At 39.9% G+C, this 130599-nt stretch overlaps 6 protein-coding genes across 9 annotated transcripts; 2 read left to right on the plus strand and 4 right to left on the minus strand.

Moving 5' to 3' along the window:
* Nucleotides 1-1101: 1101 nt before the first annotated feature.
* On the minus strand, nt 1102-7364 carry LOC130073009 (aquaporin-4). Of its 2 annotated transcripts, XM_056238372.1 has the most exons (6): nt 7282-7364; nt 6213-6407; nt 3945-4106; nt 2257-2421; nt 1526-1606; nt 1102-1372 (listed from the first exon to the last, which is right to left on the minus strand). In XM_056238372.1, exons 1-6 carry the CDS (start codon nt 7294-7296, stop codon nt 1157-1159), a joined length of 834 nt encoding a protein of 277 aa, XP_056094347.1. In that variant the 5' UTR covers nt 7297-7364; the 3' UTR covers nt 1102-1156. The 2 variants fall into 2 exon arrangements, with proteins under 2 accessions (XP_056094347.1, XP_056094346.1); XM_056238371.1 differs by lacking the exon at nt 7282-7364 and having other exon boundaries at nt 6213-6485.
* Nucleotides 7365-15848: 8484 nt separating this feature from the next.
* baz2a (bromodomain adjacent to zinc finger domain, 2A) lies at nt 15849-49878 on the minus strand. The gene is made up of 30 exons (XM_056238384.1): nt 49682-49878; nt 46983-47112; nt 45799-46614; nt 42811-44514; nt 42005-42211; nt 41310-41675; nt 41132-41192; nt 34725-34833; nt 34139-34246; nt 33821-34043; nt 32999-33060; nt 32652-32717; nt 32167-32541; nt 31370-31624; nt 30026-30240; nt 29852-29926; nt 27921-28092; nt 27670-27732; nt 26866-27010; nt 25728-26350; nt 25431-25647; nt 22727-22882; nt 22478-22638; nt 22256-22321; nt 21313-21599; nt 21022-21157; nt 20642-20788; nt 20295-20515; nt 19089-19232; nt 15849-16865 (listed from the first exon to the last, which is right to left on the minus strand). Exons 2-30 carry the CDS (start codon nt 47110-47112, stop codon nt 16706-16708), a joined length of 7470 nt encoding a protein of 2489 aa, XP_056094359.1. The 5' UTR covers nt 49682-49878; the 3' UTR covers nt 15849-16705.
* A 4796-nt stretch (nt 49879-54674) lies between these two features.
* ptges3b (prostaglandin E synthase 3b (cytosolic)) lies at nt 54675-64396 on the minus strand. Its single transcript, XM_056238381.1, has 8 exons — nt 64250-64396; nt 60031-60144; nt 59840-59909; nt 59633-59731; nt 57979-58068; nt 57799-57855; nt 56207-56231; nt 54675-55573 (listed from the first exon to the last, which is right to left on the minus strand). Coding segments are annotated over exons 1-8 (477 nt in total). The 5' UTR covers nt 64252-64396; the 3' UTR covers nt 54675-55553.
* A 705-nt stretch (nt 64397-65101) lies between these two features.
* Nucleotides 65102-81707, plus strand: p4htma (prolyl 4-hydroxylase, transmembrane a). Its single transcript, XM_056238369.1, has 9 exons — nt 65102-65824; nt 66903-66984; nt 75438-75616; nt 76947-77037; nt 77906-78071; nt 80275-80454; nt 80537-80627; nt 80788-80893; nt 80990-81707. Exons 1-9 carry the CDS (start codon nt 65480-65482, stop codon nt 81184-81186), a joined length of 1437 nt encoding a protein of 478 aa, XP_056094344.1. The 5' UTR covers nt 65102-65479; the 3' UTR covers nt 81187-81707.
* On the minus strand, nt 66918-71481 carry LOC130073008 (secreted frizzled-related protein 5). The gene is made up of 4 exons (XM_056238370.1): nt 70986-71481; nt 70054-70232; nt 69858-69947; nt 66918-67533 (listed from the first exon to the last, which is right to left on the minus strand). Exons 1-4 carry the CDS (start codon nt 71276-71278, stop codon nt 67214-67216), a joined length of 882 nt encoding a protein of 293 aa, XP_056094345.1. The 5' UTR covers nt 71279-71481; the 3' UTR covers nt 66918-67213.
* Nucleotides 81708-97370: 15663 nt separating the features above from the next.
* si:ch211-117c9.5 (sodium- and chloride-dependent creatine transporter 1) lies at nt 97371-118429 on the plus strand. 3 transcript variants are annotated; one of them, XM_056238364.1, is made up of 15 exons: nt 97373-97815; nt 98095-98194; nt 98351-98620; nt 104643-104774; nt 104973-105252; nt 106013-106145; nt 107328-107462; nt 108343-108446; nt 111858-111982; nt 112152-112264; nt 113345-113485; nt 113590-113692; nt 114964-115064; nt 115151-115321; nt 118256-118429. In XM_056238364.1, the coding sequence occupies exons 2-15, from the start codon at nt 98137-98139 to the stop codon at nt 118385-118387; spliced, it is 1998 nt and encodes a 665-aa protein (XP_056094339.1). In that variant the 5' UTR covers nt 97373-97815; nt 98095-98136; the 3' UTR covers nt 118388-118429. The 3 variants fall into 3 exon arrangements, with proteins under 3 accessions (XP_056094341.1, XP_056094339.1, XP_056094340.1); XM_056238366.1 differs by lacking the exon at nt 115151-115321 and having other exon boundaries at nt 97371-97815; XM_056238365.1 differs by lacking the exon at nt 98095-98194 and having other exon boundaries at nt 97374-97815.
* The last annotated feature ends 12170 nt before the right edge of the window (nt 118430-130599 follow it).

Consider the following 130599-nt stretch of genomic DNA (forward strand, 5'->3'; position numbering starts at 1 on the left):
TGCGTGCGTGCGTGCGTGCGTGCGTGCGTGTGTGTGTGTGTGTGTGTGCGTGTGCGTATGCGTGTGTGTGTGTGTAAATGTATATAATGTGGAAACGTTCAACATGCTTTCTGTAAGAACACAGAGAAACAATATTACCATTTATTAAATTATGCTACAAGTACAAGTTGAAATCAGAGTTATTTGTAGCAGAGCAAATCTACGCGAGAAAACAAATGCTTTTTGTGTCATGCCAGGAAATGTATTATAGTTCTAGTTTAAATAGTTGACAGTTTGATATTAAGTACAGTAAGAGTTTAAGAATCCCATTATTCATAAATCTGAAAGTCAACTTATGCTCCAAATGATAAACAAAGTAAATCTTGAGAACACAATTATATTAATTGCCACTAAAAATATAATGACACTATCAACAAACACGCTGACATAATAGCGATAAAAAAAGCGATAAAATTACATTTACACAGAAAATCTGCCGTTATTTGGTTAACGGTGGATTTAGAAAAAAAAGTATTTATAGTCTACAGTTTATTTCGATAGAAAGACTTTAGACATTCTACTGACTATAAGTAACTTGTCATCTACATGTCAACTAACTCTCATAGAGTATCAGTAGACTTCGGGTTAGTAGAATAAGTTGACATGTAATTGCAAAGATAGTCAGTAGAAAGTCTGTTGGGGAGCAAAAAAAAAAAAAACATATTGAATATTGTTGAAGCAAAATAGCAAGCTCGAGCCACATAGGCAAATGTTTGGCACTTTTATAACTATCCATGTTCAAGCTGAGGGTTTCGTACAAACAGTTTTCATTTCTCATATAGACTACTTAAGACAGTACAGCTTCTGATCCACAATAGAATATTCTATGAAAATATTTCCACTCAATATTTAAAGATTTTTAAGGAAATATGTGGTAACATTTTCCACTTGCTCGTCCTCATTTGTGAAACACGAGCAGGACAAACTTCTGTGTGAGTGATTCTTAAATCTGTTCTCAATAACTTGCATGGTGCAATTTAAGTAAGAATGGTTATGAAGAAATGACACCAAATTTGTTCTGGTCATGTTTCACGAATAATACACAGCGATTGTTTGTTTGTGACATTGACGAAATATAAAAAAAAAGAATTGAATTCTTGATCAGTTGAATCTGAGCTTAGCTGTGCTCCAGTTTGTTGCTTTGCTTGTTTCTCATGGCGCTCTGTGTGACGGTGGACAGGGACGATCGAGACACGCTGGCCGTCTCCACAATCTCAATGTCCTTACAGGTCAAGCAAGCCACCAGCTTCTGTCTGGACGCACTGGGGGCAAAAATAAACTCGTGGGATAGTCCAGCCAGGACTGCACCTAATATTGGCCCGATCCAGTAGACCTGAACACAAGAGGAAGCAGAGACTTGCTCCAAAAGCACTTTTTTTGTAAGAAAACGTTTTCTAGATGTTAATTGCGGAACTGTGTCATTTCCGTTTGTATTAATTAGTACTAACTAGTCAGCAGAGCTGCTTGAAATGGCTGTTTAACTCACCCAGTGGTGTTCCCAATATCCAAGTATTATAGCGGGACCGAGGGAGCGAGCCGGATTCAAGCTGGCACCAGAAAACCTCCCCTGAAATCCACACACATACATTTAAAAATAATTATTATTATGTGTATTTACAATAATGCATGCAGAGGGAGGACAGCATGATCTTTATTCATAAACATAATAATTAAAAATAGCTGTCAAATGGACAATAGATTCAGTGTTCTTGTAGTTTGGCTGGTAGTTCACTATGTTTAAGTCATAAGAGATGTACATACACTACCGTTCAAAAGATTGGGGTCGGTGAGGTTTTTTAATGTTTTTAAAAGAAGTCTCTTCTGCTCACAGAGGCTGCATTTAATTGATCAAAAAATACAGTAAAAAAATACAGCAATATTGTGAAAAATTATTTCATTTTGAAATAAGTGTTTTCTATTGGGATATAAAATGTAATTTATTCCTGTGATCAAAGCTGAATTTTCAGCATCATTACTCCAGTCTTCAGAAGTCATTCTGATATGATGCTCAAGAAACATTTATTATTTTCATCAATTTTGAAAACGGCATTTTTGTGTGAAACTGTGATCCTTTTCATTCAGGATTCTATGATGAATAGAAAGTTCAAAAGAACAGCATTTTTTTGAAATAGAAATATTGTAACATTATAAATGTCTTTACTGTGAATTTTTATCAATTTAATGCATCCTTGCAGAATAAAAGTATTGATTTCTTACAGCAATAAAGATTGCAGTGGTTACAGCAAACCCAATGGCTAAGTTCCCAGGTTCGTTTATTTCTCTCCTGCGTTGATCTTCCACAGAAAACACGGTGAAGCCCAGGACAAACGTGGCAAGCATCTCCATCACGAGAGCTTGGCCTGCGTTCATGTCCACTGGGACCTTCAGAGAAGGAAACGAGACGGGCGTTTTAGATTAGACTAGAAATTAAGAGCAAAACATCTTTAAACAGTACATTTCTAAACACAGCTCTTACAAAAAAAGACGTTTATTCAAGTGTGCTACTTCTTTTAAACTAAAAAATAATGTACTTTCAGTCTATGTACTTCTCAGAAATATACTTAAAATTAAATGTAAGTGTATTATACTGACAGAAAAGTCTAAGTATATTTGGCCTATATATTTTGATCAAGGTATACTCAGTATAATTAAGTATTCTAAGTATACTTGGCTTGTAGGAGTTTACTCTTTTGATTGACTTGCCTATTAAATACTTTTTCTTATAGCCTACACTGTAAAAAATGATATGATCAATAAGTTATGACAACACGTGTTTTTACATTGCTTTAACTCATCAAAATAAGTTATACAAGATTCAACTCATTTTTTAAGTCAGTTTAATGTGATTTAAGTTGAAATTGTGTATTTTACATACTGTCTTACAAACTTACATTGTTTATAAAATTGTAGATTTTTTTCTATATTTTTCAGATACTAAAAAATGAGTATACTAGTGTAACCATTTAACTATAAGTATGTATATCTATATGTTCACGTGAAGTATAGTTGCAGTAAAAACAATGTAGTTGTAAACTGAGTGTAACAGTAGTAAACTTTGAGTACACAACTAAAGTATACTTATTTTATCATTTTGAAACAGTACGCTTACATGTATACTTCTAGTACATTGATTAGTATACTTACTACATAAAGCATAGGCCTATACCTAAAAATAAACATGAACTTTTCTTAAGTATACTTAATAAAATGAACTTGATGTATACTTGTGTTTTGTAAGGAGGCCTGTATGAATCTATTAAAGTGCCCTTTTAGAAAAGGACATTAGAAGATCATGTCAACATACTACATAAGCCTATACATAAATAATGTTGTTATTTAAGAGATTGTTTAATTTCTATTCAAAATAGGTGGTTTGGTCCTGCAACAGCATACGTGTCCAACAAACACAGTTGTAACTCCTTCCCTACCCGCATTAACCCTGTAAAACCGGCTATGAAACAATAGTCAGAAAAAATCTGTTACATTTTTTAAATTGAACATATAGAAAAATAAGTGTTCGACTTGAAATATTAATAACAATATAAAATGTATTCTTATGTTTACTTAAAATCAGTCATAACATTTCACAGCTGTAAAACATACACGTATCACGGCTTTTTACAATTATACTAAAAGGCCTTTTACTTTCTAACAAAGAATAAACTATAAATCAGACAACAGATGTTATAGTAGTTTGTGTACAAGAAGTTTTGATCGTATACAGGCGTTAGAAACACATGTATCAAATATGATACGGTAGGCTTTATAGAGTTAACAAGCCCTAAAATCAGTGGGAGATTTCAGGTTAAAAAATAAAAGCCTAACAAGAAAGTCGGACCGGTGGATGTGAATGTTGTTTCAGGACCAACGGGTTCAGTGTGTGTGTCTGAACGCGTCCTCTGCACCTTGTTGATGTAGTTCTGTGCGGTGGACTTCAGGGGCAGCGACAGGTACATGAGGCCCGTGGCGAGGATCCCCCCCAAACACTGGGCCAGCAGATACACCAGCGCCCTGAACACGTCCACCTTACGCGTGGCCAAGAGCGCCACAGTCACTGCAGGGTTGACCTAAAAACAACAGCACACTCTTACACTCGAATCAACCATCCCACAGATCATTTTACTCGCTCTCACCAATTCCCGTAGCCTACTATGGGATGAATGTCAGTCTCAAAATAATGAACACATGCATCCATGAACTTGATAAACGTTGCAGATATGTTTTCCTATCCACAACCAAATGCCTTTCAAATTGCGTGTGCAAAAATCAGAATTAAATGAATGTGTAGCAATTTGTACAAATAGACATTTTTGTGACTACAAATGCTTTCTTTTGGATTAGGCCTATCATAATTTGCACATGCAACAAAGAAGATGTGCGTGTGTGGATCAGGTGACAGGCCTGCATTCATTGACGTCTTTTCTGAGTCGATCTCATTCGATTCATTTGGATTTTGAGACTTTCTATTCGCGCGGTTTTCAAGCATTTCACAACCCACACACTATAACAACTACACATGAATAGGCCTGTATATAGTTATTATCAATGTCTATCCATCTATTTGAAAAAAATCACAAATGTGCGCAACTACATTTAAACTAATACTTTACAACTTGTGTGTGCAAAATTCAGAATTACCTGAAACGTGCAGCATTTTGTACAAATAAAGACATAGTTGTAAATGCAAAACCTCGATTTTCTATTAACAAAGTAGGCCTATCTTGCCAAGTTTGGTCTTTTAATGTTAGCCTACTGTCTTAATGTATTACATTAAGTGTTTTCTTTATAACGAGGAAACATTCGATGTGAAACCTTGCGCGTTTTCTGCTTGTTTGTACAAGGTAAGGTATGTTTTATTAATAAGTTGTGTACTAAATTTGACGCTTCAATATCACTTTAGTCTCGCGTAGCCAGACCTTCAGACTGACGGCTGAAGGTTTAGCCAGCGTTCCGTGGGCGTGACGTCTGAGGCTGAGACTAATATCACTTAAGTAGCCTACTTAAACCACATTAAGCGTCTTAAAGGGATAGTTCACCCAAAAATGAAAATTAGCCCATGAGTTACTCGCCCTGAAGCCATCCTAGGTAGGTGTATATGACATTCTTCTTTCAGATACACCAGCGTTATATTAAAAAATGTCCTGGCTCTTCCAAGCTTTATAATGGGAGTGAATGCCGGGTCTATTTTTTTGGAAGTCCATAAAAGTGCATCTATTGATGATAAAAGTGATCCACGCGGCTCTGAAGCGATGCGTTCGTGTAAGAAAAATATCCATATTTTTCTGCGTAAAGAAAGTCTCAAAATCCAAATGAATCAAATGAGACTGACTCAGAAAAGACGTCAATGAATGCAGGCCTGTCACCTGATCCACACACGCACATCTTCTTTGTTGCATGCGCAAATTATGATACACTACTACAAAATAAAGCATTTGTATTCACAAACATGTCTCTATTTGTACAAATTGCTACACATTTATTTAATTCTGAATTTCGCGCACACAAGTTGAAAGGCATTTGGTTGTGGATAGTAAAACATATCTGCAACATTTATCAAGTTGTGCATGCATGTGTTCATTTTTTTGAGACTAAATTCATCCCATACCCTGCTAGTTAAGTAGTTAAAGCAAACCACCAGCGAAACAACATTCACATTCATTATTTTTATCCAAAGCGACACACAGTGCATTTAAAGTCACCATGAAACCTAAAATGGACCTTTCTTATTACTTTAATGGAATATTGCAGTATTTATTATAAATAATTTATCCGTGCACATCATTATTTTTGTTTTTTTATTCATGTCCCCTCGTGATCTTTAATCAAAACATCTTCCTCTCCCTCTTGCAGCGACATCTCTTCTCTCTGTTTACCGGCGTGAGGGCGGGGCAACCTGTCACTCACAGGAGATCCACCAATAGCAAACCACAACCATCCAATCAATTCCCCATGGACAAAATCAAGTCCCGTCCCACATTTGTTCTTGTTCCAGAAGCCGTTTCACTCAGATATGCCGCAATAAGGAAGAAAAGACTATCGAAACTTCTGCTTCAAGCCGACTTTATGCTATTATTATAGGGTTTTGTGATTTCTGGGAATCACATGACCTGCCATTGTTAACACCACGATTTACGAGTTGAGTTAACAAATAAATAAATAAATCAGTTATTTACCTGAGCCCCACTGATTTCACCAAAGCAATATCCCAGAACCACAGTTGCCATACCGGCAGCCAGTGCGGGGTAGATGGGCCCCGGGGAGGCCCCGTCCGGCCCCGGCACTAAAGAGCCCAACACAGCAGATACAAAGATCAGGGAACCAAGAAGCTCTGCCAGAATCCCCTGCCAAAACTGACGGCTCCTCAGCTCCTGGTGCGAATCAAACGGCGAAAGCAAAGCAAATAACTTTACGTCAAACCTGTGATGAATCAGGAACCAGTAAATCATTTTTTTAAACAGCTCATTTCTTTTTTCTTTTTTCAAAATGTTACAAAATAAGATGACAGTAACTTACGTGATTAAAACGTCTCAGAGAAAAATACAAACTTTTTAGTTCAAATTAAAGTCAACCTAAAATTGAATGACAATATCTTGATGATATTCCAAAAGTTTATCTAAACCCAAAACATAAGAGACAGCAAACTGTTTTAAACAAACATACACTACTGAAAACTACTGAATAAAATGAGACACTAATTAAATAAACACAGAAAATAAAGAAAAAAAGTCATCAATTCAAATTTATACATGGTAAAATATTATATGATCAATAAGTTGACGACATACGTTTTTACATTGCTTTAACTATTTAACACAAGATTCAACTCATTTAATGTAATTTAAGTTGAAATGACAAACATCCAAGTTGATTGTACTTAAAAAATGAAAGCAGCAACTTTATACAGTATTGATTTTATAATTATATATATATATATATATATATATATATATATATATATATATATATATATACATTTAAAATGTAATATAATTTGTTTTGTGACGATGCAAGCAAGTCAATAAATAGAAGTATTTTTAGTGTCACCATACATTTATTCCATAGTTAAAAGTGGAAAGACATTGAACTAAAATCAGCTGACACAATAGATGTCACCGAAAATGTTTAGCTTACATTTCATCATAAGTTCACCCTAAAACCTGATCTTTTACGCAAACTGGATCCACAGCAAATTGGACTGAATCTCCAGCAACCAATCAATGACTGTGTTTTATTTGTCCTTACCTCTTTTATTGCCATTCCAAGTCTGATCTTATACAATCCGTCCGTCCGTCAGTCAGTCCTGATGTGTGTGTGTGTGTGTGTGTGTGTGTGTGTGTGTGTTTGAGGGAACGGGCTGCGATGGAAGGGTGTCTTCTGTCAGAAAGAGGCTAATTAATTCCAGTGGAGGAGACTACAGGAGGCCCGGCACAAAGGGATCACCCCTCCCTTCCTCCTGACGAACCTCCAGCTGCCCAGCATGCATCATAAACATCAGCTTCAATCGGGCACGGGGAGCTTTAATGCCCTCGGCCGCTCGCATTCACCTGCCCCGCGGAGCCGCCGGCTGAAAGAGAGCAACTTCAACCCCTAGAACAAGGACTGAGGGTTTGAGTGTTGGCCAATAAGACACACTGAGTGTGGTTTGGTTTATCGTTATCCGCCACTGTTGGGTTTCGGTGCCAACATCCTTTAATTATAAACGAGTGAAAGTGCACACATATATTATCCATTGTTTCTCTCTTTTCATCATCCTACTTGTGAAGTCCTGTGATGATTGCCATGGCGACAGGCTGATGCAGTTGCCATGACACCTATTATGATGCGGCAGAGGTAGACGGCTCTTTAAAGTGGCCTGTTTTAGATGAGCTAAACATGCATTCGGGACCTTTTATTGCCCTTTAAACACTCAGGAAAAAAGGTACCACTGTCACTGGGGCAGTACTCTAAGGTACAAAAGCGAAAAGGTACTAATATGAGCTTTTAAAGTACTAACATGTACCTTTAATATAGTAATATTTACCATTTAGGTAAGGTACAAATATGTACCTTTTCACTTTTGTACCTTAGGGTACTGCCCAAAGTGACAGCTTGAGAGCGAATACATGTTCAATTTAGGCTCATTCGAACTGGATAGGCCTAATACAGCTTCAATGAAATGTTTAATTTCTAGCATCTTATTGCAGACACACAAGAAACATTGAATTAAATATGACTAATTGATATCTGCGGTCTTTAGCCTCCTTGAAAACAAATGCTGCGCTGCCAAAACACTTTAGTCTCTTTGTTAGAGCGCTCGCCTCGCTCGCCAGAGACCCGGACTCGAGGCACGCGCGGGGCGGGTAGGACACACATTTTGTTGGCCAACACTTACAGTATGTTAGCATCACATTGGTTTCTGAGACAAAAACCCAATAGGATATTTCCATTGGCATTTGCAGAAAATAAGCTCCGAAACCAACAAAAGTTCATGATTCCTGCACGTTTTATTCATCATGATAATCTCCACAAATGAACACAACTTTTCTTAAGCCTAAATACAATCGGCAGAAGCTATTAATGAACTCCACCATGGTCACATGACTCGACCTTCACCATGATTAGGCTTCAAGTCTTCTTCATGTCTGGAGACTGTGATGGCCATGACAGGGTCTTGATCCGGTGGTCCTCCATCCTGGACTGAGCGCCATCGGCTCTTCCATCTAGACCACTAAAGAATACTTCTGTGCTGGTGGGGAAGGCTTACTCGGCGGCTGGGCAGGCGGCTGCGTGTTTGCATACGATATTCTGCAGGGGAAAACAATCCTTTGATTTGGATAGCATTGTCAGAGCAGGATGTTTTCTTCCAACATAACCTTGTATGTGGATCGAGTCGCACGTCCTTCACAAAGACAGAGCGTGTCATGTCCATCACAATCTCCAGACCTGAAAACCACCAGCCATTAAATAATTATTTTTTTTGTTGCCAGGAGTGGCATAAAGTCGCCCAACAGCAATGTGACCGACTGATAGGGAACATGCCAAGACTCATGAAAGCTGTGATTGAAAATCAGGGTTATTTCACACAATATTGATTTCTGAACTCTTCCTAAGTTAAAACAATAGTATTGTGTTGTTTAAAAATGAATATAAACTTGTTTTCTTTGCATTATTCGATGTCTGAAAACATGGCATCTTTTTTCGTTTCTGCAAATATATTCTCTAAATGACAATATTTTTATTTGAAATTTGGAAGAAATGTTGTCACTAGTTTGTAGAATAAATAAAAATGATCATTTTACTCAAACAGATACATAACAATACATCCAGAGAAACCGCTAATTTTGTAGTGGTCTCTTAATTTTTTCCAGAGCTGTATATTTCTTTTGATTTTGGGGTTGAATAATGACCTTGACAGGTTTAATGAGATTCAAGGTCAGTGATCAAGTGTAAAGAAAATGTGCAAACAAAGATCATTTGCAGCCTCAACATTTATCTCGACACATTTCCGGGGCGGCCCTCTAGATTTGAATATGGTTTGCTTATAGGCTGATTACAGGTCAGAGTGAAAGTTCAACTTCTGAGACTAGATCAAGGTCAACACTGACTTGGAGAGGTCGGGGGGTGGGGGTGGAGTGTGTGTGTGTGTGCGTACCGCCTGTAATCCACCTCATGCTGGCGGTTTGTGGAGCTTTGATCCCCTCTTTTGTGAACCTAAACCCGGCGTAGGCCAGCGAGGGGAGGTCGACTTGACAGTGTGGAAACCTTTTTTCTCCATTCTCCACACACAGAATGCTGACACCAACAGTACACACACACACACACACACACACACACAGGAACAGCACACAGCATCAAACTGCCAGCTAAGGATTAGTAGAAAAGAGCAGGACAGAAATGTGTAGAACAGGGTTAGGAAAGGTAAAGTTAGAGTAGAGCAGAGGTCTTCATCCCTGATCCCGGGGGGATAAGACTTAAGTCACACTAAAAGATGTCATTTCATTAAACAACAACCCAGACAGCAATATAGTGTCGGCCCAGATCCGGGCCACATGTGGATTCAACACGTACCAGACGTGGGCCGGATCTGAGCCGACACTATGTTGCTGTCTGGGAAACCATCAAACTTGTCAGCTGCAAACAAATTAGCTTTTCTTAGACCTAATTTCATTTTTCATTTGTCCAATAACTTTTAACCAGCTGGTGTCAGATGATTTTTAGTGGTTGTATGAAGTCAATTCCCCTCAAGTTCACATTCACTATGAATTGTTGAGTTTTACTTTTATTATTTATGAAATATGGTTACCAAAAATTATATAAATAGAATCAGGTGTGCTATTGTCTGTTACGACACTGATGACGATGTTAAATTCTATGGGTCCAAAAATGATAAAAAATGGCAAGAACTTAATTCTTAATTCTAAAAAAATGTTACAGTCAGCTTTCTCTAAAATGTTGGTCTCTGGTTTTATGGGACACATCAGACCTTAAAGTCGGCATGAAACGGAAGCTTTGATAGTTTATCCTCCCTATTATGACGCATATCTGAGTGAAACGGCTTCTGGAATAAGAGCGCTGGGCTTCATTTTGTCCATGGGGAATTGATCGGATGTTTGTGGTTTGCTATTGGTCGACAGTGGCGGTTCTAGCTCATATGGCGCCCTGGACGAACCTCCCCTTCTGTAGTTGAAAATTCTTGTTATTTAAATTTTAAAAGTGTTTGTTTTCCTGTAGATGCCAGGAATCTTCCACTAATCCATGGCACATTTTTCATGTTATCATCATGAATGAAATTGAGAAATGTAGATCTTCATTAAAGAGAATTTCACACAAAAAAATAGCCGTTTTATATAAATGTGTATTGCAATTATTACAAATTGAGGCAAATAAAAAAATACCACAAATCCCCCAAAACTGCACAACTGTACAGTACAAACACTAATAAAGTGAGTGATATTAAGTTTGTTTAAAAAAATTACATTGTTACAAAATCTAAATTTTCTGCCGGGTTATGTAGCCTAAGCTAGTTGGACACAGAAAGGAATAGACCTATTGTTGAATAGCAAGCAACACAGCATAACACAAGTGACATATTAGCCTATTGTATTAAAATATTAATACTCGAGATGAGTGATATAGTTGCATACATCCCATATGTTTTTTTACACGTTTACCCTTTTCCCCACTTCTCCCGCCCTTTCTACTGACGTCCCCTCAGGTCTTAAGCCTGACGTCGAAGGTGATTTTGACGTCAAAGGAGAAAGGTGATTTTTTTTTTTTTCCCCAAATGAAATAAAGCAAATACAGTAATACTTCCAGAGACAGAAACGGGGACGGTCCAGGCCCAGCTGGGACAGACAGCATCCTGACCTTCAGCATGTGCTGCAGACACACACACACACGCCCCGGGGATCTGTGCGACACAAAGCGTGCAGATACACTCCGACCACCTGCTGCTCGAGCCTGTGATGCTGCGCTACCAACACGACAACACACGCGGGTTTCTATGCCACAGACTCTCTGCTCAAAATAGCTAATACACAACATTCCCACTCCGTCAAGCCCAGTTGCTGAAAAACGTGTCATGATGTTAATCCAGTGGTAACTGTCCTAAAATCTCCACTCCAAAATTTTAATGACAGATTTTCTTACCAACCTCGGTGGCTCAATCAATAGCAATCATAACATCAACAGTCAATCGCAGTTTTCGGATACCAGCAGTAGAGCCTTACACGAAATACTGCATGCCACTATATTAAAGAAGTTACTTATAGATGCTTACAAGTGTATAGCCTACACACACACACACACATATATATATATATATATATATATATATATATATATATATGAAGAGTTCAACTTCAGATGCAAAACCCTCTAAATCCGTCAGACTTATTTTCTTTAAATGAGCATTTTTTTATCAGGCTCCTATGTTCACGTCCAGTAGTTTCATTTTAAAGGTACTGTTAAGGTTATTAGTCATTGAATAAAATAACTTTTTTTCAAAAATGTCACTTGAGTCAATTCAGTGATTTTTAACAAATTCGGTTTTCTTTTGCGTCAAAAACAGCTAAATCCACTTGTGCTTTTTTCGCAAAAACCTCTAAATCCACCTCTTTGGGACAAGACATAGTAAATAGCTGAAAAATCAATAAAAATGTAACTAGAAACACTGAAAAAGATTAGAGCACATTCATTTCAAAACTAAACAGTAGACACACCTCTTTACAGGGGGGCTGAATGAGATCTGCGATTATTTGCAAATCCCACCCCATTTCTCTGCAGTCACCTTTCTGCCCTGTCTGAATAAAGACAAAAGCCCCCCCGATTCACACAGTACACCCACATTGGCAAAAAGAATTGGCGATTAAAATAGTTTAATAGTTTTAGTTTGTATAATCAAGTAGAACAGAGCAACATTCTTAAACATCAATATCTGTGCATTTTGTATAAGAAGCTTATAAGACTTAAATAATGTAAAGTAATATTATAATGTATATCTCAAGTATAATAAATCAAATTCCTTCAACGTTACAGCACTGCACCAAGAACTGTTATGAGTGCATGCTACACTTGCGACCAAGCAATTTTCACTGTAAAGTTACCGATTTTCTTTTGCCTTGTAAATTAACGGGAAGAGTTTTGAGGTAGATAAACGACGTTCTCTTCTGCCTTTTGATGTCAGTAGGACAGGCTCCTCCATTTCATCGTACTCCATCTTAAAAATGTAAAAAATCTGAATCCAAAAACAAAACAATCTCCTCAGCCGTCTCAAAAAATCCGTCTCCTCAGCGCACCGCTCTATTGAAACAGCCTGTACTGATTCGCGCGGCTCGCGCCTTCTGATTGGTTCTCGGGATGTAGTGGCTTTTGCTGCCAAAGGGAAGTGGCGTCTAGAGGCTTTTGCCGACAAACTGATATTTCTGAATGGGCTGAGGCTGAGATTTCGAGGATTTGAAGCAAATATATTTGTTGAACGTGTACTGTGTTCAGATAGCTTTCACTCAATGTCATTATCTCATTTTTGACGGAGGTGGCGTTTAGAGGCTTTTGCATCTGAACTCTTCATATATTCACAGAAAAACCTGAAGTGGGACGTTTTTACAGTTACAGTAATAGGCCCTTGGCATGTAGGATTACAACAGGGTTTTTTTTTTTTCTTCAGTAAAGTTCATCATGTTGATCAGAGGCATTAGAAATGTGCGTATCAATTATGACACATTAAGGCTCATTCACACAGAATGCGTTTGAAGAACGTGAGCCGCGGGCAGTGGACTAGGGAAAAACGTAAGGTCTTGGGACCTTAAAGTCCCCTAGTCAATCATTTTATCCCTTAAAACTCATCTTTGATCACCAAAAGATCATATTTAAAGTTTTTTCCTTGATAAATATCTTGAATGTAACACGACACCCATGCCTCATTTATGCGGTTCTATGAATATGCAAATTAGCCCCACCTCCACTCACTCACACCAGCTCAGAGATCCACTCGTTGACCTGGGGTGCTTTTCCCGAAAGCATCGTTAGCCAACTATGGTCGCAAGTTCCATCGTTACCAATAGAGTTCAATGGGATTTGCGACCAACTTGCGACCAGCTTGCGACCATGGTTGGCTAACGATGCTTTCGGGAAACGCACCCCTGATTGGTTACAAGGTAGTTTGTGACGTCAGAAACAACAGCGATTTCAACCCAAGTTTTTTAGACTGTCTTAATTCACTGCAGTTTTCAGGAGAAAATACTCAGCAAATGGTGTGACATGAATTTGTACATGGTTTGTCTTATTAAATATTAATATTAAAAACACCACATAGACATTTAACCATTAAAAGCTTGATTTTCACCACAGGGTTTAACTTGAGCGCCGCGTTTTTAGAACTCAGTATCATGTGTAAGACACTGCAAAAGACGTAAGACGCAAGCGCGGCACGGTCATACATGTCCGTCTAGCGCATTTACATGGAAAATCAATGGAAAAGTAGCGCATTAGAATGGAAAAACACGTTCTGTGTGAACGGCCGCATTCTTCTTCTTTGATCCCTAGCTGGCGCTTGGTCTGGATTGGCTCCTAAGCCCGTACGCTGCTGTGGGTGCCAATGGTTGTCGAATCTCATTTACGAGGCATCTCCATGCAGGACGATCCAAGGCGGTCGTTCTGGCGTCGTCGATATTTAATCTGCGATTTCTGAGGTCTTCCTCAACCTGTTTGAGCCACGTTTTCTTTGGTGCTGTTCGCTGGATCGGCCGCATAGGCTGTATAAGGTTAACGGGGTGGTATAATGCCCTTTCCACAAGATGTAAAATAAATCTCTGATGTCCCCAGAGTGTGTATGTGAAGTTTTAGCTCAAAATACCCCACAGATATTTTTATATAGCATGTTAAATTTGTCACTTTTTGAGGGAGAGCAAAAACATCTCATTTTGCGTCTGTCCCTTTAAATGCAAATGACCTGCTGCTCCCGGTACAGGGGGCGGAGCTTCAAGAGCTCGTGTCCTATTACCTCACACAGACACACTGAAAACTTCAACATCTTTCAGCATTTTATGTTCAAACCGGAGTCAGACAAAGTTGGAGAGACTCAAGAAGTGACAACATGTAGAAGACAACAGGACATTTCTGAATGGTTAGTTGATGAATTTATGTGGTTATCTTCTAGTCATTGATTAGCATATTCTATCTTGATAATCTATAAATCATGTTCAGTGGGCGGGGTTTATGTAAATTTTAGGGTTAGTGATGTCACTCTAACCCACGAAGAAGCTCATTGTAGTCCCCACCAGCCGTTTGTTGTAGTCCTTAAAAAGCGATTTCTGTAAAAGAAAATATCTCCCTTTGCTTTGAACTTTGAGCGTCGTAACTTTGCAGATGTTGTTTATGCTCAAACAGCAACATTACACAAACTAAAATTTGAAAAGTCAAATCATAATCAACCACCCCTTTAACTTCTTTAAATATATAAAAGCAATATCAGACTCAAGGCAGTGCTGATGTTTGGAGTATTCATGCTTGTTGCGTGACATCTTAAATATACAAACGTCATTACCAGACACTATACAAATAATAAACATTAAGGAGACCAGATGTTCGTCTACTAGATGTTTTATTTCTGTTACAGTACATTCTACAGATGCACGCGTGTTACATTACCTTGAAACAACATGGTCATTTAATGTCGCCTCTTAAAAACGATATATTGGTCCTAAAAATATAGAAAGGAACAAATTTAAAGTCACAAAAACTGTACATTATTAAAAATTCACTAACACCACATTTGGTTGAATGTTCTAGTACTGTCTTCGGGTTTTCCATCTGTAAAAAAAAAAAAATTACGAGAAGCAAATATGTCCCTTTTTGTATGAGGAGGAACAGAGTGAATGGTGCATCTCCTGCTGCGCACGTTGAGTTCAGCGTATGAATGAACATGAATTGTGTGCTCTACTGCGCTCCTCTACTCAGTGTATCCTGCTCAGATTTCGCAAATCCTTATGGGTCAGTTCAACCACTAATGATGCAAGGCATTTTCATTTGAGAAAACATAGTTACAATATCCTTTTTGATGGAGTTGGTCCAGGTTCAAACAATCACACACACATATCATTAAAACACATAAAACAGTCTAAACATCTGAGGATGGATCAAGGGTTTATAACAAATCATCATGTTCATGAAAACCAGGAGCAAAGCGGATCCAGTCATACTGAAGAGACAGCGAAGATATTGTTCCAATGAAAATAAGCGGCGCTAAACGAACCTATACTGTCATAAGTACGTGCATATCCTTTCCATATATAAACCAATATCAATACGATCTAAAGTTGTTGTTTTTCCCCCCACAGACAATAGTCATACACCAAGCAAAAGCTTTGAAAATGGCTATCTAGCTAGCGGAGCTTAAAAATCAAGTTAAAACCGGCCTAAATGATTCAGCTATTGGCATTACGTCAGATTTCATCATGAACGAACACTGATTTTCTGGGTTTAGGGGCAGAAAAAATGACAGAAAAAAAATGAATCCTTAGTAAAAGATGGCAAACCTCCAGTTCAAAAGACCAATATTCTACAAGCAAAAGACGTGATGAGTTACACGTGATATAGCATGTTTACTGGCCGTTTCATGAGTCACCTATACATCTCTCTACGACATGTCTGTACAGATTCACTACAGTCTATTGCTATTAAATAATCCCAACTATTGTTTTTTTTCTGTCTTTAAGTGTATATATAGTATATAATAAAAAATATACTGAGGAAATTGCTTCTAGTCTCGAAAGCACGTTACGTTACATTTTCAATCAAGAGGACCCGCGTGGTCCACGAGCAGTACGTTAAGGAGCAGAAGGCGAAACAGTGAGAACGTCCTGATAGAGGTGTGTCTGTGACACGTGACATCAAGTGTGACCCAATCAAGTCCTGTAGAAGTACTTCTACCCCCAAAGGAGTGACGGATGAGAGTGAATAAAGATGAGAAGTTTGTACGCCGTAACACCAGGTGATAAAGAAATGTTTGAACCTTAAATCAAGGTGGGTTGGGAGGGGGGGGCAAAAACAGATACTTGTAAAACAAACAGAACAAATTTATACATATATCTACATGTGTATGCATACATAGGACTGGAGGGCTGTCCAGAAAGAGTCTTTAGTAGTAAAGGAGCGTGGCGTTCCTCCCATGCAGCAGAGGGCAGCGTCTCTATTTGTCCTTGTTCTCGTAAAACTCTGCCCAGCGGCTCTCGAAGAAGCGGCGCATGGAGTGGCCGGCCTTGCCCACGTCCGACGTGTCCTCGTTGAAGAGTTCGCAGTTGTTGAAAACCAGCTGAGCGTCGGCAGCAAACTCCTCGCAGCTGCAGTACCTGAGAGACACGGGTGTGTAAGCGCCTTACGACAGAGATCTATGCTTTTTTCAGTTGATGCCTGAACAAAACTTTGCTAAACATTATACACCCAAACATAATATCTAATACAGTTCAAGTCTGACTCAACTTTCAGTTCATTTTTCTTTGACATGCATTAACATCGGCGGTCTAATTACTGGTAAATTGGACATTTAAGAACTGACAAATGATTGAGGTTTGAACAGTTTGAATATTAGTTCACTAAAATTCATTTATAAATAAATAATATAAATTGAATTTAAAAAAAAATGTGAATACAATAAAGTAATATAGCTGCGAGAAGCAATTGTCGGGGTTCAAGCGGTTTAAGGCCTTTAAGCACGTGCGTATAAAGATATGTTTTATTTAACAAGCCTGTTACCATCTCAGTCATAGATGGAAATGACCATTTACAGCCAATACAGTTTTAACAGTTATAGCGCCACCTATAGTCTGATCTTCATAAAAGTTTGCATGCTTGTTTAAAATCACGTCGCATGTTCTCACCTATTTTCGTGAAGTTTCGAGTTTTCATTTAGGAACGATAAACTTTTGGGTAGACTTGGCCACAAATGTTTTTTAAATTACCCTGCTATAGGCATCCAAAGTAAAAAAAAAAATTATAACAAATGACCTGGAGAGTCCCGAGAATTGTGCCGCAGTGATTTTATTTGAGGGTGATCCAAAAACCTAGGACTAGTTGGTTTTTTAAAGGGTAACTAAACCCCTGGTCAGAGCCTGACTCCACCCACTGGCAATATTTGAAAAATGCTGGAAAAGGGGGCGGAGCCCAGCGGAGGTAGAGGGGATGAACGGATACTCTATCCTGATCGTTTTCAATACTCGCAATTCCAGCTCCTGACTCGCTACAGTGGTTTTGACGAAACAAGATGGTTTTTATACTGCCATGGGCGTGGTAGCTCGTACCAAGGCGTGGTGAGCTGAAACCTGCTTACGTCAGCTCTCACCGCTACCGTCACGAACTACCGCAAACATCCAATAGGAAAATTCAACTGCAGTAGCCACCGTTCAACCTGAAGAGGGCAGCACTCAGACGTTTTTACACCATATATTGTAGAATTAAAACACTTTAAACCCAAATGTCAAAAAAGTTACTCGAATCAATGAACAGCACTAATAAAGCCCCAGTCTTACAGATCATTAATTAAAAAAAGTTGGTTTAGTGTTTAGTTACCCTTTAAATAATCTCCAATATTCAGGGTTCCCACACCTTGGTTAACCTGAAATTCAAGGACCTTTCCCGGTCAAATACCCTCAAATTCAAGGACCTCTTCTTTTAGGGGTCACACTTGGCTCCGTCGCAGTCAAAAGTGACCGAAGCCTTGAAATATAGGCTTCTTTTTTCCCCCCAGGAAAACCAATGTATTATATTTTTGTTCAATAATCTTTTTTTGATTATATTATTCAGAATTTTGAAGGGATTTTATGATACTATGCAATATTTATACATTTTTTACTAGCTATTTTTTCCATAAGAACAATTTTTTTTCTTCCAATACATGCAATATTTCACATTAAAATAGAGTGGAGGCCTTTAAAATCCATTTTTTAAGTGAAAAAAGTGCTATTTGGAGGCATAAAAAAAAATTGTGTAATGTCCTGTAACCAACTGTATAGCTCCCTATATAAAGGCTAGGATGGCTTGAGGGGGAGTAAATTATGGGCTTACTTTCATTTTAAAGTTTGGCGGCCCTTAGCCGAAATTTAAACCTTTTTTTTTTTTATAACTATTGACAATCAGACTTCAGAGAATCTAGGACTAGATCGGATAAGTAGGTTTTTCAAAAAATCCAAAATACTCGAAAATTGAGGCATGCATTTTGTCCGCCTTGAGCCGATATAAGACATTTGAAGCTACGTTTAACGGTTTAGGAGTTATGAGCCATTTCGTGCTTTTGACCAGTGTAGCGCCCCCCTCAGGCCAATCGGGGCGAGTCTTGGTGACGTTGTAGGCAGTGTGAGTACTACCAGCCCTCTACGACTAACGGTTTGGTCTGCCCGATCACTTTTAGGGGAGAATGCTTATCCTTGGAAAATTTAACAATTACAATAGCGCTACACGCTTGAACCCCTAATAAATAAATTGAATTAAACAAATGGTCAAATTGATTATTATTTTATCTCTAAACCCCTCACGACTCAACACTGCAGTAATGTTGTGATTGGAAGATTCCCTCTTACCCTCCCTGCAGAAGTCTTTCCCTCATCGTGAGGAAGTCCATGGGGGTTTTGATGATGCGCCGGTAGCCGGGCACCTGGCGGGGGTTGACCGGCTCCAGGAAAGGCCAGGCGTCCGAGTGAGCCTCCATTTCCATCAGAATGATCCTACAGCACATCAAACAGTCATTATTCCACATCACTCATTCATTATTTAAATGTTGCATTTACAAATGAGTATTAGGAGAACGTAAAATTAGATGTATTATTTCAACGTTCCATTTAACTAACAATTTAATTATGAATTAAAGAATTTTAAAGTGCCACTATTATGCTATTTTAAGGGTTCCCAGTTTTTAAAGGTTTACATGCATCCAAAGTCAAAAACACTTTCATTTTCTCATAATATACATTGCACATCACTTCATTTCTCAAAGGGTCTGAAAACGTCCTGATAAAGGATTCAGTCTCTAAACCCCTCTTTTCCAAGAGCTTACTCTGCTCTGATTGGTCAGAAGGCCCAGTCTGTTGTGATTGGTCTACTCTGCTCTGATTGGTCAGATGGCTCAGTCTGTTGTGATTGGTCTACTCTGCTCTGATTGGTCAAATGACCCAGTCTGTTGTGATTGGTCTACTCTGCTCTGATTGGTCAGATGGCTCAGTCTGTTGTGATTGGTCTACTCTGCTCTGATTGGTCAGATGGCTCAGTCTGAGTATACGAAAAGAGAAAACATCTCAAACCCCGTTGCACACGTTTCCAGGAAACATGACGTTCAATCCGGAAACCGTAGCAAAACGTTGCGCACCGTTTTGAACTTGAACGTGCCCCTGTTGTGATTGGTCTACTCTGCTCTGATTGGTCAGATGGCTTAGTCTGTTGTGATTGGCTGATAGGTCAGATGGCTTAGTCTGTTGTGATTGGCTGATTGGTCAGATGGCTTAGTCTGTTGTGATTGGCTGATTGGTCAGATGGCTTAGTCTGTTGTGATTGAGGACTCGTTTCAGGATGTTCAGAATCGATTCTTTCTTTTGAGAGACAATAACTCCATTTATGGTGCACTTTGACCTTTGAAACTTTGCAGACCTTTTACGTTCACAAACAAATACATTATACACTATATGACAGGTAATATATGAAAAAGCATATTAGGGGCACTTTAAATATAAACTTATTCGTCATGTTTTTAAAGTGTCCCTCCTGGTTGATTGAAGAACTGTGGAAAGACTCACTCGCAGTAGGTGAGGTCAGGCTGGTTTCGTGTGGTCATCCTCCTGCGCTTTGAAGGGGAGATGCTCGTCCCACTTGAGGAAGCTGGAGTATCTTTTTGTCGAGTGGTCATGCCTCGTTTGTACCCATCATCCTCATCTGAACTATCTTCCCCAAGGCGCCGTTTCCGTGGCTTTGACCTCTGACGCGATGAACGCTGTGATCTCGGAGAGTCTCCGTTTTCCTGCAAAATTTAGTTTCAAAAACATAGCTAAAGACAAAAATATACGAAACAAAACGCATGCACATTTTTCAAAACAATGAATCGGATGAAAAAAACCAGCAGCTGGATATTTCAAATTTGACATACCTTGGCAACACAGGTGGGACAAAACCAATCGCCTTCTGGCACCTGCATGACCTTTGGCCTCAGGCAGAACATGTGACACCCACGATCACAGCCGTCACACAAGAGCAGGTACTCGTCGTCATCACCCTTACGGCACACCTGACACGTCTGTGGACACATATAAACATTAGTTTTCGACAATGCGCGAAATATTTCGGCTTTATTCGCAAAATATTTAGACTTTATTCTCAAAAGTAATAGGAGTGACTGTTACACAGCACTACTGAAATACACCCACATTTGGCAGGTGTTAATGTCAAGCCCTGTATGTATATATAAAAAAATTATATCATATCATAATCAAACAGGCTCTGAAGCTGAGCTTATGCGTGTGCTCTCACCACTTTGATGATGGATCTCTCCCATGCGATGGCTTTCTCCAGCTGTAGTAGACAGAGCGAGAGTTGAGACGCACTGCGGCAGCGGTCCAGGCACTGCCGCCACGTCCTCATCCTGGGTGTGATCTCACTTTCCAAGCTATAAAGAAAAACAAGCATGTTTGATATGCTCCAGGGCACATATAATCTACTATATTGCTTTGATGAAGGCTGAAAAATGTGATTACATAAGATAATGAAGTGATATTTAATGGTAAGAAAAAAATAAAATAACGACCCTCAACTCTGACCCACCTGACAGCATCTAACGGGACCTCCTCGCCGCCAGGCGGAGGGGTGAGAGGGGCCAAGCGGACCACCTCTGCCAGATTCCACAGCGGCTCCTTCAAATAACGCCGTTCAACGTTACGCTCAAGATTAGTCAACCGGAGAACGGCCAGGTCCAGGGGGTTGCTGGGAACCCGCAGGAGGTCAGACCATTCCTTTTTAGTCTTGACCATCCAGTCGTCCTTGGGGTCAACCTCGTGCTCGTAATACTGCAGGTCCTCCCGCGTGGAGTCCGCCTCGGGAGGGGTATAGATCTGAAACAAGGACAAATGTCCCGTGTGGTAAACTTTCATTTTAAATTTGTTTGCATAGCTTTTCTTAACGCCATGACAGCTTTGAAGGCTTTTTTGATGTCGAAATCCAAGTAAAAACATAATAAAACAACTAGAATCCCACATAAGATGAATCATTAATTTTTTTTATTATAATTTTCAGAACATTTTTTAAAAATATATTTTCAATTCTAAAACATAATATATATATGTAATATATAATTTTTAACTATTTTTAATAATTATTAAATTAATTTTATTATTTCGTTAATTTCATAACATGAATAATAAATTAATAGATATGTAAATAATTTATTAAATGTATTTATTTTTATGTATTTATTAAATGTATTGTTCATTTATTTTTATATTTATTACATTTGTTTTTAATTATTAAATGCATTATATTTCATAATAAAAATGAAACAATAGGTATATAACATTAATTATCTTATTAATTTTTATTATTTTGTTTATAATAAAATAAATAAGGCACAACCCTGACAATTTACATTTAATAAGTATGACAACCTTACGAATAGAGTGCTCAAATTAAGTGTAGTTTAGGGAGCAGTTTCCTCTACTCAGCGTTAACAGACTCCGAGCACTCGAGTGTGTGGGCTGCTGGGTTTCACTACCTGAAATTGAGAGCTTGATGGTTCCTGACAAGCCTCCGTTTCACCCTCCGTGTTGGGAACAGGCACCTGGAAATAGAGATTGTAGACAGTGATAAAGCGAGCGTGCTGTAAACGCAGTATAAACAAACAGCGCCACCCTGTGGTCACTATAGGAGCAAGACCTTACAGTGCTGTGATTCTTTCAATAAAGGAAGAAATGCCTTTTGAAAGCGTTTCCTTTACCTTGAGCTGAAGGTCTGCACCGACTACCCTCTGCTCCAGGTCCTCCACCCACTGGAGAGCACTGATGTCTAACCGCAGGGCTCTCTCCTGCTCACTCCACGCCTGTTTAGACACTTCCAGCAGGGCATCACCATCCTCCACTGACATCTGAAAAATGGGATCTGGGAAGGAACAATGCAAAAGAATACACTAAACATGCTGCCATCAACCAAAGCCTGCAATCACACTCCGCATGCTCCTGCTCCTCACCGGTCACGGGACGTCTGCAGACCTCAGCCAGGTACTCCACGTGTTTAGTGAGGTGTTTGTGGAGAACCTTCTCTCGAATGCCTCGTGGGTGGAGGGCGCTCAGTATGGCTGTCAGCTCCTCCGGTTCCTTGATCCACCACCAGCCCTTCACCATCTCTGTAGGAGAGAGAGAGAGAGAAAGACATTTAGGGGCTGTTTACACGACACAGTTTCCAAATAGAAACAGAAAACGTATGCGTTTTGGTCGTTCATTTACATGACAATGGCGTTTTGGGGGCCTAAAAAGACAAACTTTTGAAAACGGGGTTTAATTTGACATTTTTATGATTAAATTATTAGCTTTTCATCAACTCCTCTAAAAACCTCTGGGCTAGATAAAGTTGACTTAGTGACACATTCAAATATTATGAACATCCATCCAATGGCAATTCCTATGTTCACTATTTCAGAGAAAACTGGATGGTTCAGTTGGCAAGGCTTAGACACGTGCTTATGTAAGGGGCTTTCGCACCAGGTAGTTCTAGGAACTGGCCACCAGGGTGGCTCCCCGAGATCTAATGGTTCCCTTAGGAACAATTTCCTGGTTGCATTTATTTTGACAGCGCTGAGAACGCCAGAGCCTTAAAACACAGTGCTCGCATTCTCCGTGTTCATCACTGTACGATCTGTCTAACAGTCCTGTCTAATACGTTATTGGATAGAACTGTTATACATAGAAAGCAGACAGTAATGAAAAGTTATTAAAGGTTAAAAGGCCCATCTATCACTGTTTTCCATGTTCGTAGAGTAAGTTTCTGGAGTAAATATATAGGCTATAATCTGTGTGTTTACACAGCTTTTTTTTTTAAATGGTGGGAGCTGTTTTTTTCGCGTGCGTTCGGCCAATCCGCGCCACTGGTAGTTCCTATAGTGCTGGTTGTGATCCGACTGAAGTAGGAGCTAAATTAGCTCCTCCAAAAGGAGTTCCTAGAACTAAAATCGTTCCTAGTTCCTGCGGTCACGCCAAAACCCGGGTACTTACGCCAAAAGTTCTAAGAACTACGAAAACAGGGTATATGCAGGAATCTTGAAGTTAATTTTAATACCTTTTCAAGACTTTTTCAAGACCTTCTCAATATTTTTTAATACCTCACCGCCACTTCAAGCTGTAACCATTTACATCAGTGATACTTTTAACTTAACAGTTTTAGTTTGTGATAAAGACTATAGACCACTCTGATAAAAAAAAAAAAATCAAATAGGCTGGGATAGTAAATCAAAGCAAAGTTTATTAAAAAACAAAACAAAACTTTGCTCCACCCTCAACAACAATCATGCTGACATGTGCCTCAGTTCTTCGTTTAAAAAAAAAAAAAAAAAAAGACTAAATTCACACTTTTACAATGTTTTTGGGACTCAAACTGTTGGACAGCTAATTCAGAAAAAATTAGGGATGCACCGAAATGAAAATTCTTGGCCCAAAACTGAAAACCGAAAAAGAGGAACCCAAGGCCGAAAAAACGAAAACTGAAACACCGAAAGAAATTATGCCAATTATAAGTACCATTGCATTTATGGTTATGACTGTGTACAAACTTTACTAAAATCAAGGCATTGCAATTGCATAAATTAACATTTTCAAAGAATAAATCAGTTACAAATTATGCTAATATTTATTTAGCACAATGCACAGTATAAAATAAAATTCAAACTAAAATGTTTAACTTGACCCCACTCATGTGTACATTAAATAATAATCTGCTGGCCTGCAGAAAGGTTTTAAAATGAAATATTCTCTCATAAAAACAAAGCCGAGCACGAACTTCTCATCACACCAGCACCCAGTTTGCACGTCTAAATTAGTTGATTACATTTTAAAAATGAGCATACACTAGCATAAAAAGCCATTTTAATGAACAAAGGTCCATGTTTAATACAAATGTACACGAAACTTAATGAAATATGTTTAGTGAAATTAGAAAATATTTAAGAGAGCGTTAATTTAGTACATATTCCTATACATATTTTGTTGTAATGTCACAAGTAATAATCTCAGGGTTTACTGGGTTTTACATGATTATTTTTGTATTGGTGGTGGTACTAAAAAATAAACATTGTCACGTGTTTATCTTTCTTCTTCTCACCGATTCCTGATGGTTAGAGGACAGTTACTTGAGTCGTCCCCTGTCGTTTCAAAGAATAGTACAACGGCGAGCGCGTCAAGTATAAACGCCTCGACCGTTTGGAGAGGTGCGCGTGCTGTCTGTGGAGACTCGCGCTGCGGAGGCAGGCGAACGTATAAACAAGGCTTCCGTCTCCTCGCGGGTTCAGATACACTGAAATACGTCCACACCGCAGACACGTTGCTTCAGACAAGCACGTGCTGGTCGCGGTTTCTGTTTGCGTCATCACAACATTTCGGCCGTATTGTTTCGGTGATAAAAGTCTTTCGGCCGAAAACCGAAAATGCACTTTGGGCTATTTTCGGCGGCCGAATATTCGGTGCATCCCTAGAAAAAATACTTTCAAAATTTAAGACTTTATAAAGCCGTGATAAGACTTTTTAATACTTTTTAAGGGTCTTAATTTTCCCAAAATTGATTTATCACCTTTTAATACTTTTCAAGACCCCGCGGATACCCTGGAAAAGGTGCGAAAGCCCCTTTAATCTACAAAAGCAGGATGGGCAAAAACGTCTTTCATCCGCTAACATCACGACACTCACCTAACGGAATAGGCTTCACCGTCAGTTGAGTGAAGTACTTCAGTTCGACCTCCTGGAAGAGATTGGAGGGAGGTCTGCCGCGCCTCTTGGCCGCGCCGGATCGAGAGTGCACTCGGGACGGCCCGCTGCCTCTCCTGCGCCTCCTGCCGGCCCGGGGAGCTGGAGCTGGGGTGGAGCACACCTGAGGAGCCGGAAGAGGAGCAGCTTCCATCTGCACCTGAGGATGAGGAACACAGGGAGAAGCCATCAGCATTTAGGATATTCATTCACTTTTCCTGATCTCATTGAAGTACGAACCTGTGTCGTGGTCGGCTGCAGTGGAGGTGCAGCGAGCGGGTCACAGCCGAGGGGTGCTGGAGTGTCTTTCGCCGCGGGGGATGAAGAGGCGGCAGGGATGTTCTCGCACGGCTGCGCGAGAGACGCCTCGTCGCACGGCTCCTTTGGCAACAGATTGAACCACTGGCCTTGTTTTTCTGCCTGCTCCCTCATACTGTCCTCCGGTTGGCTGTTATCCTCCCCCTGTCCGGCTCCAGACGCTGCGACCGGCGTGCTGCCGTCCGCCTCGGTGTCCCGCGGCTCGAGAGAGGGCTGAGCCGGATCCTGCACGGGGGAGTTGAGGGCCGAATCTTCACCTGCTGATCTGCTGCTGCAGCGCCGTCGCCGCCGGCTCTTGGCGGCTCGAAGGTGGAGCTCCACTTCCGGCTTGATCTTGCGGGGACGTCCACGTCCTCTCGGGGTGCTCATCAGAGAGGCCTCGCCGGGGAGAGGATCCACCTCTGTGGGGGAACGCTGGGATGCTCGAGGAGAAGAGGTGCCGAAACCCGGAGAGAGGGGAGGCTCAGCTTTAACCTCTGCTTTCACTGGGGTTATGACCTTCACATAAGTCACAGGCTCATCACTGACCGTCACTTCATCTGAAGCTGAACACAGGGAAGTAATAACTGGACATTAATGTGGGCAACTAGTAGGGCTGCACAAGAAATTAATACTTAACATTTTTTTATATCCACATTTAATTTAATATAACAAATTTTAACTTTATTCTCTATATTGTTACTATATGCAAACAGTTTTAATTCGAATTGTGCCAGCCCTACAAGCACAGCAAACCTGGTTTTATTCTTTTTTTAAATCCCATTTTAAAACTGAGTCACATTTTTTTTAGAAAAATCGCAATTAGATTCTTTCCCCAAAATCATATGGCCATAGTAACAAGAAAACCAAGAAGAAATGAAACGTGCCGTGTTTGTTTGCAATAAACAAAAATTGTTGAATTTTCGTGACTCCACAGCAGACGATTACCTGAATGTACAGTATATGGCATCACATCAAGTACAGACTCTTAGGGGACCGTAAGTGTGGTGTTTGGGACAAGGCCTATATCTCTAAGTGTGCGAGATACCAGACTAACTGCATGCTGGGAGTTTCCACTCACCCAAGATATCCTCGGCTCCCTCCACGAGGACACATCCCATATACGGCAGCAGCAAGTACCTGCGACGGTACCGGTCCTGCCCGAGAGACACGGCTCGCATGGAATGCGACGACTGTAGAAGCTTCTTGCGGAAAAACACTTGGCGCTGAACACACAGAACAAAATATTTTGACCAAAATAAAAATACATATTTATTTTGACCGACTCAAGAATAAGAGTCGGATTTTGAGTTGTATATAAAGGTTTCAGTTTTTATTTGTGTGAAATTATTATATCTAAAATCAATAGCAGTTGAATATAAAGGGTTGGGCTCTGTTAATTTTAACCTTTAATAATATAGCAATGCACCGAATGAGAGGTTTCCCTGTATAGCTTACAGAGCTCATTTTTTCCTGAAGAAAATCAAACTATCGGCTCAGCATTGATATCGGGAGATATCATTCTGAATTATAGACTAACGGTACTGGCTGATAACTTTAGTATCGGTGCATATAGTGACAATTTTAAATTCATTACCAATATTTGAAACTTCTGGAATCATTAGGTCTAAAACTATATACTCATTTTAACCAAGCCTTTTTGGAGTAACTGTCAATTCTATTAATATGAATAGATTATTATGTGAACCAAATTTCTTCAATTGGTCTAACTTTACAATAATATACATGCTCCAAGTTTAATTTTAAAACAATTACATGACAATTGTACACATTAAAAACTGTGTACATTGATGTGCAGAATACAATGATTTTTAAAACAACTCTCAAAAATGTCATTTTCAGAAGCTGAGATTAGATATTTTACCTTGGTCAGTTTATCAATCTGACGCTCCAGCTCTGCAACACTGCAGGTATTGGGGCTCTCAATCTGTTAAAAAAAAAGAAAAAAAGAAAAGTAAATTCGAGACACTGTGTCTTATATAAATCAACCAAATTTAGCTAACCAGCCAAGGTCTGTCATCTGACATGTTGTGCACTAAATAAATGATTTAAACATCATTAAATCACAGACAATATTGCAATTGTACTCCATAAGCACAGCTCTGGTCTCTGTACCTCAGTGTTTTTGGGTTCCTCTTTGGCTTTGCGGCGACTCCCTCTCTCCAACACACAGTTCTCCTCGATGCTCTCCTCCTCGGCCACACCAACACGAGCGCTGCGCCGACGCTCCTCAAAGCACAGCTCCTCCTCTGGGCGGCCCGTCTTCCGCATCAGCGCAGCCTTCAGTCTGCTCAGACACACACACACACACACATTTAGGAAAGATGAAGCCAACTACAGAAGAGTCTTGTGGCTAGTTTCCACCTAGCGATCCAGTACGGTAAACCCTTCCTATGCCGGAAAGTAGCGATCGACGTCATTCTCGCACGGAAAAGGAAAGTGGTACAGTACGGTTTGATATTTTAGTACCATTCACAACTTCTGACAATCGAAACGGAAATAATTGCGCACCCTAATACTCGGTGGAAAAGAGCCATTACTGTGCATTCACACCGGACGCGAATAGCGCCAATAGTTTGACGCTTGACCACTTTGTGTTAATTCGCATGTCAATGGCGAAATTGACGCGCGTAAAAAAAAAAGTTTGAAGGGAAATTTACGAGCGTCAGAGGCGAAATCCGGAGGCGAAAGTTTCGGAACCCGTTGGCGGCCATCTTTTTAGATGTTTATCGAGCATTAGCATTATTCGAGAGAGTCACCGCTGGTATATGCTCTGGAGAGCAGAAACAGCTGCGTAGGGGACATCGTCGCTGTACTCGGGTCCACCAGACCCTCCGGAGGGTTTCAGGAGTTTCACAATTTGCTCCAGGAGCTAGGTTTGGTGGACCTAACGGGGAGGACGCTGACGAGGACAGCGTAGGCCGTATAAGGCCTCGGCCTCGAGTGGTCTATGCCTGTCGAGCCCACGCTCTACAGCCCGGCGCGAGGTTCACCCTCGCCCGCACACACCTAATCTGTCATTTATTTTTGTTTTGATAATAAATGGAGCCTCCAAAAGTGAAACCTGTCCTGTGATTTTTTTTTAAAAGTTTTTATACACTAAATTGTGTTTGTTGTCTTTACATTAGAATAATAATGTTTCATATAATCTAGAATAGAAGTGGAATAAACAGCATTCAATACAAAATGAGTATCTCTCATATATTGAAATCGAGTTTTTATGTGAAAGATTTGCTTTGCACACCAAGCATTTTTGTCAAATTACAAAATAATTTATTGAGGCATTATAAACAGTCACTTCACCACGTGACAGCAGCAAGCAGGCTCCTGATTGGTTAACGCGGCGCGATTTGACGCAGAAGTTCAGATTTTTCAATTCGGCGGCAGACGCGAATTCGCGTCAAACGCGAGAATGCACAAAAAGCACTACATAAAACATTCGCGCTTAACGCGCAAGACGCTCAATTCGCGCCATTCGCACGAACTTGACGCGCGAATGAGGCGTATTCGCGTCTACCGCGCCGCGCTCTACGCCTCATTCGCGCCGCAGGAATTTTTTACGCGCGTAACGCGTCTTTGCATTGACTTAACATTGAAATCACTCGCGCCTGACGCGCTATTCGCGTCCGGTGTGAACGCACCATTAGACTGCTTTCACAATTGGTCCAAACATGTGTCGTCAACAAGTACTAACACCAGATGTTTATTCGTGTAGCTATATAGCAATTCAGAAAGAGAAGAAACTCGCATCGCCATTTTCTTTATAAGATAATTCCAAACGGTGTTTCTCCAACTGAAGGGCATTTTGGGAAGGCCGGTAGCAAAGGGCACATGCAATGGTCACTTAGAGGAGGCAATTATTAGGCGTGTTCAAACTTGTAGTTCAGTTCTCTTGGTCCGGACCAAAAAAGAAAATGATACATTTAGTCCCGGTTCACTTAGCTTTCACAATGTCATTTTTAAGACCGAAGAACCAGATTTCAGAAAACCGCTTTCACAGCAACCAAATTTGCACAAAAAGCTTCGATAAGATGCAAGGATCTTACTTGCGTAGTTTGCCTTCTATAATCCACTTGTTTTTCCTGTAGGTTGCCATATTCTCTAGTGTGTTATCAATCTCCCTGCAGAACAGAGCAGTTGGAAAATGAAAATGTTTAAATAAATGGATCAAGAAAACACTGCCAAATTATGATGATAATATGATCTGAATTCCTGCTGACCTGGTGACTATGTTGCTGCCGTTGAGTTCCTCCACCAGGAAGGCCAGTATGGAGGCTTTGACGTCGGTTTTGAGGGTCTGGAAGCTCTTTGTACGGAGACTGTTACACACTTCCAACTCAAAGCCATGGGCTTCCAGAAAGATCCGCAGCACTTCAGACACAGTGTTGTGGCTCAGCTCCAGATCCACTAGCTTTTCTCCAAGGATCTTCACAGACTGAGACACGAAAGAGAATCAAACCAACCTTCATTAAATCACTGATCACTCAAACGCCTAACATTTAGTCTCAAACCCACATGACATTGCACATATGTGATTATATACTCACAGCCAGTCAAACGTTTTGGATCAGTTCTTTTAAAAACATTAAAAAAAAATCTTACTGCTCTTCACTTTTGCTCACTAAGCCTGCATTTAATAAAAAATAAATAAAAAAATTATAATAATGTGAAATTTTCTAAGTAAATACATATTAAAGTGTAACTTATTCCAGCGATCAAAGCTGAATTTTTTAGCATCATTACTCCAGTCTTCAGTGTCACACGAGCCTTCAGAAATCAGTCCAATATTATGATTTGATGCTCAAGAAACATTTCTCATTATTATCAATGCTGAAAACAGTTATTTACATTTTTATTTCCAGATTCTTTGATGAATAGAAAGTTCAAAAGAACAGCATTTATATGAAATAGAAAGCTTTTGTAACATTAAACACTACCGTTCAAAAGTTTAGTGTCAGTAAGAATTTGTATTTTATTTTTTGATGGAAATAAAAGAAATCAATACTTTTATTCATCAAGGATGAATTAAATTTATCAAAAGTTACAGTAAAGACATTTATAAATGTTACAAAACAAAATAAATGCTGTTCTTTTGAACTTTCTTTTCATCAAAGAATCCTGAAAAAACTGTTTTCAACATTGATATTAATAATGAATGTTTTTTGAGCATCAAATCCGCATATTAAAATGATTTCTGACTCATGTGACACTGAAGACTGGAGGAATGATGCTGAAAATTCAGCTTTGATCACAGGAATAAAATTACATTGCAATAGAAAACAGTTATTTTAAATTGTCATAATATTTAACAATATTATTGTTTTTTTTTATCAAATAAATGCAGGCTTGGTGAGCAGAAGAGACTTCTTTTAAAAACATTAAAAATCATACCGTTTTATTAATTCTTAATCTTATCTTTTTGACTGGTAGTGTGTACAAAAACATTTCAAAGTTACCCAATTTACGCTTCTGGTGAAAAGGACGCGTTATCAAAACATCTACAACTATTACAACTTGAAAGATAAATTTAATATACTGATATCACTATAAAAAAAAAGACAAACCTGGTAATAAGAGGGCAGTCCAGGATCGTGCAGAGCGGCGTCCACCAGTTTAATGAGCAGATCCAGCAGCTCGCCCTGGCTCTTTCCCATACCGAGGAGCCCTTCCTGCAGGGTGCTCAGGCTGGGAATATCCTTAGGCACCTGGAGGCCCAGAACCTTTCCGTAACCATGCAGGAACTCGACCACCCTCAAACAATTGGAGAAGGCCACACCGGACAGCACCAGTCCTGGTATCCGTGACAGCGCTGGGAGGAGCTACACATGGAGACAGACGGCCACAACATTATGAGTGATGCCAGGCATAACATCACACTTTAATTATCCAACATTCATAGATGTAGGCCTACTCGACATTGTAGTAAGCTACTAGGGCTGTCAAAATAGCTGAAAAGCTAAATTCAAAATTCTTTCGAATTTTCTAATTGTGCAAATATTTAAGGCAATTAGAAGAAAAAAGTACTGTATTGTCTCCTATGCCTACAAGAGGGCGCAATAAGCAAATTTAAACCAAATAAAGCACTGCATCTTTTATTGAAATGAAATGACATTCACTTTTTCATGACATTCACCGTCGTCATCATCATGTCTAGCGTGACGCACCAAAAATTCAAATGCGCGGCTTTTGCATTCAAATGTGCAGATTTTTTTTCTTTTATACAACAAAGTTTCCAGGCATGAGATTAACAAGTGTAATGACGAACCCAACAAATTCACAGTAAGTTCCATTTATCAACTGTGTGAATTAGCCAGGCGGGGAATCTCCTGTAGGTGTGAATCCCTCAGCATGTCAAGCTCACCGTATGATCAGGGAGACACATGTCCTCTGCGGGCTTCTTCATCTCCTCTAAGATCATCTGCTGCCTCTTCCTCTCCTCCATCCGTCTCTGAGCCTGTGCCCTCCTCTCCGCCTGCCTCTTCGCCGCCAGAGCAGCCTGCGCTTCTGCTTCGGCTTGGGCCTGGGCCTTGGCGAGGGCCTTGGCTTTGACGCGGGCCCGGGCCACTCTCTTGATGGGGCTGGCCTTCTCCGGATCCAACGGCTCTGCCTCTGCCGCCGGTACTGCCACCTTCCTCCTGCGCCCGGGCTTCTTGGGCCCCTCTGAGGCCGACAGAGGGCTTTCAAATGACGGAGACTGGTTTACATCATCCTGTTCTTGCTCTTTGGCTTTCTCCAACTGCTCAAACACATCCGAAAACACAATCAGAGCTCTGAACACCAGGGTTTCAAGCTACTAAAATAAATTATTTTGTGGTCAAATTTATGACTAGAGTTCGTTTCACTTACTTTTGCTTTCCGTTTCTCCTGCCGGATCTTTTTATTCTTTGCATCCTCCTTTCTTTTCATTCTTGCCTGCATGAGACAAATCAGATGCTCAGTTTCAACAGATGAAAAAAAAAAGTTTAAAACAAATATTCTGCAAAGTGAACTTGTGACAGTAAATAATAGGGCTGGGACAAAATGTCGATGCATTGTGAATCGAGAAATGATTCTGGATCGATTCCAATTTTTTTTCTCTTGAATCGATTCTGAGTTTAGTTTTTAACAGCAGAAGGCTGTTAAAAACTAAATCCACGAATCGAGATGCATCGAAAGCTTGTCCCAGCCCCAGTAAATAAGTGAATTCAGCTCACCTTTCTCTTCATTTTCTTCTTGATCTTGACCAGTTTTACTTTTTCATCCTCAGTGAGATCCACTGTAAAACAATCATCAACTGCTCATTATAGTTGACAAATAGGCTGCAACTACAAAACGACTCAAATAAAAGGTAACAAGTTTCAAGGTTTCAAGGCCTGTTCACACCGGGACGAATTTCACGCGCGATATTCGCAGAGGTTTATCGCCTCGTGATTTAACAAAGGGCGCCAATGTGAGTGTGCACACCGACACGAAAAACACCACGCGTAAAAGCGTCTTTTTTTTATTATTTTTTTGCCAGTTTTGACGCACCGCGTCAAAAACTATCCGACCAATGAAATTGGCGCTTTTGCTCACGTGTCTGGAGCTTCTGAAGTTACAGTAAAACACAACTTGGGGAAGCTCAAACACAAAACGGTCTTGCCGAGCACACATACGTAACGCCGAAGAAGATATACGCCAAGTAGCGTCTACACACTGCCGGGAAGAAATAAGACTAGGAAGATGCAAGGCAAGATGAATGTAGAGCTGCTGGTCTCGTTGGTGTCGGAACATAAAGAACTATATGACAAACGCGACAGCGACTACAAAATAGGACTATTTCTGTTTTACATTAAGCGCCATCTAATGTCAGGGAATGAATTGTCATGTTCACTCGGCTCATCGTCAGCGAAAATCGCTTGGGTGTGAACACAAAAAACGCGTTGAAAAACGCTGACGAATAACGCGCGGCGATATTCGTCCCGGTGTGTACGGGGCTTGAGGTTAGGCGTCTTGCTGCAGAACACAGTACCTTGCCCCCACACCTCTGGACTTACCCTTTTCCTCCAGTCTCTTCATCAGCCTGGCATCCACTTTGCTGAGCAGATCCTCCATCTTGGCCTTGGGAGGTCGGCCTGGTCGTCTACCTTGGGCTCCTTTGGCTCGGCGTCCACGAGGACGAGGCTCTTTGTCTGGATTTGGTGGACGACCACGTCTCCCTGTTATAGCCATGATCATTGAGGGCACTTCCTCATTGGCAAGGGGGAACCATTTCATACCCTGTAAAAGATTAAAGAGAAACGGCATGTCATGCAACAGTGTAACTGTCTTGGATTGCATGTAGCTCTCAAGTCTGTAGGCATCTTAATACACACCTCAGGTGTTTCCCGCTCCTCATAGAAATCACCCACTGGCATGCGTGGACTGAAGCTGAAGTGCTCTCTTGAAACACCCTCGAGACCATCCTGATGCCTCTTCAAAAACTGGAGAATGTAGGAGAGACCAAAGCAACTGGATGAAGACGAGCCTTTTCACCACTCATCGAAGTTACAGTGGTATTGCAGAAAGGGCAGCACGGTTATTTGAAACAAAACCGAAATCGCGATATGGCTTAGTGTGATTACCAAATCGCATAGGCTGCAATCGAATTCAACAAGTATATACACTGTTTCAAAGTGAAGTGGCACTGTGTTCATTTACACGTGAGCAGCTCATGATCTGGTGTTTTCAGTTCACAGTAAATGCTGCTCAACAAACAGTGAAATATTATTATAATATATTTTATAGCCATTTTGTCACACAACCACAAAACTTTGCAGCCCTTCAAACACAGCAAACCTGACATTTTTTTAATGTGCATTTAAACTGCAAATGTAAACTTTTATAAAAAAAAAATATTTTCCCAAAATCGTGAACCTAATTGTGGGTAATCATTTGTTGCGCTAGTACAACAGAACTCACCTTGATGACCTCAGGGAACTGCTTCATCCTCCGGCCACAGGGGCTGTAATACCACGTCTCCCCTTTCAGCCGGTCCTCAAGCCTCCGGACTCGAATCTCTCGCTTCCAGCTAGCAAATGTGAAACACAGCACATGAAACAGGATTGCCATACCCAGACCAATGCATTTCCAGCTGTTTGAAATAAGCATTTGCTGGATAAGCATTTTTAAAAGCTATTTTGAGAGTATTGCTGGAGCTGATTTCTATTTGTATGTTAGCTGCCATATATCCAAAATTGTAATCCGTTAATATCAGGGCTTGACAGTGCAAGCATTTCACTAGCATCTTCAACTAAAACAAAGTGTGCAAAGTGTAAAATGTTTTTAGGCGCACGAGTGAGAATAAAAAGTAGGCCCTAAATATTGCAGGTCTTAAATAACTTTGGGGACGGAAAACAGGAGTCGCGATGCAGCTTAATGTGATTATTAAACTTTAAATAATTCTGAGAGCTACACGCTTCAAAGTAAAAACGTGGCACTGTTGTGTATTCTACAGCCTTCAGTTCACAATCAATGAATAGCTCATAATAACGCCCGGCGATTGCTTATGATCTACTGCTGAATTATGACAATGTTTACTTTATAGTGTTAGTATTGTAATATGTTGTGGATGGTTGCAAGAGCTCATATTTTATTTCCCTCATCTGTTTGAATGAGCAGCTAGAAGTGGAAAAGACACTTCAAAATTAGCTTTCAATTGCATTATATAAACAAAAAAATGTCTGGATATTATTGCTATTTTGGTTACGCACATTGTATCTGGTATTTAATCAATTCAGTATGAAGCAAAAAACTTAGCGTATATTTTTTATTCAAATTAATTAATTTTTCTGTTTCCTATGGAAGCTTGTTTCCGCCACAGAATGAAAAATAAAAAAGGTAATTGCGACTTTTTATCTCACAATTCTGACTTTTTTCTCTCACAATTGTGAGATAAATAGTCCGAATTGCGTGATATAAAATCGCAATTGAGTGTTATAAAGTCAGAATTGCGAGATATAAAGTCAGAATTGATTGATAAAGTCGGAATTGATTGATATAAAGTCGGAATTGCGTGTTGTAAAGTCAGAATTGTGTGATATAAAGTCAGAATTGTGTGATATAAAGTCAAAATTGCGTGACAAAGTCAGAATTGCGAGATATAAAGTCAGAATTGATTGATATAAAGTCGGAATTGATTGATATAAAGTCAGAATTGCGTGATATAAAGTCAGAATTGCGAGATATAAAGTCAGAATTGATTGATATAAAGTCGGAATTGATCGATATAAAGTCAGAATTGCGAGATATAAAGTCAGAATTGATTGATAAAGTCGGAATTGATTGATAAAGTCGGAATTGCGTGTTGTAAAGTCAGAATTGTGTGATATAAAGTCAGAATTGTGTGATATAAAGTCAGAATTGCGTGATATAAAGTCAGAATTGCATGTTGTAAAGTCAAAATTGCGAGATATAAAGTCAGAATTGATTGATATAAAGTCGGAATTGATTGATATAAAGTCAGAATTGATTGATATAAAGTCAGAATTGTGAGATATAAAGTCAGAATTGATTGATATAAAGTCGGAATTGCGTGTTGTAAAGTCAGAATTGTGTGATATAAAGTCAGAATTGATTGACAAAGTCAGAATTGCGTGATATAAAGTCAGAATTGCGTGATATAAAGTCAGAATTGCGTGATATAAAGTCAGAATTGATTGACAAAGTCAGAATTGCATGATATAAAGTCAGAATTGATTGACATAAAGTCAGAATTGCATGATATAAAGTCAGAATTGCGTGATATAAAGTCAGAATTGCGTGATATAAGGTCAGAATTGCATGATATAAAGTCAGAATAGCGTGATATAAAGTCAGAATTGCGTGATATAAAGTCAGAATTGCGTGATATAAAGTCAGAATTGCGTGATATAAAGTCAGAATCGCGTGATATAAAGTCAGAATTGATTGACATAAAGTCAGAATTGCGTGATATAAAGTCAGAATTGCATGATATTAAGTCAGAATTGCGCGATATAAAGTCAGAATTGCGTGATATAAAGTCAGAATTGCGTGATATAAAGTCAGAATTGTGTGATATAAAGTCAGAATTGCGTGATATAAAGTCAGAATTGCATGATATTAAGTCAGAATTGCGAGATATAAAGTCAGAATTGTGAGATATAAAGTCAGAATTGCGTGATATAAAGTCAAAATTGATTGACAAAGTCAGAATTGCGTGATATAAAGTCAGAATTGCGTGATATAAAGTCAGAATTGCGTGATATAAAGTCAGAATTGCGAGATATAAAGTCAGAATTGATTGACAAAGTCAGAATTGCATGATATAAAGTCAGAATTGATTGACAAAGTCAGAATTGCGTGATATAAAGTCAGAATTGATTGACATAAAGTCAGAATTGCATGATATAAAGTCAGAATTGCGTGATATAAAGTCAGAATTGCATGATATTAAGTCAGAATTGCGTGATATAAAGTCAGAATTGCGTGATATAAAGTCAGAATTGTGAGATATAAAGTCAGAATCGCTTGATATAAAGTCAGAATTGCGTGTTGTAAAGTCAGAATTGTGTGATATAAAGTCAGAATTGCGTGATATAAAGTCAGAATTGCGTGATATAAAGTCAGAATTGTGAGATATAAAGTCAGAATCGCGTGATATAAAGTCAGAATTGCGTGATATAAAGTCAGAATTGCGTGATATAAAGTCAGAATCGCGTGATATAAAGTCAGAATTGATTGACAAAGTCAGAATTGCATGATATAAAGTCAGAATTGCGTGATATAAAGTCAGAATTGCATGATATTAAGTCAGAATTGCGCGATATAAAGTCAGAATTGCGTGATATAAAGTCAGAATTGTGAGATATAAAGTCAGAATCGCGTGATATAAAGTCAGAATTGCGTGTTGTAAAGTCAGAATTGTGTGATATAAAGTCAGAATTGCGTGTTGTAAAGTCGCAATTGCATGATATAAAGTCAGAATTGTGAGATATAAAGTCAGAATCGCGTGATATAAAGTCAGAATTGTGAGATATAAAGTCAGAATTGCGTGTTGTAAAGTCAGAATTGTGTGATATAAAGTCAGAATTGCGTGTTGTAAAGTCAGAATTGAGAGATAATCTATTCTGAGGGGAAAAAGTTAGTCTTTTCCCCCTCAGAATTGGCCTGATAACTCGCAATTTCGAGTTTCTCACAATTCTGAGAAAAGATGTCAGAATTTCGAGATATAAACTCGCAATTATGTGTTATAAAGTCAGAATTGAGAGATAAAGTCACAATTCTGTCTTTTTTTCTTGCAATTGCGACTATTTCTCAGAATTGCGACTTTATATCTCGCAATTACGACTTTATTTCTCACAATTCTGACTTCATATCTCGCAATTGTGAGATAAAAAATCGCAATTATTTTTTATTTATTCAGTGGTGGAAACAAGCTTCCATAGTTTCCTCTAGTGTTGTCACGATACTAGAATTTCTAACTTCGATACGATACCTTGAAAAATATCGATATTCGATAGGGCTGCAACGATTAGTCGACATTGTCGACAACGTCGACAATAAAAATTTGTCGACAAATATCTTTGTTGTCGAGTAGTCGTTTGATCTCACGTGACCTAATGTAAGGGCCTGCAATATCGCGATTTGACCGCTACGGCGCTGTAGCGCTAGAGTGTAGTGCAGCCCTTACAAATGCTATTGCGGTAGAAGAATAAACAGCGCGAATTATGACAGGGCAAACTAATCCGAACTAGCAAGGTTTGGGAAAGTTTCACAAAACTTAAAATCAAGAATGCTGTCGTGTGCAATACATGCAAGGCGGAACTTGCTTTTCACGGGAACACAACATGCATGTGTGCAAGAGGAAACATCCCGGCACAAGAGGAGCCGGTGAGAGGAGAGTGTTCTCCAGCTGGAGCTCTCTTTATTAGAGAATGCAATACTACTAATAATAGTAATAATATTATCAATTAGTAATATAATTACAGTAATGTGATGACTTATTTATTCTATTGCACAGAATAAAGCTTGATCGAGCTTACGAGTCAGGGCTGTTTTTATTATTGTAACATTAGGTATTATTATAGTCTTATCACTTGCCTGTATTTTGTTCAATAATCATGACGACTTACAAAACGAGATGTTATATCCTTCCTATGATATAGGAAGAATATCATGGCAGTTACTTTTTCATACTTAAAAGGTGAATGAGAACGTCTCTGTCAGCTCAATTGTCATGTAAAAAAAGATTGTAATTTTATACTTATAATAATTGTTTGCAGATTAATATTTTACCATTCTTTGTGTCCTGAAGTAAATGTCCCTTTTTCTGTTTCAGTTCTAATAAAAGCAGTGGGCCTATTAAACAATGCTTAGAGAGCATTTGTGTGTGATTTGAGTTGGACCGAAATCTGAAAACTTAAAGAGAATGACCTGTTTAGTTGGCTCAAAGTTCATTAAAACAACTATTTCAAAAGCTGAAGTGATTTCCTTCTTTTATATTATAGTTAGAATATGTATAACTCAATGTTTTAACTAATTGGAAAAGCTAAATAATCGTTCCAAACTTGCTGATTAGTCTGCGAAATAATCGACGATTAGTCGATTAATCGTTCTAATAATCGTTAGATTAATCGATTATCAAAATAATCGTTTGTTGCAGCCCTAATATTCGATACCATTTTCGATACCACGGAGAAAAAACTGCCACAATATTAAGAGGGTATTTTTTTAATTTAAAGCTAAATATAACAAGTCTAGAACATGACAATGAGGTATATTTTACATGAACAAAAATGTCCTGAGTTCTATTTGTTTATATTTTTTAATTGGACCAGAGCTAACATGATGTATTTTTATTACCTACTGTTATCAAAGATTAAAATATACTGTAACAAAAAAGCACTTAATATCAATTTGGAGGATAGAGACTCAGTGTATAATAATAAGATTAAACATTAAATTTTCAGTTAAAGGCATGTCATTATTGAATTTAGAGATGCCATTGTCTAGCTGTTTAGTTTAATTAATATCTGTGTAATCAAATTAAAAATAGCTAATGAAGGAAAATTGCAGAATTAAATAATAATTTTTGAATAAAGTTAAATAGGCACCAGTTAATTTACATTTGACCACAGTTACAATATTTACTTGTCTAAGATTCCTCAGTCAGATTATGTTAACTTTAAGAATTAAAACGAGACAACACAGACTCTTATCAACAACAATACTAGGCCATCTTGGTTAATGTTTCAGAAAAGTTCAATGGGAAGAGTTACAGTGTTTCCTTGAGGATTTTTTTTTAGCAGTGGGGGCAGGTCTGTCCAAACAACAAACACCCCTGATGCTGAGCATATGCTGCTAAATAGTAGCCTACCCCTGGAGCCTGTTCCTTAAGTCTGTTTTCACCTATACAATAATTTTAAAAAATGAGTGATGTGAGGGATTATTGATAGTCAAACAATCTGTTGGGTGCCCGCAGCCCGCTCGCGTGTCCGCGCTATTCTCCGGACATGCCCTCTCGCGGTGTGTAGCTCGTGTCCGCGCTATTCTCCTACATGCCCGCTCGCGGTGTGTAGCTCGTGTCCGCGCTATTCTCCGACATGCCCGCTCGCGGTGTGTAGCGCGTGCCCACGCTATTCTCCGACATGCCCGCTCGCGGTGTGTAGCTCGTGTCCGCGCTATTCTCCGACTCCGACATGCCCGCTCGCGGTGTGTTTTTTACGCGTGTCCGCGCTATTCTCCGACATGCCCGCTCGCAGTGTGTAGCGCATCCACGCTATTCTCCGACTCCGATATGCCCGCTCGCGGTGTGTTTTTTACGCGTGTCCGCGCTATTCTCCGACATGCCCGCTCGCGGTGTGTTTTTTACGCGTGTCCGCGCTATTCTCCGACATGCCCGCTCGCGGTGTGTTTTTTACGCGTGTCCGCGCTATTCTCCGACATGCCCGCTCGCGGTGTTCTTTATCAATCAACCAAAGCCGGTCGCGGGGGCGCGGCCCCTTGCCATCTTTCCATTCACTTCACTTTTGCTATTTAACCAGAGCGAATGAGACGAGTGCGTCACGTGTGGTGTTTGTCAACGCGCCTTTTGAGAGAAGTGAAAGTGACTGCTCGGCTAGTATCGATACTTCGGGAAATTAGAATTGGTACCGTTCAGATATTTCAGTATCGATATTTATCGAAACACTAGTCGACAACACTAGTTTCCTCATATCCATTTAAGAAAAACTCATTATTATTTGATCATTTTTCAATGCAACCCTCAAGTTCCTTATGCACTCCAAAAAATTTTTTTAATTAGGAGCACATGGGCTCCATGGGAAATAACAAGTGCCAAGCCCTGGTTTGGACAAAGGACTGCTCACCCATGCTGCAAAGGGAACTGGACTTGCTCTTCAGTTGCAACTCTACGTCTTGGAGTGTCGCCTGTGACAAACAAACAACAAATAAATATATTTTAACCTTAAGCGCCAGAAGTACGGGTACAAAATAGATTGACCACTACTTAAAAAGAACACATTTCAACCCCTAATATGTAGATACCTGCTGTGGAGCTGTTATCGTCATCTTCAGCTTTACCCTCTGCCAACTCAGCTTTGGCCGGTTTGGAAGGCTTTGCCTCATTCACGCCTTCTTTCATCTTACGCTTCCAGATCCTCTTGGGCTGGACTAATGGGCTCCCATTATTGGTCAGGCTTGAGTCAAGGACAAGGGTCAGTGGTTCATTTGGAAGGTAAAGCGGAGCATTTGAGATATCAGTTGGGATGCTCTCCGGTTCCTTTGACTCTTTAGAGATTTTCCTCTTCTTCACTGCAGTTGATGTATTCTCCTCTGTTTTCTTTCTCCTCCTAACCTTTGGGCCATCAGGTGTTAACTTCTGCTTCTTGATCTTGGAATCAGGAGAGCCAACTGAAAATAATTGAGTAAGACAGTATTTAGCATCTAACACAATTTTATCCATCTGACTCATTAAAGGGCATCAAGCTTTTTAAAAAAAGATGCGGAAGTAGGGCGCCACAATTCATTTAGACTCTCCCAGAAAAAGCAAACAAGTACAAGCCATGTACTTTCTTCTCTGAGGTTAATATATTCGTTGCGTTTGTCGCAACAAAAAATCATTACGTTCACATGTGTCAACTGTCATCTGACAAACGGAGCCCTTTAAAGAAAATTACTCATTTAAAAAAGAATTGTAAACCATTAACTATGCCAGCATGATAGTAAAGATGAACAATTACTTTCAGCAATAGCAACTGGCATCTTTGGGGTCCTGGGCTTCCGTGGCTTTTTTGTTGGCATGGCGATAAGTGCTTCAGATATTTGTGTGGACGTCCCTTCAACAGAACCGCTTACAACCACTTGCAAAGCTTTAGCGGTCAAAGAGAGCGCAGATCTTCGGTCACCTCCAGATAGGTCTGAAGTTTCAGGTCCAAGAATCTGATCACCTATGGGGAATAAAATGTGTATCTTTTAATCCCTGGAAATCAAATATGTCCTTTTTAAATTTAAAACCCAAGCATCAGATCACAATATGTCCACCAAGCATTCAAATCACTATTTGCATGCTTAAAACGTTCTTGCCTCAGACTCAGAGTTCAAGCACACTTGAATGAGTATTACTATTCATTTTAATGATAAATAATAGGGATGTATGATATATCAGGTCAATATTGGATTTGTTAGTGTGTACATGCTCATTTTGTTTTTTTGTTTTTACAATTATATTACCTTTACTGTCATCTAACACTCTTAAAGTTAATCACATTTAGTTCACACAGCATTATAATGTACAGTATGAAAAAATTATATTCGTCTTAGATTTGCAGTGATGCCCAAAAAGACTTTACAGCAATTTAAAAGGTTGGTCTTAGTTAAGTGTTATTTTATCTAGACAAAATAGTTTTGAATTTGAATCTGTCAATTACCGGTCACAATATGAAAATAGTTTTCAGCTTCTAAAAAAGGAAATGTATGTTATGGTTCAAATATGAGGCTCTCTAGAAACAGGCGAGTAAATGCATTATTAGTGCATTGGAAATCTCACCTTTGATAGAGTGTGTAGATGCATTAATAGATGGAGAAAGCAGGGAGGAGCAGTTTTGCGAGGTGTTGTTTAAAGACTTGTCCAGAAGAGACGTGTTCTCTTGGAGGGAAGTCTCCTCGGTGGAACTTGTAGAGGTCATGGAGCTGTTTAAGTTTTCTTCTTCACAAGAAGTCTCCAGCAAGTCCCTGGAGTCATCAAACATGGATCCTTCTGTAAACTTTGATTGGTCTCCCGTCTGGGAAAGACTATAAGAATTATCAAAAGTGTCCATCATAGAACTCCCATCCTCTGCTCTTGAGCTTTCAAGGTAGGTTGACTCAGCCAAGGACGGATAGTCTAGTGACGTGTCAGTGCCAAAAGTGTCATTTAAAGTGTCACTTTCTCCTTTCCTTGGGGTAGCCTGATCTTTGATACTATATGAGTCTTTTCTGCCAACTGCCATAGTGTCTCTCTCAGGTTCCTTTGGAACAATAAAAGCCGGTTCAAGGTTTCTACTATGAGTTTGGACCCTATGCATCTCAGATTGAGCCTCACTGTTGGACTCCTTTTTGGATGTGCCGATTATGACTCCAACTTTACTCTGGGAAACACAGGCCTCGTGTTTACCAGGAGTCTTCTGAGTAGAGTGCGATTCCCCAAAGTTGTACCGTACTACACCATGAGAACCCACCTGCCCTAGACTGTGAGAAGAAACGTCCACATTTGCCACAATGTCTGAAGGATGAGCAGCAGAGCCAACGAGGGAACGAGACACATTTGGAGCAGGAGAAACATTGAGAGGTGCTGAGGATGCCTGAGAAGAAAAGCTAACAGCGGGAGATGGTGCTGATAAAGCCAGAGCGGCGACTTGAGGAGAACCAGAGACAACAGATGGAAGTGCAGAGACTGCTGGGAGAGAGATGTTATAGGCAGCAGATGTTGGAGTCGAGGAAGCAGCAGGATGTTTAGGACTCTGGCCTGTTAGAGGTGATGCTTCTTGGGGTCCTTTCAGTGGTGCCAATGCAGGAGGAGCGGAGACAACAGATGGAGACGCAGCTGAAGATAGAGGTGTTGGAGAGACCTGTGGACTTTTTGACCCCTGGGCCTCTGCCAGAGGGACTGTTTGAGGAGGCACAGGCACCGTTGGAGGATGCGTCAAGATCTTAGAAGAAAACACCACAGACTGGCTATGCGACACAGCAGGTGGAGCTCTGGAGCTCTTAGGAGAAGACATCGAAGGAGTTGTACTAAGTCCTAAAGGTGTCCCATCAGCTGATGAAGGTGCAGAGAACTCAGGTCTTTGGCCTTGGACCGTCAGAGGAGGTGACGCGAGAGGGGAGGTTGGAGACACGTTTGTGCCAACACCCAAAGCTGTAGATAAAGCAAATCCTGAAGATGAAGGATGTGAATTCTGCCCAGAAACAGGTCCAGAGACCGACTGATGAGGCAGGGTCAATGTTTTACGAGGCGGACTAGCCAGTGGTGGTGGTGGTCCAGAGACGGGGGAAGAACTAAGCTCCTTTGCGGCAGCTCCCATCTCCTGACGTTGTTTTGCAGGTTTCTCCAGGTCCATGGCTGGATGCTGCACACCCTGGATATAGTCGGTAGAGGAAACAGGGCCAGGGGACTTAACAGGAAAACCATCAGTCAACCGTTGGGGTACAGAGCTTCTCTCGACTCCATTGAAGCCTTTATCGGTTTCTTTAAAGGACTCATTCATATGAACTACAGACCACAAAAAAACAAAACAAAAACACACACACAAACAGCTATTAGCAAGACACGTAAGAACACAAAAATTGTTCAGACACGTAGCAACAATTCACAATCATTAGTCTAGTGTATGATTGGAAATGCAACTAAAATTGGATTTTTAGGTCAGAGATGTGGCCTGGAAATTAGTGCACTATGCTGCTAATGCACAGCATCTGCATAGATTTCACTCCTTTACTCTTACTATTGTCCCATGTAATAAACTATGAAGCATTCACTACACAGTGAATGAGTAAGCAGTTTCAATATGAGCATATGCATCAATGTGGAAACTACAGTAATGCCTCTAACGGTTGTTACCTCATATCATGCTCCTTATGTTCAGCAGAAGAGCCATTTAAATACACCGAATACAAGGCCAAAGCAAGTATACAAGTAAAATAAATAAATAAATAAATAAAAGACAGATCATGCATCTTGATCTACAATGGAAAGAACAGTATTTCTTTGCTGGGGAAGTTCGTGTAAGCCAAATCTGCGCGGATTTAGCGCAAATACGCAACTCGTGAGTCCTCATCATGAGTCCTCATGATATATTAAATACAGCGTATTGCGCAGAATCTGCGCATTTCTGGCTTACTTGAACACACACGTCACTACGCAACAAATAACGGCGCGCTTGTTCACTTGCATTGAAGTAATAGCGAATATTAAAAAGCATTTGGTTAACAGAAAAAATCTGTCCACCTAAAAAACATTTTTGGTAAAAAAAAAAGAAAAAAAAAGAGGCTGTTAAAATCGATTCCCTATTTTCGTTTTCGATACTTGTGTTGGTTGGTCCGATCGATTGTGCAATCGATTTTCGAACGTAAAGTGACAGCCCTACTAGAAAATCACAAGTAGGAGAGTTTGACCAGGGTTTGAGCTAAACTCTGCAGGACAGTAATCCTCCAGGACAAGATTTGAGGAACCCTGCCCTACAGCTATCTGCAAACAAGAGAAACAATCTTGTTTTGAAACGACAAAGACCTCATAAAACATGCTAACTAAACAGTTAGTCAAAAAATTAAAACACAGTCAATGGTATTAAATTAATTTTAATTAAGAGTTTTTTTTTGCTATGCAAAAAGGCTTCATTAAGAAAAAAGAAAAAAAAGAGTGATAGTTGACAGGAGTGCCACCGGTTGCAACCCGTGTTTTTATCATTAATAGGGGGAAAATTGCACATCGAAATTGAAAACACAAAAATTCTACACCTTTTTCCAACACACTAAAGCCTGTGTGGCACCATCTCACCTTGCATCTCTTTGCTCTTAGGCGAACCACTATCAGACATTGCAGAAGGGGACCTCATTGGGACCTGCATGTGGTGGGGACTGCTTCTGCCTCCACTACCCACGTGATGGTGCTGAGGGCTTCCTCGTGGAGGCGTAAAACTCTGCGAGGCGGGTGGTATCATCTGAGTCTGGGATTGAGATTGAGTCTGGGCCTGCGGTTGGGACTGGTGTGAAGGATGCTGGTAAAATGGCATTCCATTAGGCATCATGCCATAATGTTGCTGCTGCTGCTGCTGTTGCGGCTGCTGGTGTTGAGGTGAGTGGTGGTGTGAATGATGTTGGAGATGTGTCGTTGCAGACTGGTGCTGCACGGCTGGAGGCTGCTGGTGATGCTGGGATGGTGGGATGCCAGGATGCCCCTGGTTGGGAAAAGTCCCATATATGCTGTGAGAGTTAAATCCCATAGACATCGAAGATCCCCCCTGCTGCTGCCCAGGATTACCCCTTGCCCAATACTGCGGCCCAGCACCAGGGGGCTGCCGGGACGATCCTATACTGCCGTTGACTTGGTACGGTCCATGCCCCTGGAAGTGGTGCTGAGGCTGCTGTGGTTGTATCCCCCCCTGGGAGCCTGGTTTCTGGTGCAACCCGTGGGGAGGGACAGGCCCCAAAGCTGGGTTGTACTGAGACTGGCCCCACAGGTAGTCATATCCAATGCTGCCTGGGAGTAGATGGCTGCTCATTTGAGGATAAGAGGAAGAGGGAGGGTGGGCGCTGGGCTGGGTGCTCCCACCTGCAGTAGTAATGCCATTCACATTCATTTCGCCATTCAGATCTGTGTGATGAACAGCATCATTAATAAAGGCATCACATATATATAATTTATTAGCCTATACGGAAGATACTGGTTTAAAACTTTGGAATAAAAACAGCTTTTTTAATGTTTTTGAGAGAATGTTTTTTTAAAGTCTCTTATGCTCACTGCATTTATTTGATAAAAAAATACAATAAAACAGTAATATTGTGAAATATAATCACAATATAAAAAACATTTATAATATTACTAAAGATTTCTATTTCAAATAAATGCTGTTCTTTTGAGTGTTCTATTCATCAAAAAAAAAAAAAATTTTTTAAATGTATCAGAGTCTCCACAAAAATATAAAGCAGTAAAAACTGTGTAAAGGCAGTGTAGATGCTCACTTTTCCCTTGCTGGGGGAAGCTCATGGAGGACCCGTTAGTATAGAGAGAATCTCCTGAGGAATGCTTCAGTCCTGAGTTAACTGGCACAGAAGAGTGAGGCCCGTAGTTAAAATGGTTATTTGCTTCCATCTGTCGGAAGGAAAAAAAACATCACAGAATTGAAAGATATGTGGCATATTTTCAGTTTTAAAATACTTTCTCCTATGTCACGTTCATACACAAAGACAACAACAAGTAAGCCATTTGTCGGATGATTTCCCTAAAAAGCGTAAACTCTGTCTCTGCTTCTGAATATGCCTACTTCCCAGTCCTCCTTATGTCCAAATTCATGGTATTCATAAAACCATTGGCAAAAAAGGGTCTGGCTGGCTTCCTACTGATGGACACTTTACTATGCCATGAGGCCACGGGAGAGGAGTTGTGGATGGCAGTAAAGCGATGTAACTGATGTCATAGGTCAGTGCCAACATGACGAATATAGTGTGTCTGGATTATAATCATACTACTCACATTTATGCTACATAGAATGCATTTTTTTTTTATTCTTGCGAAATTCGTTCCTCAACAAATGTAGTGCCTACTTAGTATGTAATTTCGCATACTATGACTCTTTCAGACAAAATTGCTCTACTTAAATATCTTTATTCAATACTGGCTTAACCAATCACTTAAGTGTAGGGCGGGACTTCCATTTCTTCAACCAATGAAAAAAAATATTTAAGAAACCTGCTTGAAAACAGTCATTTCAGACATTACATTAGTCATGATAGACAGAGCTACAGGAATGCACAATATGTTGTACTATTGTTTACCTTGGTGTCATTAAACTGTTAAACCATTTAAAAATACATCTTTACCAAAAATGTCAGTGAACAACCAACTTTTGTCCTGTGAAAACCACACGCTTCACCTTAAATAAAACTTAAATCTAGAGAGTCATGGACAAATTAATTTAAATCTTCCAACTAACCAGACTCATATTTCACAATTTTACAAGTACCACAATCACCATTTAAAACAATAGGCAGATCCCTTTCTTTCTGTAGTAGAAAAAAAGAAAAAAAAGCTGCACTCAAACTCTCATTTCACCCAACTGTAAAGAGCGTTTAATGTTTATGAACCAGAGGTGTACAGTGCTGAAGTCGGTGGCTGTGTTCCAATGCCTAGTGATCTACCTGACTATATGGAATGTTTCAGCATTGTTGTCGCGTTCATAACGTTCTAATTGGATTCTCGCACACCGAACGTTCGGAACGCTTCAGCGCCGCGCAGGTAGACGACAACCCGGTGTACGGGGGTTTGAGACACCGCCAGCGAGCACTGCTCTGGCGGACATCACAAATTTTGCTCTTCACATCTCAACATAAAATGTCGCAGATAAAGCCGATGAGATGCGTTAAATAACACACATCACACATACACTCACATATGCAGAACACCAGCCTCAAACTCAATCACACTTTAAACACATTAATAAGTTAGTCCTGGTAATAAAAATAAAAGCTAATTTAAATGACCAGATATATTAATGTATAAAGATCAAATCCAACGCTAATTATTTTATGCGTGTCCATCATTAACCGCACAGCTAACAGTAAACACCTAGCTCAAAACTGTAGGATTTCATTCAGAAATGGCTGTTAATGCGACATACGTCACTAAAAGGCAACACAGACAGCGAAAGAGTGATATTTCATTAAATATTATAGTAGGAAATGTTAATAAGAAGAAGAGGGAGATGTGTGAATCGGTTAGCACGGAGGCTAATGGCCATGCGCTGCTTCTGGATCTCATACACACACACACACACACACAATATATATATATATATATATTTATATATCCACATTTTATTAAACTTCAACACTAAAACACCACAACTCAAGGTAAACCAGCTCATATCCACTCTTACTCGATTTCTTCATTCTCTTTAATGTAATTCTAGTCTTGTATCAGCACATATTAAGCCAGAAAAAGAAGAAAAAGCAACGAGATGCGGCCAAACAACCAACACAAAAACGAAAACAAAAAGGACTTTGCTTGAAGATGAAAGATCAATTATGTCCCAAGACCACAAAGATGAAGGGAAGTCAATTCAATGATGCTCGTAATGAAAATCTAGCGATATACACACACTTAAAAAACGATATTTCGATATGAAGTTTGATTAAAGTGCTCGGTTATTAATATCAGCGGTGATGATGACATGACAAAATGAGGCCTGCGTTCCGCATAACAACGACTCATCACGACCGTTTATGAGCTTTGAAACAATATTCGCCGATTAACATGCATGTTAATTCAATATTTTGGAGTATGAATGAAATTGGACGCGAATTTAATTTAACAGTGTCGATGAAAAGGGTGTAAATGAAAACAGCAGGTCTTATTTACATAACCACGGGCTTGAGCGTTATTTAAATAATTAAAGACGATAAACGCACAGATAAAACGGACTGATTATATAAATACAAGAGGGTTTGTGATCTCTAAGACATTATGAGTGGCTAATGTTTTAAAAGCCTGCCTTTGCAAATGCAATATTAACAAATCATCTCGTCTCAGAAGGTCATCTTTCGTTGATTAATTCACGTTATTTCCCCGATATACGGTTAGAGAAAATGAGGTAGCATCATCATCACCCACACAACACACTCTCAAAAGTTTCCCCCGTATAATGATAATAAAACTGCCCAACCTTGATATGTGCCGATCGCACAGGAGACAGGGGTTCTGGCCCCCCGGTAATGGACCAGTGTTGATGAAGAGGGTGTAAGCGATGTAAATAATAAACGGCTAAATCGCTAACCTTTGGGTTTCAGATTTGCAAACATGGCTGGTAATGTTTGAGCGCAGCCATGATCATATAGAGAGAAAGAGAGCGAGCCGAAAGAGGAAGTGGATGACGGTTAGACGGCCGCGCGCCTCCGGGTCTTAGCGCCGACTAGCGCACTACGGGCCGAACAAACCTGTCTATGGAACAAACCAGCATTGACCCACAATGCCTTTGTGGAAAAGAAGTGTTCAGTTGTATCCTCCTGGGACCCAGACTTTTGTCCACTGTAGTGGACATTATATTTTAGTGAATTTCTCTGACACCATACATGATGTCAAAATTTTACATCCAGGGCTTTTCAGAGACACTAATGTTTGGAGGTTTCACCATGACAACAACTTCTTGGTCTTTAAACATGACTGACATTAAATTTAGTCGTCGAATTTAGCACTCTTGTGGAAATATAATAATATTTTGTATAATTTAAATCTGACTTATTTTCAAATTGTTTGTCATAAATCACCATCTCATGACAATGTAATGTGATTTCTAATCAAAATATGACTTTCTGTTACGAAACATGGCATTGATTTTATACATGTCTACTGTAGAGACACTAGGACTTAAATCATGTTTATCAGGCATTTTGGGAGACGAGTGAACAGGGAAATACATTACATATCAATATTCCTTTGAAATATTAGATATTATTATGAAAATGTTGTCAATTACTGCCATTATTACAGTTCTTTTATATTACATCCTTTACCCACATATTGTATAAAGTAAAATGGTATATCCATTTTTATATCCAATTCATTCCATTATATCTTTCATAATGAGAATCATATACAAAGTTTGGTTAAATAAATCCTGGAACCTAAAATTTATTTGGTGGATGAAAAAAAATCCCATTGTTTTTGCCTATACATTTGATTTAATTTATTTTTTATTTTTGAAACAACTGAGTCCTGGTGTCACTACAGAGGACATCTTTTCATCATTAGTTTATTATGCTCTAATCAAGGTCTCAGGAGGATATTAAATGTGTGTGTGTAGTGCACTTCAAATCTTAACAGTATATTTTGTTTTAAAAAACATACTTAAGTTGCAGATAATAAATGTAAAAATATTGTTAAAAAAAAAAGTAAATCATTGTTTTAATATTTTTGCTGTGCTTCAAAGAAGTACACTTATTTAGCTTTTTTTTTTACATGTTATTTGATATTACATTTGAAGTAAATAAATGTTAAATGTATTAATTTGCAACTTCATCATTCATTACAACTATGTAATTAAAAATATATTTAAAGGCATGACACACAAGTTTCAATAGAAATGACATTTATTTTAGTTTACCATAAATGCTTATCAGTATTCAGCACACTTTAACTATATAAAATACAATAGAAGTAATTATGAAATGACATATAAAGATGAACTTTCTTAAATGGGTCAAATAAGGACTAATTGCATTTAATATAAATGTAAACTATAATATATTTCCATAATTGCATTATAATACATTTCCATAATTGCAAGGACTAATTGCATTTAATATAAATTTAAACTATTATACATTTCCATAATTGCAATAAACATGCAATTAAAATACACACCGTTTACATCCATAATACTGATAAGTAACCTTATAGAAGTTACACCTTTTAACTGTTCAAAATATTTAACAGCTAACCAATTTTATGCCATATGAATATATATATATATATATATATGTACAGTCATGGTCAGAATTGATGGCACCCCTGGTAAATATGATCAAAACTGGCTGTAAAAAAATAAATCTGCATTGTTTATCCTTTGGATCTTTCATTCAAAAAAGTGGCAAAATTCTGACCTTTCATTGAAGTAAAAGAATTGAAAGTGGGGGGGGGGGGGGGGGGGGGGAATCACATGAAATCAATGTTTTTCTCCAAAACACGTTGGCCACAATTATTGGCACCCTTTTATTAAATACTTTTTGCAACCTCCTTTTGACAAGATACCAGCTCTGAGTTTTCTCCTATAATGCCTGATGAGTTTGGAGAACAACTGACCTGAGATCAGAGACCATTCCTCCATACAGAATCTCTCCAGGTCCTTCAGATTCCCAGATCCATGTTGGCGCTTCTTCTCTTCAGTTCACTCCACTCATCAGGTCAGGGAACTGGGACGGTCATGGCAGAAGCTTCATTTTGTGCTTCGTAACACATTTTTGTGTTGATTTTGATGTTTGTTTTGGACCGTTGTCCTGATGGAAGATCCAACCACGGCCCATTATAAGATTTCTAGCAGAAGGCGTCAGGTTTTGATTTTTTATCTGTTGATATTGGATAGAATCCGCAATGCCATGTATCTGAACAAGAAGTCCAGGACCTCCAGCAGAAAAATAGGTCCACAACATTAAAGATCCAACGCTATATTAAATTGTACACATGGGGTACTTTTCATCCTTGTGTGCACCAAACCCATCTAGTGTGTTTGCTGGCAAAAAGCTCTTTTTTTAGGTTCATCTGACCACAGAACCCGGTGCCATTTGAAGATCCAGCCGTGTCTGACAACTGAATATGCTGGAGTTTGTTTTTGGATGAGCGAGGAAGATTTTTCTTGAAACCCTCCCAAACAACATGTGGTGATGTAGGGGTTGTTTGAAATATTTTTTTAGGCTTTCTGACCCCCAAGACTCAACTAATCTCTGCAATTCTCCATCTGTGATCGTTGGAGAGTCTTTGGCCACTCAAACTTTCCTCCGCACTGTCCATTAAGACAATATACGTCCTCTTCCTGGCAGATTCCTAACATCTTTAGTTGATTTGAACTTCTTAGTTATTGCCCTGATGGTAAAAATGGTGATTTTCAATTCTTTAGCTATTTTCTTACAGGCACTTTCTATTTTGTAATGGTCAACAATTTTTTTTATGGACATCAGAACTATATTCTTTGGTTTAAAAAAAATGTAGGGGTGCCAATAATTGTGGCCAACGTGTTTTGGAGAAAAACATTGATTTCATAATGTTGAATTGTGTCCCCCCCCCCCCCCCCCACTTTCAATTATTTTACTTCAATGAAAGGTTAGAATTTTGCCAATTTTTTTAATGAAAGATCAAAAGGATAAACAATGCAGATTTATTTTTTACAGCCAGTTTTGGTCATATTTACCAGGGGTGCCATTAATTCTGACCACAACTGTATATACTATTGCCTGGTTTCACAGACAAGGCTTAAAGGGTTAGTTCACCCAAAAATGAAAATTATGTCAGTAATTACTCGTCCTCATGTTGTTCCAACCCCGTAAGATTTTCGTTCATCTTCGGAACACAAATTAAGATATGTTTGATGAAATCTGAGAGCTGTCTCAGTCCTCCATAGGCTTCTATTGTAATTGAAACTTGCCGGCCCAGAAAGTTAGTAAAAACATTGTTAAAATAGGGGGGGTGGGTGGGGGGGGGGGGGGGGGGGGGGGGACGACTTTATTCAACTATTAAATTCAACTATTAATTTTCTTCTGTGTGGGCCTCTGAGTGAGTTCACGTAGTGTAACAGCGCAGCGCTTCTGGGTTGTACGTCAGAACATAGGCTAAAAAAAAAATCACTAATCACTAAATTATCACAAAAAAAATAATTTGTGTTTTGGCCATTCATTTACACGACAACAGCGTTTTGGGGCCCTGGAAACACAAACTTTTGAAAATGGGTTTCAAAGTGCAAGTTTTTATAAAACGTTACCGTTATCGTCAGGCGGATCATGCGTATTACGCGTTCAGTGTATAGTGTTTCTTTACAAAGTGACATCGCCATCTACTGGCCTGGCATGAATAATAATCCAACGATTGTAATCGTTTTCGCGGATCCGCGTGAACGGGATCATTTTGACAATGTTGTCGCCTGTACGTGAAAAACGCAAAGGAAAAGCTTTTCCGTTGTTTTGTATATCATTGTCGTGTAAAATTCTCACTATCCATTTTAATAAAACATACCCATTTTGTAAATACCCAAACAGCATGATACTGTCTATAAGTGGCCAAGTGGGACAGACGTCAAGGATTACGAGTAGAGCGCAGAGCGGAACGGAAAGCGTCCGGCTTTAGGACCCAGAGCGCGCTGATCGTCACTCAGGAGCCACTGGAGAGGAATGGATGCGCAGCCAGAATGCGGCGTTAGGAAATGATGGTCCGCTACTACGGAGAGGGAGAGCCGAGGCCATGTCATTCATCCGATAAGACATACAAAATATATAAAATCACTCTATTTATTCACAAAATCTCACTTTTACATAGGTGGCCACATTTCTATTTAATTAACATGGTAGAAAATTATGCACAGGCAGGCTACATCCTCATAAGCGGCTCGTGTGAAGAAGTATCCGGATGCAGTCATTGGGCGAGCGAGTGCATTGTTATGAACCTGTTATTATAACACCTCCTTCGTGACCTCACGGCGTAATGTTGTAAAAAAAAAAAAAAGAAAAAAAAGGCGAGTTGCGAATGATTATGAAGTACGCCACAAATTTGGACCCCCTGGAACTTCACTAGCTATTATGTTTTATCACTATTATGCATTTGAACAAAGTGACTTGAATCCAGGTTGCCTGACGGGGGTCTATAACTGACTATTTTCAAATCCTGTATTTTCAAAGGGCATCTAAACTAGTCAATATGCTTTAGGGCACAAATATGTACTTTTACACATTTTGTAAAACCGCTAACTAATTACATTTTTGGTAATTAACCCAGAAATGAAAAAGTCATCATTTACTCATCCTCATGTCATAGCAATCCTGACCTTCTGTGAACAAAAAAATAAAATATTCCGACATTTTTTCCTAAATTCTATTGCGTTCCTCAAGTTTGAAATATGAGTTCCTTTTTTTTGGTTAAAGTATCCATTTAACAGTTTAGCAGACAAAATGAAAAGGTGAGCATTGAGCAGTTTATTAGAAATACGTAGACAAAAATTGAAAGCTTTTTTTCTTTTGAAAACAAGAAATGTGCACAAAACAGTCCCAATTTTTTGATAGTGCAAACTTATTTGGTCGTTTTGTTTTAGACTTGATCTGAAACATACAATACCTTTCTGTTTCCCAGTAAAGACATCATACTGCAGTCATAATATTAAAGACATTAACAGTCCAATACCAAATACAGTGCCAATATAGACTTCGGGAAACTGGATCATTTCAGAGGGAGTCAGCAGAAAATATTAACCACCAACAAATCTGGTACTACGTCAAGAGACATGAGGGCTAATGTTAGGAGATGACTGAAGTATGTTAGGGAGGTGGGTCATGTCTAATAACTGCTACTTACAGTTCTTACGCTTTAATCACAAGGTCGTCCACTATACAGATTTTACAAGACACAAACTACCTTCACCTCTGCAAAGTTTGTCACTTTTCATTTTAATTTCAATGCCTCACAATAAAAAGAAACTTTCCATTACATCTATTGCTTATCAGTTGAAAAAATATGAATACAGTGCAGTATTTCCAAACAGTTGAAGTATACATCATGTTTTAGTACAGATTAAAAGAAAACAAAACAAAAAAGCCAGGACTGCTCATAAGGAGAGGGACGACGAAGCTCTGTACAACAATATGCATATAAACTCCCAACAGAGGGTGAAGTCGATCTTCTGGAGTGCAGCCACGGGGTGGACAGAGGTGATGCTTACGAATCCACTGATCTCAATCAATTCAGCTTTGCTCTCTTTCAGATCATGTACCATTTAGATGACAGCTCTTTTCATTCGCATGTCATCCCCCTCCTCCTCTGTCTGTCCACAATGTGCCAGCCGCTTATTCCAGATCTGGCATTTCTGGGGGGGAAAACAGACATGTTGAAGGAAAAGAACAAAATTACGTCACAGGGTCAGTGCGTGGACCGTCGGGGAATGTACTTTGGGACACTTTGGGCTTTAGTCTCATTTTGTTCCAACTTTTAAGTTTCTTCTTTAAATGTAACGTCTGCTCTTGCAGTTACAATGAATGTGGACTGAAGTTCACACTTTCACTAGGAACTCACCAGGACATTCTCAATGACTCAAATTCACCTTTCACATTCAATGGATGAACGTCATACAAGTTTGGAACGGCAAGAAGGGAGATTTCTGTTCTCACATGTCAAGCAAGTACAGTTGAGCTTCTGTTTTCTATATTAGATATGCTCAATGTATGTGCGTTGATCAGTGATCTATTCATAATCATATTAATCAATGTTTCATTATATAAGACTTGGATTAAACAACTCGATTCATTTGGATTATGTTGCTGTCTTTATGTACATTTTAAAGCTTGAAAGTGTTGATTAAATTTAGATGACTTAATAAAATTAAGAGTATATCTAAAACAGTAAAAAAGTAAATGACGTAAATCATGACTTTCGGGTGAACTACCCCTTTTTAAAAGAGTAATGAAGTGAAAGTATAAGCTAGGAAAAGAGGAAAACTTACTTTCATCATCACTATCAGCTGATTCCTGAAAAGAAAACAATCAACAGTTAAAAGTGTGTTGAGAACTCTGTGTTCTGTCCCGTCCCGTTGTGCTCCACGCCCTCAAGAACCGCATCTGACTGGATCATGTGACCCGCCCTAAATGAGCCTAATTATACAAGGCTTCCTTGAGGCTGACTAGTTGGATAATCATTTAGAAAACCTCAACTAGTCAATTACAAATAAGTGGTTTTGCACATTCCTAGTTTAAGCTGATCCCTAAAGATCCCATAATTTATTTGTCCTCAAGCCATCCTAGGTGTATATGACTTCTTCTCTCAGCTGAACACAATTGGAGATATAAAACATATCCTGACTCTTCCAAGCTTTATAATGTGAGTGAAAAGTAACTGAGATTTTGCAGCTCCAAAAAGCGCATCAAAAGTAATCCATACGGCTTTCTGAAGCAAAGTCATAAGTTTCTGTATCCATATTTAAAACATTTTTGTAAACTATAATCACTGGCTTCCGGTAAAGGCTGTACGTGAGTCTAGTTCCGGCGGAAGAGTGACCTCTGACCCGACGCATGGCGTAGGATGTAGGATTAGCGTAAGCTCAGGTGAGAGTCGACGCCTCTCGTGGTTCAAACAAATAGAGCAGGGCAACAAACTCAAGCTCCTCTTCTCTTATATCGTAATCCTCCGGCATTGGTCTTTAAAACTTCTCGGTTTAGACTTCTAAATCGTGAACGGCGTTTTGTTTTGCTCTCTCCTCTGCGCTTCGCCATTCATTAATTCTCACCTAAGCTTACACTACACCTACGTCGGGTCAGAGGTCACCATTCGCCAGTGATTATAGTTTATAAAGTTTTAAATATATATACAAAAAACCAATCGCTTCGCTTGTGAAGCTTGGGTTTAATGTACCCATTGGATTCGTATGGATCACTTTTATTTTATTTTTGGAGCTTCAGAATCTCGGGCTCTAATCAATGCCAATGACAAAGCTGGGAAGAGCCAGGATATTATTTAATATAACTCAGATTGTGTTCGGCTGTAAAGAAGAAAGTCATACACCTAGGATGGCCTTGAGGGTGAGTAAATTATGGGATCATTTTCGGGTGAAATATCCCTTTAAAGCAGGGGTCAAACAACTTTTTTGGTTAGTTTATCTCCAACCAGGTCCAACACACCTGCTTGAAAGTTTCTAGTATGCGCCTGAGACCTTGATTAGCTGGTTCAGGTGTGTTTAACTGGGGTTGGAGATAAACTCTGCAAGACAGCGCCCCTTCAGGACCGAGATTGGTGACCCCTGCTTTAAAGGGATACTTCACTGTAAAGTGTCATCATTCACTCACCTAACATCGTTCCAAACCTCTATGACTTTTTCTTCAGTGGAACACTAAAGATATTTTGAAGAATGTTTTTGCCCCTACTATGAAAGTCAATGGGATACAACACAACAATGGACCCATTTGTATGGACAAAATATATTTTATGTCAGAAGAACGGAAGTCATACAGGTTTGGGATGACACGAGGGTGAGTGAATACTTTAGGGGAACTATCCCATTTACTAAACTATTACACATATGCAGAAACTATTAAATCTTACCTCATCTGCTCCATCTAGATCAGGTAAATCATCCTCTCCTCCCATGTTGCCCATCATCTAAAACCAACAAATCATGTCAGAACAGCACATTAATTAGACACATTCCTCACACAAGTCCCATACTAATAGGGAATACTGCTGGGAAGGTGAATAGCTATTTTTGAACTAAAAAGAACTAACCTCTGAAAAGCGATCATAGTTGGCCACATCTTCCTCTGAATCATCCTCCCAGTCTTTCCAGTTGTTGAAGTCAACACTAAGCCAGTTGACCTGTAGACAAAAATTAAGTTTTATCTTAACCAAGTCAACACTAAGTATTGCTGCACCGATATTAAAGGATGATACCATTAACTAATATTTTTTCCACAACAGGTTATCTGATACATTAAAGGTTAACTAGATTTAACAATTTACTAGATTGACTGCCAAACAACTTTGTCTACAATTTAATTTTAATACTTTACACAAACACTGTGCTCTTGTGCTACAAATCCCAGTGCTCAGGTACATCCTTCAAACCAGATGTGCTATTATTCTGTATTTTTGAGGCATAATTGAGGCTTGGGGCAAACAAAACACAAGTACATGACTGACATCTTTAAAGTGCCCCTATTATACTTTTTACAGCAGACTGGGTCATCCGACCAATCAGAACAGAGGAAGCTGCAGAAAGGAGGGGTTTAGAGAGACTGAATCTTTGAACCGTTTCAGACACTATGAGAAGAGAGGTGATGTGCAATGTATATTATGAAAAAATGTAAGACCTTGGATTCATGTGAAACTATTGTGGGAGACCTTCAAAACAAAATTAGGAACCTTTAAAATAGCATAACAGGGGCACTTTGAAATTAGTGGTCAACTGACATTGTTTTTTTGATGGACGATGCCGATATCTTTGAAAGCAGAATATATATATATATATATATATATATATATATATATATATATATATATATATATATATATATATATATATATATATATACATACATACAAATTCACACACACAAACTTATTTAATAAATAATTTGAAAATGAATTGAAAAATAAATCTCTTAATTAGACTTCCTTTAGATGGCAACTTCTCGATTCTCAATAAATAAATAGTTGGGAAAAATATATATAAAAAGGAAGTAATCTAGGAAGTTTGTGCACACTGGGATTATATTTTTTCAAATAAAGACAAGGTAATACTAATTTTACTTACAGCACATTGAAAATGACATGAATATGACATAGTGGGCAACTGAATATAACGCAGAATAGTTTGAAATCAAGGGTTTAAAGTTTGTTGATCGTGCGACTCCAGTGAAGCTGAACTTTCACTTCAAAATATCTGGCAGCTGAATTCAACCAAGTTTGCAAGGTGTGTGAAATTAAACGTTAATTAGATATTCAAAGATTTGTTTAAATTATATAAATGCGTATTTGCTGACAGTAAATGAGAAAGTATAGTGTTTGCCTTTCTGTTACTAATAATATAAAAGCAAGGGCTATAACACTTTATTATATACAATTTACTATCTCTGTTTAACAGTTCTATCCAGTAACGTATTAACGACGTCAAAATAAAAGTCTGGCGCTCCCTCACAAAATAAAAGCTCCAATATATTGGCCAAACAGAAAAACGTATCGGCCGATCCAGATATAAAAAAAAATGACAAATATCGGCCGTGGCGATATATATCGGCCGACCACTATTTTAAATAAGCACTAAAATCCACATTTAACTTTGAGTTTGACTTCAAATTGTCAAGATATATGTCCTAAAGTTGTTAATCAAATAATAAAAAAAACATTTTAATTGCAAATAAAGCAACAACAATAAACTTGCCTTTGCCTTGTCTTTTGTTATCCTGGGCCAGGATTTCCCTGGCTCTGCTTTCCGTAAACAGCACAAGACCGACCGGTCTGTACGCTTATGTTTGGACCCCTGAGAATAGAACGTAAAACATGAAACAAAACATCCTCATCCTGAAATGTACATCCAACTATAGCAAATCATCTGAAACATGATCTCTCAATTGTGTGCTAAACTCACATCTTGATCGATGGATCCAAAAAGGTCAATTTCATTTGAGTGCTTCATATTATCCGTCCCACTGAGACAACTGAAGAAGAGCACAGGAGACAACATTAGCTAAACCACAAAACATTCAGACTACAGTCTAGAATCCAAAGCAATGACAATAAGAAGCTTTTGGTGTTTTACATAGATGTTGAAATACATACCTGAACCCAAATTTGGACTTTTCAAAATTTACTTTCACATCCTTGCTGTCCTCCACCAAAAACTCAATGAAGACAGAGTCCCGTCTGTCGTACCACTTAGCAGATGCTGGTTGCCTGAGGAGGAAATTTAAATTATGGATTGAATAATTCAGCGATAAACATTTTATATAAGGAAATGGTAATCTTATGCTACGTTCACACCGAACGCGAATAGCGCGTCAGGCGCGAGTGATTTCAATGTTAAGTCAATGCAAAGACGCGTTACGCGCGCGGCGCGGTAGACGCGAATACGCCTCGTTCGCACGAATTAAGCGTCTGGCGCGGCGCGTTTCGCGCAAATGATTTCGCGTCTGCCGCCCGAGTTGAAAAATCTGAACTTTAGCGTCAATTCGCGCCGCGTTAACCAATCAGGAGCCTGCTTGCTGCTGTCACGTGGTGAAGTGACAGTTTATAATGTTATTTTATGTTTGGCCTCAATAAACTATTTTGTAATTTGACAAAAATACTTGGTGTGCAAAGCAAATCTTTCACATAAAAACTCAATTTCAATATATGAGAGATAATCATTTTGTATTGAATGCTATTTATTCCATATCTATTCTATGAAACATTATTATTCTAATGTAAAGACAACAAACACAATTTAGTGTATAAAAACTTTTTTTAAAAATCACAGGACAGGTTTCACTTTTGGAGGCTCCATTTATTATCAAAACAAAAATAAATGACAGATTAGGTGTGTGCGGGTGAGGGTGAACCTCGCGCCGGGCTGTAGAGCGCGGGCTCGACAGGCATAGACCACTCGAGGCCGAGGGCTTATACGGCCTACGCTGTCCTCGTCAGCGTCCTCACCGTTAGGTCCATCAAACCTAGCTCCTGGAGCAAATTGTGAAACTCCTGAAACCCTCCGGAGGTTCTGGTGGACCCGAGTACAGCGACGATGTCCCCTACGCAGCTGTTTCTGCTCTCCAGAGCATATACGAGCGGTGACTCTCTCGAATAATGTTATCTCGAATAATGTAATAATGCTCGATAAACATCTAAAAAGATGGCCGCCAAAGGGTTTCGAAACTTTCGCCTCTGACGCGCGTAAATTTCGCTTCAAACTTTTGTTTTTACGGGCGTCAATTTCGCAATTGACACGCGAATTAACACAAAGTGGTCAAGCGTCAAACTAGACGCGGTAGACGCGAATTTGACGCGCTATTCGCGTCCGGTGTGAACGTAGCATTAGGATAGTTTAAATGAATGGATAAAATATGTCAGATCAATCAGCTGATATTTGGTCATTCTATGGTTATATCAAAGACTTTATAGAAAGATGGTTCACTCCGATTACTTATGAATGGGAGAAAGTGCAACAGCAATATGGTGGAATAAGCCCCGCCTTCTAAAGAAATGAGCCAATCGGCGTTTGGAAAGTCATCGCATCACTGCCGCTGCCGTTAGAAGCTCCGGTTCCTATAGGAACAGGCATGTGTACTGAGACGTGCCTTTAGGACTGCACATAAGCTTGGCCTAGCCTGGAAAATGCTGTTTTTTTTTTTGTCATGATTAGAGCGTTTAGAGACAGTTGTCAGATTTCATTGGTGATTTCAAATATGAAATTTAATCGTAAGCTTGGCGAGCAGTTTTGGAGAATTTTATGTTTCCCCATTCAAAGAGATAGCAGCTGCACTTTCATGCCCGAGAGGCGTTTTCCCATATATTGTTCAAAACACTAGTATATTATAGTACAACACTAAATATTGTGGGGATGCACCGGTAAGATTAAAAAAAAAAATGTTTGCCCGATACCGATATCGTTTTTAAGCAATAACTATTGGCGTATTCCGATACAGATATTTGGATTGGAGTAGTGAGCGATATTTTAGTTATTTAGTCAAGAGTAGTAAGTGATTGTGTCTTTTGTTGTTTGCAGTCACTTTAAAACCGAATGCACAGATCCAATATACTGGTACACAATTACAATTATGTTCATTTAAGACATAACTGACAATGTTTACAAAGACACTCGCTAATATGGGCATTTTGATATAATTTTGTGTGATTTAGAAGAGAACTCAATTCCATATTTGTGCTCTGTCTAAAGCGCGGCTTTCCGGGCGCACGCTTTGGATGCGAGTTTGAAACTTGAGTTGAAAGAGAATCGAACTCTCTTTCGTGTCTTCTTGCGCTTGAATTTAAGGATACACTTTCGTGAGGATGCAGCACTGGCCTGATCAGGACAGTGATTTCCGTCAATTGTGCCGATCGTCGTTCACGCTGGCCCCGGGGAGTCTGTATTGTCAAGGACTGCTGTAATTTGTACTGATTTCATTTTGTTTTAGCAAGTATTTAATTATTTTACCCAGAGAAAAAGGTTGGATTATGCAACAGACATTATACAACTCAGTGCCTATCAGTTAACTAATAAACCATGGGTTTGTTATATCTGCCTTTTTCATGCTATAACCGATATGCTGATGGTTTAAATTAAACAAAAATTGACTAATAAATATCAATAAATTGTGCAAAAGAAATTTGTCACAGATTCTCTAATTTCCTGAGAAACAGTTAAACTTACACGATATACACAACGGTACAAAAGTTTGGGGTCAGTGCGGTTTTTTAAACTAAATTAATACTTTTTATCATCAAGGATGCATAAAGTTGATCAAAAACAACAGCAGAGACTTTTATAATGTCACAAAAGATTTCTATATCAAATAAATACTGTTCCTTTGAACCCGTTGAAAAAATGTATTTGGGTTTCCACAAAAATATGTAATATAATAACTCTTTTAGTCTTTTCAAAATTAGATTAATAAGATGGAGAAACATTTTCATTAAGCATCAAATCAGAATGATTTCTGAAGGATCATGTGACACTGAAGACTGTGTTATGATGCTGAAAATTCGGCTTTGATCACAGGAATAAAGTCATTTTAAAATGTATTCACACATATAAAAGTAAGTTACTTTAATTGAAATAATATTTCACAATATAACTGTTTTATTGAAAAAATATCATTCAAATATAATAAAATATATAGTACTGTTCACCTGGTTCTCTAGATATCGGTATTAGCATCATCCAAAGAAACTGCATTCGATCACTAATTTAAATATTGGGTGTCAAAACACCATTTCCCACAAATATTGTTAGCAGTATTAGGTACAGAAAGTAGTAGCAAGTGAGGTACAGAAAACTTGATTGTTCAACAAATAAATAGATCTGCAAAGAGCAGGTGGCATGGACATCTGTGCCACAGCACTTCAATCTGCCGCCTGTTACTGCTCCTTTTCTAAAGCATGGTGTATCAAATTCTTGACACAAGTCAACACTACTAAACAAAGGTTGAGTTCAGAGTTCAGTTCCATTATCAAACTGTACATGTCCATAGGACCACATTCATTAATTGATAACTGATGTGAAATATGATTAGGAAACAACTAAGCTTTTTTTTTTATAATATGCTTACATTTAATCAATATGATAATCTGAGCCCAAATATTTGTGGAAATACTCAGGCCATTGAAATAAAATTAAGGATTATCGTTTAAAAGCACAGAGTAAGGATTATCGTTTAAAAGCACAGAGCTGTTGAGGGACAGACAGGTTCAGATATAATCGCTGTCTTCTTGTAGTGTGCTCACTGAATAGTGAGTGTTATGAGTGTGTTCTTTCTTTCATTCATTCTCACACACACACACACACACTCACTCCAGCTCTCTGGCCCTGCAGCACGTGCAGGCGGCGCGCGCATTTAACCGTAAAAGAAACCGATAAACTCCCCTCGCATCAGCTACTCTTTCAGCGAGTTCGTCGATAGTAACATACATTTTACAAAGATGTGTGTATTTATGAACGGTCTTGGGTGGGAAAAGGGCGCTAAATGCTAACATTGGTGACCTTTTTTCAGGCTAACTGTAACGCGCCAATTTATACTTACACCATATTTTTTTACACATTTCAACATATATTAGTAATTACAGAGTTCTGAACCTAATGCTTTTAAATTTAGCGTTTTAAATTCTGCGTTCCCCTGCAGGGGGTTTCATTGAGTTGCTAGATAGTTTAACGACTACGTGAGGAGTGACTGAGTCGTGCGGAAGTAGCTAATGCTGGCTAGCGATAAGCTTCACAGTCTACACAGTTATTTTGTGCTGGTTTCAGTAACAAACTGAATTTCGCATAAATCTGAACAGATATATTTAACATAGAGCTCACACTTACATGACTTTGGCGGCTGTGTGAGTGTGTGATAGTCGGCGTCTGCTCAGAGGTTTTCTGGTATGTTCTCCCGATGTTCTGTTCTGGTGGTGGTGTCACAGGAGTGCGGGTGGGCGGGGCCTCAAACCACGCCCCTCACAATCGCTGGACTTTTCTAGAGCTTCCGTTTCAAGTTTCAAGCTCAAAGCAAATAATGCTAAATCGTCAGTGACCAACATCATCACTTCAAGCTTGCTCATTAATAATAATACAAAAATGTTTTAAGTACTTGTCAATAATAAATTATATAGCAAAGCGCTTGATAAAATTGTCTAAATAATATTCTAGAAGCCCATTTTCGCCACATTACAAAAAAAAAGCTTATTTAAATCTGAAATGTGACATACTATTTAAAAAACGATGACATAAAAACTCATACTAAATAATAATTGTGATACTTTTGACTATCTTTGTCATAATTATGACATAAAAAGTCGAAATTATAAGATAAAACGTCAAAATGATGACATACTAGATTAATTATTAATTATGAGATTAGAAAACAGAAATTGTGAGAGAGAAAAAAACGAAATTATGACGTAGTACGTCATGATTTCGAATAAATAAAATAATATAAAATAAAGTAAAATAGAATAAAAAATAATTTTAAGTAAATAGTAGTATTTGTAATTAATATAAAGTTACGTCAAAGTTGTATTAAAAAGAAAATTAAGTGAAATAAAAAACGTCCTGCTTTTATTTTGAAAGAACCCGTTGACTCGTTAGTTCTAGCTTAGCGTCGGTTACTTCGCGTTGCTTAAAGGATGAATGACAGATGATTATAAACGCTGTTGTTATTTTCCGTCTCCGCTTATAAAGGAGTCGTGCTGGGTTTTTCTCTCGCTTTTATTAATCTGTTCTGTGTATGATTGGTCTGATTTAATCGCCCATTGGATTACAAGAGCGCTGTTATACACTGTTGACATCGTTCTAAATCTTTCCTCCGGTTCATCCTGAAGAAATTCCTGCACAGATCCCTTATCCACACACACACACACACACGATGGACCTTTTTTTATGAATGTATGGTCAATATCTGCATCTGAATCGCCATGTAGGCATATAGTAGTGTGTAATAATAACGCTCGCCAGGTAACGTTAACACACCAGGTAAAGCCAGTTGTCCGATCAGCTGAGAGGAGGAGAGGGTAGATCAGGGCAATGCACGGGGGAAGAGCAGTGATCTAGGAGGAGATGCGTGAGTATGAGGAGAGTTTGCACGGGCTCGAGGGGGAGTTGATGGATCATTTCCCCCCTCCACCCCCGCGACACCCGCTCGCCCGGGAGCGCATGAACATCCAGAAGAGCAGCGTCTGCTCCAGGGCTTACTTCGTGGTGGTGATGGCCTTCTTCCACATCTACATCATTAACATCATAGCTCTGCTTCTGTATGTGCACTATAACACGGGGTCTGGGGAGCAGGATGTGCTCCTTGAGAAGAGTGCCAGTGTCCCAGGACCCATGCCTGAACACCAACCCCCTTCACCAAACCTGAGCCCCGAGCTCTCCTTCCAGCTGCCTCGCCTGGAGGGCATTCGGGTAAGTTACATGCACTATGTTATAGGACTTATGTTTTTATCCTGTAATGCCTTTCCAGCTCAAATGGGTAATTTTTAAGATGTAAAAGATCAGGGAGTAGTGTTATTTATCTCTCATGTTCTGTGATAGCATTCATATATTTGTCTGTTAAATTAATGTAATGGTGAAATAAATTATACAACTTAAATTAGCTGTGAAAAAAAAAGTCAAGTACAATATACCCCATTGCCAGTGTGTTGTTATACTAATAGAAAACATGATTATAAAAAATTTAATTTTGTGCATTTTTTAAAACAATTAATAGTGCATTCCTCATCACTACCCCCACCCTCATTTAATTTTAGCCTGTAGATGTATGAATACTTTTTTTATTTAAAACAATAATACAATGAGACAGTCATTTAGAAAACACTTCTCCCTTAAATTTGATAATAATTTATGTTATGAATATCATAATTATAAAGGAATCAATAATGAGGGAAACCAAATCAGTAGCCAAGGCTGTGTTTGAAACGCCCCCTAAACCCTCGTTCACTATTCCCTACATTACTCAGCTGAAATAGTTCACTGAAGGAGTGAATGAAAACGAGTGAGTGAATTCGGACACTGATTCCTTTGGCATAGTTTGTGCTTGCTGTTGAATAATCATTTGTAACTTAGCAAACCGGCAGCTACAATATAAATGAAAAGATTTATCTGGAACTCTGTCATGGAAAGATGGAAACTATCATGTATAAACCTTATTAAACAATTTAATAATCAAGTAAAAAGGAATGTATACCTGTATGATATTACGCTGTCACATTGGACCAGCGGTTTGGAAAATGGATGGATGGATGATTCGCCATCTTCTAGTCAGAAGCGGGAATGCATTCGGCACGACTCTCACAGTGCATTATGGGTAATCTCTCGCCGTTGAGTGTACAGCAGTTGTACACGTTATTGTGGTGCATTGTGTGATTGAATGAGTGGCTGTCCCCTCAAATAGTGGCCTATATAAGACAGTGAGTGATGCTTCCCTATAATGTGTGCGTAATCCAATGTTAATGAGACTTACATGCTTTATCTTTCCCCTCAGGTTGGGCATGTGCAAAGAGTGTCTCTCGTTCCTGACCGGACCCATAACATGCGCACCCTCAGCTTGAAACCACTGCTGTTTGGTGAGTTTCAGCTTTTCGTGTTTTAAAATCTTGACGTTTTTGGGTTCAACTCATCAATTATGGATGTAAAAGTAGCGCTGAGATTTGTGACAGAAAATGGACACATGAACACATTTTAAATGGTTTAATATCTCTAAAAATATAGTTCAAGGATCTTCTATTATTTACAACATTATGAACACACTGAGATACCTTTTTGAACACCCTCTTTGTCCCGCCGTCTGAAACTCTACCCTCTACACCGATGGCTTTTCCACTTGCGCGCCGCTTGGTTGAGGTGCCGTGGGCGTTTCCCCCAGCTGAAGGCTTTAGTGACTAGCAGTCTCTTGCCCGTCACAGTGCCCGTCAACAGGAAGGTTCCCCCGTCGGGATGGTTGCGGGTCAGGTTGCCCACGCAGGTGGCGTCTCGCTCCAGCCACAGTGTCAGACGACTCCTCATTTCCCCTCCCAGCAGCGGCCCATGCTTCAGGACCTCCAGCCGAGAGCCCAGCGAGAACATGGTCAGGACAGAACTACTGGAGTTCAGTTTGGACAGACGCACTTTAACCACTAGCAGAGAGAAGGAAACCGATGAGTGATGAGTTAGTTTCAGCATTAAAGAGGTCCTATCATGCCCTTTTCACAAGATGTAAAATAAGTCTCTGTGTGTATGTGAAGTTTTAGCTCAAAATACCCCTCAAAAACGGCGCCTTTTTTTGTGCGTGTCCCTTTAAATGCAAATAAGCTACTGCTCCCGGCACCAGTGTTGCCAACTTAGCGACTTTGTCGCTATATTTAGCGAGTATTCAGACCCCTCTAGCGACACATTTTCAAAAAAGCGACTAGCGACAAATCTAACGACTTATTCTGGTGTTATTGGAGACTTTTGGAGACTCCCTGACGTGAAAGCACATATCGTTCTTACTCTTCTCAACGAGCAGCGGGTGCTGCCGTGGGTCCCACCCCCGTCCCAAATCACTCACAGGCGGCCCAGTCCTCGTGCAGCAGCCCCTGCCAGCTGTCGTCAGAGCAGGAGATGTTCACTCCTCCATGTACAGACTGCAAAAGAATCGCGCAAATGAGTCGCTATTTTTAGCGACTTTTCAGACCCTGACTTTTTGCTTTCTCCCTGCCGTCACTCACTCTAGCTACGTCTACCCTGTTCAGTGAATGGCTGAGAGGAGCAGCAGCACATTCATCTGTTGAGTGCACGGCCGCTGACAGACGTGAATGAGCGGTGTTTTTCCACGGACTTATCACTTATCTGCTTTTCTTTTGTTTTTTATTTCAATAATTTAGTTTCCTTTCTTTTCTTGTGCTTACGGTACAATTTTTTTTTTGTCATTCACTAGGCCTATATCATAGCTACTCATTCTATTGTGTGACAAAAAATATACAGAAAATGAGAACAGCTTTATTTTACATAGTATAATAGTATAATAAATACAATATGTGAGCTGAGCATTAATTTATAGAGAAAACACATTAGGCAAGCAGAACGCAAGTTCGACGCGATGACGTCACTAATATGCTAATTAACGTGTGACGTCTTTTAGCGACTTTTAGGGAAGGCGTACTTTCATTTGAAAATAGTTGGCAACACTGCCCGGCACAGGGGGCGGAGCTTCAAGAGCTTGTGTGTTAGCAGCTCCAATTACCTCAAAACCGTTTAGCCTTTTATGTTCAAACCGGAGTCGGACAAAGATGGAGAGACTCAAGAAGAAGGGACAACATGTAGAATGCAACGGGACATTTCTGAATGGTTAGTTGATGAATTTATGTAGCTGATGTGGAGTTAAAAGATGAGTTCACCTCAAAATGAAAATTTCCTGATTATTTACTCACCTCAATGCCATCCAAGATGTTCATGTCTTCCTTTCTTCAGTGGAAAAGAAATTACGTTTTTTGAGGAAAACATTTCAGGATTTTTCTCCACACAATGGACTTCAAGCGAAACCATCGGTCATTTTCTAAAAAAACAACAACATTTATATACTTTTTAACCACAATTGTTCGTCTTGCAGGCATTACGTCATCACGTTGGAAACGTCACGCGTCTCGTCATCTATCTAAGTTATCTGTCTGTGTACTCCGGTTCAAAAAGGCAGGGAAGGGCGAAAAATTCCATCTCATTTTCTCCCGTTTTTTTCTTCGAACTTCAAAATCGTCTGACATCTTTGTTTTAATTTATTATTATTTAAAAAACAAAACAAATCGTGACGTTTCCAACATGATGACGTAATGCCTGGCGCGTCGCAGACCAGCACAAGACGAACAATTGTGGTTAAAAAGTATATAGACTTTTTTAGAAAATGACCGATGGTTTCGCTAGATAAGACCCTATTCCTCAGCTGGGATCGTGCAGAGCCGCTTGAAGCTCTTCATAGCCCTTTGAAACTGCAGTGATTTGGACTTCAACGTGTTGGTTGCGCTTGAAGTCCATTGTGTGGAGAAAAATCCTGAAATGTTTTCCTCAAAAAATGTCATTTCTGTTTCCACTGAAGAAAGAAAGACATGAACATCTTGGATGGCATTAAATTATCAGGAAATTTTCATTTTGAGGTGAACTAATCCTTTAACTATCTTCTAGTCATTGATTAGCATATTCTGTCTTGATAATCTATAAATCGTGTTCCGGGGGCGGGGTTTATGTAAATTTTAGGGTTAGTGATGTCACTAACCCGTGAAGAAGCTCATTGTAGTCCCTACCAGCCGTTTGTTGTAGTCCTTAAAATGCGATTTCTGTAAAAGAAAATATCTACCTTTGCTTTGAACTTTGAGCGTCGTATCTTTGCAGATGTTGTTTATGCTCAAACAGCAACATTACACACTAACTAAAGTTAGAAAAGTGAAATCATAATCATCCACCCCTTTAATCATTTTCAGTTTCTTACCAAAGTCACTTTTACAGAAGAGATCGAGCAGTTCTTTGGATGACGTGGCCTCCTCTAACTCGCAGTCTGTGCAGCTCGCGCGCGGCACCACTGAAACGGACCACAAAAACCAGTTCGGTGGAGGAAACCCAGCATTGTTTTTGTCTACATGGCTCTCCCAAAGTATGTAAGCTAGAAAAAAAAGATCTTTGTTTACCTCGGCCTTCATTGCTGGTGCCGTTTTGCATATGCGCAACTGAGGAAATGCACATTAGGTGATCTTTGGGAAACTGGTCACATTGCAGTATTCTGGGCCAGGGGTAACCGTAGCAGTTCATGATGGGGGCGCAGCTGTCCCGTACCGACACACACAAACTCCTACATGGTGAAATGATCCTGAAAAGTGACACACACATTCACTGATTGTTTCGGAGCTGATGATTTGATGTGGAAAGGTAGCTAAAGATGTCTGGTTTCTGAGCCCACACAGCTTGAGAAGTATTTTCATTGGTGGTCTCGGCTATTTAGCCATATTTAAGATTCGGAGCACAGAAAAAAAGCATTAAAAATGGCAACAATTGCTATTGTTTCTATTGCATTAGAGCAAACCTTTTATATAATTTTCATCAAATTTAATTGATTTAATCAAACATGAATGAATGCAATCCATTAAACGCATTCTTGCTTAAGCAAGAGTATTGTCTTGCTATATTGTTTGTGGCACGAATTTCATTGCATATGATTTTCACTTCCACTTAACATTAGCATTTGTACTCATTTGCATGATAATGACAACAGGCATTTAACTGATTTAAATACCATGTAACATTGACCATTGACTGAAATGATATCCACAATATATTTTTTAGGGTAACACTTTATTTTACAGTGCCCTTGTTACATACGATACATGTACTTACTATAGTAATAACAGTAAATTATGCATAATCACATGCAACTAACCCTAAACAAAACCAAACCCTAATCCTATAGTAAGTACATGTTGTTACTTAATATTACTCAGTACTTAAATGAATAGTTACAGTGTAACAAAAACACCTTAAAATAAAGTGTAACCTTTTTTAGTTTTGAGGGTCATCGTTCCTGCCAATCAATGAAACCGCCAGTCTGTTCAGAAGCCAGTCTTACCTCTCAAGGCACACGGGGGCGAAGAGCGAGCACAGGAAGATGCGGGCGTGCGGGTGGCACTCTCGGGACAGGAGCGGCAGCCAGCTGGTGCTCTGCTGCACCGCTTCAGCTGGAGATTCGTGTCCCAGCAGGTTGGGCATCCGCATGCTGTTGTAGCCCAGACCCTGGCACAGGGCCATGTTGGTTGGGATGGGCACACAACGGGAGGATCCCTGGAGCTCCCAGTGTCCGTTGGGCTTGGCATTGATGCCTGGGCTGAGCAGAAGCAGCAGTAGAGCGGACGCTGTCAGCATTATAGTCCAGAGAGAGAGTTGAGGGTCGGTGTAAGGTAGTGTCGGGGTAAATCAGTAATAGTGTATTTATACACCACTGCCCGAGGCCCATTTGGGAGAGGGCGGGACTTTGCAGACCGTCAGATTGGATTGGTTAGGGAGGGTGTGTATGTGTGACTGTGTGTGTGACTTGTCGGTTCTTCCGTTTCTCTGCTGGAGATGATGAACAGTGAGCTCTACTGTACCACACACTTCCTTTTTGCTCTTTTTTTTATGATAATACAACACAACAGATTAACCACTAGGAAGAGGAGGTGTTCACATGCTCAGATAGATAGATAGACTGACTGATGGATGGATAGATAGATGGATGGATAGATAGATAGATAGATAGATAGATAGATAGATAGATAGATAGATAGATAGATAGATAGATAGATAGATAGATAGATAGGTGGTTAGATAGGTGGTTAGATAGATGGATGGAGATAGATAGATATACAGATGGATGGAGATAGACAGATAGACAGACAGACAGACAGACAGACAGACAGACAGACAGACAGACAGACAGATAGATAGATAGATAGATAGATAGATAGATAGATAGATAGATAGATATACAGATGGATGGAGATAGACAGACAGACAGACAGACAGACAGACAGACAGACAGACAGATAGATAGATAGATAGATAGATAGATAGATAGATAGATAGATAGATAGATAGATAGATAGATAGATATACAGATGGATGGAGATAGACAGACAGACAGACAGACAGATAGATAGACAGACAGACAGACAGACAGACAGACAGATAGATAGATAGATAGATAGATAGATAGATAGATAGATAGATAGATAGACAGACAGACAGACAGACAGACAGACAGATAGGCAGATAGATAGATAGACAGACAGACAGACAGACAGACAGACAGACAGATAGATATTGATTTTTGTGTTTACTGTATGAGAAGTTGTCAGACAGTGAGAGTGTAAAGCTGAGGAAGGGTTGTGTGTGACAGAGGTGTGTGAAAGGAAGTGTGTAAGTGTGAGAGGGCTGGAGTCGCGTCTGTGCGTGTGTGTGTGTGTGTGTGTGTGTGTGTGTGTGTGTGTGTGATGCTGAGGAGTTGTTCTTCCCCTGCTGGGAGCAACACACAATGTCCACCCCAAAAATGGCCCTCACTTCCTGTCCACTCCATTCCCAGGACCCTTTCTTTCCCCTCATCCAGTCTAATGAGTCAGAGAGACTGCATCTCTCGCAGACAAACCATGCGGAAGAGCTTTATGAAGAGCGTGCGTCTATATGTTTATGCGTTATCTGCATTTGAATGGCACGAAACAATAACGGTGATGGATAACACTGAAACCTATATACAGCCATCTAAAACACGGAGCACTCTCTCACCCATCCCAGAGAAACAATGGCCCCCACCAGAACACATTAATGGCTCAGTCTCATTAACACTCTCAATGGGTCAGGCAATACCATGAGTCTTAAAGAGGGGGATGGGCGCAATTCATTAGATTTGGCCACTATTCACTATATTAGCTGTTTAAAAATGTAACCACTACCTAAATAAAACGAATCTTAATATATACAGTACCAGTTAGACATCATTTTTTTCTGAAAAGTAAGACTAGCTAACTGCTAGTTGTCTTAAAATAGTAGCTGTGTTCGTGCAACTGGCCTCAGACTGACTGGTACTTCTTGCTACCAATTCAAGCCATCCTCACATTCACCTGGAAATGATGGTTCTCTCACCCAATGCGAGTTGATGACATTAACACCCGTTTGCAGCGAAGGTCTGTTGATTAGCCCTGCATAGTGTGACTGAGATCCTTTAATCCTTCAGCCTAATCTCATAATGTTCTCCCCCTCGTTGACGCTCGCTCTGTCTGCCTCGCGGTGTAACTCTCACAGACACTTGCTGCTACAATAGATCAAACAGGGATCATGTCAGCTTTTTTAAGATGCTCTTAACACATTGTTAAGAGGTGTGCTGGATCTTCTGCTGATAAGCGACACCCTAGCAACCACATAGCAACGCTCTGGCATTCACCTTACCACCATAGCATCACTGAGGCACGTTTGCCAGCCTTAAATAGCAACTATACCATTTATTAAATTATACCTATAAGTATTCTATACTAACTGTAATCAAATAAAAGTCTGCTATGTAATTACCAGAAGTACCTGATCACAGATAAATGGTCCGTTTGCAAATTATATACTGTTCTGTTTAAACAAATTTATTGTAAATCACTCAACTAAAATCAATCATTTTAAATGCTACATGTAAATTTAGGCATAACACCATTATAATGTACAGTATGAAATGGATATTGTGAGATTTACTGAAGATTACTTTTAAGAGTGTGAATTACATTATTTGTGTTTTAAAGATTTAGTTTAAGTGAATTTAAATGGGAAATAAGCATGAACGGTAATATATTTAATAACAACTGATAAATTAAAATATCTGTAATATTGGCTGATTATGTATAGTATGTACACTACTGTTCAATTGTTTGGGATTGGTACTATTTTCTTTAAAAATGTTTGTGAAAGAAGGCTGTCTTCTGCTCACCAAGGCTACTTTTTTTTAATATCAAAACTACAATAAAAACAGTAATATTGTGAAATATTATAGCAATTTAAAATAACTGTTTTCTATTGTAATACCAGCCTTCAGTGTCACATGATCCTTCAGAAATCATTCTGATTTGATGCTCAAGAAAAATGTCTGATTATTATCAATGTTGAAAACAGTTAAGCTGTTTAATATTTTTGTGGAAACCGTGATGCATTTTTTAGGATTATTAATTTTTAACAGCATTTATTTAAAATATAACTCTTTTATAACATGTATATGTCTTCACTGCCACTTTGGATCAATTTAATGCATCCTTGCTAAAAAAGAAACCTTACTGACCCCAAACTAATCTAACTTTAAAGGGTAGTATATATATATACATCCACACACACACACATACTCCTGGTAGAGCTGCATGATTAATCGTTAAAAGATTGCGATCTCGATTCAATAACCCATGCGACCTTATTTCTAAATGATAAGGATTCACCTGTGTCTATTAAGCCTTTGAAAAAAATCACACTGAAACATTTAAAGCTGCCGCTGATCCAGAGAGAGCAGTTGCCATGTATAGGTTTGAAACCGCTTCACATGAAACGGTGTCTTTTCAACCGTAACGAATCGTTATTTCTGTGTTACAAATATTCATATCATCTCAGAAGTACTGGGATAAAAGTGTATAAGTCCGGATATAAACACTGATGTCTACAGAAGCAATCAAAATAGAGTAAGTCGCCTTTTAAAAGCAACATGGCGCTTTAAAAAACGATTGTGTCGATTACATCGTTACACCAGTAGGTGGCGACAAGTGACTGTTAAAAATGTATTTGGCATTGAATTATTTATTCCAGAAATTCCTTCAAAAAATGCTGATTCATCCAGAAAAAAGGGTGTCACGATTTCGACAGTAATTAATTCATTCACAATCTCGAACTTCGAATAAAAAAATGGAATCGTCGATGCTGCCGCGCCCCCATTTCACGTCCGGTCGGCGACAGCGTGCCAAGCGGAAAAAAACACGTGTGTTGAAGTGCTGCGAGTCTATGGTCAACCTCCTCTAACTTAGAACCTACTGTGCTCCAAACCGTATAGCGCGCACGGCAGAGAGGGAGAGAGCGAGAGACCTTGCGTGTGTGCCTCAGGAAGCGCATGTAAGACAGAGAGCATCCTGATTGGCCGGTTTCGGCTTTAAAAAAAAAAAAAGTAAAAATCGAGAATCGAATCGAAAATGTAATCGAATCGAGGATCTGGAGAATCGTGACACCCCTATCCAGTAATGAATCAATAAAGTACTTACAAATGAGTCATTGAATCATTCATTGAATTATTTTTTAAAAATGTCTTGATTCAGATTAATTAAACATTTAAATAGACTGCAGCAATTAACATTTTGTCAGAACCTCTAGTAAGTTACATGTTTATTAGTCTGGTCAGAATCGCGGGAGAATCGTGATCTCTCTCTCTCTCTCTCTCTCTCTCTCTCTCTCTCTCTCTCTCTCTCACTCTCTCTATATGTATATATATATATATTCAATGCATTTAAAGCACACTGACGCATGTTGCTGTGTGTTGCAGAGATCCCAGGGTTCCTGAGTGTGGAGGAGAGCAGTGTGGTGATGCAGCTGGCCCAGCTGAAGGGCTTGACCCACAGCGCTCTCCTCACGGCCCCGGACAGCCAGGAGGAACAGCTCACTCAGGACGAGCTCTTCAGCCTGCTCGACCTCAACCAGGACGGCCTTCTGCAGAGGGAGGAGGTCAGACACAGTCTCCTACACTCACTGCCGCTCTTCAACCTTACATTTATCAGTACAATACTTTAAAGAAGTTCTTTCATCATTTACTCACCCTGATCACTTTGCTGCCCCTTTTTCTGTGAAACTTAGGGTGTATTCACACCTGCCTTGTTTGGTTCGATTGAATCGAACTCTAGTTCGTTTCCCCCTTTGGTGCGGACCTTTTGGGCAGGTGTGAATACAGCAATCGAACTCTGGTGCGGACCAAACAACCGAACCGAGACCCAGCTGAAGAGGTGGTCTCGGTACGGTTCCAAACGAACTCTGGTACGGTTCGTTTACGGTGTGAACATGAACTGACCCAATTGCAAGAAAGCACTGCGCCTTTGAGTTAACAGGCTTCCATAGGCGGAGATGTTGGCATAATGGTTTGTGTTATTGTTGTTCAATACGCGCTGTCTGGCCACACGATACTGTTGCGCGTCTTTCTGCGCGTCGTGTGTGTGCATCATTGGAATGTAATGAATGAATGAGTGTGTGCATCAGGACATTCACATACAGAGCGTTCTCTTTAGTCTAATCGCGCATCTATGCAAAAAAAGCTTTTGCAGTTCATATTTGTAACGATAGTTACAATACAAGGATGATGCTGCGTTAAACTGGACAAACTTAAATCGCAAGCGTTAACATTGACAGCACTTGTTAGCAGTATATACAATAAGAATCTCATTATTTGAATGTGTGAACATAGCCCCTCTCTATGAATGAAAACTTTATACCTTATCCGTCTTCTGCGCAGTTTCTTCATATTGCGTTTGTACAGAATAACACAAAATTAGTAAAATAACAAATATTGCAGTACGAAATATCTCCATGCTGAGCCTTTTTTGCACTTCCTGATTTCCCTACTTGAGAATCCTTGTCCAATGAATGGACGACCTTAGCACACGTGTGGTTTTGTTTACAAAATTTGGTTCACTTGCAAAAAGAGCAGTGTGAAAGCGAACCGTACCAAAAAAAAAAAAAAAAAAATTATTTGGTCCGGACCAAAGCAAGTGAACTATCGGACTTTCCTGGTGTGAATACACCCTAAGAGTGAGTTGGAATATTTTCACTGAATAATGACTTCCGGTATATCGGCAAAACATTGTAGAGCTTAGTTTCTCATTTGTTGTTCCGCGGAGGAATCTCATGCAGGTTGAAATGACACGCGAGTGAGTAAATGATGACCGATTTCTATTTTTGGGTGAACTCTCCCTTTCGAGGATGATAGTGAATATGGAGAGAGATAGAAGCAGAGAGAATAATGAAATACATTTTCCCAGAGTTAAAAGCATCTGTTCTGCCACAGATTTTGAGTCTGTCCCATTCGACTGATGGATCTTGGCTGAGCTCATACAATTTACGGAAAATCCACACCGGGCTTGAGACCAACCCTTCTGGTAAGTGAAGTGTGTGTGTGTGTGTGTGTGTGTGTGTGCGTGTGTGTGAGAGAGAGAGTGGTGGGTCTGATACAATGACACAACATGCAATGTTTTCTAGCAGCTTCCGGATAGATCCTATTAGAGTCTCATTAATATGAGGGTTACACACACACACACATCCGCCTCAAATACGGACTCACCGAGGTAGTGTCCCCTCTTCCGGTCCCCCTGCGCTATTGTCTGGAGAGCATCCCGCTGTGGTTCGGTTCCGGAGGGGAAAGAGTGAAGACTCACTGACCCGCGAGTAAAGGAGAAAAATAGAGAAACGCTATTCTCTTTATTCTCGCCTTGTTCATTGTAACGCTGCCGTCAACTGTAATATTTGTTTGTGCTGTTTGCTGAGACGAGCATCTCTATTACTCTTGCTCATGCTTAAAGTTGAGGAATCAAACACACCCCTAACCCTAAATATTAAACCCCAGCATGTAACTTGTCCCGCTCCATTTGCGATTTTTTTATCGACATGAATGATAACTGAAATCATGCGGTTTGTTGACTAATCCCATTGAGTTACAATGAAGGAAGGATCCGAGCCATATATAGAAACTGGAATATCATAGAGACTTGTAAACGGGCTCTCTTGATTTGGACCTGAAGGAAACCACTTACAGCACGCTAGCAACCACATAACAGTGCATTAAAACATTCAGAACAACCACACAGCAACATCCTTGCAACCACATAACAATAAACTAGCATTGCACATGCTAAATTCCAATTAATACTGTTTTTTGTATTGTATGGTCGAATAGAAGCATAATGTGCAGATTCAGAATGTGATTTTAATGCTGCATGACTGAGATTCGTGTCTGGTGTGCGTTCGCAGGAGCTCTGTCTCTGCAGGAGTTTAAGCGTGTCAGTGGAGGAGTGTTGCAGTACAGTGGAGCTGGACAAGGCTTGGACGGGAACGCCGAGGCCAGGCAGAGAAGCACACACACACGGCTTTACCTCGGAGAGGGCACACACCACCTGCTGAGGAGCATCAGAAACAGGTGATACAGTCTGATGGCTGCTGCAGTGGTTACAGCTCAGGGCTTGGATACAAACGGATCCTGGTTCCATCCATCACAATTGTGCACTTAAAGATAGTTCACCCTCAAATGAAAAGTCTGATAATGTTTGGTCCGTGCATCTTCTGATAATTTGATCCTCTACTTAAGAAGATGTATAGAGAAATGTGAAATTGTTTGTTGGGTGTTTTCCCCTTTTTTGCTTAAAGTCCTCCTGTAGTCAATCATTTTATCCCTTAAAACTCATCTTTGATCACAGAAATGACACATTTAAATGGTTTTTCCTTGAAAAAAAAAATTCTTCATGCCTTAAAATAGCTTGGATGTAACTCTACACCCTTGCCTTATTTAGTATATGTGGTGAGCCCCGTCTCCACTCACTCACAGCAGCTCCGAGATCCACTGGTTGACGATCACACGTTGATCTGATTGGTTGCAAGGTAGTTTGTGACGTCAGAAACACCAGCGATTTCAAACGCGTTTTTGGTTCACTGCAGTTTGAAGGAGAAAATGCTCAGCAATGGTGTTGACATGAATTTGCACATGGTTTGTATTAAAGCATATTAAAAACACCACATAGACATATAAACAACATTAAAAGCTTGATTTTCACCACAGAGGGACTTTAAGAAAATGAATGAGAATTAAGCTAGATTTGTTTCGTTTACTGCTTTAATATTTGATTCATGGGCGGCCCTGAAATGGCCCTTTCGTCTGATTGGTCTTCTGTACTGCAATCAAAGCCACTTTTAAAAAAAATTCATAAAAAAAAATAGTTTTAGATTGATCTACTTTTAGAATTCACTCTGAAAAATGAGCTGTTTTAAGAGAAGTCATTCACAGACAATTTTATGATAGGTTGGATTGAGTTTATAGCACTTCTCAATTATGGTATCCGCAAAAAGGTGCATCCCAATTCGCATTCTTGTAGTATAATTAGTGTGTGTAGTCCATGCGTAGTGTTGCAGGGGGCAACGGAAAAACCCAACCACACATTAAAAAATTACTTTACCTAAGTTTTCACTGTAATAATTATTTATTCAGGCCCAGTTATATACTTAAATACTTATACAAAAATGAAAAATATAACTTAATTAATAACTTTCTTAAACAAAACGAAAAATCTAAGAACAAAATTCTTGTTTCTCTTCATATCTCAAATGACCAGAAGGAACATGGCCCAGACAGCAACAGCAACGTTGACTTTGATTATATGAACAAAAACAGTTGAAACGTGTTTTTTTTTTTTTTTTTTTTTTTTTGGACACCTCCTCGTGACTTTCGTTGTTTGTCATACATGTTTAGAACGACATGAGGATGAGTACATTTTGAAGAATGATTACAAATGAGTATGAGAATGAGTACAAAAACGAAGAACTGTTTTTGTCCAAATCAAGAAAAGAAAACCATTTTGTGTTCTGCAGCAGAAAGACAGCCAAACTGGATTGGAAGGATATGAGTGTGACTAAATGATGACAGAATTTGAATTTTTGGGTGAAATATCCCGTTAAGCCCAGGTGAGCCCAGGAAGATGGTTCTGGTATTCTCTGGTATTGTTCTGGCACATTGCTTTGAGTAAAATTGTGCGTTCTTGTTTTGTCGGAAAGATCATATTGATGAGTATTAACGCCACCACAAAGTCATAAATACAAGTGGGGAGCTCGGGATTTTCTTTAAGCCTCGATCTTTTCGAGTTGGGGGCGTGTCAGTGAGAAACATGGCGGAATACCACAATACGTATAGGTATTTAGCAGTGACATTATCAGGCATTTTATTTACAAAAAAAACAAGCTAATTACATGCACAAAATATAATAGCATTGTAATATAACAATATAATATGTAACAATGATGTTTACAGGGGATTCATAAATTAATCAAAAGCATAAAAAGCAATACTCCTTTGTTCTTCATTTTCTAGAAGTAGAGTTTAAAAGCCTTGCTGTGTTTTGTGTAGTTAATTAAGAGAAGGGACACCGCCATCTTACTCCGATGAAAGTGACTCGAACATACCTGATGTCGCAAACACGACTTCCCAACTCGTAAATACGAACTTCCCATGAGGACATGAGTCTGGTAAAAAGTCTGCTAAATGGCTCCAGACTTGTGCACTAGACGAAGTACACACAGTAGAGCTAGTTTAAGGCATGCACATTAACGCACTGATAAACTTTGTTTTTCTCCAGAGTGACACGTGTAACGCGACTGCCGTCGTCGCTGGTCGATCTCAGCGAGCCAATGGAAGTCGTCCGTTACGAGCAGGGCGGGCACAGCCACGCCCACCACGACAGCAGCCCCCCCAACCCCGACAGCAGCTGCGCACACACACACCTGGCAGCAAATCACTCCAACCAAGTTGCATGCAGGTACATTTGAAGTACATTTTGTATCTAATTTGATTGACTCGTAATAATGCTGCGGCATAATAAAGGTGTTTCTATTTCCCAGGTATCTGACGGTCCTGCTGTATCTGAACTCGGCGGATGGAGGGGGAGAGACCAGCTTCCCTGTGGCCGACAACAGGACGTATGAGGAGGAGGTGAGCCACGTCTCGTTTCTATGGCAACAGCTCTGTTGCCCAGCAACCTGGCGGCAACAGGAAGAAGACTTGAATTGTGATGGCTATCTTAAGCACTTGACGTTATTGCAGTGTTTGAGGGTTCACTTGAAGTGTGTGTGTGTGTGTGTGTGTATTTCAGGTCTTAGGTGATCTCTCTCAGCAGTACTGTGATAAGGGAAATCTGAAGGTCAAACCTGTAGCTGGAACTGCTCTACTGTGGTACAACCACCTCTCAGATGGCAATGGTGATTTTCGTCATTATTCCAAACTTTTGACCGGTAGTGTATGTGTGATGAAAAATAATGAACTCCACATTGTTTTTCTCCATGCGTCTCCATCAGGTTGGGTTGGAGAGTTGGATGAGTTCTCTCTCCACGGCGACTGCTCGGTCACTCGGGGCTTTAAATGGACAGGGAGTGTGTGGGTGAACATCGACCCTGACCAGCAGCGTCAGGAGCGCTACCAGCGCCTGGTCTCGTGGCATCCAGAGGAGCAAAGCAAAAGGCCAGAGCATGGAGACCTTCACCAAGACCTCTGAACCAGTTACGCTTTACGCTGATCCAGAGTCAGTTTCCGCTAGGCAAGTCCTCATGTAAAGCCTGGTTTAGGAAATTAAAAGCTGGTCCAGTAAGAGATATACCAGGCGCTGCTGCAAGCTTGACCTTTATATAGCCGTCACCCCCTGCTCCGATGACATATCATAAAATATTCATGAGCTTAACAGGGAGAATAATAGCTAAACTTTCACTGATATAATTTGCTGGTGTCGCACAAGTTGCATATTCTCTATTTATGGAAGAGTTTATTTATTCAATGTTGCATATTTATTGAAATTATTTATTTGTCATATCACCATTTATTAAATTATTTATTCCTTTATTATTATTTATGAATATATATAAATGTGTGGTGTGTACATATATATTAATAGTCACATAATGTGTGTCTATTTATCTCAGGTTTGGTTAAGCACAGGTTCTTTTTCCATTTTAATGCACTATTTGAAATTGTCAGATATGTAAGTTAAATTAATTAATAAATAAATTCATACTTATAGAACAGTATGGGTGGTGTGTTAATTGTTATTAATTGGTTGTAAGAATTAAAGGGTTAGTTCACCCAAAAATTAAAATTCTGTCATCAATTACTCGCCCTCATGTCGTTCCAAACCCGTAAGACCGTCGTTCATCTTCGGAACACAAAAGAAGATCTTTTTTTATGAAATCTGAGCACTTTCTGTTCCTCCATTGACAGCTTCAACTACCACTTCAACGCAGCTCGTTTGAGCTTCAGCAAGAACCAATGAGGTTCATTCTCGTGTTACGCAGCTCGTTTGAGCTTCAGCAAGAACCAATGAGGTTCTTTCTCGTGTTACGCAGCACGTTTGAGCTTCAGCAAGAACCAATGAGGTTCATTCTCGTGTTACGCAGCACGTTTGAGCTTCAGCAAGAACCAATGAGGTTCGTTCTCTTGTTACACAGCACATTTGAGCTTCAGCAAGAACCAATGAGGTTCATTCTCGTGTTACGCCGCACGTTTGAGCTTCAGCAAGAACCAATGAGGATCATTCTCATGTTACGCAGCACGTTTGAGCTTCAGTTAGAAGCAATGAGGTTCATTCTCGTGTTACGCAGCACGTTTGAGCTTCAGCAAGAACCAATGAGGTTCATTCTCGTGTTACGCAGCACGTTTGAGCTTCAGCAAGAACCAATGAGGTTCATTCTCGTGTTACGCAGCACGTTTGAGCTTCAGCAAGAACCAATGAGGTTCATTCTCGTGTTACGCAGCACGTTTGAGCTTCAGCAAGAACCAATGAGGTTCATTCTCGTGTTACGCAGCACGTTTGAGCTTCAGCAAGAACCAATGAGGTTCATTCTCGTATTACGCAGCACGTTTGAGCTTCAACAAGAACCAATGATGTTCATTCTCGTGTTATGCAGCACGTTTGAGCTTCAGCAAGAACCAATGAGGTTCATTCTCGTATTACGCAGCACGTTTGAGCTTCAACAAGAACCAATGAGGTTCATTCTCGTATTACGCAGCACGTTTGAGCTTCAGCAAGAACCAATGAGGTTCGTTCTCGTTACGCAGCACGTTTGAGCTTCAGCAAGAACCAATGAGGTTCGTTCTCTTGTTACGCAGCACATTTGAGCTTCAGCAAGAACCAATGAGGTTCGTTCTCTTGTTACGCAGCACGTTTGAGCTTCAGCAAGAACCAATGATGTTCATTCTCGTGTTACGCAGCACGTTTGAGCTTCAGCAAGAACCAATGAGGTTCATTCTCGTATTACGCAGCACGTTTGAGCTTCAACAAGAACCAATGAGGTTCATTCTCGTATTACGCAGCACGTTTGAGCTTCAGCAAGAACCAATGAGGTTCGTTCTCGTTACGCAGCACGTTTGAGCTTCAGCAAGAACCAATGAGGTTCGTTCTCTTGTTACGCAGCACATTTGAGCTTCAGCAAGAACCAATGAGGTTCGTTCTCTTGTTACGCAGCACGTTTGAGCTTCAGCAAGAACCAATGATGTTCATTCTCGTGTTACGCAGCACGTTTGAGCTTCAGCAAGAACCAATGAGGTTCATTCTCGTATTACGCAGCACGTTTGAGCTTCAACAAGAACCAATGAGGTTCATTCTCGTATTACGCAGCACGTTTGAGCTTCAGCAAGAACCAATGAGGTTCGTTCTCGTTACGCAGCACGTTTGAGCTTCAGCAAGAACCAATGAGGTTCGTTCTCTTGTTACGCAGCTCGTTTGAGCTTCAGCAAGAACCAATGAGGTTCATTCTCGTATTACGCAGCACGTTTGAGCTTCAGCAAGAACCAATGAGGTTCATTCTCGTGTTACGCAGCACGTTTGAGCTTCAACAAGAACCAATGAGGTTCATTCTCGTATTACGCAGCACGTTTGAGCTTCAGCAAGAACCAATGAGGTTCGTTCTCGTTACGCAGCACGTTTGAGCTTCAGCAAGAACCAATGAGGTTCGTTCTCTTGTTACGCAGCACATTTGAGCTTCAGCAAGAACCAATGAGGTTCATTCTCGTATTACGTAGCTCGTTTGAGCTTCAGCAAGAACCAATGAGGTTCATTCTCGTGTTACGCAGCACGTTTGAGCTTCAGCAAGAACCAATGAGGTTCATTCTCGTATTACGTAGCTCGTTTGAGCTTCAGCAAGAACCAATGAGGTTCATTCTCGTGTTACGCAGCACGTTTGAGCTTCAGCAAGAACCAATGAGGTTCATTCTCGTGTTACGCAGCACGTTTGAGCTTCAGCAAGAACCAATGAGGTTCGTTCTCTTGTTACACAGCACATTTGAGCTTCAGCAAGAACCAATGAGGTTCATTCTCGTATTACGTAGCTCGTTTGAGCTTCAGCAAGAACCAATGAGGTTCATTCTCGTGTTACGCAGCACGTTTGAGCTTCAGCAAGAACCAATGAGGTTCATTCTCGTGTTACGCAGCACGTTTGAGCTTCAGCAAGAACCAATGAGGTTCGTTCTCTTGTTACACAGCACATTTGAGCTTCAGCAAGAACCAATGAGGTTCATTCTCGTATTACGTAGCTCGTTTGAGCTTCAGCAAGAACCAATGAGGTTCATTCTCGTGTTACGCAGCACGTTTGAGCTTCAGCAAGAACCAATGAGGATCATTCTCGTGTTACGCAGCAGGTTTGAGCTTCAGCAAGAACCAATGAGGATCATTCTCGTGTTACGCAGCACATTTGAGCTTCAGCAAGAACCAATGAGGTTCATTCTCGTATTACGTATCTCGTTTGAGCTTCAGCAAGAACCAGTGAGGTTCATTCTCGTGTTACGCAGCACGTTTGAGCTTCAGCAAGAACCAATGAGGTTCATTCTCGTGTTACGCAGCACATTTGAGCTTCAGCAAGAACCAATGAGGTTCATTCTCGTGTTACGCAGCACGTTTGAGCTTCAGCAAGAACCAATGAGGTTCATTCTCGTGTTACGCAGCACGTTTGAGCTTCAGCAAGAACCAATGAGGTTCATTCTCGTGTTACGCAGCACGTTTGAGCTTCAGCAAGAACCAATGAGGTTCATTCTCGTGTTACGCAGCACGTTTGAGCTTCAGCAAGAACCAATGAGGATCATTCTCGTGTTACGCAGCACGTTTGAGCTTCAGCAAGAACCAATGAGGTTGATTCTCGTATTACGTAGCTCGTTTGAGCTTCAGCAAGAACCAATGAGGTTCATTCTCGTATTACGTAGCTCGTTTGAGCTTCAGCAAGAACCAATGAGGTTCATTCTCGTGTTACGCAGCACGTTTGAGCTTCAGCAAGAACCAATGAGGTTCATTCTCGTGTTACGCAGCACGTTTGAGCTTCAGCAAGAACCAATGAGGTTCATTCTCGTATTACGCAGCACGTTTGAGCTTCAACAAGAACCAATGATGTTCATTCTCGTGTTATGCAGCACGTTTGAGCTTCAGCAAGAACCAATGAGGTTCATTCTCGTGTTACGCAGCACGTTTGAGCTTCAACAAGAACCAATGAGGTTCATTCTCGTATTACGCAGCACGTTTGAGCTTCAGCAAGAACCAATGAGGTTCGTTCTCGTTACGCAGCACGTTTGAGCTTCAGCAAGAACCAATGAGGTTCATTCTCGTGTTACGCAGCACGTTTGAGCTTCAGCAAGAACCAATGAGGTTCATTCTCGTGTTACGCAGCACGTTTGAGCTTCAGCAAGAACCAATGAGGTTCATTCTCGTGTTACGCAGCACGTTTGAGCTTCAGCAAGAACCAATGAGGTTCATTCTCGTATTACGCAGCACGTTTGAGCTTCAACAAGAACCAATGAGGTTCATTCTCGTGTTACGCAGCACGTTTGAGCTTCAGCAAGAACCAATGAGGTTCGTTCTCGTTACGCAGCACGTTTGAGCTTCAGCAAGAACCAATGAGGTTCGTTCTCTTGTTACGCAGCACATTTGAGCTTCAGCAAGAACCAATGAGGTTCATTCTCGTATTACGTAGCTCGTTTGAGCTTCAGCAAGAACCAATGAGGTTCATTCTCGTGTTACGCAGCACGTTTGAGCTTCAGCAAGAACCAATGAGGTTCATTCTCGTATTACGTAGCTCGTTTGAGCTTCAGCAAGAACCAATGAGGTTCATTCTCGTGTTACGCAGCACGTTTGAGCTTCAGCAAGAACCAATGAGGTTCATTCTCGTGTTACGCAGCACGTTTGAGCTTCAGCAAGAACCAATGAGGTTCGTTCTCTTGTTACACAGCACATTTGAGCTTCAGCAAGAACCAATGAGGTTCATTCTCGTATTACGTAGCTCGTTTGAGCTTCAGCAAGAACCAATGAGGTTCATTCTCGTGTTACGCAGCACGTTTGAGCTTCAGCAAGAACCAATGAGGTTCATTCTCGTGTTACGCAGCACGTTTGAGCTTCAGCAAGAACCAATGAGGTTCGTTCTCTTGTTACACAGCACATTTGAGCTTCAGCAAGAACCAATGAGGTTCATTCTCGTATTACGTAGCTCGTTTGAGCTTCAGCAAGAACCAATGAGGTTCATTCTCGTGTTACGCAGCACGTTTGAGCTTCAGCAAGAACCAATGAGGATCATTCTCGTGTTACGCAGCAGGTTTGAGCTTCAGCAAGAACCAATGAGGATCATTCTCGTGTTACGCAGCACATTTGAGCTTCAGCAAGAACCAATGAGGTTCATTCTCGTATTACGTATCTCGTTTGAGCTTCAGCAAGAACCAGTGAGGTTCATTCTCGTGTTACGCAGCACGTTTGAGCTTCAGCAAGAACCAATGAGGTTCATTCTCGTGTTACGCAGCACATTTGAGCTTCAGCAAGAACCAATGAGGTTCATTCTCGTGTTACGCAGCACGTTTGAGCTTCAGCAAGAACCAATGAGGTTCATTCTCGTGTTACGCAGCACGTTTGAGCTTCAGCAAGAACCAATGAGGTTCATTCTCGTGTTACGCAGCACGTTTGAGCTTCAGCAAGAACCAATGAGGTTCATTCTCGTGTTACGCAGCACGTTTGAGCTTCAGCAAGAACCAATGAGGATCATTCTCGTGTTACGCAGCACGTTTGAGCTTCAGCAAGAACCAATGAGGTTCATTCTCGTATTACGTAGCTCGTTTGAGCTTCAGCAAGAACCAATGAGGTTCATTCTCGTATTACGTAGCTCGTTTGAGCTTCAACAAGAACCAATGATGTTCATTCTCGTGTTATGCAGCACGTTTGAGCTTCAGCAAGAACCAATGAGGTTCATTCTCGTGTTACGCAGCACGTTTGAGCTTCAACAAGAACCAATGAGGTTCATTCTCGTATTACGCAGCACGTTTGAGCTTCAGCAAGAACCAATGAGGTTCGTTCTCGTTACGCAGCACGTTTGAGCTTCAGCAAGAACCAATGAGGTTCATTCTCGTGTTACGCAGCACGTTTGAGCTTCAGCAAGAACCAATGAGGTTCATTCTCGTGTTACGCAGCACGTTTGAGCTTCAGCAAGAACCAATGAGGTTCATTCTCGTGTTACGCAGCACGTTCATTCTCGTGTTACGCAGCACGTTTGAGCTTCAGCAAGAACCAATGAGGTTCATTCTCGTATTACGCAGCACGTTTGAGCTTCAACAAGAACCAATGAGGTTCATTCTCGTGTTACGCAGCACGTTTGAGCTTCAGCAAGAACCAATGAGGTTCATTCTCGTGTTACGCAGCACGTTTGAGCTTCAGCAAGAACCAATGAGGTTCATTCTCGTGTTACGCAGCACGTTTGAGCTTCAGCAAGAACCAATGAGGTTCAATCTCATGTTACGCAGCACGTTTGAGCTTCAGCAAGAACCAATGAGGTTCATTCTCGTGTTACGCAGCACGTTCATTCTCGTGTTACGCAGCACGTTTGAGCTTCAGCAAGAACCAATGAGGTTCATTCTCGTATTACGCAGCACGTTTGAGCTTCAACAAGAACCAATGAGGTTCATTCTCGTGTTACGCAGCACGTTTGAGCTTCAGCAAGAACCAATGAGGTTCATTCTCGTGTTACGCAGCACGTTTGAGCTTCAGCAAGAACCAATGAGGTTCATTCTCGTGTTACGCAGCACGTTTGAGCTTCAGCAAGAACCAATGAGGTTCATTCTCGTGTTACGCAGCACGTTTGAGCTTCAGCAAGAACCAATGAGGTTCATTCTCGTGTTACGCAGCACGTTTGAGCTTCAGCAAGAACCAATGAGGTTCAATCTCATGTTACGCAGCACGTTTGAGCTTCAGCAAGAACCAATGAGGTTCATTCTCGTGTTACGCAGCACGTTCATTCTCGTGTTACGCAGCACGTTTGAGCTTCAACAAGAACCAATGAGGTTCATTCTCGTGTTACGCAGCACGTTTGAGCTTCAGCAAGAACCAATGAGGTTCATTCTCGTGTTACGCAGCACGTTTGAGCTTCAGCAAGAACCAATGAGGTTCATTCTCGTGTTACGCAGCACGTTTGAGCTTCAGCAAGAACCAATGAGGTTCAATCTCATGTTACGCAGCACGTTTGAGCTTCAGCAAGAACCAATGAGGTTCATTCTCGTGTTACGCAGCACGTTCATTCTCGTGTTACGCAGCACGTTTGAGCTTCAGCAAGAACCAATGAGGTTCATTCTCGTGTTACGCAGCACGTTCATTCTCGTGTTACGCAGCACGTTTGAGCTTCAGCAAGAACCAATGAGGTTCATTCTCGTGTTACGCAGCACGTTTGAGCTTCAGCAAGAACCAATGAGGTTCATTCTCGTGTTACGCAGCACGTTCATTCTCGTGTTACGCAGCACGTTTGAGCTTCAGCAAGAACCAATGAGGTTCATTCTCGTATTACGCAGCACGTTTGAGCTTCAGCAAGAACCAATGAGGTTCATTCTCGTATTACGCAGCACGTTTGAGCTTCAACAAGAACCAATGAGGTTCATTCTCGTATTACGCAGCACGTTTGAGCTTCAGCAAGAACCAATGAGGTTCATTCTCGTGTTACGCAGCACGTTTGAGCTTCAACAAGAACCAATGAGGTTCATTCTCGTATTACGCAGCACGTTTGAGCTTCAGCAAGAACCAATGAGGTTCGTTCTCGTTACGCAGCACGTTTGAGCTTCAGCAAGAACCAATGAGGTTCGTTCTCTTGTTACGCAGCACATTTGAGCTTCAGCAAGAACCAATGAGGTTCATTCTCGTATTACGTAGCTCGTTTGAGCTTCAGCAAGAACCAATGAGGTTCATTCTCGTGTTACGCAGCACGTTTGAGCTTCAGCAAGAACCAATGAGGTTCATTCTCGTGTTACACAGCACCTTTGAGCTTCAGCAAGAACCAATGAGGTTCGTTCTCTTGTTACACAGCACATTTGAGCTTCAGCAAGAACCAATGAGGTTCATTCTCGTATTACGTAGCTCGTTTGAGCTTCAGCAAGAACCAATGAGGATCATTCTCGTGTTACGCAGCACGTTTGAGCTTCAGCAAGAACCAATGAGGATCATTCTCGTGTTACGCAGCACGTTTGAGCTTCAGCAAGAACCAATGAGGATCATTCTCGTGTTACGCAGCACATTTGAGCTTCAGCAAGAACCAATGAGGATCATTCTCGTGTTACGCAGCACATTTGAGCTTCAGCAAGAACCAATGAGGTTCATTCTCATGTTACGCAGCACGTTTGAGCTTCAGCAAGAACCAATGAGGTTCATTCTCGTGTTATGCAGCACGTTTGAGCTTCAGCAAGAACCAATGAGGTTCATTCTCGTGTTACGCAGCACGTTTGAGCTTCAGCAAGAACCAATGAGGTTCATTCTCATGTTACGCAGCACGTTTGAGCTTCAGCAAGAACCAATGAGGTTCATTCTCGTGTTACGCAGCACGTTTGAGCTTCAGCAAGAACCAATGAGGTTTATTCTCATGTTACGCAGCACGTTTGAGCTTCAGCAAGAACCAATGAGGTTCATTCTCGTATTACGTAGCACGTTTGAGCTTCAGCAAGAACCAATGAGGTTCATTCTCGTGTTATGCAGCACGTTTGAGCTTCAGCAAGAACCAATGAGGTTCATTCTCGTGTTACGCAGCACAATTGAGCTTCAGCAAGAACCAATGAGGTTCATTCTCGTGTTACGCCGCACAAGTATCCCGTTTTGGCCGGGAAAGTCCCGTATTTTACCATTTTTTCCCGCCGTCCTCCCGTATTAGGATTTTCCCGTAAATCTCCCGTATTTTAACCTGCGTTATTGAAAAATAATAATACCCCGGGCGGAGTAAAAAAAAAAAAAAAAATCATTCCCAATCTGAGCTCTGTCACTAGCCTCGCGATAACTACAGGTACTGTAGGTGGCAGTTGTCGCGAGGTTAGTGTGTGAGGTCAGATGATGAGTGACAACGCGGGGGAAACAAAAAACAAACAAAAACAGAGTCGGATGATGGACGCTATGACAGAGCAAGGCACTCCTGCCAAAAAAACAAAACCCTCATGTACTAAATACCGCGATCGATCAATGGGATAGCGAATTTACTTTTCTGAAGAGGAGCAGGGTGGGGGACAGTCACACGTTTTGTAACTGCGACTTTAGCATCTCACACGGGGAAGGAATGATGTATGTCAACACGAGAAAGGGTGTTTAGCATGGTATGAAAGATTGTTACAGAGGATAGGATGATGTTAGACAACAGAACTGTTTGCTCTACTCTCATGTAAAATTAACCACTCTGGCCCAGCCCACAAATACACTCCTTCCAAAACAGTTAATTACAAAGTCTGCAACAAATTTGTTCAATAACTCACTAAAAGAGTAAAGAAAAGTTATGTGAAATAAGAAAAACTGCAAATGTAAAGAAAAACTGTAAAAGAAAAGCAATATGAAATGAAAATAATGTGTGGAATGAAAATAAAATGTAAATGTAAAGACAAGCAATGTTAAATGAACAGAAAATATGCAAATAAGCCTTTAAATAATGCTCTTAATGTACCTATATAGGCTATACCATACATATACACTCACCGGCCACTTTATTAGGTACCCCATGCTAGTAACGGGTTGGACCCCCTTTTGCCTTCAGAACTGCCTCAATTCTTCGTGGCATAGATTCAACAAGGTGCTGGAAGCATTCCTCAGGGAGTTTGGTCCATATTGACATGATGGCATCACACAGTTGCCGCAGATTTGTCGGCTGCACATCCATGATGCGAATCTCCCGTTCCACCACATCCCAAAGATGCTCTATTGGGTTGAGATCTGGTGACTGTGGAGGCCATTTTAGTACAGTGAACTCATTGTCATGTTCAAGAAACCAATTTGAAATGATTAGAGCTTTGTGACATGGTGGAAGTAGCCATCAGAGGATGGGTACATGGTGGCCATAAAGGGATGGACATGGTCAGAAACAATGCTCAGGTAGGCCGTGGCATTTAAACGATGCCTAATTGGCACTAAGGGGCCTAAAGTGTGCCAGGAAAACATCCCCCACACCATTACACCGCCACCACCACCAGTGGTTATTTCTGTCACTGTTGCCCTTCTATCAGCTCGAACCAGTCTGGCCATTCTCCTCTGACCTCTGGCATCAACAAGGCATTTCCGCCCACAGAACTGCTGCTCACTGGATGTTTTTTCTTTTTCGGACCATTCTCTGTAAACCCTAGAGATGGTTGTGCGTGAAAATCCCAGTAGATTAGCAGTTTCTGAAATACTCAGACCAGCCCTTCTGGCACCAACAATCATGCCACGTTCAAAGTCACTCAAATCACCTTTCTTCCCCATACTGATGCTCGGTTTGAACTGCAGGAGATTGTCTTGACCATGTCTACATGCCTAAATGCACTGAGTTGCCGCCATGTGATTGGCTGCTTAGAAATTAAGTGTTAACGAGCAGTTGGACAGGTGTACCTAATAAAGTGGCCGGTGAGTGTATATAGGCCTACCATACATATATATATATATATATATATATATATATATTATATGTGTGTGTGTGTGTGTTTTCATTTAGGCTATAACACCTGTCTTAAAATGTAAGGGATACTGTAGCTTGGTTGGGGTGGTGGGACTGCTCGCGGTGGGCGCCGGAAAATTTCCCTTATTTTCAAATCCAAAACTTGACAGGTATGCCAATGAGGTTCATTCTCGTGTTACGCAGCACGTTTGAGCTTCAGCAAGAACCAATGAGGTTCATTCTCGTGTTACGCCGCACGTTTGAGCTTCAGCAAGAACCAATGAGGTTCATTCTCGTGTTACGCAGCACGTTTGAGCTTCAGCAAGAACCAATGAGGTTCATTCTCGTGTTACGCCGCACGTTTGAGCTTCAGCAAGAACCAATGAGGTTCATTCTCATGTTACGCAGCACTATTGAGCTTCAGCAAGAACCAATGAGGTTCATTCTTGTGTTACGCAGCACGTTTGAGCTTCAGCAAGAACCAATGAGGTTCATTCTTGTGTTACGCAGCACGTTTGAGCTTCAGCAAGAACCAATGAGGTTCATTCTCGTGTTACGCAGCACGTTTGAGCTTCAGCAAGAACCAATGAGGTTCATTCTTGTGTTACGCAGCACGTTTGAGCTTCAGCAAGAACCAATGAGGTTCATTCTCGTGTTGCCCAGCACGTTTGAGCTTCAGCAAGAACCAATGAGCATACCTGTCAAGTATCCCGTTTTGGCCGGGAAAGTCCCGTATTTTACCATTCTTTCCCGCCGTCCTCCCGTATTAGGATTTTCCCGTAAATCTCCCGTATTTTAACCTGCGTTATTGAAAAATAATAATACCCCGGGCGGAGTAAAAAAAAAAAAAAAAATCATTCCCAATCTGAGCTCTGTCACTAGCCTCGCGATAACTACAGGTACTGTAGGTGGCAGTTGTCGCGAGGTTAGTGTGTGAGGTCAGATGATGAGTGACAACGCGGGGGAAACAAAAAACAAACAAAAACAGAGTCGGATGATGGACGCTATGACAGAGCAAGGCACTCCTGCCAAAAAAAACAAAACCCTCATGTACTAAATACCGCGATCGATCAATGGGATAGCGAATTTACTTTTCTGAAGAGGAGCAGGGTGGGGGACAGTCACACGTTTTGTAACTGCGACTTTAGCATCTCACACGGGGAAGGAATGATGTATGTCAACACGAGAAAGGGTGTTTAGCATGGTATGAAAGATTGTTACAGAGGATAGGATGATGTTAGACAACAGAACTGTTTGCTCTACTCTCATGTAAAATTAACCACTCTGGCCCAGCCCACAAATACACTCCTTCCAAAACAGTTAATTACAAAGTCTGCAACAAATTTGTTCAATAACTCACTAAAAGAGTAAAGAAAAGTTATGTGAAATAAGAAAAACTGCAAATGTAAAGAAAAACTGTAAAAGAAAAGCAATATGAAATGAAAATAATGTGTGGAATGAAAATAAAATGTAAATGTAAAGACAAGCAATGTTAAATGAACAGAAAATATGCAAATAAGCCTTTAAATAATGCTCTTAATGTACCTATATAGGCTATACCATACATATATATAGGCCTACCATACATATATATATATATATATATATATATATATTATATGTGTGTGTGTTTTCATTTAGGCTATAACACCTGTCTTAAAATGTAAGGGATACTGTAGCTTTGTTGGGGTGGTGGGACTGCTCGCGGTGGGCGCCGGAAAATTTCCCTTATTTTCAAATCCAAAATTTGACAGGTATGCCAATGAGGTTCATTCTCGTGTTACGCAGCACGTTTGAGCTTCAGCAAGAACCAATGAGGTTCATTCTCGTGTTACGCAGCACGTTTGAGCTTCAGCAAGAACCAATGAGGTTCATTCTCGTGTTACGCCGCACGTTTGAGCTTCAGCAAGAACCAATGAGGTTCATTCTCGTGTTACGCAGCACGTTTGAGCTTCAGCAAGAACCAATGAGGTTCATTCTCGTGTTACGCAGCACGTTTGAGCTTCAGCAAGAACCAATGAGGTTCATTCTCGTGTTACGCCGCACGTTTGAGCTTCAGCAAGAACCAATGAGGTTCATTCTCGTGTTACGCCGCACGTTTGAGCTTCAGCAAGAACCAATGAGGTTCATTCTCGTGTTACGCAGCACGTTTGAGCTTCAGCAAGAACCAATGAGGTTCATTCTCGTGTTACGCCGCACGTTTGAGCTTCAGCAAGAACCAATGATGTTCATTCTCGTGTTACGCAGCACGTTTGAGCTTCAGCAAGAACCAATGAGGTTCATTCTCGTGTAACGCCGCACGTTTGAGCTTCAGCAAGAACCAATGAGGTTCATTCTCGAGTTACGCAGCACGTTTTAGCTTCAGCAAGAACCAATGAGGTTCATTCTCGAGTTACGCAGCACGTTTGAGCTTCAGCAAGAACCAATGAGGTTCATTCTCGAGTTACGCAGCACGTTTGAGCTTCAGCAAGAACCAATGAGGTTCATTCTCGTGTTACGCAGCACGTTTGAGCTTCAGCAAGAACCAATGAGGTTCATTCTCGTGTAACGCCGCACGTTTGAGCTTCAGCAAGAACCAATGAGGTTCATTCTCGAGTTACGCAGCACGTTTTAGCTTCAGCAAGAACCAATGAGGTTCATTCTCGAGTTACGCAGCACGTTTGAGCTTCAGCAAGAACCAATGAGGTTCATTCTCGTGTTACGCAGCACGTTTGAGCTTCAGCAAGAACCAATGAGGTTCATTCTCGTGTTACGCAGCACGTTTGAGCTTCAGCAAGAACCAATGAGGTTCGTTCTCGTGTTACGCAGCACGTTTGAGCTTCAGCAAGAACCAATGAGGTTCATTGCAGAAAATTTGGACTAAACCGCTCAATCCACATCTTCTTTATGAGTCCTTTAAAGCATGGAAGTGGTAGTTGCGTAGCTTTCAACGAAGGAACAGAAATCTCTCAGATTTCATAAAAAATATCTTCATTTGTGTTCTGAAGATGAACAAAAGTCTTACGGGTTTGGAATGACATGAGGGCGAGTAATTAATAAAATTAATTTTCTTTTTTGGGTGATCTAACCTTTTAAACCTCAACAGCTTTCACTGATACACAAGTGCACGTTTTCCCCACAAGAGGGCGTTATCTTCACTTACACTAACAAAGGTCTCTTCTTGCATGTGCACAGCAGTTATAATGCCCATGCAGCACTTGTAAATCAGCAGTGTAGGGAACAGCACATTCCAGGGCGCAGTTTAATGGCAGGGCCCTTGTCTTACTGCAACAGTGGAGAAGGGTTTGAAACATTTCGATTGGATCTTGGTGGACTAGTACAAACAAATGTCCAACACCATCAGATAAGGATGATGCTAGGGCAACTGACTGACTCTTCAAGCATGGGAAGGATGGGACTTCTCCATGATCCACAGGTAGTTTCTGCCCTGCACCCATCATGAGACTAATCCCTTAGGTTTAAGCCAACCGCCACAAAAATTCTTTAGGACTTTTTGGACGTAAGAGCAGTGGCTGAAACAAAGGGAGGCCGCAATGATCCGAAACTTATGTAAACTACATATTTAGAGAAATAAGTATTCTCAGTGACAGCTATTCGGTGGTCAACATCTCACACAAATTCAGCTGTTAATGTACAAATGAATGCTTGCATGGCAGTCTTTTTCCATCTTGTTTAGAATATTGCCAAAGGTATTCTGGTGGTGGTTTGGAAAGTGAGAAATGCATTGGTAAAACTTTAAAGACACTGCATGTGTGTGCTTTAGATTATGCAAATGAGTTCCACAGGGGAAAGAAGGGAGGGCCAGCAGCCAATCACAGCACTGGAATTGAGAATCGCCAAATTGCCATCTCCTCCTCATTGGAAAAGGATAAACGTACCCTTTCAACAGACACACCTTCTCCAGATCATCCAGTGAGACATTAACTACATACCAGGTCTGAGCTTCCGGTATATGAAATCATATATCAGTAGTATATGATTTTACATTAGAGGTAATGTAACTGATGCTAGTGAATAACAAATAATATTTTATTAATTTGTTTGATGTATAATGAGGGTCTTCACCTTATTAGTTTCAGAGGAACAACCATTTATCTTTCCATAGGATAATGTATCTCTGCCATAGCCACAACCCACGTAATCACTTGTATTTAATGCATCCTGTGCACTTTATTCCTTTATCATTCATGGTATTAATTTAGTAGTTATGATGATTTACTCTTCTTTATCTTTTTTTTAAATAAAACTTATTTTATTACACTTGTATCTTGTGTTAATACAGAATAAGATAAGTGTCTTGAGATAATACAAGTTAACAATATCTCATGAATCCTTCAGATTGGTCAGATGACAAACTTTCTGAGCATAAAATAATATATTTGGAAGAATGTCAGCAACCAAACAGTTTATGGTTCTCATTGACTTCCATATATATTTTTCCATGCTATGGAAGACAATAGGGCTCATCAACTGTTTGGTTACCAGCTTTCTTCAAAATATCATCTTTTGTGTTCAACGGAAACGGGTTTGGAACAACTTGAGGGTGAGTAAATTATGATATAATTTTCTGTTTTGGGTTAACTATAACTGTCTTTCTTTAGTTTTATTTCTCCTGTGCTGTTGCAGCTGAGGGAACTCGAGAGAACTGCACATAAGCTCTTATTGCAAAAGATCCTTTAATACCCCTGGATCTCGAGGCTTAATACAGAGTCTATGGAATTTTGGGGGCTTTTGGTGACTCACGAATAGTTTCTCACAGCTGTTTGGCTGTGCTTGTATGTATTATGCACTGTATATGGGGCGGCAGTGGCTCAGTGGTTCATGTAGGTTCTCTACAAACCGGAAGGTTGGTGGTTCAATCCTCGGTTCCACCTGACCAAGTGTCGAGGTGTCCATGAGCAAGACACCTAACCCCAGCTGCTCCCGACGAGCTGGATGGCGCCTTGCATGGCTGCCGTCGCCCGTCGGTGTATGAATGAGTGAGTGAATGGGTGAATGTGAGGCAAATTGTAAAGCGCTTTGGTGGCCATTGGGTCAGTGAAAGCGCTATATAAATGCAGTCCATTTACCATTTACCATATATTATGATATTTTCTGCCCAGTGATAGCATTGGCAAAATACCTTTTATATCCACTTCAGTGCAATGCAAACTACTTGGGTAGGGGGTTATAAGGTCCAAAGTGAACTCACTCTACAAACATAAATGTAACTATTCTTGAAAAACAACGACATTTCGTCCAAATTTGAAGACTTCATCAGACAAATATATTTATTATTATTGCCAGGTCTCTCTTGTTAAAGAGATTCTGAATCTCAATGGGACCTCATGGTTAAATAAAGGTATATATAAAGAAAAAAATTTTTTTTTTAAAAACTGTCGGCCTATAGCATGCTGAAAGTCCAAAGGCAATCAGTTAAACAGAAGGTTTAAGTCCAGGCAGGTTCCTTTTACCAAACCACATTTATTCTTCCCTTTTCACCAGGTCCACAAGCTAATAATCAACCCAGTGAACTCGAATTTAACCAGCATTGATGACTTCATGAGTTGCTCACTCGATGCGTTTCTGTATATATTTTAGTCAGGCAAGCAGTTTATCTATGCAATTCACAAGTCCAACACATCTTCTGACATTCCTCGTCAGCAGCAACGCATAGATATGTACGCTTCTAAGGGAGTGTACTAGTTTGTATCAGTACGCGGCGTCTCTAGTCAGGTACAGGTTTGTGTGACTTCATCGGACATCAGCCAATCACAGACGACCGCACATCCGTCAGCCAATCACAGCGCCGCGTCGAGCGTTATAGCCGGGACGCTGCGAGCTGAGCGCTGACGCCTAGCAGTGTAAAATCCAACGAGACGGGCGCCAACATAACACCTGCTTTCCCGTTATATTACTTTACCAAACCGCGAGATTCCCTAAGACTTACTATCATTCTCGTTTAACCGACATCCATGCGATTCTTCAGGCTGACCTTCAAGTGCTTTGTCGACTGCTTTTGAGACCCTCTTCCTCGTCTCCCTGCGACGCACGTCAATTATTGTAATTTGGAGATCAATCTTATCAACCTTCTGCTGAAGATCAATTTATTTAAACAACCAGACAGCACCCCCTCGGAAAAGTATTGAATAACGCGAATTGAAAATAAATCAATCAATCAAAACGTGAATAACGGTTATTAGTCGATTCTCGGGCGCGCGCCGCTCCTGGTGTCCAGCGCGCGGTAACTATGTCGCCAGAAGAGCATTTCTCCAGTAAGAATTACTTTATGTTTGTTTGTTTAACGTTACATACATATTTGATAATGACAAGAATACATTTTCTGGGCTGTGTTTTTGACATACAATATAATCTATAAACTGATATCGAAAGGAATCAGAATGGTGTGTGGTGTAATGTAACGTTATCTTTCCATTAGCAGTACTATTGATGTGTCTGATCAGGATCCGGATGTGGTCTCTTCATGTTTTTACCTGTATCAAGTGTCTCTATTTCACTTTCTTCCTTACACATGCTCTCTCTCAAACACACAGTCCTTCAATCCGCTCCAATCTGGATTCAACTGCATCTCTGACATGCATAAAACTGCCACTGATGTCATAGGAGCACAGCAAACAATCAAACCCTCATGCTGTATGGGTGCATTTGCATTCAATTTATATATACTGTATATTATATATATATATATATGATGTTTATATATATAGACTTTATATCAGCACAAATTCTGCTGTCATTAAAGCAAAAGAAGGTCAAACATTGACAAATTCATGTTCATCTCTCTCTCAGATGATGGAGGCACGTGTGAGGATGATTCTCAGGAGGAAGCAGAAGTCGCCCGTCCTTTGGTGTCAGAGACGGAGGGGTCTAATACAGAGGTGACTGAGCCCAGTGTTTGCGTGGGTTTGGCGGATACAGGCGACCCCACCACAGAACTGGGGCATCCAGAACGACAAACATGGAGCAGACAAATGGACTTCATCATGTCCTGTGTTGGATTTGCCGTTGGCCTTGGAAACGTCTGGAGGTTTCCTTACCTCTGTTATAAGAACGGAGGAGGTGAGATACTCACACATATAAACATATGTCTAAAAGTCTTGAGACCACATTGAAGAAAAAAAAGGACACATCAAAAACCTTCTGTTGTTCTGTCTGTCATACACACTCCTAACACTAATAGACTAAAACATCTGAAATGTAATGAAGTATCTTCCGGTAGAGATAAGTCAGAAGGTCAAAGAGCTGAGATTAATAAACGTGGGCCCGACAGACAGGAAGAAAGAGGAAGGACAATGGCTGTCTAATGTTCATGGCCTGAGTTTATCAAAGGTTGGAGAAGTGGCACTCTGTTCTTTGTTCTCCTCTCCCTCTCGTGTAACATTAACCGTCTGCGCAGATCTTCTGACGTATGAAGGTGGTGAAGTAGCCCACGCTGCTTAGAGTTATCAGTGTTTTTGTTTTCCCTTCACTTTCTGTTTTTCATGCCAGCTGAAGCATGTCAATAAGCCAGCGTCAGTGTCATAAGATTCAGACGCCATCTCAAGAACAGTGTCAGTTGTGTATGGACTAAACCTCTGGATTCTTTATCTGTCAGTAAACAACATGATTTGCAAGGGAGACACAACCTCTTACTCTCTCTCTCTCACACATATACAAAGAGTACATTTTAAGAGTGTACTTAAAGGGATAGTACAGCCAAAAATGTACATTTTGTCATCCTATACTAAACATTTTGTCATTCTAAACCTGAACACAAAAAGTTTTTTTTCCTAAAAGTTAATGGAGTCTAGTGTTGTTTGGAATAATAATATCTTCTTGTGTTTCCCAGATGAAAGAAAGTCATACAGGTTTGGAATAGAAAGACATTGAGTAAATGATGACAGAATTTGAATTTTTGGGGGAACTATCCTATCTTTTTAAAAACTAAGCTATAGTCATTGTTACCCTTGTAAAAAAAGAAGTGCACTTAATTGTATTTAATGTGTACTTAATATATATATATATATATTAGGGGTGGGAATCTCTAGGCACCTCACGATTCGATTACGATTCAGAGGGCTGCGATACGATGCTGAAGCGATTATCTGAATCTTTTGTGCGTGTGTGTCTGTGACTATAAATACTTTGAAGACACATAAAGAATTAACGTACAATATATTTTATTAAAATTGCAAAGAACCAACAGGAAAATAAATGTGTACCTGAACTAGCAGCATACTTGTAGTAAATTAATAATATAACAACGACCGGTAAGTTACAGCCGAGTGTTTTTCCTCCTCTGGGTGGAAACGTGTCATATGGCTTCTCATATTTGTCGTGTTTCCGAAATATTTTAGTTTTATTCTACAAAGCTTACAAATAGAGTGGCTCTTGTCCAGCTCCTTCCCCCTTCAACTTCATAGAAGCCAAAATATTTCCACACGTCAGCCTTTAACGAGGAGGGTGTTGCGCTCAGCCATCGCGTCTCGGTTATGTGCACGCCACACACGGTCCGGCCACTGCACTTCCGCGCTTCAGAGTTCCGTCTTTTGCGTTCCGTCAATGTTACGTTATTATAAATATATATATATAAATAGAAAATAAAAATATTAATTCGAAAATCGATTTTTGATATTTGTGAATCGATTCAGAATCGTCCACGTCCGCATCGCGATGCATTTAAGAATCAATTTTTCCCCCCACCCCTAATATATATATATATAAACTGTACTTTCAGATAATATAATATTAATGAAATAAAAGGGCACTTAAGTGTACTTAAAGGAAGAGCTCACTTAAAATAAAAATGAAAATTCTGTCATCATTTACTGCGGTCCATCAACTGTTTGGTTACCGACATTCTTCAAAATATATTTTTTTGTGTTTAGCAGAAGAAAGAAATTCATACAGGTTTGAAACAACTTGAGGGTGAGAAAATGATGACAGAGTTTTAATTTTTAAGTGAACTATTCCTGTAAAGAGAGTACACTGTCATGGCAATGTATCTACACACACTTGCTAGCACTTTATTTTAAGGTGTAGCTTTACACGTTACTACAGGTGTAGTCTCGCGTAGCCAGACCTTCAGACTGACGGCTGAAGGTCTGGAATTCATAGCAGCTTTCTTTGGCCAAGGCCCGCCCATAAGGCCGTTTGACCGACATGTAAAACAACCAATTACAGATCGTTTCGTTCAGCGTCACGTTTCGGGGCGTGGAAATGTCCCCACAACAACAGGCGTGCAACAAGTCAGTCAGCATAGAAAATCAAAGAAGGAGAAGAAAACTTCAAGAGTCTATGCCGTGAGCCTCGCATACTTTTGAGAATCCTACGTTTAGCTGATCTTGATAAATGCTCATTGTCACTCATGTAAACACAACAGTTTTTCTTCCGCAATCACACGTCTGCGCTTTGTTTCCCGGCGGACCGAAAACAAACGCGACACTCGCGCCCCCCGGAAATCCGATAAAATTCAACCAATCAGATGACGACTTCGACATTCCTGAAGTGTTTCCAGTTAAGTGTACCATATGCATCAGACGTTTAGCCAACGTTCCGTGGGCGTGACGTCTGAGGCTGAGACTACTACTAAAAGTGTAGTTTAACACCTTAATATTGATACTGATACTGAACTTAATACTGACATTTTTTAAATGTGACTCTTTGAGCACTGTTGAGTGGAATCGTAAACACCTCTGATTGGCCATTGTGTTCACGCGCTCATCGGATATGTCTGTGATTGGCTACAATGATCAGCGCTTCAAAAACATGTTGTAAATAATATACATCAATGATGCTCTTCACAAAGCGCTTACACATACAGACGGGAGCATTTGAAAGCAGGCATCTATTAGTGGACCGGTCCTGCTTGTGCTCTCAAACGCTCCCGTGCATTGATCATTGTAGCCAATCACAGACATATCCGATGAGCGCGTGAACACAATGGCCAATCAGAGGTGTTTATGATTTCGCTCAAAGTCACATTTTTCAGATTTCAGTACCGACTTGGTACAGACACTTTTTGACAACTCTAATTACAAGCAACTAACCCTAAACCAAATCCTAACATTAACCCTATGGTAAGTACATGATGTTAAGTCATGTTAATTAGTACTTATTTGTGTAATTACACTGTAACAGTGTCACCTTAAAGTCCCTGTAAAGGCAATTCTAAAAAAAAATTCTAAACACATTATAAATGTTAGAAATGTATAGCTAAGACATATTACAAAGACTGTGAACTGTGAAGTACTGAATTGTGGAGTTAGACCGTTGAAAAGTTTTTCACCATTGCTGTGTTCCGGATTTTCTGGGCGGGGCTAAAACGGGGCTCGATGACGCACTGGAGCCCCTGGACACGCCCCTACTTGATGACGCACTGAGGCCACTGAGGCTGGCCCCTCCCCTAACAATAGAGCACATTCGCATCAGTTTGCCGCTCAATCGCGAGTTACTGTCACTATTAGTTACTACAGACTACAGTTTGCTAGCTAGCTATGCCTTCGTCACGGAAATGCGTACTACCTGGATGCGTTCACGTACAAAACAGATCGGTGTCCTTATTTAAATTTCCGAAAAACGACCATATCAAGAAGAGGTGGATTCATTTTGTGAAGAGCCAACCTTGATGGAGAGCTGAGGATCACAACACCCGCTTCTGTAGTGATCATTTTACACGGATAGTTTTATAAACTTTTCGTCTGAGACAACTGGGATTCACTGATAATCCGCTGTTACTGGTGAATGGGGCTGAACCTACTATCTCCCGCCTCGGCCTTCATCCTCCGGTCCCGAAAGCAGTATCACCTAATATCACCGTCGGCAGCTTTCCCTCGAGTGGGCGTGGCTTCAGCGCAGCTGAATAAGCAGAGAATAATGAGCAGAGCATAATTCTCAATAAATAGAATAATAAAGGCTTTTTTTATTATTCAGATTTGGCTGGGTGGCTGGCTAATAACACATTTTCTGTGGTGTGACAAACTCAGAACACATACTTAATTTTGACTTCACAGGGACTGGGACTTTATCTTTAAATAAAGTGTAACCACACGCTTAGGGTGTGTTCACACTCGGCAGGTTTGGATTGGTTTGATTAAAACCTTCTGTTAGTGCTGTTCATTCAAGTGTGAACGCTGCCATCTGAACCCTTGGCATTCATTCATTCATAAATGCCTCATTCATTTATTCATTCATTCATTCATTCATTCAACATGGATCAAAGACATCTTAATGAACCAAAAAGAGGACGTGATGTCACAAGATGCGACCCTAAAAACGAACATAACGCTCAAGCATACCTGTTTCTTCTCATCATAGTCGTGGTGTTCTCTTGGATGTTCAGTTCGCAAAATATATGTCATAAAAGCCGTTTATTTTTTGTATTGTATCCAGGGGCAGACTGGCCATCTGGCAGATAAGGCATTTTCCCGGTGGACCTACGTGCTTTTTGAGCCGATGCATCTTAACACTTTTTTTTTTTTTTTTTTTTTAACGGCCCATAAAACTTGTACATCTGCGGCCCGTTTTGGTTTGTTTTGCTTAATTGACGTCGCTGGGGTCTCTGTGCCCCTGAATTTATTGGTCAAAAAAAGTCCGCATATGATTTTCTTTTTTTTTTTTTCACAGACCGGCCCATGAAACACTTAAATCAGAAGCCCATTGGTTATTTTCTTGATTGGCACTGGGCTGAGCCAATCACATCTTTAAACACCTCCGTCGTTGGGCTCGGAGTGTGTCAGTGTGTGTGTATCTGTCAAAACAATCAGAGAGATGGAGAATAAACAAGGAATGTGCAGAGAAATAGCGTGGAGAAAAAAAAGAAAAACAGGCCCTTCAAGCAGACGATGTAAAATGTGTCAAAATAACAGATATGTTTTCTTCATCAGCTTCCGTGGCTGATTATTAAAGGAGAGACACGAGTAAGTGTAGAGTCTGCGGTAAGAAACACTTAGGCTATGACTATGTCATGACATGAGTGCAGGAACCCCATTACCCAGTTACACGTTACTTCCACATCTGCATAGTTGACGAGTACTGCATTTTACTAGAATTGTAATGAGATGCGTTTGTAAACATGTTTTCTGCCAAAATAAAAGCTTGATGCAAAATAAAAGATCATGTGTTTATCTCTTTCCAGTATAGAAATTGCGACAAAACTAATTATGAAAGTTTCCTTTATTTTTCAGTGCATTTGTTTTACAATATATGGCTATTACTGTCATGGGATTAATATTATAACTATTATTATGTAGTAGTGTAATGTAGACTGAGACACTATATCACAGCTAAAAGAGGTTTTGTTTTTTCTTTGTTCAATTTGCACACTGAATATGGGTTGGAGCTCTTAAGATGAGTGGTGTTTATGATCATATGTAGTGGGGGCCAGTCTGGGCCAAAGTGCCAGGGCTGATTTTATTTGTCCCAGTCCAGCCTTGATTGTATCTTTAGCTTAAGTTTTAAAAATGTTTGAATGCGAAGTGAACCAGACCTAACTGTATAACTTTCTTTTTTTGGTCCAGACCAAAACCACCAAGAAAACCGAACTTTAAGGGTATATTCACACTTCGCTTGATTCGTTTGGTCCGGACCAAAAAAAAAAAACAAAAAAAAACATTTAGGGTCACATTCTTTTTAGGGTCACATCTTGTGACATCATGTCCTGTTTTTGGATTGTACATGTCTTTGTCCCGTGTTGCGTTCCTATTTCATTCGAAACTCATCTTTTCAGCTGTCTCGATCCCCTTGTTTGGTGCACCAGGGTTCAGATGGCAGCGTTCACACTTATTCAAATGAACCGCACTACCAGAGCAATCGCACCAGGGTTCATTTTAATCGAACAAAAACCTGCCAAGTGTGAACACATTCTTAGGGTGCTTTCACACTTGCACTTTTGGTGCGCTTCTGGGTTCGATTGACGTCAGAGTGGAGTGTTGTGAAGTGTCTGAAAACATCACATTAATTTCACACTAAATTATATTATTTTGAAGGGTATTATTTCTGCAATAAGTACTCTTATATATTATAGAGGGTAGTCGTGCCCTACTGTGTCATTTATTTTTCCTGTTTGCCTATTGAATATTTGGTCATTTCATGTGTGTTGCAGGTGTGTTTCTGATCCCCTATATTCTGATGGTGTTTTTTGGGGGTATTCCAGTGTTCTTCCTGGAGATCGCTCTGGGTCAGTTCATGAAACAGGGTGGCGTCGCCACATGGAACATCGCGCCTCTTTTTAAAGGTGGAGTATTATTAATAGCCAGATATTTGTACGCACACCCCAACCTTTACAACAGCCACAAAGAGATCCATACCTGGTCCTGCCAGCAATTGTCTTGAATTTTTAATGGTAAAACGAATATTGATCTGTCTGGGTTTTATTGTCCAGCGTGAGACACAGCATGTATTGGAGCAGTGGAAATATCTTTCTTTCCTCTAGGTCTTGGTTTGGCATCAATGGTGATTGTGTTCTTCTGCAACACCTACTACATCATGGTTCTAGTATGGGGCCTGTATTTTCTGGCTCACTCCTTCACTTCTCCTCTGCCGTGGGCCACGTGTGGACATGAGTGGAACACCGTCAACTGTACCACCAACTTCAGCCGGGTGTGTTTCAATCAGTCCCTGTCCCCTTCCCCTCTTAACGTCTCCTCCCTCAACCACAGTGCCAGCTGCCTGGAGCCCGCGGGTTTGAGATCGTCTGTTATGGAGTTCTGGGAGTAAGTGTCTTTTAAATGTTTTCAAATCTGATTTTGCCCTGGCACAGATTTGATGAGACATTTGTCAGGGTGCTGTGCCATCAGATGAGCTGTTAAAGGGATAGTTCACAGAATTTTTTTTAATTTTGTCACCATTTACTCACCCTCAAGTTGTTACAAAACTTGCATGAATTTCATCCTTCTGCTGAACACAAAAGAAGATATTTTGAAGGATGTCGGTAACCAAACAGTTTATGGTCCCCATTGACTTCCATAGTATGGAGAGAGAAAAAATACTGTGGAAGTCAATCGGGACCATTAACTGTTTGGTTACAAACATTCTTTAAAATATCTTCTTTTGTGTTCAGCAGAAGGAAGAAAGTCTTACAGGTTGAGTAAATGATGACGACAAAATCTGCATTATACAAAACAAACTGATTGGTCTAAAAAGCATTCCAGCTGTAGGTATAAAACAGATACTGTAAAAGTAATGATGCGAAACACCTGTTCACCTACTGTATATATCACTGCACTTAATTTGCATAATAAAAGAGATACTCATTTTTAACTATGTGACAGAATTTGAATACATTTTCAATAAAAACAAGATATTTTTGTTGTTTATTAACAGATGCAACAAGGCTTTGCTATATTATTAATGGCTGTGCGCTCTTTAGCCGTGATAGCATTTACAATATTACATGGTCTCTCAAACCTTTTTGCTTAATTTTTGGAAAAGCCAGGTTAAAGTAGTTTGACAAAATGTTTCTTTCTTGATCAGGCGTAAAGTACTGCGTCTATCTGGTGGTTTGGATGAAGTGGGTACCATCAGCGGTTACTTGGTCTTGTGCCTACTTGCTACGTGGGTCATCGTCTACTTCTGCATCTGGAAGGGGATTAAATCCGCCGGAAAGGTACAAATACTTTATATGATTGTGAAAGATGATGGCTAGAAGCTTAAGAGTCACCAGTTAAGTCAAGGAAACAAAAACACGGAACTCAAGAACAAGGAACTGAGTGCTAACATGTCTACAAAAAAATGTGTGAGTATATATATACACTACCGTTCAAAAGTTTGGGGTCAGTAAGACCTCATTTTATATTTTTTGTATTTTTAATATTACTTTAAATTAATACTTTTATTCTGCAATGATGCATTGCATTGATCAAAAGTGACAGTAAAGACCTTTATAATGTTATAAAAGATTTCTATTTTAAATAAACGCTGTTTTTTAACTTTCTATTCATCAAAGAATCCTGAAAAATGGAATCAGGGTTTCCACAAAAATATGAAGCAGCACAACTGTTTTAAACAATAATAATAAACATTTTCATTGAGCATCAAATCATCATATTAGACTGATTTCTGAAGGATCATGTGACACTGAAGACCGGAGTAATGATGCTGAAATTTCAGCTTTTATTACAGGAATAAATTACATTTTTAAATTATAATAAAATTTCAGTATCACTTTTTGTACTGTATTTTTGATTAAATAAATACAGCCTTGGTGAGCATAAGAAACATTTTTAAAAAAAATGAAAGTTTTGAATGGTACTGTTTATAAATATAATATACAAATAAGTATTTTACTATTGTTGCAGCATTTGCCTTGTTGCTTGTTTTGTATGTTGTAATGGCCATTAATGGAAGTTTTAGCTAATCTACAAGTACTCTAATCAATATTTCATGCATCTATTTGGTAACTAGTTGTGTAAAAAGTGGTCGAGGTCCTGTTCACCCTGCTAGGGTTTATTTTGCGGTAATGATTGGCTGACTGTACATTATCCCTTACACACACTCACTGTACACACACACATTAGTCGAACCATTATGAACGTTTGTTGCAAACATGAGACATTAGATCAAAGGCCGGAGCGCTGTCCGCGTGTAAGCCGATTATTAGCTCTCCCAGCGGATATGTTTGCGCGCTGTGTTTTTCTTCCTGTGCTTGACTGTCAGAGAAAGGGTTCTGTGATAATAAACATAAGTCTGTGATGATTCAGAAATACCTAATTTCAGGAGGTACAGTGGTTTTACCTTTAGGTGGGAAAATAAGAGTGCGGTACAGTAATGTGTCTGTATGTGTGTGTAGATTGTATATTTTACAGCTGTGTTCCCATATCTGGTCCTGGTGGTCTTGTTTGTTAATGGCGTCACACTGCCAGGAGCTCTTAATGGCATTATTTACTACCTGAAACCAAACTGGAGCAAACTCTCCGAGGCACAGGTGAGAGGCTGTCTGCACACCTTTAGCTTTTATATGTGCTTGATTCTATGGCAAGTATATCCAGGCAATTCCACATTTCATAGATCAAATTTGAATGTAAAATTAATCAGTGTTATTTTTGAATCATTGAAAAACTATTATTATTTTTATTTTTATTTTGGGTAACACTTTAGTTTAGGGTCCAATTCTCACTATGAACTAGTTGCTTATTAGCATGCATATTACTAGGATATTGGCTGTGTATTAGTACTTATAAAGCACATATTAATGCATTTTTCTGTATGCATTTTTCTGTATGATCATATTCTACATCCCTTAATCCACCCAATACCTAAACTTAACAACTACCTTACTAACTATTAATAAACAGTAATTAGGAGTTTATTGAGGCAAAAGTTGTAGTTAATAGTTATATAATAGTGAGAATTGGACCCTAATCTAAAATGACCAGGGCTTGACATTAACACCCGCCAAATGCAGGTGTATTTCAGCAGTGGCGAGTAACGGAGTCACTCCTACTAGCCACTTTGGAGGGTTGAATATTATATATATAATTCAATTGTAGTCTTTTAAAAAGGCATCTGAAATAATAAACTAAGTGCAATGTAGTGTTGTCTAAAATATAGATTTTTCGATACATATCGATACTAAAATATCTGAAACGCTTCCAATACTTATTTTCCGCAGAATAGATACTTGATACCAGCTGGGCTTTAAAATTAACGCAAATCTTAAAGGTATTTTTAGACATTTTTTCAGCTGGTTAGCAAAGATTCAGCTGTAAGCAAAGATTTACCCATGTTCTGAATGTATAAAGCAATAACTAGAGCCAAGTGACTTGGTTATATAATTCTTGTTGTCGTGACAATTATGATGGCAGGTATGGATTGACGCTGCCACACAGATCTTCTTTTCTTATGCGATCGGTCTGGGGGCCCTGACAGCCCTTGGGAGCTACAACCGATTCAACAACAACTGCTACCAGTAAGCAGAATATCACACACACACACACACACACACACACACACACACACACACACACACACACACACACACACACACACACACACACACACACACACAAAAGGATTATTTCATAATGCACACTCTCTCAAATATGGGATCATTATACTGTATAAGAGTAGATTTATGTGGATTTGGATTGGTCTGCATAGTGTATTGATGGGCATAAACAGTGTAAATAAATATGAGTATGAGTTTACCGAATATGTTTTTGTAAATATGATTTTTTAACAAGATTATGCCATTTATTTAAATTTTGCTAATATATAATATAGTATAATATATTATATAACATTACATTATTAGAAAAAATGAAAAATTCCACAGTGAAGCAATTCAATTGATTTTTTGTTATATATATATATATATATATATATATATATGATTACAAGATTACTCCATTTATTCTTCCTAATATGTAATATATTGTATTATAATATATAATATTATATGAAAATTAATATATATATATATATATATATATATATATTAGGGGTGGAACGGTACACAGAAGTCACGGTTCGGTTCATACCTCGGTTCAGACATCACGGTTCGGTACAATGGAGGGAAAAGCAAAACAAAAATATAGAAGGCATTTTTATAAATGTCTTAAGGCTTGTATTTTTTAAATAAGTTTTATTAATAAAGGCATAGAACCAGTTTATTTGTAGTGCACTGACAATAGTTTATATAATTAGTTTATTAATTAAATTAATAAAAAGACAAAAAGACCTTGCGATAAGTTTGGTAATTGTACCTGAATGAATTTAAAATTATTATTAAGTTAATATTTCAGATCAGTATATTTGTTTTCCTTAATTTTAATTAACCTTAACTTTATTCTCATCTGAATTATAAATAATTGATTTCCGTATAAAATAATACCATTAAAAACACATTTGATTTTCTTTTTTAATCAATGTAGAATGTGTAACTTAAAAATAAACAGATTAGTGCTCTGATTTCGAGGACAAGAAATGAAAACCAATGCGATATGATGAATGTCCAAAAGATGGAAACCACAGACTGTTTTGAAATGGGGTTGGGTAAATATGTTTTACTTTTAAAACTGTGTGCGTGTGTGTTTTTGGTTGGGTGACAGTTGTAGGTTGACAAGACAAGAGTTTATAGTTTGACAAAAGCACAATGTTGTGTTTTATTGCGAGTGTACACAAATATAAGTAAACACTTTGCAGTATGAATGATGTCCTGTATGAAAATGACAGAGTAAGTTTTTATGTTTCCACTCGATCGTGCCTCTCTCACACACACACACACACAGTTCGATCGCGCCCGCGCCTCTCTCACACACACACACAGTTCGATCGCGCCTCTCACACACACACACACACACTCCAGCATTGCAATCTTGACATCGCAGCCTGTTCATTATGATGCGTTCACACCAAACGTGAATAGAGCGAAATTTATCGCTATTTAGAGTTTCATTTATTTTTATACCGTGTATTCTCCGTGCAAATACGTGCACCGAACCGTCACGCCCGTACAGTTTCGGTTCAATACGAATACATGTACCGTTCCACCCCTAATATATATACAGTGGTCAGAATTAATGGCACCCCTGGTAAATATGATAAAAAATGGCTGTAAAAAATAAATCTGCATTTTTTATCCTTTTGATCTTTCATTCCAAAAATTTGCAAAAATCTAACCTTTCATTGAAGTAAAAGAATTGAAGCGGGGGAAAATCACATTATGAAATAAATGTTTTTTTATCCAAAACACGTTGGCCACAATTATTGGCTCCCCTAGAATTTTTTATGAGTAAAATATCTCTGAAGTTTATTCCCATTAATATTTACCTTTTTTAAGCACACCAGGGTGACTAGGAACATGAAGTTGTCTAGCTATGACTTCTTGTTTCACAGGAGTTTAAGTATGAGGAAACACAAAGGCCAAATTCCCTTAAACATCCATCACAATGAGTAAAACCAAAAAATATAGTTCCGATGTACATCAAAAGATTGTTGAGCATCACAAAATAGAAAGTGGCTGTAAGAATTGAAAATCCCCATTTTGATCATCAGGGCAATAATTAAGAAGTTCCAAGCAACTAAAGATGTTACGAATCTGCCAGGAAGAGGACGTATATTGTCTTAATGGACGATGAGGAGGAAAGATTGAGTGGCCAAAAACTCTCCAAGGATCACAGATGGAGAATTGCAGAGATTACTTGAGTCTTGGGGGTCAGAAAGCCTAAAACAATATTTCAAACAACCCCTACATCACCACATGTTGTTTGGGAGGGTTTCAAGAAAAATAAAAAAACAAACTCCAGCATATTCAGTTGTCAGACACGACTGGAACTTCAAAAGGGACCGGATTATATAGTCAGATGAAACAAAAAAAGGGCTTTTTGGCAGCAAACCCATCAGATGTGTTTGGTGCAAACAGGGATGAAAAGTACCCCATGCGGTTAAATATATTGCTGGATCTTATATGTTGTTGTGGACCTATTTTTCTGCTGGAGGTCCTGGACTTCTTGTTCAGATACATGGCATTGTGGATTCTAGCAAATACCAACAGATAAAAAATCAAAACCTGACGCCTTCTGCTAGAAATCTTATAATGGGCCGTGGTTGGATCTTCCATCAGGACAACGGTCCAAAACAAACATCAAAATCAACACAAAAAATGGTTCACTGAGCACAAAATGAAGCTTCTGCCATGACCCCTAAACTGAACCCTATAGAAAATGAGTTGGCTGACCTGAAGAGAAGAAGCGCCAACATGAACTTGTGAATCTGAAGGATCTGGAGAGATTCTGTATGGAGGAATGGTCTCCGATCTCTCGTCAGGTGTTCTCCAAACTCATCAGGCATTATAGGAGAAAACTCAGAGCTGTTATATTGGCAAAAGGAGGTTGCAAAAAGTATTTAAAAACAGGGAGCCAATAATTATGGCCAACGTGTTTTGGAGAAAAGCATTTTTTTTATTTCAATTATTTTACTTCAATGGAAGGTTAGATTTTTGGCACTATATATGTATATATAATATATATATAAATATTTTTCCACTGTAAATTATATAATCAAGATCTAATAAAGGTCTACGCTTTTGGTCCCTACTGTATGTATAGTGTTGTACAGAGAATAGTTTATTGTTCTTTTGTCTGTATATAAACACAGTAATGACACAAAGGCCTGCCTGCCAAAAAAATGTTTGAGTGTTTTTTTCTTTATGGTTTCATAATCCCGCAGCATCCTTGTGGGACAGTAGTGTGTGCATGTTTGCATGCTTGTGATCAGAGCAGAGATCAGAGGTTGCATGAGTTCAGAATCCAGACAGTTTAACCCTGTGCGTTGCGTGTTCTGCTACATGCTAATCCCATGGTGATTTCTCTCTATTTAGGGATGCTTTCATTCTGGCTCTTATAAACAGCGGCACAAGCTTCTTTGCAGGGTTTGTTGTTTTCTCAGTTCTGGGATTCATGGCGGCCGAACAAGGCGTTGACATCAGTAATGTGGCAGAAAGTGGTGAGATATGCATTTGTCCTCATCACACTCTCTCCTAGATTACATGAAACATACTATTACAATAGGCTTTTATACTTGGTACCATGGTAGTGCCATTGTGCCTGAAAATACTTTGGAGTACCATGCAAATACCATGATACATCAACATATGGATCTTCTTTTCCCTCAGGTCCTGGTTTAGCGTTTATTGCCTATCCAAAAGCAGTGTCGCTCATGCCTTTTGCGCCTGTGTGGGCGGTGCTGTTCTTTCTCATGCTTCTGGTGTTGGGATTGGACAGTCAGGTGAGGCCCCACCCACTTATTTATGACACAAATCCTGCTATACATTTTAGTAGGCTCAAGCTGATTAAATTACAATCCATTTCATATAGAATGTTATGAAAAACCTCAAGAAAATTATCTGAAAAGCTCTGATAAGACATCAAATTACACAAAAACTTAATTGTTTAAATTGTATCTGGAACTACTTCTTCTACGACTCTTAAAGGGATAGTTCACCCAAAATGTTTTATTCTGTCATCATTCAATCAACCTGTATAAATTTCTTCCTCCTGCTGAACACAAAAGAAGATATTTTGAAGAATGTCAGTAACCTAACAGTTGTTGGACCCCATTGACTTCCATGGTATTTTTTTTCCTACTATGCAAGTCAATGGCTACTGTCAACTGTTTGGTTACTGACATTCTTCAAAATATCTTATTTTGTGTTCAACAGAAGAAAGAAACTCCTACAGGTTTGGAACAACTTGAGGGCGAGTAAATAATAACAGAATAAAACATTTTAGGTGAACTATCCCTTTATGTGGCTCATAAAGTGGGGTGGTGCGCATAGGAATCAAACGGAATATTGAACTTTTTATCTGTTTTTAATTTTTGAGTTCAGCAAAGCAGCTTTACCCTTGTGAAAAAGAAGTAGACTTTTGCTTACTTTTAAAATGAGTACTTATTACATAATATATTTAAAAGAATATACTTAAGTGCGAACTATGTTTTCAGACACTGCATGTTAATTGCCTGTTAAACGTGAAATATTTTTAAGATTTGAAGTACACTACAGTTGCATACTAGCAACCAACACTACTGTACAGCAACTCGCCAACCTCCAGCCATTTAATCTCTGTCACTGTGGCACATTTGTACGTAAAGCAACCATCAAAGAGTAGCACAGGATGCAAGAACACATCCTGAGTGAACGGCCCCTTAATGTTCACACAAAGCCTCAGATTAGGCTTAGAGCTCTAAGACTAGCAACAATGTTTGACGAGGTTAGACACACTCAGCTGTCCTTGTTGCCCACATATTTCTTGGTTAGATCATTAGCTTCCTTTTAAAATAGACAAATTTTTCTGTTTTCTCTCTCAGTTTGTTGGTGTTGAAGGCTTTATAACTGGAATAATGGACATGCTGCCCCCGAAGACATTCAAAGGCTCTCTGCGTCGTGAAGTTGTTGTTGCAATATGCTGCTTTACCTGCTTTACTATCGATCTTTCCATGGTGACCGAGGTACGTCTGAGGCCCATGGTGAAGTATGTGATACATCAGTGGAGTTCATATCACCACATTGTGGTTCCTGGATGTATTTTTGGTAACACTTTCTCTCTGTACAGGGAGGGATGTATGTGTTCCAGCTGTTTGACTATTACTCGGCGAGTGGGATTACTATGCTTTGGCAAGCCTTCTGGGAGTGTGTGGTGGTGGCCTGGGTGTATGGTAAAAAAAATCTGTAGTTTTTGCAGAGTAAGACGTGTTTCTGGATCAACATACTTTGTTGGTCCTGCAACAACATTGCTAACAAACATAATCCTTACAAAAATTCAACCCTACTGAAAAGACCAGTTTGAATTTCCATGCTGGTCCAGACTGGTTTATGATGGGAGGGACACTGTCCTGCAAATTTTAACACCAACCCAAATTAAACACACCTGAGCCAATCAAGGTCGTACTACATGATGTTTTATTAACAAAGTTCGGGAGGAGCACGTTCAGAAAATCAACACGAGTGGAGAGCACTCAGCAATCAACGATAAGAGGTGTATATATATTCAGCAGTCTCACCTCAATTCGTTGACAGCTTAGCAGCACCCCTCCACCACCCCTTCTCCACACTTCTAGTCCTAACCATTTACATACGGGGGGAGTGCTCTGGGTTCGGGCCGAACTCCGAGCTCGGAGCCCTCCCCCCGGACAGCACGCCAAATATGCATTAAACTTTACTCCCTCTAATTGTATGTAAGTGTGAACTCGTGAAACTCTAAAAAATGCTGGGTTGTTTCATCCCTTGTTTGGGTCAAATATGGACAAACCCAACCGGTGAATTTAAAATTTTAATTAAAAAATTATAATCCTCAGTTGACTGAGGAAGTCTTGCTTGGTTTAACTAGTTAGGAAGCCTCATTGGTGCACAGCAGAGACGCCTCAAACCTGAACCTCAAATCTGATTGGTTTATAGCAGGGTTTCCCAAACGGATTTGTGAGTTGACGAAATTAAAAAAATTAACTAAATCAAATGTAACACTAAAATAAACAAAAGGGTCTCACTCTCTCTCTTTGTCTCTCTAAATCAATGTTTTACACTTTTAAATAAAAATAAAACATAATAAAATACTTACTACAAAACTAAAATATTTTTGTAGTTTACATGCATGTCAAGTGACCATTCACCGACATCAGAGAACCGTGAACCAATGGTTTTAGTTTTGTAATAACCCTCCCGTGAACATGCAAATGTGTTGTTAAATTATTGAAATATTACAAATTAAATCTCAGATACTTCAAGTAAATATTTCACATCTAAGGGCTTCCGGTGACAAAAAAGTTGTGGGAACCTCTGGTTCATTGGAGTGTTATCCCATGCCAACAGGGTTATTGATTCAGGAACATGTCGTACTTGGGAAATCACGGTGAGCATGCAGAGATGCACATATAGAGTCCTTGTGTGAACCCAGAAACACCTCACTCTCGTTCTCTCACTCTCCCTGCAGGTGCCGATCGCTTCATGGACGACGTGGCCTGTATGATCGGCTATCGTCCTCTGCCATATATGAAGTGGTGCTGGTCTTACATCACGCCGGTAGTGTGTATGGTGGGTTTTACGTGCAATATGCATCAACGCTGGGTTTCACATTCTTCTCAGGGTATTAAAGGGGTTTGTGTCTGTGTGTTTCGCAGGGTGTTTTCTTTTTTCATGTGGTCAACTACAAGCGATTAGTGTATAATGCCGTGTATGTGTACCCGTGGTGGGGTGAGGTGCTGGGCTGGTTTCTCGCTCTCTCATCCATGCTTTGCATTCCTCTCACCGTCCTCTACAAACTGCTGCACTGCAAAGGCTCTCTCATGGAGGTAGGACTGTGATGTGTGTGTTGCTACTTTGCTTGCCATGGAAAAAAGCTACACTGTGAGGGGGTTATAATTGTTGCATATTTCCAGATAAATAGATTCTGAGCCACAAACGAATGTAAAGAGATTCACAAATATTGAACAAATTCACAAACAAATAGAATGAAACCCACAAATAAATACAGGAGTTTCACAAAAATGAATCCAATTCACAAATAAATAAAAAGTATGCTTTTAAGTCACAAACACAACTTTGCCTGGCATTCAGTTGTGGATCACTTCCTGTGCATTTGTGGATGGCAGCACGTATTTAAAAACTCTTGAAAATGAGATGTTGCATCTCAAGGGGCTTTCCATTAATAAATTGAAATTGAAATTTGTGGATTTTGAAACATTTCTAGCTTCAAGATGCACACAAATCCACAAATAGGTGGACTCCACCCATCGACTACCCAAGGCAACTAACAGCCACATTGTGCTGACCAATCTTAGCACATTCTCGCTACAACCAATCACGTTTTGCTTTACACTCAGGGTGGGAACATATTAATTTTGCAGCCCTTTTGCAACTATTGTATGGGCGCTTTGTTCAAATTGAGCTGAAGTACTGTGGTTAACACCTCGTTTCCAAAGGTTGTTGAAGTTTAAAGGGGATAGTTCACCCAAAAATGAAAATTCTGTTATAATTTTCTCACCCTAGTTGTAAGTTGTTCCAAACCTGTATGAATTTCTTTCTTCTGCTGAACACAAAAGAAGATATTTTGAAGAATATCAAAAGCAAAGTGCGCATTATAATGTCACTGGACGGGACATGACAAGTCATCTGCATTAAACGGACTCGTTCTACTTCTGATGTACTCCTCCAGGCTTACGCTACTTGCACAAATATAGGACATAATACCATGTAACATGAATATGAGTCTAAATGACCATCAGTGATGTAACAGTACCAGCCTCAGCATCACTACAGTTGGGGTTTTGTGAGTGGATAATGCAAATTCAAATTTTGCAATGCTGAAAAATACATCTTTGCATTTATTTTGGATCCGGTAAGTTATTTTTACAATCAAAAACTATAAAGTCTAATTCATATGAAATATTATTAGTGTGATCAAGTGTTTTAACCAATAAATATTTATTGCTTGCAAAATACACTATATTGCCAAAAGTTTGGGACGTCTGCCTTTACATGCACATGAACTTTAATGACATCCCATTCTTAATCCGTAGGGTTTAACATGGAGTTGCCCCACCCTTTGCGGCTATAACAGCTTCAAGTCTTCTGGGAAGGCTTTCCACAAGGTTTAGGAGTGTGTTTATGGGAATTTTTGACCATTCTTCTAGTAGTGCATTTGTGATGTCAGCCACTGATGTTGGACGAGAAGGCTTGGCTCGCAGTGTCCGCTCTAATTCATCCCAAAGGTGTTCTATGGGGTTGGGGTCAGGACTCTGCAAGCCAGTCAAGTTCCTCCACATCAAACTTTCTCTTCCATGTCTTTATGGACCTTACTCTGTGCACTGGTGCGCAATCATGTTGGAACAGGAAGGGGCCATCCCCAAACTCTTCCCACAAAGATGGGAGCATGAAATTGTCCAAAATGTCTTGGTATGCTGAAGCATCAAGAGTTCCTTTCACTGGAACTACTTGGCCAAGCCCAACCCCTGAAAAACAACCCCACACCATAATCCCCCCTCCACCAAACTTTACACTTGTCCCAATGCAGTCAGGCAAGTACCGTTCTCCTGGCAACCGCCAAACCCAGACTCGTCCATCAGATTGGCAGTCTGGTAAGCGTGATTCGTCACTCCAGAGAACACGTCTCCACTGCTCTAGAGTCCAGTGGCGGCTGCGTTACACCACTGCTTTCAAAGCTTTGCATTGCACTTGGTGATGTGAGGCTTGGATGAAGCTGCTCGGCCATGGAAACGCATTCCATGAAGCTTTCGTCTACACACTGTTCTTGAGCTAATCTGAAGGCCACACGAAGTTTGGATGTCTTTAGCTGTTGACTCAGCAGAAAGTTGGGGACTTCTGCACACTGTGAGCCTCAGCATGCGCTGACCCCGCTCTGTGATTTTACGTGGCCTACCACTTTGTGGCTGAGTTGCTGTTGTTCCCAATTGCTTCCACTTTGTTACAATACCACTAACAGTTGACCGTGGAATATTTAGTAGTGAGGAAATTTCATAAATGGACTTATTGCACAGGTGGCAACCTATCACGGTACCACTCCTGAGAGCGACCCATTCTTTCACAAATGTTTGTAGAAGGAGTCTGCAGGCCTAGGTGCTTGTTTTATACAACTGACCATGGAAGTGATTGGAATCAATTATTTACCTGAATTCAGTAATTTGGAGGGGTGTCCCAATACTTTTGGCAATGTAGTTTATATTGCTTATTTCACTTTTAAATGCATGAGATGATCTTTTTGGAATGCAACAACCTGTCACAAATTTAAAAAGAACCCAAGTATATTCTCTACAAACAACGGGAATCATTTTGTAATACATTTAATGAATGTTTTAAGTATTATTTATTATGCGTAACGGATTGTTAGATCCACGGAGCTGCTCATATCCATCATTAAAACTGCTTGACTGAAGAACTGGGAAATGCTGTTGTGTGACAGTAATTCCATATATTACACAAACTTGCATGTTTATCACGAGGTTTAATCCAGACTGCCCTGATTGTAAAGCAAAATGTGATTGGTTGTAGCAAGGACGTGCTGTGATTGCACAATGTGGCTGTTATCTGATTGGCTTGAGTAGATGGTGGGTGAATTCTCTGCCGGATTTGTGTGCACTTCTTGATGCTAGAAATGTTTCGAAATCCACAAATGCGTGCACAAACTCACCAAAGTTGTGTGAATCTCTGGCCTGTTATTGGATATTGGGATATACAGTGTGTGTGATTCTCCGTTTCTCTCTGTTCAGCGTTGGCAGCATTTGACCACACCTATCTGGGGGCGACATCACCTTGAGTTCCTTCCACCTGAGAATGAAGCCAGACTTCTGCCAAAGGCGGAAGAGAATAAAAACACACTGTTATATGAAAGTGTCATTTAATATCCTCGCCAGCACTAGCAACTGATCAGATTCAAACATCACTGCACACACACACACACACACACAGCAGTGTTCACTCTGTTATGAGCAAGCGAATCATTGTCAGATCAAAACTAGACACCCAAATGCCATTAACACAGTTATCCACAACAGATTCTGCGCATTTCAACTGCCATGCAGTAATAATGCTGATTTTGCCCAAGGCCTCTTCTTTCAATGTAATTATATTTCAAAAGAAGGCCTCAGGCACACAAGATAATCACACGTGCTTGAATTTGGCGGTCTGTTATCTGCCTAGTGTGCTGATGTTGTTCAGTATTATGTGTTTGTTACTTTGCACTGAGATCTTACAGCACTGTTGTGGAGCAGAGAGTGGGATAGCTAATAAAAACAATTTTCAATTTGATATTGTGTACATTTATTTGGTTTGATAAAATCATCTTGTTTTAAGTAATATCTCAGCATGTTTTTCAAATACAATATTTAAAATATATGAAAATATAAAGATATTTTGTTAAATATTTACATCACCGTTCAAAAGTTTGGGGTCAGTAAGGTTTTTGAAAGTAATCTCTTATTCTAACCAAAGCATTTATTTGATCAAATGCAGTAAAAACATTTATATTGTGGAATATTATTATAATTTCAAATAACTGTGATTTATACATGTAATTTATACCTGTGACACAAAGCTGAATTTTCAGCATTACTCCAGTCTTTAGTGTCACATGATCCTTCAGAAATCATTCTAATATGATGAAAACAGTTATGCGGCTTAATATTTTTTGAGGAAACCGTGATAAACATTTTTTTTTTCCAGGATTCTTTAATGAATAGAAAGTTAAGTTGAAATAGAAATCTTTTGTAATATTATAAATGTCACTTTTGGTCAATATAATGAGTCCTTGCTGGATAAAAGTATTAATAATTTAAAAAAAAAAAAAATTTAAGTAATGACCCTACATTTTAACTGGTAGTTTGGTGTAAAGTCTACTTATACATAAAGTGTACATAATAATAAAAAAATAGTGTCACAGTGTATTTTAATCAGCTGTAATCAGAATGTTCCTCATTAATGTATAATTATTTATGTGTTATTTGTGTTCTCAACTTGAGTTTTCACTTACCAAGCCAGTTCACACACACACACCTTTCTGAAAATGGCTATACATTCTCTTCGCGATATATCAATACCCATATTGTTACATCAACAGGGCAACAGTGATGTAATTCTCAGGGAATCAGGGTCCTTCATTGAGCTTCATCCTGTAACGGAGCAAAAATTCACGTGACTGTGACAGGAGGAGATTAATGATATTATTGAGAAAACATGTTGATGTTTAAAGTGCAAACTCGGAGCTGGACAGATCTCTCTGACACAGGCAGTGCAGCACAGCATCATGGATAGACGGCCAAAGTTGATGTCTGATGACGTTTATTTTGGTTTCACTGTGTTGAAATGTTGAAACCGCTAAAAGCAGAATGTGTTCACAATATATTTTCCCCGATTTTTGTAATTTGATATGGTTTACTGACCTGGAGTCAAATAACAATGTATCAGCATGTGTCATAATAAATCAGAGAGATATTGTCTCAAGGTCAGTGTCATTGAAGCTCCTTCACTGTTATCTCTAGGCCTACTCCTTCCTGCAGCTGCACATTCATTTTCTCACTCTTTTTTGTCTTTCTTCCCCTTTCTGATTTGCCCTGTCAATGTTATGTTTCCATCCACTCATTTATATTCAAATTTTGGGATATTGCATAAAAATGCTGGATGGAAACACCATGTGCATTAATTTAAAAAATGTGCATTAAAAAAAACATGCACTAAATCAGTGGTCTCAAACTCGCGGCCCGCGGGGTGATATTTTTTGGCCCCCTACTTAATTGGCATTAAAGTTTAATGTTAGTGCGGCCCGTCGTTGCGTGTGCCGCGTAAAAAAATAAAATAAAAATCCCTTATGGGCTACCATAGATAGTCTCGTGACAGCTTACGGTGGGTTTGTTGTCAATAGTTGTCATAGACAACCGCGAAGTACAAACATACTGCGCCTGGAAAAAATGAGCGCGTCGCTTCAATTATGAGCGCGCTTGCCGCGCGCCTACATTTGAAATAACGAACTTGAGCGCGCAAAATATGTGAGCGCGATATGTGAACGGCCCCTTGGCGAGCTAACACCAATCAGGCCACGAGCTACTGGTAGATCGCGAGCGACGTGTTGGAGAGAGACCCTGCTCTAAAACAATGTGAGAATAATCATTTTGAGCTTGTAATATGTGTCCAACAGGTTGATAAGAAGGTTTGCTTTGATTTGTGCAAAGTCAGTAATTTGCCTGAGACACTATACATGTGTAGAAAACATTTTCTATGTGTAGAAAAGAAAAAGACGGGCAGACATGACTGCAAATATTTGTACTTCAAAAGCAATAATTGTTTTTATAAGTATAATAAAAGGATAATAATAATGTGCCTTCCAAAAAAAAAACATTCAATATCATTAATGAGTTGTATAAAGAAAATAAAAAGGACATAAGCAAATATAAATATCACAAATATGTGTTATAGGGAAAAGACAAAGAAAGTTTGTAAAATGAACTTCAACTGTCAGAATGACAGCTCATGAAGAACCAATCATGTACAGAAAGGAATGTTCAAATTCAGAGGAACAGTTCAGAAGAAACGTTAATAATAAATATTGAGAAGATTGGATCAGTTGTGCTCCTTTTTTGGAATACTTGATGCGGCCCAGCCTGACCCCGACTCTACCTCCAGCGGCCCCCAGTTAAGTTGAGTTTGAGACCCCTGCACTAAATTGAGGCGGATCATTTTTTATCCAATAAGAAATCATGCGCATAAACTACAATGGAATCACATTTACCGAATCAATTTAAATAAATAGATGCCCAACAAAAAGAGTCATGTAACTTTGCCTCAACAGATCATGTGATCAGAAAAATCTCAAAAACCTCACAGCATCTCTAATGTTGGTTTGGTCATACTGAAATGCCTGAGTCAAAGTCTGTCATCAAAGCGTTTAATGCACTCCCAGAACTCTCGCATGATTGCGTTCCCAAACACCAAGCATCCGCCACTGTAGGCAAGATAACATGACAGTGTTTATTGTGTTTTGTCTGCTCAAAAAATAAATTACGACAAAAGAGCCACAGTGGCTTCCCCGATTGCAGCAACTTCTCTTTTTAGTAGGCTGATATTTTTCAACAATTTCCTAGGATGTGACGGTTCACTTTCAATATCAGTCTCTCTGTCGTGTCATTGATGACGCTATGGGAAACACCTTTCTCCTGGAAATACTGAAGCCTGACTGGAATAACAATTAAATTCAAATGTGCTTTATTGGCATGACAATTGTTTCAACATTTAATCAACATTTCAGAATTCTATGAACAATTTAGAATTCAGTGAGTGTTTGCATGTGTGTGTGCGTGCGAGTGTGTGTGAGCGCATCACTGATTAGTTGACTCCCTCTTTTTGGGACAGGCATAAATTTATCTTGCCTGTTAGAAGGATACAATCTATTTTTTCACCTAATAAATGTTGAAGTCGTGTTTTATTGTTTAATTTAATGAAGTTAGGGCAAAGTATTTCAAATTTTGTATAATATGTCCCTCTAATGTCCTCTTAGTTGGGACAGCTGATGTTGCTCTGTCTCCACTTCTCCCTGGTTACAGTACGGGCAGATGCGTCTCTCTCTGGATCTGCCCTGGGACACGCAGCATGCCCACACGGAAGCTACCATTGAGAGTTCCAACTGCCCTCACTGTGATGTTTTGAGCGTCAGGACTCTTCGAATTTGGATAGCCCTCGCGCGAAATGAACACCTGGCTTTCAAACTGCCCCAGCCCCCCTCTGCTGCTCCTGCTGAGGAAGAAATATTGGCATCCTGAGTTGGAGCACAATGTGTTCAGTGGCGAGGTCACGTGCCTCCGACTCCACTGATCCTTCCTCATCTCTAGTGGAGTTTCACGAGCAAGGACCATGCCACAACCATGAATGTTGGAAAATTATTTTTAATGAAAGAATGTTAGGGATAAATAGGGAGTGGATGAAGGGGAAGGGGGAAAGGGTTGGTAGTCATGGTGATCTGGTCGTCTGGTGTTGGTGTCCCGGAGACTCAGGGTGGGGGGGTCATCTCAGTTAAATGTAGGGCGAGTGATTAGGACCCCCATAAGAAGAGCTGAGGTAGGCTTGGGTTGACGGAGGTCGTTGAGATTGTTATGGATGTAAGAGCGATACGCTTGTTAAGACCAATGGCCAAGGATTCGGATCATCTGAGATCTGAGAAACCTTGTCTAGTCGGTGGTCGCTGCTCCAATAAGAAGGAATGTATTGAATAGTGTTCTTGCTCAGGCAATGTGCCTGGAGTGAACGTAGGTTCGAATGTGCTGTGGAAGGAGTTTAAATATGTAAATAGGGTATGATGCTCCTAATTGGTCTGTTTTGCTTCTCTAAAGAGTGAATATGAGCGTGTCTGGAGAGTGGATAGAAATGTCAGAGATGCAGGGATGGATAGACGGATAGAAGCTGAATAAAGTGGCATCATTCTGAGCACTGAAAAAGGTAAGCAGGAACGTAGACAAAGTTTCGGTCGATGGCAGGGTTTAAATAGACTGAGCATAGAGAGAGGATGCAGAGGCTAAGTAGGTCGGTGGTTAGTGGACGGCATTTAGTGGTCAGGGAAGGGTCTCGTTTTTGTAAGCCTTTGAGCATGGACATATGATAATGAGAGTTGGAGGGGCAATTGTTGCCAGTGGTTAATTTATGGAAGAAGTTGATCCCTGATAAGAAGGTTTGGACAGAGCAGATGCAGATCTTTTGGAATGCACGTAGGTGATGAAGTTGCAGATGGACTGGACATTGGTTGAAGGAAAAGGGCGCTGATAGAAGGCATGATAACCTTTGAAACAGTTCCAGCCAGTTAAGTAAGCTAAAATCATGCTCGGGGCAAGGCAATTAAGGATGGCTTCTTGAGAAGCATTACTGATGACAGTTGAAGTCGAAGATCTTAAGGCTGCTTCTGCAACTGAAGGTGAGGAGTATGGAAAAGTAGTAGGCGCCTTTCCAGAAGACTCAAAAGAAGTGCCAGAAATCTAGGTGGACTTTGAAGGCGCTGGTGATATCTGCTTTGGCAAGCCAAGCTACATGGCCTGCCAGGCGAATGAGTTTTAAGTTTCAACTCTTCTGCTAATAGCGTATCAACGATGTCAGGTTCTGAAAGAGTGGACTGAAGGTTAGGGAATAAATGGGAGGTGTCAGGAGTGATTTCTATTCCTGTGTAAAAACTGTAAATGAGGAAGTCAACAAATTCACTATCGGGATTATTTTTAAGTGCAGCAGCTAAGCAGCTAAGGCCTGAAGTCTGGGGGTGCTTTGCTAGTCAGTTAGTCAGTCTGCTGGTGTGTTTGGCTTGTGGCGGCAGGAGTTTCTTCCATGGGCTCAGCCACAGAATGAGCGGGTGTGTAGGAGTCTGCAGTTAGACAGGGAGCAGCCCAGATGGTTAAAGTTGTTGCTCACCATCCTGCCTCACTGATACAGGATTGGTCTTCCTCTTTTGTCAATGCTTTTAGGAATGGGGATGTTTAATGAGGGCTGGAATAATGTTGCTCAGGAATAACAAGAGGGGGTGGTGGTGCTGCTGCGGTTGAAAAAAGGTTTTACATCAGGAGGAAGGTTGTGGTTGAAGGGGGGCAATGTTTGAGCATACAGAAGCTGGATATGAGGGTGCTTCGCAAAATTTGCACCGGCAATAGAGGTCTGATTTGAGAGTGCCCCAGTATGTTCCTTGATTGAACTGCTGTAAACATCCTGCTGCTTGAGTGGTGAACAGGACGTGATAATTGTAAAGAAAATGGCCCCTCCGAAGCATAACATTGAGAATAACTGAAAGATAATCATTGAGTTCAGGCCTGCAGTCTGGATATACAGAGCAGATGATGTTTTGATAAATTGAGAAGGCTAGAGCAAATTTTGTGGGAGTGATATTTTTTTTTTTAGAATTGCAAAGCTGCATAGGGCCTAGGCTAGTTTGCAGTTCTCTTGGCTGGCTGATGTTAATGAGAGATGGCTGGATGAGCTGGGCTAGAGATCTATATATAATTACCAGCTAAAATTGATGAGCATAGAGCTACTGAGAAAGGAGAAGGGCAATAGACTGCTGAAGCTGGCCGGGTAGGTGGAGCAGCTGTGGCAAAAGTATATGGGTTATTGGTAGATGTTAGGATGTAAGGTGTTGGGGGAGGGAGGGGTCAAAATAGAAATGGAGTCCAGATTCGCACCTATGAGAATAGGGTCCCTTGGGGCACTGGATGATGTATCTGGACTGAAGTGTTAGCTGTTTGAGAAATATCAGAGTAAACAGGAGCCAAATTGCTGTGAATGGCAGTAGGAAGTGTAGAGGAATTCATGTAGGGATAAAAGGATGTATGTGCATGGGGTTTTTGAGCAAATTGTGAGGACAGAGAGATTATTTGAGAGATTATTTGAGAAAGGTTGGATGGAGCGAGTGCTGGTAGAAATACAGCTTGGACGCGTCTAAGGGGGGCTAGAGCTGCAGTCGGAGGCTGTTGTGGAGGAGAATGCCTGAGAATTACGTCATGGGTGACTGCATGCTTGCAGTTGCCGGAAGCGCTGAAGGCTCAGAGTTTGTTATGACATAAGTTTTGTTATATGCTGCATACAGTTGGAATAATCTTTATTTGTTACCTAAATGATTGAAGTGGATGCCTTTGCTTTTAAGAGTGCATTGAAGGCAAGCCATGGTCCAGTTCCTGATGTTGTTCTGGGATCTGGAAGAAGTGCGGTGGCCGCAGGAGCGCCGAGGAGGACTATTGGGAGTTGAGTCCTGGAAAGGTGGCTGGCTAGGAGAAAGAGGAAGCCAGTTACCGCGTCTACAATGAGTACGGCGATCTCGGTTCATGGATCTTGAGGGCGGTAAAGAGGGATCCTGGGAACGAGTCGGAGTTGGAGTTTTCTTGAGATGGGTTTGGGCGAGAATGCTTGCAGGGCTGAGGAATGTGCATGATATAATTACTGGTGGGAAGTATGACTGTGATCGGAATGATGAAAGATGTTGAATTAAAATCAAACAGATCATCATCTGAATCGGGTGACCCATGACATGACCGGCAGCTGTACCCTCCTTGCCCATCCATTGCTTTGGTATTGAAAGCCCTGACGAGTTCGCCATTCGAGTCACTCTAGTCGGCTTCGCCAAAAGTGCTCTCTTTCAAGACGGCACTTTTGCTCGCCCTCGTATCAGTTAAACGAGTGGGCGATATGCATGTTCTTTCAGTTAGCGAGTTCTGCATGGATTTTGGCCCTGATGACTTTGGAGTTTTCCTCAGACCAAGAAAAGTCTTTGTTCCTAAGGTGCTCTCAACTTCGTTCAGAGCCCAGGGAAATGACTTGCTGACGACACAGCTTAATGTTCATTGGTTTAAACAACCGTGATGTATTGTTCACTTTTAAAATGGTAGATATTTTGAAAATATTTGATATCTCCCCTAATCTAAAACGCAGTAGGGTAGGGCTGACAAGAAAAAGTTGTATAGGATGAAGGTGATCTCTTTTGAGTCATTAATGATTAGGGATGCACCGAATCCAGATTTGTGGGGTTCGGCCGAATACCGAATCCACTGGTTAAGATTCTGCCGAATCCGAAACCGAATACCGAATCCTACTCTCATCCTCAGTCCATTAACACAGTAAACACATTAATGAAGTAAACAACGTGAATATTTCATTTTATTTTATTCCTGTAAATAATAAACACTACTTTTACTTTTATAACTGTAAAAAAAAAAAAAAATAGAATAAGCAACATTATGCATTTGAACAGCGGCGATATTAATTTGTGTAGCCTATTGTTTAGAGTCCTTGCCACCATGAGACAAATCGGCATTGCAAATTGAACATGTAGCTCGACTTGAGTTGCCTTCTTTTGACTGAAAGTATGGCCAAACAACACTGCTCTCTATTCGTTCACGCGGTACTTTGATGTCATTCACTGATCGGTGACCTCGACGTAGCGCGCGTAGTGCAAGCCTAGGGTTCGGTTCGGTGGAAAAAAATTCTGAGGTTCGGCAGAAACCGAACCCCGTTAAAAAGCCCAATATTCGGCCGAATCCGAATCCGAATCCTGGATTCGGTGCATCCCTATCAATGATACAACGTCCTGTTCCCTCATTTTAGTGAACCAAGGTTACGTCAGTAACCAGAGACGTTTCAATCCCTGGTACACATGGGATGGAAAACTGTGCTTTATTCGCAAATGATTTATGCAATATTCCAATTTTGCGCACAAGTTAAAGCTGCAGTAGGGAGTTTTGAGAAAACGTTGACTTAGCCTGAAAATTTGAACAAGCACAACTTACAGGTCCCACCCCCTTGCTCTCTGCTGCGCTACAGCCCTCCCTCCACAGCTCGTCCTCCACAGCGGAGCCCGTCGTGAACGCGCAGGCTAGTAAACAGGGCCACCGATGACGGCGGATAAAAAGTTATATGGCACATTCACTAATAGGGACTAAACGTCAATAATATGCTTTACATTGACTATGGCCTGCCCATACTTTGACTACAAACTTGGTCCTCAAATCATTATGTATTTTGCAATAGCCTACATGTAACTTTATAACGTTGCACTCTTTCTATAAGTTATAAATAGCTAGTAAGATAACGTTAATATAACGGTAACTAACGTTACAGTATGTAAGTAATTATTCTAGCGATATATAATGCTAGATAAGGTGTGCTAGTACATTATTTCAGCAACATGACAAGCCAGTGAATTAGCAGGTTTCAATTGTTGCTTAGCAGAGTGCGTGACATTTTATCTACATGTAATGCGGCTAGAGTTTTGACACCGAGTCAATGGGCTCTGTGTATTTCTTTCTTTTTCGCTTGTTTATCGTCATCAGTCTTTTTCCTTTTACCTCTTTGTTTTATGAGCAGGTGTCACTCGAGAATTGGCAGTTTAGGTTGTTTCTCCGTCATAAGCACAGCTGCAGCACGCCGGCAATCTTGAGTTTGAACGACGGCTCGCGCTGTGCAAGAGAGGGGTGTGATCAGCGCGTACACGAGCGTGACTGACACTGCTAAGACATTCCTCCTGGCTCTGATTGGTTGTTTCTGACCGGGAGCGTGTATTTCTTGCAAATGGCAATAGGACCACTAGGAGGAGCCAGAAGAGCTTGATTTTTACACAGATTATCTGTCTCATATTCTACTGTCAGGACATAATGACAGTTTTAGCAAATATATGTTTTCAAAAGTTACCTACAGGAGCTTTAAATTCACAACTTTAAAAGGAAACTTATGAAAGTCTGTAATTTTCCCTATGAAACCTTGTACGATGAATCATCCTCACGACACTGTGATCTTTAGCATTTAAGAACTGAACTGAAATGGAACAAATGTGATTTCAGCCGGGCCATCTCGCTCCACCAGCCCAGTGTGTGTGTGTGTTAGTGTGTGTGCTTTATTTGCATAAGAAAGAAAGCGGTAAACTCAGTGAATTCAGGACTGCTCAAATCCGGGAAATGTGTGGGTTGTAATGCTGGAATTTCATAAGGTCTGGAATGGGATTAGTGCTGTAGATGTTGTTTAATAAGGGTTTAACAAGCCAGTCAGCAGAGTCGCCAAGAAACCTTTCTGATCTTCTACGTGAGGTCATGTTATTACATTTAGTGATTGTATTGTTTTCAAAAAGAAACTTTAACAGTTCAAGAGTTACACAGTTTAACTCTGCTGAATGCAAAACAATGTCAGATGATTTCAAACCTGCTGCATATTTTGTACTAAAGGCCGAATACAGAGTTCACTGTGTTCTGTTGTATCCTAAGCCTTATAAATAGGCAAATGTATCACTGAAAGATTAATATGAAACATAAACACTTACCCACTGTCATTGTCTCTCCAACAACATCAGTATAAACTAGCACCTGCAATAATCTATATATTGTAAAGAATTGACATAACTTAGCAATCGTGTCAAATGTGTTTTGAAAAAGTGTGCAAGATCCTATACCTTTTTCCTATTTCCAACATATTGAATTGCTAAAAATTAAAACACTTCGGTTCCTTTACCTGCTATTCACATTGGATTGTCAAGAGATCATTGGTCATCCGGTGAACTGGGTAAAAACTTCCTGTGGCCCGGCCTGTGTCTCTGATTTGTCCCGCGCGTTTTCATCTAGTAGTGATCTGATAATATTGAACACCACACGCTGGCGACATCTGCTGGTCAAACCAGTGTAAATGCAACTCGAACACAGCCCAAGCGTTTATCAAAAACCAAGTGAATTAATGATTCATATTTTACTTGTAATTTACAAATGATTAAATATCAATTATTATTATTTTTTTATTGGTTTATTTGAATAGGGATAGTACAGAAAACATGATTCCAACTAAAAGCTAAACAAATATTCATTGCACATAGAGTATAGCATATGCTAATTTGCATCTTAGGTCCCTAGGAAGGTTTTACTTTAAGAAAAAAGAAAGGAAAAAACGCCCCATCCTAGATTACAACTTGATGCAGTGGATACATACAAATACATACCAAAATATCACATACCATAATATAAGTTCCAACACTGGAAACATGAATAAATGATTAAAACAATAATTGCATACATTTAAATATGTGTAGCTCTGGTTTGTTTTAAACCAGCGCTTAACCATCATTGTAAAAAAAAAAAATTATATTATGTACTGCTTTGATTTCAATTGTCAATCCTCCAATTTATATATAAGCATATTTTATTTTTTTTATAAATATGACAGTGATGCCATCGATTTGGCTTTTTATGAAGTATTTTTAGAGCCTGATTATACAACATCTTCCATATACTGTCTAATAAGTTTTAAACTATTCAGATTAATCCTTTTTTGAAAGTTTTCGTTTTTTTTATTTAATTTGTGAATCTAAAAGAACACCTAAAAAATTAAATGTGTCTACCTCCTCTATTTTTCCATTATGTATCCTAATTTTTATATATATATATATATATATATATATAAAGTTTTGTACACTAGGCCTGTCCCAATACTCACACTTGTGGTCTTGGCCACTTGAGAGTGAGTGAATGTGACAAGAAGTGTGTGCGTGCATGACTGTCCCAGGTCTGATAAATGGCAAAGCGCAGCCCCTTGATACACACTAAATCCACTTCGGAGTGGTATTTGAAGCCAAGCCTATCCCATCATTCATCATGTTCATGTACTCGTGTGCACAGAAATCACCAGATAAATATAAAACTTTCCAATGTAAGTTAAATGAATTGGATATTACATACATTTTGGAAGTAAAAAGTACAGCGTTGCACATTTTATTGGTGCAGAGATGACTGTGTATTTTGTTAAACAATTGCAACTGCTTTTTATCACTTAAAATTAAATTAACGTCTGTTATAGGTACTGAACAGACATTTTGAAGATCATTTTAAAGTGCTAAGGACTGGAATTGAGCTGATTCCCTCTCTGAACAGAGACAGTTTTCAGTTTTCATTTGGTTCTAAATGAAACAGGACCTGTAATTTGAACTTACTAGCTACTGAAGCCCTTCTGAACAAACATCTTTATCAAGCTTATAATGTTCCTTACCGTTATACTGATTGTCCTGCATCTGATCAGTCCTAATGTCGCCAACTATTTTTGAAGGTTTAATTGTTTGTGCTCTTTTCAAACAGAGAAAATGTTTTATTATTTGAAGTGTAATCATTTGTATTGTGTATTAGAGAGCTGTATTCTGAAAAGAAAATATCATTTGCAGAGGTGGACTTGAGTATTTAGTATATTTACTTGAGGACTGTCCTTTTTGAGTATCTGTACTTTACTTGAGTATTATCTTTTCTGGAAACATTTTACTTTAACTTAACTACATTTGAAAGACAAATACTTTTTACTCCACTACAATTCTGTCAAGGTCCCTGAGTAGAAAATAGTAATGTCAGTCAGGGGATGATTTTGGTTGGAAATGAAAGTCGGGTTGACGTTGGAACTCGACTGACGTTGGTTTCTGACGTCAACACGATTTTCATTTTCAACGTTGGGTTTGGTCTTCTAAATGCAAATTTTGTCATTGTTTTGGAGCAAACTAGCTTATAACAGTAAGGTTAACATATTCATACTAAAAGCCAAAAAACTTTAAATAGGGCACTATTTGAGGGAACAGCCCTTTGGGTGTCCGGAA

This window comes from Rhinichthys klamathensis, unplaced genomic scaffold (genome assembly GCF_029890125.1).
Source record: "Rhinichthys klamathensis goyatoka isolate OS25496 unplaced genomic scaffold, OSU_Roscu_1.1 h1tg000521l_1, whole genome shotgun sequence".
In the NCBI taxonomy this organism is placed as follows: Eukaryota; Metazoa; Chordata; class Actinopteri; order Cypriniformes; family Leuciscidae; genus Rhinichthys; species Rhinichthys klamathensis.

What these genes read in the sequence shown, in the direction of transcription:
- LOC130073009 (XM_056238371.1), bottom strand. Translation starts at nt 6,485, where the DNA reads ATGATTTACTGGTTCCTGATTCATCACAGGTTTGACGTAAAGTTATTT. An exon ending in CCACTGCAATCTTTATTGCT is followed by an intron (nt 1,607 to 2,256) that starts GTAAGAAATCAA and finishes TGTGGATTTCAG; the next exon opens with GGGAGGTTTTCTGGTGCCAG. An exon ending in GATATTGGGAACACCACTGG is followed by an intron (nt 1,373 to 1,525) that starts GTGAGTTAAACA and finishes TCTTGTGTTCAG; the next exon opens with GTCTACTGGATCGGGCCAAT.
- baz2a (XM_056238384.1), bottom strand. Translation starts at nt 47,112, where the DNA reads ATGGAAGCAAATAACCATTTTAACTACGGGCCTCACTCTTCTGTGCCA. An exon ending in CTGCAGACGTCCCGTGACCG is followed by an intron (nt 22,639 to 22,726) that starts GTGAGGAGCAGG and finishes GTTCCTTCCCAG; the next exon opens with ATCCCATTTTTCAGATGTCA. An exon ending in GTCCCGTTAGATGCTGTCAG is followed by an intron (nt 21,158 to 21,312) that starts GTGGGTCAGAGT and finishes TTTTCTTTATAG; the next exon opens with CTTGGAAAGTGAGATCACAC.
- ptges3b (XM_056238381.1), bottom strand. An exon ending in TAACAAAAGACAAGGCAAAG is followed by an intron (nt 58,069 to 59,632) that starts GCAAGTTTATTG and finishes TTTTGTCTACAG; the next exon opens with GTCAACTGGCTTAGTGTTGA. An exon ending in ACTATGATCGCTTTTCAGAG is followed by an intron (nt 57,856 to 57,978) that starts GTTAGTTCTTTT and finishes TGTTGGTTTTAG; the next exon opens with ATGATGGGCAACATGGGAGG.
- p4htma (XM_056238369.1), top strand. Translation starts at nt 65,480, where the DNA reads ATGCGTGAGTATGAGGAGAGTTTGCACGGGCTCGAGGGGGAGTTGATG. An exon ending in CTCGCCTGGAGGGCATTCGG is followed by an intron (nt 65,825 to 66,902) that starts GTAAGTTACATG and finishes CTTTCCCCTCAG; the next exon opens with GTTGGGCATGTGCAAAGAGT. An exon ending in CTTGAAACCACTGCTGTTTG is followed by an intron (nt 66,985 to 75,437) that starts GTGAGTTTCAGC and finishes TGTGTGTTGCAG; the next exon opens with AGATCCCAGGGTTCCTGAGT.
- LOC130073008 (XM_056238370.1), bottom strand. Translation starts at nt 71,278, where the DNA reads ATGCTGACAGCGTCCGCTCTACTGCTGCTTCTGCTCAGCCCAGGCATC. An exon ending in GCCCCCGTGTGCCTTGAGAG is followed by an intron (nt 70,233 to 70,985) that starts GTAAGACTGGCT and finishes GTCACTTTTCAG; the next exon opens with GATCATTTCACCATGTAGGA. An exon ending in CACCAGCAATGAAGGCCGAG is followed by an intron (nt 69,948 to 70,053) that starts GTAAACAAAGAT and finishes GGTCCGTTTCAG; the next exon opens with TGGTGCCGCGCGCGAGCTGC.
- si:ch211-117c9.5 (XM_056238364.1), top strand. Translation starts at nt 98,137, where the DNA reads ATGCATAAAACTGCCACTGATGTCATAGGAGCACAGCAAACAATCAAA. An exon ending in CTGTTATAAGAACGGAGGAG is followed by an intron (nt 98,621 to 104,642) that starts GTGAGATACTCA and finishes TGTGTGTTGCAG; the next exon opens with GTGTGTTTCTGATCCCCTAT. An exon ending in CATCGCGCCTCTTTTTAAAG is followed by an intron (nt 104,775 to 104,972) that starts GTGGAGTATTAT and finishes TCTTTCCTCTAG; the next exon opens with GTCTTGGTTTGGCATCAATG.